Here is a 134,150-nt window from a genome sequence, read left to right as displayed (position 1 = left end):
CAGGAGTCTTTTACACAATCCTCTAATTACCAGTCTTAGCACCAGAATTACACCCTCCAAAGCCTGGCTGATGCTACTGTAGACTTTTGGGAGCTACAGACGCTGGGAGAAAGATCCCAAGAGGACAGCTCGTCTGGGGTCATGATGTGGGAGCGGGTACAGCTTCAGTCAGGCCAGCCAGCAGCTCAGGGGTTTCTGCAGAACCATCCCAGCCCCCAAACCACGGAGCCTCTGGCTAAAATCCAGACTGGCAGCGCTGATGTTTTATTTTGTGTTGCATTTTGAAGAGAAGCTTTAACTTTACAGCAAAATGATTGGGAAGTACAGAGTTCCATCTAACCACGGACCCTCCCTCTTTCCTTCCCCCTATTATTAATATCTTGAATTAATGTGGTTCATTTGGTAGAACTGATGCACTGATACTGATACATTATTAACTAAGCTCACATCCGGGCTCACTCTGGATGCTGGATGCGGCAAATGCGTAATGACTACATCCACCATTAGAGAATCATACAGAAGAGTTTCAGTGCCCTATAAATCCCGTGTTCTCCCTATTTATATCCCCTCTCCCCCCAAACCAATGGGGATATTTTTTGATCCCAAACTTATTAGAGAAATCTGTATATTTTATTTATACAAATTTATTTATGATTTATTTTTCCTTGAACGTAAATGTTGGTGATTCATTTAGGCCATAGGAGCGTCATAAAGCTGAGCTAGCAAATTCTTGTGAGGATTGCTCAAGGCAGCACAGCACCTCCCGTGTCCCTCTACAGTGTGGAGAACAAGGCCTACTCGCTAGACCAGAGCAGCCTCTCTCAGTGGCAGAGCCAAGCTCGATGGCTGCCCACATTCTAACCCTCGTGTTACCTAACAACAGGTGGGAACACAAGGAGTCCAGATGATGCTGAGGACAAGCAGTGCCCCGAGGCAGTGAGAATGCCGGGAAGCAGAGCCTACCAACTTAGAGCTGTGGTTCCCAAAGTATTGCCCAGGCACCCCTGCGGGGGTCCCCGAGACCTTTCTGGGGGTTCATGGGTTCAAAATGATTTCCCTAACAACACTCAGGAGGTATTTGCCTTTTTTCACCCTCATTGTCTCAGCAGTGTATGGTGTTTTCCAGAGGCCATGTGATTTGTGCTATTGTGACACATCGAAGGCATAAGCAGATACAAGAATCCAGCTGCCTTCTCTGAAGGCAGGTAATAAAGAGCTGGAGAATGTGAAATAATGCCACTTTTCACCATCCTTTCATGTTGGAAAACATCGTTAACTTTCATTTTCAAAGTTACAGGTGTCATACGTGATAGGTTTACTATTGCTATTTTCTGCGAAAAAAATGCTTTTGTCTTTCTCAGTCTTAATTTCTAATATGATAAATATTGATAGCTAGAACCCATGCTGAAAAGAGCTTTTTTTTGGAACCCTCAATAATTTTTAAGAGAGTATAGGAGTCCTATGTGAAACAAGTCAGGCAGAAAATGACAAACACCATAGGAGTTCACTCATATATAGGATTTAAGCAACAAAACAGATGCACATAGGGGAAGGGAGGGAAAGATAAACTAAGATACAAACAGAGAGGGAGGCACATCATAAGAGATTTTGAACAATAGGGAAAACTAAGTGTTGCAGGAGGGGTGGGGGGGCCGCAGGGCTAAATGGGTGACAGGGGTTAAGGAGGGCATTTGTTGTGATGAGCACAGGGTGTGACATGTAAGCGATAAATCTCGGAATTCTGCTCCTGAAACCAATACTACACTATATGTTAACTAACTTGAATTTAAATAAAAATTTGGCAGAAGAAAAGAGAGAGAGAGAGTATAGGAGTCCCGAGACCGGAGTTTGAGAACCACTGATTTACAGCAAAGGATTTGGAGTCAGACAGACCTGGGCTGAAAACCCAGTTCTGCCATTTGGATGAGTTATTTACCCCCTTCCCACCCTCCCCCCAACACACACCTAGAGCCTTGGCTGCTTTATCTGTAAATGATGATGATAATGTTTTACTTCATGAGGAGGTTGCAAAGATTAATGACCTGACACACGAAGGAGCACCCTGCCTGGTCCCTGGCAGAGACGAGGCAGGCAACAGGCAGTAGGAGAAGGAGGAGGAAGAGAGTTTAAAACTTAGTTCTCGTTCTCAAAATGTACACACAGTGGGCGGCTCATGTTCTGCTCACACTGTGCAGGAACATAACCAAAGGGGCCCTCTCCCCCTCTCTGAGCTACAAGCAATGGTAGGCCAAGTGGAGTCTTAAGGGAAGGGGGGCTTAAAGAGCCAGAGGGAAGGACATTCGTCTTCTGCTGTCGCAGGGGTATGGCATGACGGAGGCTCGGAAGGAGCGGTGAGCAGAGCCACTCCAGGGAACGTTGAGCAGACTAGCCAACTGGCTCATGTGCACACCCAGACACCTCCTTGCACACAGCAGATAGTCATGAAAGGGATCACATCCCAGATCAAGCTTCTCACACAACCACGGCCTCATGGACACGCAGTTGCCAACCCTCCTCTCTGTTCCTCCTCATCCCTTGTCTGCTCATCCAAATCCCAGGTCCCGCCCAGGGATCTGGATACACCAGGTCTGACGCAGAATCCAGACTTCTGTGTTTTTATACACGCTCCAGATGTGCAACCAGACAAGAGCCCTCCAGGGCATCCTGGGCAGGCACCCAAGAAAGACCTGAGAGTTTCTGCTTCAGGATCATGTCGGTAACATAACTGGAAAGATGAGGCCTAGACAGAGATGGCCATGCCACTCTGCTATGTGTGTGGAAAGCCATGGCCAGGGGAAGCAAGACTGACCAGAAATATCACAGGGAGTGACAAAAGAAGAGATGCTGTGCCTTGAGGCATCACTGGGGTCTCAGAAGGAACAAGATGGCACACTGAGGTAGGATCGTTCCAGAAGGGCTGTGAGGTGGCATGAGGGGAACACCAGGAACAGTGCAGGACCATGGCAACGGCACCCTCACCACCCCCCAGGAGCAGTCACTGCACCCCAGGGGAGCCTCACGTGGTGAGGCCACCTTGAGAGGACCAGGAACCTGGAATCAAGTGGCAATGCCAGTCTGAGGTGACCTCACAAGGAGGTAGCTAGAGATGTAAATGGAAGACATAAATATCCCAAATTCTTTCTTCCTTCCCTCTGGTCTCAAACTCAATGGAAACCAATGGCCTGCTTGTGTATCCATACATGTTAGCCTCTGGGGCAGAAGCAGGGGGACAGGGTGGAGAGTGGTTCCTGGGAGCAAATGGGAGATGTCAGCCCATCTCCAATGGTCAGAGAAGGATCCTGAACAATTATTACACGTTTGCCCAGCTCTGGAGAAGGTGATGTGCTGCTGCCAATAGTAAAAGGGCTATTAGCAAACCTGATCACAGCCCACGAGTGCGGAACACACAAGACTTGCCAGCCTGCGCCAGGCACTTCTCCCACGGCCCCTGGAGCTCCCACAACCCAAACCAAGTGGAAAATGTCATGTGTGGACACTGAGGCTCTGAGAAATTAAGCAGTCTGCCCGAACATGCAGAGCCACCACCACGCAGGATTCAAACCCAGGTCTAAAGAATGAGAGCTTGGGCTCTATCACCTGCCTCCTCCCAGAAGAGAAGGTGTGTGAGCGTGGAATAAGGAGAATTTTCCTCAGGCATCCGAAAGTTGAAATGCATTCGATCCATGAACAATGCAGGGATGACAGGCACTGACCCCCAAGCAGTTAAAAATATGCCTGTGACTTTTGAGTTATAGTTCCCCCAAACTGAAATCCTAATAGCTTAACTGTTGGCGCATATTTCGTGCATAGTATTATATACTGTACACTTACAATAAAGTAAGCTAGAGAGAGGAAAACACTACTAGAAAATCATAAGGAGAGATTGTACTGGGTCACACAGTTGGTTGAGGGCCCAACTCTTGGTTTCAGCTCAGATCATGATCTCAGGGCCATGGGATCGAGCCCCACATCAGGCTCCATGCTCGGCGCAGAGATTCTCTCTCTCCCTCTGCTGCTCCCCCCAGCTCTCTCTCTCTCTCTCAAATAAATAATCTTTTTAAAAAAAAAAAAAAAGGAAAGAAAATCATAAGAGAAAATACATTCACAGCACTATTACATAAAAAATCCACGCATAAGTAGATGAATCTGCACAGTTCAAATTTGCGTTGTGCAAGGATCAACTCATGATTAGTGATTGTACCAGTCAGGAGGAGTTAGGCTGTGATGCAGTAAAAAATAAAAAAGTGTTCTAGAGGCTTAATTCCTAAAACTTTAACTCTTGCTCCTGCCGGGCGTCTCATGCAGGGAGGCAGGGGCCTCTGCTCATTGCAACCGGTGGGGAGCACAGGGATCCACCCCCGCGGGGCTTCCACAGCTGCCATAGAAAGGGGCAGGCAGTCTAGCTACATGAAGCCTTCTTAGTTGCAAAGATCCAATCGCTTCTACACATGTTATATTGGCCAATCACATGGTCCCACGGACTGTCACAGGTGGAGAAGCCCTGTCCTCCCAGCTACCGTGTCCTAACGGCCTCCACATTAACTTTGGATTCTTACCACAGGCCAGCATCATGCCAGGCAGTTTACCGGTATCATGTCATTTGTATACAACCTGTGAGGTACAGTGTATTTATAGCTGCACTTCACGAGACACGGGGAAGTTGAATAATCTGCCAAGGTCACACAGGTAGCAGGAAATTTGAATTTGAATCCGAATCCAAGCAGTCCAACACACTTCACCACTGGACTCTGATCATTTATTGACCACCCAACTACTGAGGACCCAGTGGAGGTCCGGAGAGCCAAAGTCCCTTTGCAGGTGGAACTACAGTGTGGAGGACCATGGGTTCTGATGGATTTCATCTTTTTAAGGCACTGTTAGGATTTTAACCCCAAATTCCAAAGCTGGAAAAAAACAAGGAAGAACCCAACTCTAAATGCCCCCCATCTCATCTTCATTTCATGTATTGGGGGGACTCTCTGCACCAGCCCCTCCTCCTCCCGGGGGGCCTGGAGTCCTTGTGTCAATACTCCTTTTCTCTCTGGGGACAGCTCAGCGGTCCATAGCGTCGAGCCTTTGATCTCCCCGTCCTGGAAAGTGTTACCATGTTCTTTGGATAGAAATCAGATCAGGCGACAATGTTTTGAATGCCCCATGCTGCTCCTGGAAAGAATGAGTTTCTGTAAAGAAGACAAAGTTCTGGCGTTCGCCGGCCTGGCCTCCATGTGGCTGCCTCCACGCCGCTTCTGCCGCTAATGCCCTAGATGCCCATCTCCCTGGTCCCCACGCCTGGCCTCCGCAGCAGGTACACCTCGTAGGCGATATCAGGCAGGCCATCCCCCCAGGCCAGGTGGAGACACAGAGAGGTCAACACCCCTGTCTGTGCCCTGTGATAACGTGTGCCTGCCCTCCTGGAAGAGGATCGCAGACCCCCCTGGGAGAATTATCTCATCAGCTCAAATCTCTCAGGTCTTTCCTCTGGTATTGTAACTGTCTTTAAGAGAAAACAGCCAGGGACCACAGGTTACTAAATTTCTTTCTTTTCTTTTCCTTTTTTTCCCCCACGTCCTTTTTATCATAAAGAGGAGGCCCAGGCACTAAGATTTGAATTATTGTATCGTTTCTCAAATGGGCTGTGTCAAGGGGCCATGCAATCACGATAGCTATATTTGCTCAGTGCTCTGAGATACAATGAGATACGCCTCATCCTTTTATATTTTTTTTCATCCTTTTACATTTATACTCTTTTCTTCTATCCTCACGTCCTCCTAGTGAGAATAAACATCAGAATTCTATCCATTGTACAGATCAGTAAACTAAGGCTCGGGGAAGTTCAGGAGCCAGCCCAATGTCACACAGCCTTTACTTGCAAGAGCTGGGGCTTGAGCCTCAAGTTCAACCCTATCGTGTTGCCACGGTCCCCATGTGCTTGCCAAATTCTATTTCAAGGAAGCGTCGTTTAATGATTTGATGGCCCTAGATGGAAGCAGGATGTTTGCTCGACCAGCATATAAAGGATTTCTGGGCCGGTGCTATTTAGGGGTGAGCTTAGAAAGTTTCAGTGGGTGGGCAAACACGGGGGGCAATGGAGGGAGGGTGCATTCGCCATGTATCCTGACAGTAGGCACAGTAGCCCAACTGAAGTGCTAACCGCCTGGGTGGGCCCTGGGCAGTTCACTCTGGGTCTGCAGAGAGGGATCCTGGGACGGGGATGCAGGAAAGGAGCAGGGTGCTCAGGCCTTTGAGCTGGGACTTTGGAGGGGAGACGGGATGAAGTTTTGAACAGCCATCAAGGAAGGCTGCTGGGTAAACAGCAGCCAAGGCCCAGGTGGGAAGGGCATTGCCCAAGAATTAAAAGTCTTCATTCTTGGGCACCTGGGTGGCTCAGTGGTTGAGTGTCTGTCTTTGGCTCAGGGCGTGATCCCAGGGTCCTGAGATCGAGTCCCGCATCGGGCTCCCTGCATGGAGCCTGCTTCTCCCTCTGCCTGTGTCTCTGCCTCTCTCTCTCTCTCTCTCTGTCTCTCATGAATAAATAAAATATTTTAAAAATAAATAAATTGCATGAAATTCTTCATTCTTCATAACTTTGGCCAAGAACATGAGAACATGTGACCCCAGAAAGCACCATGAATATCCACCACCTGCCCTAGAAGCAGGTGCCCCATGGAAAAGCCCAGCTGCGAGCAACACCTGACAGGGAGGAAGAGAAAGACAGAACTGGAGACCTCGGCCATGCCTGCTCACACATGCACACACGTGTGTGGGAGCCCACACCCCAACTTCCCTCAGCCTCTTCTGCAGTTTCTGCCTCTTTCGAAAATCCTGGCTTGACTGCTTTTCTGCAAAGATGCAAGGAAGGCCTTGAGTCCATAGGAGGCCAGAGAGGTGCTCCCCCCCCCGAGTCCCTTCACCTACAGCTTTGTATTATTCTCTGTCCTCGTCTCCTCCCTGGTACAGGGAGTAGGATCATGAGTGCTGGAGGGTCCGCAGAGCTGCCATACAGTAAGTGCTTAAGAAACGCAGGCTGGGAGTGGGGGAATGGAAGGGAGGCTGGCCAGGGCGGTGGCTGGGAGGACACTGTGGGTGAGCTGACGGGACCGCCTTGGGCACTGCCTTCCCCTCTCTGGGTTCAATTTCCCTCTTAAAGTAAAAATGTGGCTCGGGTCACCTCTAAGACCCAGCTCAGCTCAGGCCCCCGAGAGCCCTCAGGTGGCTTCTTCCCTCTTCACCCCAGGAGTGCTCCTCAGCAGGCTGGGGGAGAGTAGATTTGTTCAGCTCCTGCTAGTCCTCTCCTGGCCCTTCCTGCCCCAGAGCTCCAAAGTTCGGACAGTGAGCAGAGGACCCTCGGAATTGGCATGAGTGACCCCTCCACAGCCCCTGCAGGCTGGGGTTCAGCAGGATGGGGGCTGGGCGCTGAAGGAGGGACCTGAGCTCTCTGGCACTGTCGTCTCTCAGCCCTGTCACCACCCCTGGCTTGTCTCTCCATGCCACCTTCCGGGGTGACCCGGTGGCCCGCAACGACGAGGTCTTCTGGGCTGTCTGCTTAAAAATGCATGTGGGCCCCCCGGAGGAAGAGGAGAAAGACCCACCCCACAGCCAGGAGGATCAGGGCTCCCAGGCTCCCCAGCACCCATCTGTGTGCTGCTCTGCCTCGCTGGCATCCAAACCAACGTCCACTGCCTCCAGTGGTAGAGTCCTGACTTCCTTTGGAAACTTGGGTATAATCTGATGAGCTCTCCTTCAAGATGGCCCGCCCTGCCCAAGCCAAGAGACGGGCACCTGAGTCCAGCAGAGTGCACCACACAAGTGTTCCTTGGATCTGAATCTGCATCATGAGCAGCGAGACCCAAAGTGGGACTTGACAGGGCTCTTGGTACAGTGGCAGCACCAAGAATGATCTACCGGCTTCCACCAAGACTCTTGGGACAGCCCGGGACCCTGTCCTTTGCCTTAACTCCTGCATCTTCCATCTGGTTCTATGCCCATGTTCTCAATGTCCTGTTCTGATGGCCACATCCAAACAGCCCTATCTAATTCACCATCCAGCTCCCAGGGCGAAGGGACAGAGGCCATACACCTCCATGTATCTCGGGGCAGCAGAGCAAACATCCTGCCTCCTCTGAGAACCAGGACCACCGGTGCAGCAAAACCACCGGTGAGACCAGAGCCCCCAGTCGTGCTGCTGCCTCTCAGTCGTGTGGCAACGGGCTCCAGGCTGGACTTCTCTGAAGCCCGGTTTCCTCATCCCTAAAATAGGGGAATGTGCCTACCAGGTGGGATCGGCAGTGGGGGTCGGGGGGGGGGGCGGTTAGTAAAATGCACAGAGTGCCTCGCTTGGGACTGGACACCAGCAGGACACTTAGGGAAGGTGGACTGTTGTCATCCCTGTCGTGTGGACGACAAAGTCTCCTTGCTTCTCATCCGTTAACCCCAGGATGTAAATCGGGTCAGCTTCATCCTGAGTCCCATGCACTGCAGTCATCACGTTTGCGGTTGCACAAAACGGTGAGGCACCCAGAAAAGCCTTCCCAAGCCCCTTTAGGGAAAGTGCTTCTCTTTCTGACTCGACACAAAAAATGAGGCAATTGCCAAACTGCAATAGCGCATAAACCTTAGAACCCACAGATTTGAGGGAATTCTAATCTTGGCCAAAACTGGCAAGAGTGAGGGGGTGTGGGGGAGGGGGAGGATGAGTCAGAGATTCCACCCTTCAGAGGGGGCAGCCTAATATGGCATTGGGGAGCCATGAGAGACGACTTAGGTATGCCTGGACTTTCAGACCGGAGCCACGACGACGCTGGCCTGGGACCAGCCGTGCCCCCACCCCCACCTACCCTCGCACACACATGGAGCAGAGCCTTGGGTGGCAAAGCACCGGGGTGGGTGGGGTGGAAGCCAAATCATGCCGGAAGGAGCCAGCCAAGAAACCAGCAGCTTGACCCCAGAAGCGACAGCAACCCCCCTTTCTCCCAGCGCGCCCTCGGTCTTGAGCCAAAGGTGGACCTGTCTCGTTGGGCAGGACGTGGTCTCTGTTGACCCTACTGTCTTTTAAGTGCAGCCAGCATTGAGTCTGCGGTATGGCACATAAACATGTGAGTAATAGGGAGGCTTCACCCCACGTAACCTCAGAGTGCATGACATTTATTTTCATCTCTGGAGAGAAGGCGGGTAGGGCAGGACCTTCAAAAGATGAGGAGCAAGCTTCTGTTGCTCCAATAGCTTCACAGCTTAATGAAAACACAAATGCCTCTTACACGGTGTGGGTGGAAGCAAAACCTGAATTCTAGTCCTGGGCTTGTCTCCTCTCTAGCTAGGACCTTGGGCAAGCCACCTTGCCTCTTTGGACCTGTTTTGTTGGTTTGTTTTTGCTTTCTTAATCATCTCTAAATTGAGTGAAGTAGAGAAGTGGCTCTCCAACTGGAATGTTCATCAGGATTATCTGGACGGCTTGTTTCCCCGGGCTCTGGCTCAGACACTCTGATTCAGGAGGTCAGGGGTAGGGCCTAAGAATTTGCATTTTTAGCAAGCCTCCGGAGCTACAGGATTCCTCAAGTTATTCGGAGGGAAAAGGGAGTCCCGCTGTCCTGCAGTAAAAGCACTGATTGGACTCATTAAAGCCTCAGGTCCAATGAGTCAACCGATGACTGCAGCCGGGGGAGCCAGAATGTGCCAACTGGCCTGCCTAGATCATGGGCTCCGTCTCTGGGGCCAGGAGGTGAATCCATTTCCCCAGAGTCACCCAGATTGTGACATCCCCAAGGGTAGGGATTGTGAAGAGGCATCAAAAGTGGGAATTATGCCGGAGAGACACCTACCTTGGTATTGGAGCCACCATGGGAGCCCAGGTGAGACCTGCTCCCAATTCCTGTTCTTTCCAGCACCTGGCTATTTACCAGTAGGCCCTCTATTTAAGAGGCCAACTCTTGGCATTGTTCACCAGATCCAGGTTTCTGTGGTTGGGTGGAACAGATCTGGGAAGAGTCCGAGTTCAGGTCCCCACCTCCAGGGAAGACTGTACCTAAACATTCCAGACAGCTGAATCTCATCCACATCCTTCTGGGAAGGAGGCATTTACCTCGGTGATCCTGACTGGTGTTCCTAGGGAAACTTCAGCCACACGGTACAGTCATGCCGAGTCATTCGTGTATAAGCTTGGGTTCCGGACAAATGTACAGAAACGTATCATTCACACTTGGGCTACCTGACTGGCACCGTGTCTATTTCCTGACCTCAGAAAGACTCCCGAATAATGAGGGTGATGATGAAGATGATGATGAGGGGGTCACTGTGTCTCTGCCTTTGTTCCTGCGGTTCTGACACTCCCTAGGAGGGACCCTTTGGGCTGCAGTCCGAGATGAAAATCTCAGGGCCACAACTGGATCCTGGGTTTGAGTGCCTCCTGTGGCCCTCACCTCAAATTTATCTGGTGGTTGATCAGGGCACTTGACTTGGGATTCATTTACTAGAAAACAGAATAATGTCAGGATTCAGCCAGCAGGCAGGCTCTGTGCTCCAGTAGCCTGAATTCAATCCAGGCTGTGTGACTTGAGTCACTCACATAATCTCTCTGTGCCTCCAGGTGTCTCGTCAGCAAACAGAATTCTAAAAGCGCTTATACCTCAAAGGCGGTTGTGAAAATTAAAATGTGTAAAGCACTTGAAATGGTACCTGGTGCATGCTAAGCCCTTAATTAAAAAATATTAACTCTGATTATTCAATTCATGAGACACGGATGGAGCACCTTGTATAGGCCAGACACTATTCTTCCAAGTGTTCAGGATGTAGGGGAAGATAAGATCCAAAGAAAGATAATCCACAATACATTATGACGAATCCTGTTGCTGAGCTTTGAAGAAAGTACTAATTCCACCTAGAAGAGACCAGACAGTTTTCCAAGGGATGTGAAATTTAACCTGAGCCTTGAATCCATCTGTCAAGGAAAGGAATCTGGGGGAAGCCATTCTAGATATAGAGACCAGAATGCTGATTCTAGCAAAGGGACTGGTTGTCCATGGAATAATGGGTTCAGGGTGGTAGGAACATAAGGTTCCCAAGGAGGGAGTCGTGCATGACAGGTCTGGAAAGTTGGTTAGTACGTCATGCTGCAGTTTGGACTTTATCCTGAGACAGCAGGAGCCAACTAAACTTTTTTAGCAAGAGGATGGAATGGGATAAGATGTGACTTTTTTAGGACTCAAACTGGTAGTAGGGCTGGAGGTTGGCTTGGCTGTTGGCTGGCGAGAGAGACTGAGACGGCCAGGCTCTCAGGAGGCTGAGCCCAGGCAAGGGATGGTGAGGATGAGATAAGGTGGTGGTGTGGAAGTGGAAAGGTGGGGGAGCCAAAGTCAAGGTATTTTTATGGGGACAAGGGATAGGAAATGGTAGCTAACTGGATGTTGAGAAGGAGAGGAAGGAGGAATCAGGGTAGCATCTAGTCTCCAGCTTGGAGGAAGGGCGTGGATGGTTTTGACCAAGACCAAGAAAAGCCAAGAAGAAGAGCAGGCTTGAGTAGGCCGGCATGAATGGAACAAATAGAGACATATGGGGTGAGTTGCATATGCAGGCCTCCTCTCTTTACTTAAAATGTCAAGTTATCCTTGAAAAAAGAAAATGAACCAGCAATATAGAGCGGAGTTCAGAATTTTCCCGAGGACAATCGTATCAAGCCTGGAGCCCCATTTCCCGATAATTAAAACAATCAAGATAATCCTGAATATCTGCAAGAGGCCGGGCAAGCGTCAAAACGAGAGCAACAGGCAAAGCCCTACTGGGAATGCAACCCCCCCCTTAATTCATAATTGAATCATGTCCACTCACTTTGGTCGGTTAGCAGAAATCAACACACTTAGGAGACATCCACCCTAGGACCCTGCCAAGGCCTCATGTCAGCATGCACCCCAACTGGGAAAGAGAGACAAAGTCCCCTTTTATGTAACCCTCCTCCCCACTAGAAAAAAAAAAAAAAAGAGAAAATACCAACTTTAACCATGGAAATAAATATAGGACTTGATGGCTTGAAACTTAAAGGTTGGAAAAATGTCATACAGCAAAATCCAAACCCCAAATGTGGTCTAGTGAGCCGCAAACCACACATATTTGCACTTCAAGAGTGAAAGATCTTTTGAAAGCGTCCTTGAAATAAAGATTCCCAGGTTCCACTGGGGGAGGACCAATTTTGTCCAAAACACATCTTTATGGCTGGGTTTTAAAGCCCAGGAAAGTGTTCCTAATGGAAACGCTGACCAGCCTGTCCACACACCATCCCAGCAAGATCTCTTTAAGAAAATAAGACTTTCCTTTACAGCTAGGTCAGCTGGGAAAGAAAGCAAGAATTTCTTCTGGAAAGTTTGCAGTTTTCAAATGGACATTAGGGAAATAACTCCATTACGGGATGGGACGTCTTAATGGTTTCGCTTTTACCTGCAGCCAGGTTAACTGGTCAAGAGACCCAAGAGGCAGAAAAACAGGAACCATCTGTTGTCCAGACATGATGTCTGATGAACGAGGAGAATTAATGATGCCCAGTAAGCAACTTTTTTTCCCAGACGTCCCAGCCGAGGTCCCCACCGAGCCCAGGCAGGTGCATCAAGGAGCGAGGTGGAGGCTGACCAGGTGGGGCTCATGTGCCTGGTCTAAAGGGAGCAAATGCAACTCCTCTCCAGCACCTGCGGCCGGGCAGTGCCAATGTCGCCAATATCTGAATTTCGAAGAGAAGCTTGAAATGTGCAGGTTTATGTGAAATCTTCTGAATTTTAACATTGAGAAACAATTCCAAAAAATTTTAAAGACAACATAGGCCCAACACTGCCCAGCTCACCGGCGCCGTTTGGGATCCGTGCTCTGCTGTGTCCGATCATTATCAAGGGAGAATTTCAACATCAAGAGGAGGGAAGAAAAGAGAGGACACATGTGCTGTTCACGATCTTGATGCCAGAAGTCAGGAAACGCGGCTTCCGGGCTTAGGGCTTTGACCTACTCCTCTGTGTGTCAGGGGGCCAGCCGCCTGCCCTGGTCTCTGGGCCTTGATTCCCCCTTCTCTGAAATGAGGGCGTCTGACAACATGGGCTCCCAGGGCTCGTCCTTCTACAGCCTAGGAATCTGAGCCCTTGGCTGATAGAAGCCATCCTGTGAGTAAAAGGTATGTTCTGGAACGCAGAGGCAATCTTGGACTAATGGTGAATTCAGGGAGATGAGGGCCTCTGTACCACCCTCGGTTTCCAGTGATTTCTTGTGAGGAAGGAAAAAACCACACGCTGAAGTCACACTAGGTGCCAGGGATACAGTGACCTGTTTTCCCACCTTACGGACCCCACACGGGTTTCTGGAGGCGTTGAGACTCCCTGCTCCACCACCGCTCCCCATCCTCACAATCAGCCCTGGTCCAGTTCTTTGTCTACGTTTTGAAGATGCGGAGGTGGAGGCTCAGAAGTGTTAGGCATCGTACCCGAGGTCACACTGCAAGTAGGAGGCCATGGCAAACTGAGGTCGGTCTCTGGGAGGAAAGGCCACCCTTTTCTAGGCCCTAGGAATCCAAATACCGCATCTCTTGTCTTAAAGAGATGCATGAGCATCCATGTTAAACAAACAAAAAAGAAAAACAGCAAAAAAACAAAAAAACGGGCCATCATCATCGTCAGCGCCTTCCCCACCTGCCCTGACACGGAAGACAGCGGTGGGCGGTCAACCCCATCCTGGGCCACGTTCTGGAGTGTCGAAGGACTTCCTTCAGCCAAGTAGCCCTCCTGCCTGCGTAAATCTGCTCAAATACAAATGAGATTCATTACCTGGAAAGTGAGTTTTTCTCCTTTCTCTTTGATGGCATTTTCCTTCAGAAGCCCAGATGTGAAAGAAGACAGAAGGATACCGTCTGTGCCCCTGTGATGTCTGCAGGGCCCCCCACCCCAGCACCCCGGCCCCGCAGCGCCCAGGCCGCAGAGAAGACCTCGCAAGCCTGCCTGTGTCTCCAGGGAAAACGGAATGAGCTGCCTGGGCTTCTCCAGAACCTCGTGCCTCCAACAACCAGGAGCTGGAGGGGCTGCCGGTGCCGTGTGTGCCGCAGGGAGCCCCGGCCACGGCCTGTGCACTGACTGCGGAGCCCCAAGCCTCAGCCCCGGGGGCCCGAAGCTCGGCCGGGAACCCGGGTCAGGGCGGAGGCGTCTTCTCCGTGGCCCAGATCCAGGGGTTTCTTATTCGTTTACACACATGCTCACGGTTACCCTTCAGCCCGGTTCTGCTTAGCCCCCTCCCAGGGCTTTCCCAAAGTCACCTGGTGACTGTTGTGCTGGGGAGGCGGGGCCAGGGCCTGTGTTAGGGCCCCGAGGCCGCTGAGGACAACCTGGGGCTCAAGGGGACCCAGGGGCTCGCCCAGGGCCCTGTGGCTGGGGAGGCTGAGCTGGCTCCGAAGGCCTGTTTCCCACCCCACGGGCCGGGCCGCCCGCTCGCCCAGTGACCTCGTGCCACCGCACCTGAAGCCGGGGGCGGGGGGTCCCTGGGCGCTGCTCTGTGCGGGCGGCCGGGAGGTGCCAGCCCGGGCTTGGGAGGAGGCCACCCACCAGCTTGGAGAGACCTTTAGGGCCTACGGCCCTGGCGGTGGCCCGAGGAGGAACCCAGCCCTCGTGTCTCTGCTGGACAATGTCTGAGGGCCGGACGTGAGGCCGGGAAGACAAGGAGAGACGAGGACACAAGAGCTGCTATGGACGGGACTGTGTCCCTCCCAAACTCCTACGTGGAGGCCCTGTTCCCTCACGTGACCGTATTTGGAGATGGGGCCTTTAGGGAGGAGGTCACTGAAGGTAAATGAAGTCATGAGGGTAGGGGCCTCATTCAGTAGGACTGGCGGGTTCATATGAACCCGCTCTTCTCCTCCCCTCTCCTCCCAGCTCCCTCCTCCCCTCTCCCCCCAGCTCCCTCCTCCCACTCTCCTTCCTCCCCCTCCCTCCTCCCTTCTCTCCAGCTCCCTCCCACTCCTCTTCCTCCCCTTCCCCTCCTCCCACTCTCCCTCCTCCCCTCTCCCCCAGCTCCCTCCTCCTACTCTCCCTCCTCCCTTCTCCTTCCTCCCCTCTCCCCCTCCCTCCTCCCCTCTCCCCCTGCTCCCTCCTCCCACTCTTCCTCCTCCCTTCTCCTTCCTTCCCTCTCCCCCTCCCACCTCCCCTCTCCTCCCAGCTCCTTCCCCCCTCCCCCTCCCCTCTCCCCCAGCTTCCTCCTCCCACTCTCCCTCCTCCTCTCTCCCCCTGCTCCCTCCTCCCACTCTCCCTCCTCCCTTCTCCTTCCTCCCCTCTCCCCTCCCTCCTCCCCTCTCCCCCCAGCTTCCTCCTCCCACTCTCCCTCCTCCCCTCTCCCCACTGTCTGCCCAGGCACTGAGGAAAGGTCACAGAAGGCGCCCATCTACCAGCCAGCAAGCGAGCTCTTCCGAGAAACCCAGTCCGCTGAAGCCCCGACTTGGGAGTCCAGCCTCCGGAGCTGTGGGAAATAAGATGCTGCCGTTCAAGCCGCCCATCTGTGGTGTGTAGCCCCCACCCCCGAGCTGAGACCACACAAACCCAGGAGGAGAGGGAGAAAGGACAACCTCCCCGTGGCTGGTTGCCACCCAGGGCGCGTGACGTTGCCTTGGGTTTCCATGCCTAACACCCCCCCCAAACCTCTTCCACCTTCAGGGTGACAAGGGATCCTCGGCCCACTCCACGGAGACCTGGCTGAGGTCCGGCCCGTCAACTCAGGTGACTAACTCTCCTTAAAAACTGACCTCCAGGCGAGCAGATTGCTCAGTTGCCCTCCGTGGGCGGGGCTGGGGGTCCTATCGCTGCTGCCCACCGGAGAATGACCCTCGAGTGTTCCTCTGAGCTGAGGCCACGGCCCTCAGCCTGTTCTACCTTGGAGAAAGCCGGCGTGGGTCCCCCGTCACCCTGACCTCGCCCATCAGAGAGGGACCGAGTGTGGGGCAGTCATCAGAGGTGCAGGGCTGGAGGGGACTTGGGGATCTGGAACCCAGCAGGCGGTTTGCAGTCCAGCTCTGCCCCAGCAGCGGGTGACAGCGAACAGGCTCAGTGACCCCAGGCACCTGCCCCAGGGCAGTGTCGTGATGGGGAAGTGGGAGAGGATGCTTGGAAGACACCCTCCCCTGGCCGCCCCCCCGCCCCCCACAGCTGAGTTCCCTTCTCATCAGGGCCAGGGAGGGAATGGGTCCTGCTGCTCACGTCCAGCCAGTACCTGGCACTTAGAACCTCTTGGATTAAGTGGAAGCTCCCAGCAAATTAGTTCATGAGTACCAGCCTTGTTCTCCGCCAACCTGATTGTAAAATTATTTGAGAGTGCCGTCAAGTCTCAAATACCTCACCCTCCATTTATGTAGCATGTTGAATAGTGGCCCCCACGAAAGTATGTCCGTGTCCTAACCCCCAAAACTGTGAATCTGAATTTGAGGGGAAACAGGGTCTTTGCAGATATCATGAAACTAAGGGTCTCAAGATGAGATCATCCTGAATCATGCGGTGGTCCCTAAAATTGATGACAAGGGTCCTTATCAGAAACACACAGGAAGAGAGCCACCGTGGAGAAGAGGAGAGGCCATGTGAAGGCAGAGACAGAGTGACAAGCCATAAGCCAAAGAATTTCTGGAGCTACCAGAAGCTAGAAGAAGCAAAGACAGATTCTTCCCTTGCTGAGACCTTGAATTGGGACTCTGGTCCTCAGAATGGCCACAGAATAAACTTGGGTTGTGTTAAGCCACCAAGCCCGTGGCAATTTCTTACAAGAGCCATAGGAAAATATAGCACCCTATAGGGCCATTTCGTTAATGAATAATAACTAATATGCCCTCCAATCCCTAGTGCAGGACTGGGCCCCCTAGTACATAACTTGACTGGCTGGTTTGGTTGAGAATGAAAGAATGAGCCTGGAAATTGTCCCCGAGGTCGTCCCCTGACAAAGTGACTTCACAAACTGGCTTACAGAGCCATTTCTGAAGGCACTGTCCCCCTTTCTCCTTACCTAATTAATGGCAACTTGTCCCAAATGGCCTTTCCTCCCGCCGGAAGGCAGGTGTGACTAACACATTTCCAGAAGGCACCATGACCCTCGGCTCTGCCAAATGTCCAAACACCTGCCTCGTGGGAGCTAGGTTAAACACTCCGCCGGAGCCTCCCTTTGCACAGACTCGTTAGTCCTCCAGCTTTCAGGACAGACGGTGTCCTGGGCTCATCACGTGGAGCTGGGTCCAGCAGCTGCGGCTCCAGGCACAGGTGAGGCACGACTTCTTAAGGGAGGAGGAAAGATACTCCAATGCTCCTTCCTACCTGCGGGGTGGGGGAGGTGGGGTGGTCGGAAGAGGGTAGATGGTGGGGGGTCTGGCCGGCTCCTGGGGAGAAGGGCTTGGGAAGGAAACTGCTCCGGCTAATAGGAGTCTTGGGAGTGGCGGGCCAGGGTGGGTGTGGGGTGGCTTGGTAGTTTGCGACACTCCCCGCCAACCTCCAATTCCTCAAATGCAGCAAAAACAACCAAACCACTGGATTTGCATAAAAGGAGCATGTTTGCTACGTCCAGCAGTTCCAAGTCATTTATCCAAGTCCCCAAACCCCTTCCACGCCAACTCCAGACCCTCAACTCATCCAACGAAGACATTCTGGAACCACCCAGACCAGCCTCTTCTTCCTCGATAGCTGGCGTGCTCTGCTGTAGGTGTGGGGCTGATCTGAGCTCTCCTTCGAAGATGTGCTGGAGATCTTAAATAACCAGGGGGGATTCTGAATGTCGTTATTGTTCTGGAAAGCTGTGAAAGCCGAGTCTACAAGGGTACGTGCGCACACATACACACAACCTCACGTACCCGCCCGGCCCCTGCCCGGGAGCCCCTTCTCGGGTTCTCCTTGTGTCCACAGGTGCCATGTAAATCAGGCCAGGCCAACAATGTGTACCTTTCAAGGAACACCCCTTACACCCTTGCCTTCTCCCTCACACTCGTCCCAGCTCTTGAAAAAGGTCTAGGCTTTCACCCTGGGGATCTGCCAAAGGCTCGGCTTGCCCAAGCAGCTATGCACACCCATCCTGCCTTTCCCCTCATCTCGAGTCTCCTGTACTTGACTAAACTCACCTGCTTTCGGGTCAGAAAAATAACGACTTAGTGTTTGATTTGCTTTAGCCCTCATTCAGAAGACAAGGGAATCGCTGAAACCAGATCCACGCGTCTTTATTACCAGTCTCCATGACCTGTATGCATTTATCACATATGTAGATTTTTCCTGGATCTGTATACGTGGGGGAGTTGCGTGCTGATGCATGGGGCAAGTGGCCCTGTCAGGTCAAGCCTGACCTTTCGAAATGTTTTGAATTCCAGTTATTGGGCAGCAAATAGAAGTCGCACCTGGTTGTGTGCTTACAGGTGAGCTAGGGCAGCCCCAACGTGATCTGTCCTGCGATTGCCTTCGTGTTCAGAGAAGAATTTGGACAAGGATGTGTGCCCACCATCTCTTCCATGAAGATCCTAAATCACGCAAGAACACCAGAGTGATGGAAAATAAAACCGGCCCAACGGGATTATGGAGAGGGCCATCCCGCCCCCTGACCTTGGTGTTCCCAGCCCTGCCGAGGCATAGAGCGTTGCGATACGAAGGTGCTCCTTAGCTGGAAGAGATCAGATTTACTCCCTGCCAAACGAGCATCATTCAAATCCGAATGTCAACCTCTCACCTTCCCTCCTTCTGGAAGAACCACACTATTTAGCCTTCGGTCTGTGGATCTCTGTGGCAACCTTGTTTGGAAGAGCACTGGGCATGTTGCTACACGGCGCTCCAGGGGAGAAACGGCGCCAGGAAGGCTCGTTTAGACACATCGCAGTGGCCACTGTCTCCAAAGGAACTTGGAACAACACCCTGCTTGGCCAAAGGGTGTTTTTCATGATTTTCATCCACACCCTCAGGCCTCTCTTTCAAGTGGACCCCATTCTCAAACACATCAATTTCAGGACCCTGTTATCTGCTACTGTCCTTGCTCACAAGCCACCTGCGTGAAGCCTGGCATCTAACGTATATCGTTATCTTAACCAGGGGTCAGCAAACCTTTTGGTAAAGGATAACAGACAGTAAATATTTTCAGCCTTGCCGGGCCGTGCAGTTTCACCGAAACTCTTCAATTGCTGTCATGGTGCTAAAGCAGCTGCATATGAGGCGTAAATGAAGGTGCGTGGCTATAATCCAAAAAATATTTATGGAATGGACATTGAAATTCAAGGTTTATCTCGTTTTCTTGTGTCACAAGATGTATCTCTTTTATTTTTTAATTTAATTTTTAAAACGATTTTATTTATTTATTTATTTGAGAGAGCAGAAGCAGGGGGAGCGGGAGAGGGAGAAGCAGACTCCCCACTGAGCGGGGAACCAGATGCAGGACTCGATCCCAGGACCCTAAGATCATGACCTGAGCCGAAGGCCAACACTCAACCAACTGAGCCACCCAGGCGTCCCGCTTTTTTATTTTCTTTCAACCATTTAACAATGTAAAAGCGCTTTCTTACAGCTCACAGGCAGTACAAAAGCGGGTGGCAGGCTGGATTGGGTCTGTGGGCCACAGTTTGTCCACCTTGACCTACTCAAGAGCAGGAAAGCTCCCCCACCAACCACACCCAGAATCCTAGTGATATCGCTGCCCATTTTGTGATTTAATGTCTCCACTTTGCCTTTTTTTTTTTTCCTTCACAGCTCTGGCAGCTACTGAGTGATGGGCAGCAATAAAGGAGGGACTTCTGCATTTTGATTAAATCTAAATCCCATACAAAGCAACCAAAGGGCAGCTAGTCTCATGGGGGCGTAACGACGATGCCAGGAAGGAAACTAGGTTGTGACTTCCTCTCCTGCTGGGTTAGTGTCTACACAGACACACTTAGCCTCTTTCCAGAAGAGGCAATCAAGTCACAGCATAGTTTGCAAGGGCAGCTCTCATCCTGCAGAAACTATCCAGCCATCTCCCATTCCACTCTCCCCGCACTCACTGCAGGAACGAGATAGGCCCGGAGTCGACCAGAACCCTTAATGAACGTGCCCACGGAACAGAACAGAGTGTCTTTCAACCTCTCCAACCCTGTTGGGTAACTTACACTCGTTTCACAATTCCCAAAGATTCAGTGGGACAGCCCCTAAACAATGTACAACCTTAACCCCAGGAGAACTCTGCATCTGGCCTCTTCTGTTTTTTTCCATGTGATATTTCCTTTTGTCACGGAACCCATTTGGATTTGCTTGTGACAACATCACATGCAGAGCTAGAGAGGAGCTTCCCTTGCAAAAACCCTCCTGACCGTTTGCTTCTGATCTGGTCTGCCTTTCAGACCATGGTAGTTCAACCATCCGCTAGCTTGGGCCATACAGTTCTACGCATGTTGAATTGTCCCTTAAGCGCATACAGGGCATTGCCTGGCAGTGTTTATAGAGCAGATTCTTGTTTAAAAGGGGAACATATGGGATGCCTGGGTGGCTCAGCAGTTTAAGCGCCCGCCTTCGGCCCAGCGTGTGATCCTGGAGACCTGGGATCGAGTCCCACATTGGGCTCCCTGCCTGCTTCTCCCTCTGCCTGTGTCTCCGCCTCTCTCTCTGTGTCTCTCATGAATAAATAAAATCTTTAAAAAATAAATAAATAAAAGGGGAACATAACAGGTTGAATGTTTTAAGTATAATTCCATTTTAAAAATTTTTGACCATTTTCAGTGACTTAAAACTTACATGGTGTTTACCAAAGCAGGAAGAGACATTGCCCTCATAAAATCCACAATTGTCTAGCAATTTCATGGATCAGTTTCTTCAGTGCTAACTATAAACCTATACACACAGGTTTACTTTTCTGTTGATCAACATCTGTGTTCGTTTATATCTGTGTCCATTAAAAAAATGATAGATATAAACAGCTGCTAAGGGGCACCTAGGTGGCTCAGTCGGTTAAGCACCTGACCCTTGGTTTCAGCTCAGGTCATGATCTTAGGGTTGTGGGATCAAGCCCCGGGTTGGGCTCCATGCTCAGCAGGGAGTCTGCTTGAGATTCTCTCTCCCTCGGCCTCCATCTCTAACAAAGAAGTACATCTTTAAAAAATAAATAAATAAACAGCTGCCAGTATTTGAGGGCTATAGCAGGCACTGGGTTCAGGGCTTCCCAGGTAAAATCTCATTTAATTCAACAATCATTTGAGAAAGAGGTATTTGTCATCCATTTACACAACAGGAATACATTTCCTCCTCTATTCTGAATTTATAAATCCCTCAGCGTTCTCTGTCCCTTTCCAAACACGTCATGGTGCGGACTTTGACTTGAAAGGGATTCAGGCAAGGTTTGGTTAGGCGCCCTAGAAGAGGGAGTTAGAAGACAGAAAGCAACTAAAGAGACACGGCCCAGAGGAGGCAGTGTTCTGAGCCAGAGGAGGAAAGCTCACTCACCTGCCTGTTAGCTTAAGCCCCCCATTCTGTCTCTCAGCTGGTAACAAACTCCAGGATTCAGCTTTGCAAATCAGAAGAACCCCACAGCTTGTTATTTCAAACGTCCCCAGATAATGGCAAGGTGGTCAACACTGATCATTCTCACAGCCACTGTCTTCTTCCTACAGCACCTCGTGTGACCTCGGAGCGGGGACTTAGAGGCAATTTTGGGCAGCCCATCAAAACCCCCAGGACCCTCAGGAAGAAAGGACACAAGAAAGGCCCCTTTCCAGAATGTCGCTTAAGCCCTAGACGCCTTCTGCAGCCCGTGCCCCGCCAAGTCACTTCAAGGCTTCCTGGGGATGAAATGTGAGAGAAGATAAACTTTGCTTTCATCTTTAAAAACATCAAAAAATAAATAACATCAAAACGCAGGCTGGATAAGGAGGGCTCCGATGCGCATACATAAGTAATGGTGCATTAATCAGTCCCAGTGGATTGCTCAAGCTCACCAGACTTCATAAAACTGGGGACACGGGACAGAGATAGAGTCAAGGATTCCAGCCAGAAAGCATGTCTACGCCTTCGTATCACGTGGCAGTGCTTCCTTCCTGTCCCAGCCAAGAGGAGAACGAGAACGATCCATTTCTCAGCCTCCCTCCACTCCACTGAAGCCCCCTCAGCATCTTGGCCATCTTATGAGTGCAAAAGCCGGCCAATTATTTGCAGTAAAGCATTTTGCTCTAGAAAACCCGGTAAGGTATTATGTATCTTTGATTCATGATCTGCATGACATCTCTTCAGCTATTAAATCCTTAGGAAGACACTTTACACCCACTAGGATGGCTATAATAAAAAATATGGCCAGTAACAAATGTTGGCAAGGACGCGTAGAAATTGGAACCCTCATACATTGCTAGTGGGGAATGTACAACAGTGTAACCACTTTGGAAACAACCTGGCAGTTCTTCAAAAGGTTAAACACAGAGTTACCCTATGACCCAGCAATTCCACTGCCAGGTGTACACCCAAGAGAAAGGAAAAGGTGCGTCTACACAAAAACGTGTACCTGAGTGTGCATAGCAGCACTATTTCTAACAGCCACAAAGTGGGGACCCAAATGTCCATCAACCAAGGAACAGAAAAACAAAATATGTGTATTTCCACACAATAGAATATAATCTGGCAATAAAAAAAAAGGAATGGAGTCTGCCCTTCCCCCCCACTGGTGCGCTTTCTCCAACCAATGAATACAATCTTTTTTTTTTTTCTCAATGAATACAATCTTAAAAAAGAGAGAATGAAGTACTGATACATGCTATAAAATGGGTGAATCTTGAAAACATTACGCTAAGTGGAAGAATGGCCAAACACAAAAGACCATCTCTGGTACCATTCCATGCCTATAAAATGGCTAGAAGAGGCAAATCTATGGATAGGAAGAAGATTGATGGTTGTCAGGGCTCCAGGGGAAAAGGAAAATAGGAAGTGACTGCTAATTGGTACAGGGCTTCCTTTTGGAGTAATGAAAATATTCTGGAATTAGGTGGTGGTGATGGTTGCGTAACATTGCGCATATACTAAAAAACCCACAGAAACACAAATGTACAAAAACAAATTCTTAGGACACTACGGCATCCCAGAGCTGAGCTAAGCTCCTAGAGGTAGCTCCTCGTTCAGACCACAAGGTTGGTGATCACTCGTTTTACAGTCGAAGAAATCACAGCCCAGATAGAATCCCGGACTTGCCCAACGTCACCCAGCTTTAAGGAGTAAACCAATCCAATGCTGTCCGAATCCCCCATCGGCTCCATGAGGCTGCAGCCTTACTTAGACCATTCCCAGCCAGGTGACCCTCAGGAACCACAAGTTCCTGATCTGTAGTAACAGCAGAGACCTCTGGACTCTCGCCTTCTGGAACCTCGGCTGTGCAGTAGGAGCTAGCAGACCAACTTGTTTCCGGCTGGTTGGTTGGGTCCTCAATCCGCGGCTGTTCCAATCTGCCAGATGTTTGACTAACTGCATGTTTTAGTTTCCTGTGTGTGGGATCAAGGACCTTTCCACAAGATCTGATGGTGGGAAGCTCCCTGAGGGAAAGAGGGATTGAGAGGCTGAGCAGTGGAGAAGGGGACCCAGTCTCAAGGGAATCCACAGAACTCTCTGGAAGGCCCCACTCTTCCACCCTGCTCCTCTGTCCTCCCCAGCCCAGCCCAGCCCACCACCAGCTACTTTGTGAGGTACGGCTTCTTGAATGCACCCTTCCCAGTTGGGAGACAGCAGAGCCAGACACTACTCACTTCTCACCAAGACGCCTGAGACTTTTGGTTCTAAGTAAATGAACTGCTATGCACCTCATGAAGCCAAATCACACTGTGGTTCAACCAACCTCCAGTGCTTTCCTTAGGTCATATGGTGGGGGTGGGGGGATGGATGACACACATAAGCTCCAGGATCCTATCACACCCTGCTTCCATCTATTTAAGTTGGAGCAGGGCTCAAAAAAGAAGTATTTCTCGTTCTTCTCATGCACCATACTGCCTTCTTCCCCTTGATATCCAATCTTTCAAAATAATTAAAAAATCCAAATGGCCAAGAGCCAGCATGGGATTCTAACCTACATTATCTCCTAGAAAGCCATAAACTGCCCCTTCGGTCTCAAAGGCATAAAACGTGCACCACTGATCTTGAGAAGCACGCAGACATGGAGCCTGGCTTCAAACTGCAGCACCAGCTAGTCCTCCCTCCACCCTGGCCAAGGCAGTCCCACCAGTGAAAATGCCCAGTGGGCTGCAGAAGCATCACCCTGTACACAGGTGATTCAAAGCTGCTTTCAGGGCAGCCTGGGTGGCTCAGCACTTTAGCGCTGCCTTCAGCCCAGGGCCTGATCCTGGAGACCTGGGATCGAGTCCCCCACGTCGGGCTCCCTGCATGAAGCCTGCTTCTCCCTCTGCCTGTGTCTCTGCCTCTCTCTCTGTGTCTCTCATGAATAAATAAATCTTTAAAAACAACAACAAAAAGCTGCTTTCAATTATTGCCCAAAGTCACACTGTCTTGGGTGGGATTATATAACTCTGCTCTGCCTGTGAATAAATGGTGGGTAGCACCAGAGATTGGCAAACACAGAACCAGGACAGTAGGCCACCTCCAGATAGATGGCAAGACCCTCACTCCACTAGTAACAGCCTCAAACACCATAAAGAGCCTAAACATGGCACTTTTTTAACCATCAAGTTCTGAGACCTGACATTTGGATGAATTTGAGCTACTTCTGTCTCCCCTTCCTGATACGGAGACCGGCAAGCAGGTATAATGGGACCTTGAGTCATAAGTTCACATTGTTAGCAGGCAAGACACCATTTCCCTCTTTAGATTCTTGGTAGCATGGAAATAGGTCAAATTATTTTAGAATTTGTTCAAGCTATCTTTTTGAAATGTTGAGGCACATTCTACTCTCTGTGTATGAGGAGCCAGCCTAAAAGGCTTCAAGGTCCCTCCCCAGTATCCAGATCTGAACCTCTCTCACCCAGCACCTGCCATCCTCAGGACACTTCCCCCATTTGCAAAGCTTCGCCCACGCCATCTCTCGTTTGCTTTTCTAGAAGTTAAAGCCCAGAAAGATACAACGATACCTTTGGGGCCCCAAGAAGCAACAGAGCCAGAGCTTAAGCAACAGAGCTCCCCTGATTTTCCACTGGATTCACCTGTCCCAAGTACCACTGGTCCCGGGCAATCCCTGTGGCAAGTCACCGGTGTGTAGCAAACGAGGGACCTTCACAGCTCTGCCTTTCATGCAATCACACCAAACAGCACTGAGTCAACACCTCCAAGCACAGGAAACCATTTGGTGAGACACGAGTATTAAAAAAATAAGCTGCGTGACATTTATTTTGTCTTGTTAACATTAATATCTGTAGAAACATTTTTATTGTCAGTATAAAAATTAACAGGTTTTATTAAATACTTTCTCCAATTTCGTAACAAGTAGAATCAGTGTAATCTGCGTTCATGTTGCATGGCTATAGCAAAGTGAGTAGGTGTTTCCGAAGCAAAACACAATACTTTAAATACAGAACGCACAACACGGCGACATCGTGTCTGACGTTGGTACGAGGCCCGATCTTTTGGTGAGGTCCTGCCAGAATTAGACAGAAGCAAACCCTTAAAAAGATGGAAGTATCTCCAAAACCATCAGCAGAACAACTCAGTGTTTCAATTTCGACGATGACACGTGAAGATTCTAAAAGGCTTCCCTAACGCCAATGAATCTGGAAGCCATTATCAAAATCCACTGAAGAGAATACAGGCTAATCTGATTAACGTGCAACTCAGGGCAGAAGGCCAGCTGCCGGAGGGGAGTACAGTCTGCTATCATCTCAACTAAGGTCCACCCTCAAGGAATGGATTAAGGCATCTTTTTAAGAGAACGCTGGTACCATTTGTCTTGGGAAGTCCAGTTCCGCGCTCCATGGGCCCAATGACAGAGCTGCACAGCAAAACAAAATACTTTCCTATCGATGGGTTTGTTTACTACTGGCATTTTGGTGGCAGAAGAACAATCATCTGACAGCAGAGTTTAAACAAATAAATCAAAACTTCATTTTCCCCCAAATTAGTCATATTCTGTAAATATTTCTCTTTTCAAAGAATCTGACAACTAGTTAAGTCCAAGCAACAGATTAACTAGTCCGATGTGCTGCCTGCATAGAAATGCCGCTTAAATTACAAAATAAAAACAAAACAAAAACTATAAATGATTAATTGTTTTGTATATTACCAATTCATTAATAAATTAACGTTATACCATTTTTTTTTCCCTGAAAGCAAAAGTACTTTTCCACCCCTGCTTGGTGAAAATTAAGAAATTCTGTGTAAGAACAGCATTTAGCAAATAGCTATTAAAAACAAAAGAGAGACCGATTTTCTAGGTGCACTGGGACATCCATTTAAAATCAATACAAAAAATAATTCCTTGTAAATATATAATATATATTTATACATAATTTGAATATATTTACATACATCCAGCACCTATATACTGCAATTGTGCTCTGTAAGTGTGTGCTGACATATATTTTCTCCAATTATTACAAAATTCACAAGGAAGGCAAGAAAGTAGGTTTGCCTTGAGTCCAGCTGGTCCACAGCCAGTACCCACAGCGGGTCATGGGCGCGTGGTGGCCCATGGCAGTCCATTGCCCCAGAAACATTCTTCTTCTCCTGGTGAAGATTATAAGTTTCCAACCGTATAAATTCTTTACACGTGTGCCGATTACTTTTCCAATTATTTACTCCTCTGATCCATATATACAAGCGGAGCCAACCGGCTCCTGGAGGCCTGGCCCCGTTGCTCAGTGTGGCTAGGTCCCTGGTGCTGTCCCGTGTGGGGACAGAAGGACAAGCTCATTCATGTTTTAACACTGCCGTTTACATGTGGATACTGAGGAAGGCATGGTTCGTAAGGCATGGGGTCTGGAGAGAAAACAGAATCGTCTCCTGAAGAACACGAACTCCTTGTGTCAGGATAACTAGGTGAATACTGTTCGAGAGGCTGACTGAGGTCCAAGTATTCCTGAAAGAAGGGAAGAGAGACGTTTTATTTCATCTCGGGTCAGGATAACAAGGTGAATACGGTTCGAGAGGTTGACTGAGGTCCAAGTATTCCTGAAAGAAGGGAAGAGAAGACTTTTATTTCAAATGCAGGCTCTCGAGATGCTCTATCAGAGCTGAGATGGGACAGGGGCACCCTTGGAAGGTTCAGGGACCCGGCCCACCCAGCTCCCGCAGGCCTCCTCGAGCCCCCCGCCTTGGTTTACTCTAGATTGCCGCCCTTAACTCTTCTCTTACGATCCATCATGAATAAACTAGTGGCAAGGAGGGAACGTGAAAAGGCTGGGCAGTCAAGTCCACTGACACAGACCAAACAAGCAGCTTGCTACATGCCTCCGAGAGAGAGAGAGAGAGCGAGAGAGAGAGAGAGAGAGAGAGCGCGCACAGGGTTCAAATCCGAGCTCCGGCAAAATGTAACGTGTTAGGGATTCCTGGGACCCCCTTTAAATAGTTGACACCATGAATATTTATTTTGCAAATTACATTTTACTCTTGCAGTTTCTAGGATAATTTAAGGGGAATATGTCTCCATTCAGCGGGTAATTTCACAGATGTAATTCATTACTCTCAGAAGCTCTCGGAGTTGAAAATGTAAACAGGTTCAGAAAAGGTTCGGATATACTCGTGTATATTAAATCCATAATGGACTGTTTAAAGAAGAGTTTGAAATTCAAAAGGGGCTCTTCTGCTCCCTACCAGCATCTGCTGGGGTCGCTAGGGAAGAGAGCCCACTGGGTGACCCGGGATAACATATCTTCCAGCTTATGGCACTTAGGGGTGAGTCCACTGCCTGGTCTGGTACCGCCCATGAGCAAAAATGGCTTTAAACATTTTTCAAGGGTTGGGGGGGGGGGGGGAGTCAAAAGAAGAATACTACCCCATGGCATTAAAAGTACATAAGATGATATAAAATTCACATAAAATTTAAATATTGGGATCCATCAAATTTTATGCAGAACACAGATGCACTACTCGTGTATGCACTGTCCATAACCGCTTTCTTGCCTTGACGGCAGAACTGAATAATTTAGCTCACAAAGAAAAATATTCCCTATCTGGCCTTTTACTGAAGGGATTCACAGACCCTTGGTCTGAAACTACGGAAAAGATTTCTAAACTGAGGAACTTCTGGGTCTCGCTGCCTCCCCAGAGCTCACTCACTGGGCTTGTTCTGCTCACACACCCTGAAGCCAGTGACATTCCAGGACGTGTGGTTTTGCTGAGAGGGGAGGCAAAAAGTGCAGACCACAGCACAACCAGCCCCGGTGTTATCAGAAAAGAGCCCACAGAATGTTGGCGACTATACATTTTGAAAGACCCCCTCCAAAAAAAATTTTTTTTTAAATATAAAGCACTATAATTCATCACCAGGGTTGGCAAGAGAAAGAGTCCCCATCCCAGAATGGGGGATGTGTCAGTTCCAACAACATCAGCATTAACCACACGCCTGGAAACAAACACGCCCACCACATCAAAAGAGAACTTTTTGCTTACAATGATAAAAATGAAATTTTGTCCTAAATGGAACCATTTTTCTCAAGCATATGGTAATGATTTTCAGAAGGAAAGAAACTTCGATTTTTATATCCGTTAGACAATATGGCATTCTGCTTTTTTATTTTAGGATGCTCGATGAAAATTTCAGTATGAATGGGCCCACTTTAAATACAGGCATATAAATAAAGAGCATTGAGCATGGACATAGGACCATTAAAATGGAACATTAGTGCTTTCCCAGTTTCTAAATGCAGCCACTTAAATGTTCAGATCTGATAGGGCAAAGAATAGGGGTATCAGTGGATTCCAAGTCTAGGGTTAAAGGAACTTACACGAGAAACAACAATTTTGGCAAGAGAAGAAAGTTGCTTTTTTCCCCTTGAACTGTTCCTTTCCTTTCAACTTCTGAAGGTCAGCTGTATTCATTTAAATGCAATCTCTCCTTTTATCAGCTACAGTTAGACGCACAAGATAATGTTGCTGGCTTAAGGCTTCCCATCACAACATTTGATTATTTAACTCTTTCTAAAACTATTAAATGTATTTTAAAATACGTTAGATGTATTATTTTTATTCAAACGATCTTAACCTCTTTTTGTTGTTAAGACAACGGTGGGTTTGGGGGACTTCTTTTTTTCCTGTTTGAAGGAAGGCTGCTCTCTACACCCTCATTAAATCTCTCAAAGTCATTCATTAACAATCTTTTTCCTTGGGATTTTTTTGAACTTGATGGGTTTTATCATCTTTCCTGCTCAGATCATCTACTCTCCACAACCACAGAGACCACTCTATCGACATGCTGAAGCACTACCACGGTCGAATTTGGTCAGTGGGTGACAGAGCGTTTCTTTCTTTGGTATGGATTATAAATCTTTTATAGAAAAATATTTTAACAAAAAGTCCATGTTTTCATTAAAAAAATCACAAGTCCATTGCTCACTTCAGCAGCCCATATACTAAAAAAAAATCACAAGTCCAGGGGAGCCTGGGTGACTCAGTCAGTTAAGGGTCTGACTCTTGATTTCATCTCAGATCATGATCTCAGGGTCATGAGATCCAGCCTCATATCAGGGCCAAGTCTGCTTGAGGTTTTCTCTCTCTCTCTCTCTCTCTCTCTCTCTCTCTCCCCCTCTGCCTCTCCTCACTCTCATTCTCTTGCTCTTTCTCTTTAAAATAAATAAATAAATCTTTAAAAAAAAAAAAAAAAACCTAAGTCCTTCATTATAGGAAATTGTGTATACGTTCATATACACATAGATGAAGACCACATGCCACATGCCATTACCAGACAGGAGGGTCATGGCAGAACTTCACTGCTTCCAATGGAGCCCAGTAATGGAACACCAACTGCTCCTCCACTAATCACTAGAGCTCAGAATCCAACCAGCACAAGAGCCCAAGCTCCTCACGTGCAAACCCAAATGCTGCTGTTGGACATTTCTTTCCCTCCCGACTCTCCAACAGACCACAGCCGAGGCCCACCACTCGAAGGCCACAGAGAGCCTCAAGTAGGGCCCTCCGTCTGGTTTCATGAGTCAGACTCTCAAAATGCAGTTCTGAGAAAAATCAAGATTGAGGAGAAACACATATTTTAACTCTGCGTGACCCCTGTGGAAAAATGATCATCTATACCACAGACTCCGACAGGGGAGGTTGCATTGAAAAAGCCGCACTGGCCTCCCAAGAAAGGACCACAGGCTTCTGGAAGAGGGTTCTTACCTCATTGGTTGTGAGAGTGAGAATCCGATCCAAGTCCTCTACCAACTGCTTGAACGTCGGCCTCTGTGAGGGCACAGCATGCCAACAGTCCCTCATCATCATATACCTGAGGAAATGGATTTCCTGGTGAATTAATTTTCTAAGCACTAGGTGCACACGGCTATAAGCCAGCGCTAAAAGGCACTACAAGAATAGGTCCTAAATGATGAAAATGTATCAGAACTTTCTAAATGAGAAGGCAGTTATTTGCCTTCCCCCAAAATTCACTGCTCGGTTCCTCTGAAAGGCACTTGCAGCTACAAAAACATCACTTTATCCCAAAGCTTTGAGGACAGTATCTATGCCATCGGGAAAGCCATTTTTTCTACATGTCATCGCTGCTGACTTCTGCATTCCTGTGACAGTGACACAGCACAGTGGTCTCACACCTTTATGGCACTTTTGGACGCTGCAGGAAAAGCCTTTTTGGGTCTCCAGTCTGTCCCCAGCACACCCTTCCTTACCCCCCACTCCTGCCCCCATCGAAGCCACGACACATTCTTCTCCCTGACACTTTGAGTTTTATTTTAATGACTGCAGCAAAGGTTCTTCCGTTTAAAAAAAAAAAAATTTTTTTTGAAAACCACAACTTTAAGGTAAGGTTTTTATGAATTAATCTGCCATCACTGGGCTGAACATTAACTTCCTGATTAACTCTTGGACAGGCCTAGGGTCCCAGGCCTTATCTTGATTACGGGTTTCGACAGACCCTCCATATTAGAAAAAGCAATAGGAATGACAGGCAGCACAATAAATACCTTTATATAATATACTATAAAATGTGCCATTCATCAGATGTCCACTGTACAGTGAAAAGCACTCATAGGATTATGGATAGAAAATCCCCATGAAACGACACACAATAGACCACAGTCTCCGGGACAATCACTCTTAGCTAATCCTGGGGGGTTGGGAAGAGAGACTCCTTTTCAAAGCACTGGTTCTACTGCACAAGACGTATGTCACCAACACAACATAATTCCACTTGAAGTGTGGGCTCGGTTCTTCCAGAAACTGGCTTATGGTTTTTACAGTCCGATCTGGGACTCTATGGATGGCACCTGGACACATTTTTAATTCTCTGTGTAGGGGCAAAATATAGGTAACCAGACACTAGCTTCTCTGAAGAGATGTGGGAAACGTTAATCCCGAAGAGTAATTTTCAATGGTCACGAACAAGTTCTAAAGCATCCATTCCCACTGGCCGTGCTGGGGGTCGACTCCAGCAGTGAAGAAAGGCCGTGCTGGTTCTTTAATGCTACGCTCGGTGGGGGCAGGGCCACAGCTTGCTAGCTTGTGTAGGAGAAAAGGCCAGATCTATCTCCCTGCCTCTCTGAGCAGAGATAATAGCACAGCACAGAGGCCTGGGAAGATCAGCCTGGCTCAGGCTCTCAAGTCAGGAGCCCTGGGGCCTGGGCAGCCCAATGCCCTGAGTGAAAGCTCACTCTGTACACCTTGCCACGATGCTCTCCCTCTCGGGCAGTTACAGCCATCAGAGTAGCCATCCACCTCTGTCCTGGGATCGGGCCCAGAAAAACCTTATTAGCAAAAATGGTTCCTGGGGCCTGTATAGGAAGCCTGGGGCCTTGGGAAACCCAAAAAGTCAGGAGAAGAGTTAATGGCATGGGGGCCCGCACTGAACCAGGAGAGACAACGGGCCTTACAGTTCATTGGTGCAGTTTGCTGGCTTGTCCATCCTGTGCCCCTCCTTGAGCAGCTTAAATAGTTCCTCCACCGGAATCCCTGGGTATGGTGAGCCCCCCAGCGTGAAGATCTCCCACATTAACACCCCGAAGGACCAACTGCAAGGAAGAGGGGAAACAGGGTTACTGACCCACCCGAATCACAAAAACCTCAGTGTGCCCAGTTAATACAGCAAACGCCCACTCGCTTCTCCTGTTCCAAGACTAATGGCCTGAAGTCTCCTGCAGGTCATCCCACGTGCCCCTCCCTGCCCCGAAGGAGTATCTTCCCTGCCCGCCTCCCCCCCCCCCCCCCCCCCCGCAGTGATGACAACCTGAGACATGTTCCCACGGAATTTCCCATCACCAGACAACAGAGTAGGGAAGGGAAGCCATCCCTCTTTTTTGGGGGGGGTGTAGGCTTGGGGGGGTTGCTATTTTTATTCGGACACTGAATGAGGTTACTCCGCCTTAAAGGCAGTGTGATGTGAGCCATGTGAGGATCTCCACTCCTAAGCTGCAAAACTCCTCATGCTCCTCCTGTTCCAGCTCTTCCACCAGCCTGGGTGCCTGACCCCACCCGCCCAGGCTGTGACCCACCAGTATGGGCGGTTGACAGACTAAGCCCAGAAAGCAAATTCTGCGAGTAACAGCTGCCCAGTGAGGCCGGTGGAACGTCTGAGGACACAGGTCTGTGACTTACTAAGGTCACGATGGGAGTGAGCATCAGGCTGGGATGAGGATCAAGGAATCCTGTGCCCCAGACAAGCTTCTCAGAGCAGAAACTGAAAACATCTCTCAGGGTCCCATGTGCACCTGACCCTGTGGAGACCCACGGTTGGGCTTTCTGAGCCTCGTTCAGGACACTCACAACTCCTGATATAATCAAGCCAAGACTCCTGCATGGACCTATGTCACTGTGGCTTTGGAAAAACAGCCTCACGGACTCTATTCAGGTTTAGGGTGAGACATGAAACTCTAACCAGTTTTGTATAGAGCAAAAGTGGCAGCATAATGCGGGCAGCTGACTCATTACAAAAACGGGACTCCTAATTCATTCCTTCTAAACATGACCGGCTGTGACAGCAACGGAATCAGTGCCCACCCCAGAGAGCCTCCCGTTCACATAAATAAAAAATAGATCCACTGATTTTTTTCTTAAACTATTTATTTTGGACTAATTATAGACTCACAGGAACTTGGAAAAAAACAGTTACAGAGAGATGCTCTGTACCTTCCACCCAGTTTCCCACAATGGTAACATGTCCCAACCTATTTTCTAAACCTAAAATCCTAAAATATCAGTTGGAGCCTAACCCTGATAATATTTTTAAGTGTATCATAATAGAGACTGTGCCCCCCTCAGCTTCTCCCCACAAGGGCAAACCTATGATGAGGTATGACGAACCACCCTCGGGTAGGAGAAGTTTCAAAATTCCTTCTTTCAGGGAGCAAAGAACATGCCAACAGCCTAGCAAATTAGATAGCGGCCTTGTAGTCAGACGTCCGTGAATTGGGGTAGGGGGGTTTAGGGTGGGGGGCGGTACTTCCGCTCTGGCAGGAGGAGGTCTGCAGTTGCACCTCCCATGTACTTTGAAGCCAGGCAGATTAGTAACAGAGCACTGGTTACCAGCCTACCATAAAATCCGTCCTTTCTAGGGCTGGCTCCTGCACCTTCTAGAATTATGTGAAATACGGCAGGCCGCAAAGAATGATGAAAGGTGAATACAATATTTTTGCAACTCAACCCGATGGAGAAGCCAGAGAGAAACGGGAGTTACTTACACGTCACTCTGATGGGTGTACACTCGATCGAAAAGGGCTTCTGGAGCCATCCACTTGACCGGAAGTCGCCCCTGCAAGTGTGGAAAACAGGTAAAAACCACTATATTAAACCAGTTTCCTTTAGCTGGCTTGAGAGGCTGTGCCCTATTTAGAGCTGACTGACTCATGATTTTTCACTGCTCAGTCCTCAGAGCAGAAATAAGCTCCAAGGGGGCCTACACCTAATGTGCAAGATGCACAGATTTGGGCAGGTTAGTAAGACACCATTTCTTCGGATTCTCATTCTTATCAACCTCCCAAGCACACAAACACACCCTGACCGCCTTCTAGGCAAAGATTAATCCAGAAACTCCCAAGCTCTAGTCTTGGCTAGAGAAGTCCTTGGCAAAGAGCCCGATGAAGACCAGAGAGGGTGCTGATTATTCTATACAGAAGACTGTTTCACATTTACTAAAAGTCTCTTAAATAGAGCTTCAATTTGCTTATTGAGAAGTTTGTCGAGAGTATGGCAAAAGAACAGGGATAAAGGGCAGAGGAATGAGCGCGTATTATCTTTCATCTGGAACATTCCGTGCCACCACCACCACCCCCTCCCTTCCACCACATTGCTGCCATGGACTTACATTTGTGGTCTTTTTGTAATAGTCTATATTGTTGATATCTCTGGCCAGTCCAAAGTCTGCTATTTTCATCACATTGTTTTCTGTTACCAAAACATTTCTGGCTGCTAAATCCCGATGAATACACTGAAATCAAGAAAGGACACATTTCAGAATGTTTCAAGAGTAAAGGGGAAAACATACTCACTTCTAAGAATAGAGAAAGAAAATATATCTTAATCAAAAACTGGTATTTCTGTTCTAATTAGAAGTAACTAAAAAAACAAGGCCCCAATCATTTCAAAGAGCAAAGCTACAGCAAGCAGCCAATTCTCTTTTACGCACCATCGACTGTCAATACGGAGTCCTTCCTACGAGATCTGTACTAGATTATTCTAAAATCTTTTCTCTCAACACTTGCTCTCCTGCCCTTTACAGCCAAACATTCAACGGAGCTGGTTAAACTCCAACACCACATTGTCTTTCCCTCCTGGTCAGTCCGCAAATATTGTGAGTCCATCCCTGCCCCTCCAGAAGTTTATGTCAGACCTAAGTGAGCGCTTCTGATGCCTCAATGTTTCCCTCTGCAGCTCTGGACACGGTGCTCCTTTCAGAAAACGGTCCCCCTCATCCCTTCTCCTGGCTCACCTTCTCCATCTAGCTCCTCTCCTCCCCTGTCCCTCGAAATAGGAGAAATGTCCCATTAATTGTGTGTATTCCCACATATCCCCAGAGCTTCCATTCTTAGATACACACAAAAGATCTGCAAATCCTTACCCCTTTCCTAACTTCTCTCCCAGGACCCTCGTTGTCATCTTCCACAGGCTACGGGACATTTCGACATTGACATCCCTTTGGCACCTCAAATCCAAGGTCTCTGCTCCCCTAATCCTTACCCTCTTGGTCTCTCTCAGTCCCGAGAGGTAGTCACCAGAGTTCTCTGCACACTCCTCCCCAGTTCTGTTGATGTTGGCTCCCAAATACCTCTGCAATTTGTCTACCCAGCTCTGTCCCCACTGCTAACCATGGAGCCCAGGACATCGCCACTGCCCACCCCCATCCCCACGGAGAGCCTCACCACCTGCCTAACTGGTCTTCACACCTCCAAACTCAGCCCTACAGTACCTGCTATGCTTCCCACAAGTTGAGTCTCTCAAAGAACTGACCACGTCCTTCCCCGACTCATATCATGACCAACGCCCGTCTACCCACGCCCAGGCCTGGAGGACACCAGCCCACACAAAGGGCCCAACCTAGGTCTGCAAAACACCTGAGTGGGTGGGGCGGGGTGTGTGTGGGGGGGGTGATGCGGACGTGCTCACTACAGGACAGCTAATTTATAGTTCTGTTACTCACTCTGGTCTCAAGAAAGACATAGTCATTAGAACTCCCCATTTTGTCCTTTCTACAAATGGTAGACTTTTGCACAGTGTTACACCTCAATATAACAAGATTTCATCATGACACATGGTAATGACAATCCCACATCATCATCCCCTATTTTTGGAAAAGGCAAGGTCTAAGGGAGTGAACGAATATCCCTACCAAATGCTTTTACATAGGCTCCTGGCCCAGTCAACTACTAGATGAAGGAGGTCTGATCAGGCCACCTGACAAGGGTGAAATGGGGCTGGTCGTAGACAGGCTCGCCACGAAATGGCCAGGGAAAGGCAGCGAGCCCAACTCTCTCTGAAGAAGAAATTAGGGATTATTTGCTCCTGCCCAGTGCCCAACGATTCCTTGTTTTTCAGACGCTTCTGTGGCCCCCTGGATGGGCGAAGACCAGGAAAGGGGGAGCAGGAAAGCGCCGCAAGTAAGTAGGCCTGTGCTTGGCCAGAACGGAAGCAGGAAATGTGAGAGCTCCCAGAAGCCGCCTGGGGATCCGGCCGGGGCGGGAGCCATGTTCCTAGTTTGGAGGCCTCTTCAAATTGAACTTCCAAGCCCTCGGCCAAACTCTCCCGGCGGCATGCTCCCTGCCGACACGAGCTCTGTGCGTTTGGCAAGCTGTGTGGTCAGAAGAATCTGGATTCCCACACGCTGGGCTCCCACCGCACAGGAGGGCCCGACTCAGAGATACCACGACAGCGACCTCCATCATCCTCTTGGCGGGAGCCGGGATCCAGCACCAACCTCCCACATCCCTCGACGCTAGCAGACACTAACGCCCACCCTCGGGGCTGAACAGTAAGAGACTTGGAACCAACACGCAAGAGAAAGAAAATAATTAACATCAAGCCAAATTCCCATCATCTGCAGAAATTGGAGCTGTTTTCCAGCGCAGAGCAGCCCATTTACATAACTAGGGCCCTCAGCCCGTTTGGTATCCGTTTCTTAAGTGAGTGGAGAGTAACGGGTCACTAAGGGAAGACGACTAACTCCCCCTGCGGCCCAGACAGTGTGACGGGTGCTCTGCGGGGCTGATCGAGTTCAAGTCCCATGGCAACCCATGAGATGGGTACGACTGCACCCATTTTACAGATGGGGAAGCTGGCACCTGCTTTAAAAAACAAAAAACACCCACTTACGCATAACATCTTAGAATGAGTTTTAACTGGTTTTGGGGTCTGGGAAGAAGAAAAATTAGTGTGCTTTGAACTAAAACCAGGAAGAGCTTTCATGATTTATAGAAGGCTCAAATACCCCATGTTACCTTGTTGGATTCTGTGTACATCACCGTGTTTCTTTAATTATCCATCCCCCTGGTTCTCCACACACACACACACACACACACACACACACACACACGCAGCTTAAGGACAGGCCCTACATGTATGTTTTTTGTTTTTTTTTTTTAAAGATTTTACTTATTTATTCAGGAAAGAAAGAGAGAGAAAGAGAGTCAGAGGGAGAAGCAGGCTCCATGCAGGGAGCCCAAACCGGGACTCGACCCCGGGTCTCCAGGATCAGGCCCTGGGCTGAAGGCGGTGCTAAACCGCTGAGCCACCCAGGCTACACGGCCCTATACGTTCATCCCTATATTCCCAGCACCGAGCATGGACCTCAACCCAGTAAACGTTTGCCGAGCCGAATTCATAATTGCATTCCATCATAATGAGCCAGAGAGCTCACTTGACAGTTTTTAAGCAGGCCTCCAGCAAGCTCATCGCTAGCGGCTGGGAGGCTGAGTGTGAGCAGGCCCGAATCTGGCCCTTGCCCTGCTTCCTCATCCCCAACGGTCAGGAATAAACCCTCCATTTTTGGAGGCAGGGGACCATTTTTAAGATCTTCATCTACCACCAGCTTCAAACCCGTGCCAAGTCTTTAATTAGCAGGCGATCTTCTGCAAAGGGCTTTGGAACCCTTCAAGCCCTAACGAAACAGCTCTGTCCCTTGCAGCCCACTCCGTTAGTGAACAAAGCCCTGGCACAGGGCATCTTCCCGGTTCCCCCTCCATCTGGGGTGAGGCAGGGATTACCCGAGAACAGGGGGGAGGCTGCGGAGCAGTGTGGGTGAGTGGAGAACCAAAGGGCCTGGTCTGGGGCCAGTACTTTTCTCTAGAGACCCAGGAGTGCCCATCTTGGAAACGAGGACAGTGACGCAGACACACCGGGCTCAAAGGTTTCCTGGCAACTCCTAAAGGTCCTCAGCATCCTTAGCCTAACATCGCACCTACGTCAGAGGTGCTCTCAGGTTAAGGAGGATACCGTATGTAAAATGCTTGTCCTAGGCCTCGTCAATGTTGAGCTCCCAAAAATCAGTGCTGATGACTAATGCCAAGAGTGGCTATTATCACAGCATTAATAAGGGCACTGGCCGTCTGTCATCCTCAAAGGTTTCCATCTGCCCCCTTTCACAAAGTTCATCTGACTCTTGGCTCCCTCATCACTATACTGAACAGCTCCAAGAGAGGAAGGACCCCAGAGTCCTCAGGGCTGGGGCGTCGGGGGGGGGGGGGGGGGGGGGGGGTTCTACACGGGCTCCGAGAGCCAGGTGCAATGCACATCCTTCTCTCCTATTCTGAGCAGAGAGATACTCCGCCTTCCAGAAACCCGTTCTGGTGCCCCTGTGAACCACATCCTGCCTGGCCTCCTAACCATGTCCCTTCAGCCTCTGCTGCCATCAGGTGCTTTGAGCCAAGCTCTAGGAATTGAGAGTTTTTCTTACTCCCCCTTTTCTCCGCCTCTCCCCTGCTAGATGACCTCCCAAGCCCTGGTACTTCCTTTGCTGGCTCCCAAGGTCTTACCCAGCCCCCAGAGCTGCACTCCGCCCTGCGCTTCCTGCCCGGCATGGGCCCTTGAACAGCTCGCACACATATTCAAAGTGCATCCTGAATTGTCCACCAGAATCTATTCCCCTCCCCCTCCCCCACCCACCTCCCGCCCAGGAGCCTTCCTCATCCTGATCAGCTGCACCACCACCAGACCTCTCAAGCTGGGAATCACTAACAATTCCAATAGCAAAATATATCCAAATCCGTCTTCTTCTCCAGTGCCCATGGGAGCCAATAAGCCCTAGCCCGAAACACCAGCACCCAACTTCCAACCCACCAGCTGCAAGCAGCGCCAGAGCCAGGGAGCTTTACAGCACAAACCTGATCCTATCACTCTCCCTGGGTGGCTTGCCACGCACCAGGGGAACAGTCTAGAGGCCTTGGCCTTGGGTCTGCGAGGCCCTCAATGAGCAGGGCCGGCCTGTGTCCAGCCACATCTCACGCCCTGCTCTCTGCACACTGTGTCCCTCCCTAGACGCTGCACATGCTATCCCTCTGCGGGAGTGCTCACCAGCCACCTTTGCCCCCGAACCACCCCCCCCACCACCACCACCCACACTGACCTCACATAATTTGTTTCCTGCACAGCATGCTTAACCTTTCCCTATTTTTTTTTTAAAGATATTATTTATTTGAAAGAGAGACAGAGACAAAAACAGAGCATGAGCAATGGGGAGGGGGCAGGGGAAAGGGAGAAGCAGACTCCCCACTGAGTAGGAAGACTGATACGGGCTTGATCCCAGGACCCCAAGATCATGACCTGAGTTGGAGGCAGACGCTTAACCGACTGAGCCACCCAGGTGCCCCTCCATACTTATTTTTATTCCCACACTGATTGTTGGTCTCTCCTGCTGTCACGCGAGGTTCCTGCTCCAAGAAGTCCAGGACGACTCCCGCTAAGGGAGCCTGACCTAGGGCACAAGGCACCAGAGTCCAGAGTGCTCAGGGATATTCACTTAAGGATTAATAAAATGACCAAGCCAGCTCGCCCACCACTTTTCTATTAGTAACTGAGCCATGCAGAGTCCAAAAACCACTTCCCCGCTCCCATATCAGGAAGGACACAGAGTGACCCGGGCTGAGGGTCACAGCAGGCAGCCTGCAGGCAGGCCATGCTCCCCAGGGTCTTAGCGAGGGATATGTGAAAGCTACAGCAGAGGTGAAGTAGAACAAGGAAGGTCCGTGGATCGCTTGTCACGCTGGCCCTTTCTCTTCACACACAATCTCAGCCCCCAACACACATACTTTTTTCTGCCTAAACTATTTAAAACTGAGCTGCAGGGCACCGGGGTGGCTCGGCTGGCTAAGCGTCTGCCTTCAGGTCAGGTCACAATCCCGGGGTCCTGGGATCGAGTCCCATGTTGGGCTTCCTGCTGAACAGGGAGTCTGCTCTTCCCTCTGAGCCTCCCCCTGCCCATGTGCATGCTCTCACTCTTGAGTAAATAAATAAAATCTTTAAAAACAAACAAATAAATAAATAAAATAAGAGTGAATTGCAGACCTCACTGATACTTCACACCTAAACACTTGAGCAAAGATCTCCTACCCTAACACAAGACCACGATCACCACCTATAGATTTAACATTGATCCAGTCGTATTAGCTAACGTTGACCATACTCAAACTTCAGTTGTTCGTAAAAATGTTCTTTATAAGGGATCCCTGGGTGGCGCAGCGGTTTGGTGCCTGCCTTTGGCCCAGGGCGCGATCCTGGAGACCCAGGATCGAATCCCACATCGGGCTCCCGGTGCATGGAGCCTGCTTCTCCCTCTGCCTGTGTCTCTGCCTCTCTCTCTCTCTCTCTCTGTGACTATCATAGATAAATAAAAAAATAAAATAAAAAAATAAAAAATTTATAAAAGCTGCCTGCCCCAACCCTGAATAAGGCCCAGTCCAGGGTCACACGTGGACACATAGCTGTCCTGTCTCTTAAGCCTCCCTTAATCTGGAACAGTTTCCTCGGTGCTTTTGTTTGTCTCTCATGACACGGACATTTAGAAGCGAAGGCTTGTCAAATGTCTCACCTTCTGGATCTGATCCATTTCCTCATGTCAAAGACCTTTCAGTGGGCAGACTCCCCTGTGTACGTGCATATGCACACAAAACCATTTGTTTTCTAAAATCTATGCATTAAGAGCTTTCCCAGGGGGGAAAAAGAATCTGAAAAAGTCTTCAACTCTGGACTGTCTTACAAATAAGAAACAAATAAAAAAAGGAAACTAAAAAGAAAACAAAAAGCAGAACGTGTGGTAGTTCTGGCCATGTTCTAATGTGGCCACAGAAGAAGGGGCTGAGGTATAGCCACCCCTCCCTGAATCCCTGACACCACGTGGTCGGATATGGGCTGCCTCACTCACCCACGTGACTGGGCATGGCCATGACCCAGCTGGGCCCCCCAGTGACAAGGGCTCCATGCCCACAAGAGAATCTCACTTCTTTGGGGAGCCCAATCATCAGCATCCAGCTCCGCTGCAGGTAGGAAGTGACCCCACCTCTGCCCAAGGAGGAAGTTCTGCAACCCTCCCCTCGGAAGTGTGAGCTACAGAAGGGTGCCTTGGGTCATCCAAAATGCCCCAGAGGACATCGGGGCACCTGTCTAACTGCTTTCAGAATAACTCAGATGTTTAAAGTTCCATTGCAAGTGGCATGCTTGGAATGCAGACAGTTCACCTCAGGGGACCTGGCCAACTTCTAACCAGAGGGTCACCCCGCTAAATGAGACAAAATAAACCCAGAGGATACCCAGGACTCAGTGTTACTAAAATATCCCTCCGCTTGACCTTTATTCTTAGAATTTAATGCCCTTTCAAACTGAAAACCATAAACACAAGAAAGTCTATGTCCAAAAACTCATCACAAAGCAAATAAAGCCCCCCCAAAACCCATCAGAATTAAAGGTAGCACCCCCTAAACCAGCTGTTGTCTACCGAGAGCTGAATTCCCAGGAGAAGATCTTTTCTGCCCATCTATGCAGTGTCACTATAGACTTCTGAGGCTGCCCCGGCTCTTGAAGAGTTCACTAAACCCCAATGTGAATAACGCAATACATATTTTCCAGGTTGTACAGGACATGCAAGGGCTTGATTTAGCAAATGAGCACATCCAAACTGCCTGTTTTCTTCACAGACCTTTTTAACTGGAATGCACCCAACTGAGGAGAATGTGAAGGACTCACTTTCTGGGAAGCCAAGTACTCCATGCCTCTCGCCAGCTGGTAGGTACACGACACCAAGTCCTTAAAGGTCATCTGCTCCTCAGGAACGCGGTTAATGTCATAGGAATACTCCATCCCAGGCGGCCTCCGGGCTCGGAGGTATTCACGGAGGTTGCCTTTCGAGGCATACTCCACAATGACGTAGAGTGGGCCTGTGGATGGAGAGGACAAGCTCACTGAGGCTACGCGCCCAGATCTACCATTGGGAAGCCCAGTATTCTTTCTTACAACCCAGTCCTTTTTTTTTTTTTTTTTTTTATTTCAACATACAGAAAAGCACACACAAAAATAGAACACCTGCATTCTAATCTCCCCAAAATGATAATAGACACTTGGGTCAAGAGAGCCTCAAAAGTCTTAGAGAAACAGACACACAATGAGTGTCCTTCCCCAATCACTCTCGTGCTCGCCTGTGCCCTCCTGCAGAGCAATGGTCATCACCAATTTGCCTTTTCCAGTTCATTTTAATGATTTTACATACATATAAGTATCAACAAATGTTATTATTTTTAATCGCATAAATGAATAATAAAGACAGCTTTGCAGCATTTTCCCCCGACTTATTATCTTTGTGGAACCCAGCTAGGCTGATAAAAATAAATCTAGATCATTCCTTTTAAGAGCTATGTGTATCCTATCCTATAAACATACCACACTTTATTTACTCATCTCCCTTTACATTGCTTCCAGGATTGGGCTGTAACAGCACACAGCGAACATTTCTGTCTGCCTCCTTACACACACGTGCAATCCTTTCTCCGTGGCGTAGACCAGAGGTTGGCAAACTACAGCCTGCAGGGCCAAATCCTGCCCACCGCCTGTTTTTGTAATTAAATTGTATTGGCACACAGCCAGGCCCATTCACTTCTGTATTGTCTGTGGCTGCTTTCTCACTACAATGGCAAAGAGGAGTCGTCGCCACAAAACCCAAAAATATTTACAGTCCCCCTTCACAGAAAGTCTCCCAACTTCTGGTACAGACCTAAAACAGGAGTTGCTGAGGCAAAGAGAGGCGTTTTCAAGTTCATTAATTATCAAGAGAAGTCAGGGCTCTCTTTCTCTCTTAAGGAAGATAAAGTGTCCCTTCATTCCACGCTCTCTCTCTCTCCTTCCCTATTCTTGGTAACCCATCACTGCTCATAGCAAGACACGACTTCTTCAATCATCATTTTGAGGGATTCATCAACCAAAACATAGGGTCTTTCCCCACCTCCTTTTTTTTTTTTAAGATTTTATTTGTTTGAGAGAAAGAGAGAAAGACAGAGAGCATGAGCAGGAGGAAAACCGAAAGGAGAGGGACAAGCAAACTCCCCGCTGAGCAGAGGGCCTGATGTGGGGCTCGATCCCAGGACCCCAGGATCATGACCTGAGCCCAAGTCATACGCTTACTCGACTGAGCCACCCAGGCACCCCCATAGTCTTATTTTGAGAAATCCCCTCTTAACGCTACAAAACAAAAACAAGGAGACTGTCTTTTCCCAGCACCCTCCGGGTTAGGCCCTAAGAACAGAAGGACTCTATAAGGCCCTCCCATCCAAGTCACCCAACGCCTACCTTTCCCCAGCCCCCCAGTGCAGCCACAAAGCCCCCTTTGTGTTCACGGCCAGGAACATCTTCCTAAGGGGATTTTAAAGAGAACTTTAAACATGCACTTGAGGTGCCCTAGGAGCAAGATCCAAGAGTCCAACCGTTTCTAAAATGATGTTAACATTGAAGCGTAAATTATTTAGATGAAAGCATTTTTTCCTCCTACTCACCATCCTGAGTACAGGCTCCAAGGAGATTTATGATATTTTTGTGTTTTCCAATCATCTTCATCATCTCCATCTCTGACACTAGATCAGAAAGATCTTTCTCTGTGGCATCGTCTACAAACATGAGGTAAATTAAAAACAAGTTAGTTTTCTCTCACCCATCAGCTGCTGCTGCTAGTTGCCAAAAACTTAGTTGAAAGACCATGAAATTGAATTTTAGAACCAGAAAACACTTTCCAAATCACCTCCCTCATTTTATTGGTAAGGGGGCAAAGGCCCAGCTGGGGAACTGCCCTGATCCGTGTCAAATAGCTAATTTGGGGCCAATGGGGTCAAAAGTCAGAACTAGCATATAGGCGTCTGATGCTAAGGCCAATTCTTTTCCAGCAAACCTCACAAATGTGGGGGTGTTTTAACTTTATTGTGAAATAAGTCCATCCTCTGGCAGGTCTAAGCTGCCTCAAAAAAACCGTATCACCCTTCGAGTGTCTGGAAGCAACTGTGAGTACAACACAAAGGAAGAGGCAGCAGAGGAGAAGAAGCAGAAGGAGGCACCTCAAATCACTACAGGCTTTCTCCAGACCAAATACTGCTAATCTGAGCCCGTACAGAATCTATAGGCAGGTTCAGGGGGCACCTCATAACTGTTTACAAAAGTGTGTGTGTACACGTGCATTTTGAGCAGGCAAAGATTCGTGCCCTCCATGGCGGGCTTTCTCAAAGGGGGGCTGTGATTCCAAACCTAAAAAAAAATAAAAGTCTTATAAACCTCTGTTCTGTAATTGCAAGAAAAAAGGCTAGATTCCACATTCATGGACATGTAGCTTCTAGAAAGTGGCAAGACTCTTTCCCATGTGCCTCCCTTCGAGTTAATCCAATATAGAAAAATCTGCATGTACTAAAAAAATGAAATAAGGAAATGCACAGGGGCCATGTTGCAAAAAAAGCTCTTTCACTTCACAAAAGGAAGAGCAATGCAATTGGCTGGAAGGCAAGATCCACACAGCGACCGAGGAGGGCTGTACTTGTGCTATGAGCCACCCATTGGCTGTAAAAATAGCCAGGGCCCTCCCAGGGCTCTGGGGCTAATGTCCCTCTCCATCCTGAAAGGGAAGGCCAGCCTGAGTATATCCAGAGAAATAAACACCCAGATCTCCAGTTTGGAGCTCCAAAAACCAAACAAAAGTTCTGCCAAAAGAGGCTAGAAGCCCGGGCCTTCCCCACGCTTGCCCCGGTACGTGGCCAGGGGCTGCTGAGGTCGGCTGTTACAGGGCACACAGCCCAGCACACCTGCCCCGCAGGAGGGTGAGGGCACACGAGGCAGGCCCTGGCCGCGCAGGACAAAAGCCAGAGGGCCACCTCTGTCGGTGGAGGTGGAGCTGAGACACACGGGGTGAGCGAACACAGTCCTCCATGGCATCAAATCCCAAGGGGAGGAGCTCAAAACACCCAAGTTTTCCCTGGGAGCCATTCAACAGCTAACAAAAATTCATCTTCTTGACTATTTCCACCCTGCTACCTCCCCACTCGAGGACAGAAAGACCATCGCATGGTGGCCCATGAAACAGAAAAAAGCCCAACTTCAGGAGAATCCACAGCCAGTCAGTCACCCCCATCCAAGAGCAGGTGTCTCTGCCCAGACACACGGAGAAAACTCTGTCCATTTTTTTTTTTTTTAACTCTGTCCTTTCTAAGAGCCCTACCGCAGGACTTGGAACGCAACCGTCCCCTGGAGCTCTGCTCACAAAAGAACATTGCGGAGGAGAAAGTTAGAGGTTGAAGAGCTGTAAGCTCCTCGGACACCGGCATGAAGCAGAGCTGCACAGTCGTCACACAAACATCATGTGATGCTCGCATTTCGGGGTGACTATTCACACATCCCAGAACGTGCCCGGCCTCCGATCCTGTCACCGATCCCGCTCCTTTCCCTTTTAGCTTTCTAAGGGACTCTCCCAGCCCCGTGTCCATTCTGCTCAGTCTCTTACAAAGGAGAAGGTGTGTCCCCCTCGCCCTTCGCCTCCTCACTCCCTCCACAAGGCCAACCTTCCTTTATTTGTAAGTTAAGGCTCGGGTCCCCAAATGCAACATACCAGCAGGCATCTAAATGAACCAATCAAGGTGAGCTGATACCTCTAAGCACATACAAATACAGAGGGAATAAAAAATCACGGTCATCTATAAGGAGCTGATGAAGGACAATCTGGAAGGCTACCACTGTCTACCAAAACCGGCTTTTCTTTCTTGTAAGTACACACAGCTCAAGATAAATCGTCTGTCCAGGATGCTGATTTATACTGAAAACTCCTCAACCCCTAGGTCAACTATGTGCTCTCTGACCCCCTGCCATGATAGAGTTCACATGCCACAAAAGGAACATTCTTGATAAGACTTCCCACCCCGTTCCCACCCCTACCCGTCCCCCGTCCCCCTCCCCACGCACCTTTCAACATCTTCACCGCCACCGTGACTGCTTCCTTGGGCTTCTCTTTGTCAATTCCCACCGCTTCGGCCATGACCACTTGCCCAAAGCAACCTTCCCCCAGAGGTTTGCCCAGCGTCAGCCTAAATGTGTAAATAGGGGATTAGCACACAGCATCTGGTGAAGGGGAAATTCCAGAACTAAATATAAAAATCTTTCAGCGGCTTGCAAAAGCATGGAGCATTTATCATATGGAACTAATGAGACCCGGGGTATACACGCGCTCGAGTATTTTCTTAGTGACGTTGTAGAGAATGTCAATTACAGGCGGGACAGCTATTAAATTTCACATTTGTGTTCACGATTTATTTTCTTTGTGGAAGGTATCCTTGCTAGTGAGGTGGTCAGGGTTCTTAAGTGCTAACAATGAGGAGCTTTTGATCTTGAGCCAGTTGAATATTCGCAATTTAGAATGTCTCGAAGAAAAAATGTTAAAGCTGCTCTTATTTTTTTGTCTCTGTGAAGTGACGTCTTTAAAAATCACTATTATTCAAATACCAATGGATTTTACGGTCATGTTCCTGGCCAAGTTACATGATATGAATCTTAAACACATTTCAAGGAATCCCTAATTTTTCCCTAGAGAACAAAGAAAATTCTAGAAATCGAGGGGAATCGTTTTTTGACCTAACAGCTTAGAAACTCTTGAACTACCCAAAATTAATAATGAAGAAAATCCAGAGTGAAACTGTATTTCTAAGCTCAGAAAGCTCGATGCAATGTCATACTCATAGCCATATATTGTCTTTGGATATCCTAGAAGCTGACAGAATGGAGAAATCTTTGGAATACTCATGAATGTGGGGTTCTTTTTTCCACTTAAGCACGACGCAACCAAGTATTTTGTAGCCCTTCGTAAATAAACCGTATTTGTGGTAAGTACACAATGGTTTACAAAAGCTAAATAAAGACTTAGGGCAGTGTAGGCTGTGCTGAGGTCATTCTGTTTCTCTCCTGAACTAAAATTAAATTTCATATCTTGGCAGAAAATAAACATTTGCATTGGAAAAATGGCTAATTTATGTCCTATTGCCCTGCTACTACAAGCATAACAATCCTTTCTTTGTACCACTTCTGCCTCCAATCTAATAAACTGCTTCTAAATAGCCTTCATTCACTGGAAATCGGCTCCACCTACGTTTGTGCTCAACTCTGTTCTGAAATGCTTAGCACTCAGATTTTCCGCACTCAGGGACCCCCACCCCCTGCCAGGTGGGAGCTAACAGTTAGGCACATACAGACTTCCACTGTTGACTGCAGTGTCACAGCAGCAAAAACTGTGGACTGAACCTGAGAGAGCAGTAACTGCTATTTTTTTTTTAAGATTTATTTATTTATTTATTTATTTATTCATTCATTCATTCTTTCATGAGAGACACACAGAGGGAGGCAGAGACACAGGCAGAGGGAGAAGCGGGCTCCCTGCAGGAACACCGATGTGGGACTTGATCCCGGACTCCAGGATCACGCCCTGGGCCAAAGGCAGGCACTAAACCACTGAGCCACCCAGGCATCCTGAGAGCATAATTTCTTAAAACTCCGAGTTCAGCCCTGTGCATGCACACGCATGTGCACACGAACCCTCCTACTTGTACACTCAAAGTTGGGACCAAGGTGACTCCATGAGAAACAACCTCATTCCGTTCTCTTTCCACATTCTCCAGGTAAAGAAACCATTCTTTCTGTTTTCTCCGATGCCTCTCCCAGTTGTTCAATAAGCAAATCCTGAATGAATGAATGAATGAATGAATGAATGATGTTTTCACTAGGGCACACAAATACACTGGAAATTATCTCCATTAACTCTCTTGACAGAGAGGTACCTGTACAATTATTTGGTCCTGGCTTATGGTGCACACCAGTATCTCCAAATCAGCCTTTGGGAGACAAAACTGGCGTGGAGTTGCGGGAAATCAAAATCACAGGGGGCCACGTAAGCTACCTCTCCCAAATAGAGCTCATCAGACTTGGTCTCTAAGGGCATCTGGGTGGCTCAGCGGTTGACCGTCTGCCTTTGGCTCAGGTCACGATCCGGGGGTCCTGGGATCGAGTCCCACAACAGGCCCCCTTCAGGAAGCCTGCTTCTCCCTCTGCCTATGTCTCTGCCTCTCTCTCTGTATCTCTCAAGAATAAATAAATAAAATCTTTAAAAAACAATACAAAATTTTTAAAACCTTTTTAATTTAAAATAATACTTGGGTCTCTAGAAAAGCTCATCTTGGTACCTCTAAATTTGTGTATGAGTCTCTTCTATTGTAATTAAAACACCTCTCTGACATAATCTCAGGAGATACTACAGATGTCAAGACAAAGCAGGAGGAGAAGCTATAAAGAAGCAAAGCAAAAGCTTATTCCGGTTGATGTGATGTAGATGGACAGTCCGTGATTTCCACCTTCCACTACTCCCAAGGTTCAAATTCGAGGGGCTACAAGTGGTACCCCGGAAGTGAGCCAACAGTCTTCGAGGACCATCATGCTTTATTTCAGAAGGTAGGTCTGGGAACTGGTCCCGCCCAGCAGTGGGAGGGCTGGGAGCACAAGATCTGCCTCACACACTCTCCTCCTAGCGCCACCAAGTTGTCAGGTCTGCAGTTCAGAGCTCCCAGCTCACCACTGCAGGGAGGAAAACAGAAGACAGGGAAACTCAAGAGCTAAGATTTGTACTCAGTCCTGGGAGGCCTGTACCATGATCATCACTTTACAAAACGAAATTCAGAGAATCAAGGTTGCCCAGCCACTGGGGCAAGCTAAGCCAAGATTCAAATCCAGTCCAGGAGAGCCCAAATACATGGAACTGAAGCCAGATCAAGAGATAAACAGCTCCCAGTAATGCCTTCAACAGGGCCTGGAGGCTGTGCTTTGAGCATATAACTGAAACACCTCCACATCATCCAATGAAGAATATATGGACCACTGGAAATCTGATGGCAGGTACCACAGTCAAACCTTCTGCAGCCCTATATTACATTAACAACCCTTAAAACAGCAACATGGACTGAAGATTCTTAAGGCCGTTTGTATTTTATACCCAATTTCTCCAAAGAAATGAACTACAGAACAGTCATGTCATAAGCAGAAGCTGGAATGATATATCTGTTTTACAAACGGGATATTGTCCTTTTAGTCCATGTGACTGGGTTTTAATTATCTAAAAAAGTGAAAAAGTACTAACCAGGTACTATCTAGTTTGGGGACTAGCCATGCCTAGTTGCTATTTTAAAGGAGCTAGTAAAAGAGAGAGAGAAAATAAATTCTTTCCTTTTTCAGGAATTGGCTATTTAGAAATACAATCTCACTCACTCCTGTTACCACCGTCAGACGTGATCTTTGCAGTTAAGGATCAGAAAAAGAAAATGTCAATCCAACATTTGTACCAAGATTCCATTTGAGGATGCGTCCAATAGAAGTACTCACTTATCTCTGGGAAACTCCCACTTTGGATCTTCCGGCAGTTCATACTCGGAGACCCCTGCCAGCATGGGGGTGTCTGCTGTTGAGGAGAGGCGCGTGGTTATCCTCACCAGCGGAGTGTTGGAGTTCATAGAGGAGCTGGACTCAGCAGACACCTGGATACAAAATGCAAAGACACAGGTGTAATCCTGGCTCCACCTGAGAAGCTTGGCGGCCGGCCAAAGCCCAGCCAGATGTTCGATTCTTAGAAAGAAAGAGAAGTGGGAGTGCTGGCCAAAGTCAAGAATTTCGGACCAAAACCATTGGATTCCAACTCCTCTGTTCCCATCTAGGCGCTACCAGATTTCACCCACATCCTACATTCCTAAGACCAGGTCTGCAAACATTTTTAGATAGGATCTGAGCAAAACAGAAGTCAGCTTTCTGACCTAATTCCTCAAAACAAGCAGCTGAGGACAGAGCATCAACCCCACGGGATTCATTATTGCCTTTTCGCCTAGAACTGTCCCAGAGCCCTGCATGACCAATCAATCTCCCTGGAGACTAGCTCAGATCGTGAATCAATTCTGTGCCTATGAAACTCCATGAAAACATTTTAGAAAATCAGCTCTTCAATATGTTGTCTGCCTTTTGGAAGGAAAAGCCGAATGTCAGCTCTAGGATTTGAATGTGAAGGGCCAGGAGCTCCAAGTGCCTTAATTCCAGGTAACTGGAGACCCAGGCACCAGGGGCCGTTCTCTGCTGCTCCCCAGTCCTTCCGAGAACTGGTGGATGCCCAGGCCATTCGGTGGACATCAACTACCTCTTGTTAATTTTGCTTTCAGAAACTAGTGGACTGAACGTATGGGATGAAGAGTCAAGGAGCAAAAAAGAAAAAGCGAAAACAAAAAAACCCCCACATCCTTGCTTTATCATCTTGTGGGAAAGCGCCTCTCCCACCTGCAGCACGCAAGGGCTGCCCCGAATTTTCTCATTCACCCTCACTTGTTTCCATCTGCATCTGATAAAATGGTTACTTCTTAAACAGAGCGTCTTTCCTGTGATGGTTTCTGTAAAGGAAAACACACGCGGAGCCTACCTGAAGACTAATTTTGAGAATTACTCACAATCCTGGTACCATCATCGGCTGCTTGACCACTACGTTATTCAAAACCATGAACGAGACTTGGAGTTCACAGAAGTTGGAGCCTCAGGCTTAACGTGGCCCAACAAGGTGGCCCACCCTCCCTCCCTGGTTCTGTCCCCTGCGTGACTGCCCTGGTAAATGGGACTCCCCAGCTGTGCTGACAAACACCTTTTAAATTAAGGTGGCAAAGATGGAACGCAGAATAAACTTAGTTGGGGTCACCACTCACAAAGTAGAGCCTGAACCATTCCCACTGGGAACCAGAAGACCTGTACTTACTTCCCAGGGAACATCCTGCTTGGAATCCCTTCATTCTCTCCTTTGGAAGGCCAAAGTCTCCTTAAGGCAAACAGAAACCCAAGAAGATGCCCAAGAATGAACTGGGGGAAGAATCAGTTTAGGAATCAGAAGCCGGTTTCCGTATTAAAATCTAGTTGTATGTGCTGTTTAATCCAGGATTTCTATTACCTTTTAAACTGCACAAGAGAATGGGCACCTGTATGGCTCAGTTGGTTAAGCACCTGACTCTTGATTTTGGCTCAGGTTATGAGCTCCAGGCCATGAGATGGAGCCCCACACTGGGTTTCCCACTCAGCCCGGTTTGCTTTGAGGATGCTCTCCTCCCCCTCTGCCCTCCCTCCCATGCTCTTGTTCTCTCTCTTTTTAAAATAAATACATAAATCTTTAAAAATAAAAATAAAACGTACAAGAGAACATTTCTGAGCAACCTTCTGATGGGGGAGTCACTCCTAAATTTTACTATGCAGACAGTATGAGCAGTGTTAACAAGAGCACTATAAACATTTTCCTTAAAAATAAGCTAAAGAATCTTTAATTTTGGAAATGAGAGAACCTTGTCTATAGATTAGGCTCCAAGAGGCTGAGGCCTCACACCCAGGTGTCCACACGCTTAAATGGCAGAAGCAAGGGCACGCCTGGGAGGCTCAGTGGTAGTGCGTCTGCCTTCAGCTCAGGGCATGATCCGGGGTCCTGGGATCGATTCCCACAGTGGAGTCCCCTCAGGGAGCCTGCTTCTCCCTCTGCCTATGTCTCTGCCTCTTTCTCTGTCTCTCATGAATAAATAAATAAAATCTTATATTAAAAAAAATGGCAGAAGGAGGAAAGCACAAAAGGTTAACTGTGTGGACTCCCAGAGAACCCACCCCTGCTCCCCACTAACACCAGGGACTAGGCAAGGGACCCCACCCTGGCCAACAGACAACTTGGAACACCCCTCCAGAATCCACCTGGGGCCCAACACACTGCACGACACTGACTCAGCTGTAGGACTCATCCAAAACCCGGCCTTTCAAAGAGCATCAAGATCTACACAGTCTCCAGTGACCACACAAACATCTTGTGCTCCATCCATAGAGAAGACACAAAAGATTCAGGACTGAGTTTGGCCAAAGATGTTTCCCCAAATCCTAACGTCCTGCATCAAGGCCGTGTGCTATGCACACAAAAGGAAGCTGGTGTTTTCAAAGACAAGAAGGTCTTCTGGAAAGTTCTCCCATGTAGAGAGGCAAAAATCACCATTCACTGCCACGAGAACTTGGACCTGAGGATCACAGGCAACAAGGAGCGGCCACACTAGTAAGTCAGCCTCGCTGATGATACAGACCCCAAATGGCTGTGGTCTGGCACAGTATGCTGCCATGACTCTCTGCAAGGACAGCTGGGTAGTCTATCACCACTGGACCCATGGGATGTCCAGAATTCCACTATCAGTACCAGATGGGCTGCCATCAGTGGAGAGGAGGGGCAACCCAATGGGGAAAAAAACAGGGGCAGGGTTCTGGGTGAAACAGCAGGTCTTCCAAAACCTCTGCTCATATGGGCAAGGCTTAGAGAGTCTGATGTGGGAAAGCAGCCTTCCCTTGGGGGGGTGGGGGGAACATAGCATTGTTTCTGAACTTTCAGGAAGGATACAGAAGACATCTAACAGTGGTTACCTTCAGAGAAGACAGACTCACAGCTGAGGGAAGGGGCAAAATTCGTCTTACCTCAGAACTTTCCAAGCCACTTGAATTTCATTACCCTGCATACGTAGTTCTTTTTTATTTTAGAAGAAGCACTTCTTTAACATAAAAATATTTTTTAGAAGAGCAGGGATCAGAACTGAGGAAGGTGAAACCGCCACAGGAGGGGAGGGGGAAAAAGCAAAGCACACAGGCTTGAAACACAGTGACTTCTACGAGGAGTCAGGAATGACGAGGACACGGCCCCTGCCTCTTTCCCTGGGCTACCGGGCTGGGTTTTGCTGCATCTCTGCACCCTCCTGCGTGGGCACCTAGCGACCGGCCCTGGCCAAGCAGCTAACCCGAGATGGTACCTTTCCTCTGCTACCTGTTCATGACAAGGGGCCCCAGGCAGGTCGGGGGCCAAGCCCCAGTTCCCATGCTGGCCAACCGTGAGAGCTTCAGGAAGTCATTTATCCATCCTAAACTAGAGTTTCCTACCTGTTAAAAGGAAACTAGGAAAGTTTCCGCTCCACAGAGTGACCTTGAGGGTAAAATGAGGTCACACCCATAAAGCCTTCAGTGCTGAGCTGGGCCCTTGTGAAGGGCTCAGTTAGTATTTGCTGTCGACACCACAACTGTTTTTCCTAGCACCTTTTTAGAATCCTGTGCTGCCCAGATCCAAGGGAGTTTATGACTGGCACCTGCCTCTGGGGAATCCAGGAGATCTGGAGCACGCAGCTGCTTTTGTGTGGGTGATGCTGTCCTACTGTGTGCTCGGGGAAGAACGAAGCTCCGCTGGCATTAAGGGCTGACTGTACAACAGGACAGGCCTGATGGGTTTGGAAGAGGACACCCTCTGCTCCCAGCCAGCATGGGCTGCGGCTCCAGCAAGTGAAAGAGCAAAGCTAAGAAATTAAGGATCGGGGTGTCAGGGGTCAGTCCCAGGGCAGGGGGAGAGCTGGTGCGTGAGAACGTCCTCATGATGAATGTGGCTTAGAGGCTGCTTAAGAACAGAAAGACTTAACGTTGAGCCGGACGTTAACTGCTCTGCGGCTAGCCTATGACCCGAGAGGAATCTCTGCCCACAAACCCATGGCAAAAGTTCACATCCCCCTCCAAACAATCTCAACGAGGTTTTAACGTGAAAGCTTTTAAAACAGAAACCCTTGGCAAACCCTGCCGTTATCATTACTTATGAAAACTTGAAAATCGTGCTTGCAAAAAAGGATTACTTAGGAGAGTTCTGTCCAGATTCGATGTGGAGGTTTAGATTCAAGGCACAAATGTGGAAAATACTTTTGCACAAAGGGGGGGTGAAAAAAAAAAAAGGTAAGAAGATGCCAGAAGTATAAGAAACTAGAATCTGGTCACTCTGTCCATGGAGGTATATCTTAATTTTACCTCCATGCATTTTTACTGAGCTTTTAAAATCCCCTCTGGGACTGTAAACCGTGGCTGGCTTTCTCTTCACTCCGCTTCTGCTGAGAGCTAACGTGTTTCCGGGGCTTGGCACCGCCATCCTCTGCTGGCGACTCCTCCATGAAACGCTGCATCTTGCTGGAGTGTCTTTCCTTCCGAATATGTCCCTCGAGTAATTCCACTGCCCACCCGTGAACCCCTTGACTAACTCAGCACTATTAAATTATCACTTTTTTTTTTTTTTGGCACAAAATCATGATCTTCCCTATCACATGTTCTATCTAGTCTAAAAAATATTCCACTGGTGGTGATAATTAAATTACCAATAAAGAATGAATGCGAGCCCCCTAAAATAAAGCACCCCTCCATCCCAGCAGGCGCGTTTCTACTGTGTATTTGCAGTCTCAACTCCTCACTCTCCGGAATCTCTTTAACACGTGCCATAAATCAAGCTTTTAATGAATTGTGCATTTTGTATACTTCTACAGTGTATGTGGGAGATTAAGCAAGGGAGTAGGGAATAGGGCTTTTTTTTCCCCCCTTTTCTTTTTAAAGGGCCACCAAGAAATAGTGTTATCTCTGCACACTGGGTTAGGACCAAGGTAGGGGACCTCACAGAGAACAGGGCAGGCAGAGGCAAAGAGGGGAGGGGTGACGAATGGCCACACTAATTCCTGATTCTGAGGCTGTGGATCCACGTTCCCAAGCCAGAACTAAGCCAGAACTAAGGCCCCGCGCTAACATACTTTTAGCTCTAAGCCCTGCCCACCACTCCCCTTGACATCCAAACAAAATGCTTTCACCACTTCCAACCAGGTGGCTGGGATAAAGGTTGAAGGGGTTTCTAGGGTTGGATTCTGTTTCCCTCCATAACATAATTGAAGTCATCAGACGAGGTGGTTTATCACTTTCCTCCAACAGGTCTCTGCCTCCCCCATGAATAAACCCATTGGATCAATGGCTCACCCACCAGTCCTGGACAGGCTGGGTCTTCCTAGAAGATCCCAGTAGCCCAAATCCAAATCAGATCTCATACTGCCCTGTCTGTGGAAGGCTGAGAGGAGGGAGCAGCCCAATGGGGAGGCCAGGGAGGATGAAGCACCCACATGGAAGGGCGGAACCCAGTTAGCCATCCAGAGCTGCCCTCATTACCCAAGTATGTTCTGGAACCAGGGAGGCTTCATTAGACCACCTGACTAGCCAAAACATGGAGAATGTTCCAAGATCATGGTATTTGGCTGCTAGACAGCAAATAAGCTTCTAGGAGTAGAACCCTCCCTCCTCACAGGATCCAGTGTGTTTCATAACCAAGAATGCGCAGCCCCAAGAACTGGCTCCTGAACCACCTGCACCCAGCCGGTACCCCCACATCTTCTGTCTCGTTCTGGAGGTGCCTGGGAACATGCCACTCGCCTCAAAGACACTGTTATAAAAGATAATCTTGATCTACCCAAAACAGCAACCAAGAGGATGAAACTAAAGTCTCAGAAAAAAAATCACCCTCTGGGCCCTTCTCAGAGGCCAGTGGCGGTACAAGTGGGTGCTGCATGCATGTGCGCCCCTACCCAGCAGATGGGTTTATCTGTTTATGGCAAGAGTTAAATCTCCATCCTGCCCTATGGAAACTTCTGGTTCCAGGGAAGGAAGCTGCTGTACCCCCTAAAAAACGGATCCACTGAACCCAGCAATACCGCATGCTTCCTGAGCAAACATCTTTGACCTCCTCTACATCTCTCCCACCAATACCCAACTGGTGATGTGTTGCAGCACGCGAGAGGTTGAGGCCCTCTCTCGAACTCACGGATGTGCACAGGCTGCTTCCCAGTGACTGTGGCTGTCCACCGGCAGCCCTGGACTCCTACACAAGAGCTGATAAGCTCATGAGGACACCCTCTCTGGCCTAGCCCTCCTAGCCTCCTTGATCACACTGATGCCAAAGGAGCAGGAGCAGGTAAGCCAGTGGCTGGCATGGTATCTAAGCCCCAGCACTGAAAGCACGAGGAGCTCCTGTCAAGGGACAAAGAGAGACGCTGTGTGCCACCTGCCTCCCCCAACCAAAAAGTTCTTTTCTCTTTCCTCAAGCATCAAAATGCATAAAGAGCCTCAAAAAACTCACGCTCACTGGGACATGAACACAAGGAATTTCTTAGCTACCAGAGAAAAGTATTTTTGACTCAAAAAACAAAACAAAAAAAAAAAAAACCAAAAAAACCAAAAAAACCTAAAATGTCTATCTTATGACAGTAAGTCCAGTACAAATTAGTAAATGTCAAGAAGGAAAAATTCACAGTAGGAGAGAGAAAGAGAGAGAGAAAGAAAGAAAAAAAGAAAAGAAGGAAAAGAAAAAACACGACTCCTTTTGTTCTAAAAAGAGAACAATGATGGATTGAGTTGAGTGAGATGTTGTGTGTATGTGTTGGGGGAGGGGCGAGGGTCAGGGCCAAGAAGATAACCCTCCAACTCCATCATGAAAACACTCAGTTACCTGTGTGGTAGAGGAGGTTGGGCAAATACAGCATGAAAAGTGGCCTTGCAAAAAACTAGGAAGAAGCCATCTTCAAGACATCTGATTACAGGTTCACCTGTCGCCAGGTAAAGGCATGCCTGGCATCCCTGTGGTATTTTCTCTGTCATCAACATATCTGTCGGGGCTTTTCATTCCAGCTACAGTCCAATAACCCTCTTTTATCCAGATACCTGATAGACATCTCCTGCCCCGCCAAAGGGGCCGTGCTTACTGATGGAGTGAGTGTGCTCTTTGTAAAGAATCACACATCCATTTTGACATATATGAGAAGCTGAGGTGTATCCACATTCCCCCAAATAATCTCTCAGAGATCTGTTTTCTTCCAAGGGACTGGTATTTGACCACTTTCTTCTGCTTCTCTTACTCTACTTGACCCTATGAAAACCCAAGACAACCACATTCCAAATGATGACCCCCAAATAACCTTGGAACCATTGGTGAAGGTGACAGGCTATATCTTGCATGGAACCTGGGTTATACCAAGCACTCAGGAAATTATGATAAAGGAGTGAAGAAAGGGAGAACAAAGGAGAAAACCTACTGTTCCCTTTGGTTACACAGGGCAAGACCTCTGTATAGGAAGAATGCCCAACCGATGTGGAGACAAAGAAGAAAGGCCAGTCAGCCAAAGAGAAACGAAAGTACGATGACTGGGGTTGAGTCAAGGAGATTTTAAGGGCGGCTATGTCTTTTATATTTGAGTAAAAAGAAGAGCACTTGTAACAGTTGCAGGAGAAAAGATGATGAAATCATGATGGGCCAATGGTCTAGCTACACCAAATTGCAGCTTTCCTCCAGAACGTAGCATTTTCCCCTATTAGAAAAAAAAAAATGAATAATAGAGATCAGAACCATTCCCCTTTTCAGCTCCCCGAGGTCAGGTTCTCAAGATGGTGGCTAGAAGAATGGCCCAGAAGTAACTGGAAAGGAGGAGGGGCGGGGAGGGTTGGCCATAGCACCTGAAGGGCCCCACCTGGCCATGTTAAGAATCACCTTCACACTGGACTCTCCACTAGAGTCAGGCAAGTGGCCCCATCACTGCTTCTCTAGAAGGCCCCAAGAATGATAGTGGTGTCATTTTAGTAACAATAGCATTCTAGGTGGCAGGAGTGGTCCAACACAATTTGGGCAATCACCTGCACTTGACACACACTCCAAATGCTATCCGTAGCCCCTAAGAGAATAAAAAGCTGCTTAATACATGACTTCAAAGAAGTCAACAAGGACCCATTCAGCTCAGAGGCTGGAGCTGGATTGAGAACACTCAGAGCCATGCCAAAACTGCGGCTGGCCAACTGGTTCCTAATCCGTGCTAATGCCTGATCCAGAAAATGTCATCGCCACCTGAAGTCCCAGGAGGGACTGCGCTGGGATTAACCCAGAGTTTCTCAGAGTGCATTTCAGAATCACCTAAAGACCTGCTTAAAATACAGATTCCTGGTCCCATTCAAGATCTACTGAACCAGAATCCCTGGGGCTAAGACTATGGAATCTGCGATTTTAACAAATGCCCTGTAAATTTTACTAAAGCACACACTGCAACAGAGCCAGTGAGTTAGCCATTTCACTTCTTTCAATAGAAATACCTTTACCGGAACAAAGTTCCCAGTACACTTTACTTATAAACACTTTCCGTTCACATCTACCTTCCCCTTCCACCTTCACGAGCACAGAGAAAGGAGGCAAAGCATATCCTATCCCACTCAGCTTTGTTGCTTTGGTTTAAAGCCCTGTCTCCCCAAAGCAAAATTAACCCAATCAGGAGGCACATGTGAGCAAAAAAGACCAGACATGGGGTTAAGAACAATCTGTTGCTCGTTCAATATAAAAATCATTCTACCACCAAATCCAGAGCCACACTTGCGAACAATTAACAATAACATAATATATGCATATATTTCTATTTTAAGAATCAGAGAGGTCGAGCCAAAACCCAGTTAAGAAAGACATCATAGTCTGGTTTAAATCAAGCAGTAGTTCAGATTCATCTCCAGAGCATAAGTTTCTGACCTTGATTTAAAAAAATAAGTCAAAGAGAACTAGAGTCCCTCCCTTTCCAACTAGTGGCATAAGCCTGTCTCAAAAACAGCATTAGATCACAGGGGACAAATGGTCTATGATTCAAAAAGACCGCTGCACTTGAGCCTCAAACACACAAGGGCATTGCCTCCCCGTGTCATTGCCAGTCCTACTGATTAGCTCCCAGAGTCTCATACTGTCATGCTTTCTTGCCCTTAGAACTTGACTCAGTTGACCCCACTGATGCCCCAAGGCGGGACGGGACTCTCTGGGCCCCAGTGACTGATTAGAGAGGCACGTCGGGATTGCTTGCACAGTGAAGTTCACAGAAGTAGATGGCATTGTAGCCGAGCAAAAGACCCGAGGAGGGCTGGCTGGGGCATGGGAGAGGAATAAATTTCTTCAAACTCTTTATCTACTTTCTGTTACCTGTCTCCGCAAGGGGATGCGCTTGGTCAGCTTGTGCACAGCTGGCTGGCTGCTGAAGTCTGGCTTCTTGGTTGTGGTCTTCATTCGGCACAGGATGACTGTCACCACCATACAGGCAATTAGGAAGACCCCTATGCAGTAAATGGCTATCTCCAGGTAGTCTGGGGAAGCCGTAATCTCCTTTTCTCTTACAGGAGCTAGAGTGTAAGATCACAAGGGAAGAACAGGTAAGCAGGCCACAAGGTTAGGACATGGGCTTGATGCATCCTGGCAGAGCTAACGAATCACAAGGTGATGACCCTTCCCAATGACTCCATCCTGCAAAATGGCATGGGCTATGGGCCTGCCATGCACCTCTCCCAAATGAAGGTGAGTAACCAAGGGCTCCTCACTTGACCACCAGAGCCCAAGCGGCCGCTATCTCTAGCCTCAATGGGCCTCTGCAATCCAGTCATTGTGATAGGTCGGCTGCCACTAAGACACAAAGGGCAGGCTACAAGGCCACATTCTGTCAGACATTTGGGCAGAGCAGGACAGTCAACCACATCTCCAAAAAAAGGACTGTCTTCCGTGGTGGTCTCTGATGCAAACCAAACTAAAAATTCTTAAATATAAATAATGCCCCCTTTTCCATCGGAAGAGATGGTACCTCACTCTTATTTGGGTAAGCTCTTCCAGAGGAAGATGTGACAGGGTGATTTACCCCACATGAACACACTTCCATATGAAATGAAATAAATATTCCTCTAGTAGGCTGGTCCGGAAAGGTTCCAAATTTCTTAATACAGTCCAGCCTATTATCCAACTAAATAAACAAATGCATTTGATTTAAAAACCAAATCGTCTTTAATATAGAATCATTGTGTCCGTGCCACGGAAAGTTTGTAACATTCCTTAATCAATGACCATTTAAGATTTATGTTTTTGGTTATACTGATGTCACTATAACTTTTCTCTTAAAGAAAAAATAGAAATGGTATTACATGTGAGTAGCCATAAAATTACTTAAGGTAGCATGCTCTTAGATCAACTTCCAATAATATCTGCTCCCTCCTCAGTCCTCAATGGTCATCAAGCTACAAGCAGTGTATTTCCAAACAATATTTTCCTCGAACTGCATCCTTAGTTGCTAGTACTGTCAGGCAAATTGGTTAAGAAGGGCCAATGAGGCACCTGCAGAATGCAGTACTGCAAGTAAAAAGCAAGCTCAACGTAAGAGGCATCTCATTGTCTCAAAGCAAATATTCACAGAGCAGACTCACGACAAAAGGAAAATGGATGCGATGGTATTATTTAAAGCTTATACATTTTAATCAGAAAAATACTTGCAAGATAGTCAAAACTCCTAGCAGCACAGCACAAAATGAAATGATCAATTTCTTTTTACTAGATATAAAATAAGCATGCAGGTAGACACTGTAATCTAAAAAAAATCAGGAATTAATAACTGGAGTGGAACATCATGAGCTAGCAAACCAGTCTAATGCAGTTTCACAAAGGTAATGACAGAGACAGACGCATCAAAGTAGAACGTGATTATCAGGAAGAGTTCGACCAGGACAGAGATGTCAGTTAAAGATTCAGACAGGCAGCAGTATTTAGGCAACAGGGCTTTGCTGACGATTTCCCCACAGGGCGGAAATAACATCAAGCCCAAGATGGCAAGAGCATGCTTTGCAGGAAAGGGGTCCGTTTTATTGCGACATGCGGCAAGCCACCGATTCCCGAGGTAGGTAACACACTGCTTCTGTACGCCCTACATGCAGAGGGGCTTCTCCCCTGGTACCTCAACATACATCCATCTATTTACATAGCATTAAAAAGAGAAAAGTGGAACAAAGTAATAAAAGTACATATGGGATTTTAATGAAATGGAATTCGAAATGAGAAAAAAAAATTACTTTGAATTTTACAAAGTAATTTCAACTTCTTCCTTAAGAGAAACACGATGGGCGAATTTATACATCATCGACTCAGTGACTCAGTAAAAATATAAGATCCCTTTGGGTTTTCGGGATGAAATTTCACTTGATCATAAACGTTGAGTGTGGGATCTCATTGTAAGTGAATTTCCAAAGGCAACTTTCTTATCCCCGGGGGATAATTTCCAACATTTTTAAAAATCTTTATGCCAGGATAAAAGGGGCCATTTCTGAGAACAGAAGCCGTGTTAATTTTATAGCAATCAACCAAGAAAAGGGAAAAAAACCATGGAGAGAAAGAGCAGTATATACCTGGAAGAACTGTCAACCATGCAGAGTGAAAGGATATCCCAATAGAATTACCCGCCAAGCACGTATATTCCCCAGCATCCTCAAAAGTTACATTCCGAATATAGAGAACCTCAATCTCTTTGTCCGTGGTATTAACACCGGCGGCCTAGAAAACAGGGAAGCAAGAGAAAAGGCTAGACAACACAGGGATGATCGTGGAGGGGGCCGTGGAACCATGAGGCATCGCACCGGGGGCTCCGGCAGGTGCTGGCCACCAGAAGATTCCGATCGCAGCCCGTCCACAAAGCCCACAACCGAGAGACACTGAGCGACACTGAGCAGCTCGCCTCCACAGGCCCGTCACCACACCGGCTTCACCACCTAGACATGCATGCAATCAGACGCATGGAAAAATCGACCCACAGAGATCCGTTCTCTTGGCCTTTGTTTTGCTTTGGATTTGGGGGTGGTTTTCCAAAAGTATGGCACCCAAAGCCCCAGCTGGGTTCTGTCCTGTTGGCTGCAGACTCCCACCTTGGGGAAAAAAAAAAAAAAAAAGGACGGTTCTGTCTGAATTACTGGGTTATAAAGCAAAACCCTGGAGACACGCCCCAGCGGACACCTGCACATCCTTCCAGCCCTGTGGGAGCCAACCAGGGTGGAATATTGTGTCAGCCAGCAGACTGATTTTCACTCCCGTGTAACCATTTAGACTCACATTGCATGAAAGAAAACAGAAGTATGATCATGGTAGCAAAGAAATTGGGTTTGTTTTTTTCCTTCTATAGAAACATTTGAACGTGAGTCGTGACAAACTAAGAACGCCAACCTGTTGCCTTCAATAGTGTTCATGTTCATTAAATGGATTGTGTTCCAATTTGGAGATTGCAAGGTCAAGGACAGTATCTCCTATGCCTCAATTATGCAATCGAGGAAAAAATATCGTTGGAAAAATTACATAGTGCCAATATTTCTCTACCAATTTGGGGGCAGAAGAAGGTATTCGATCAGAATTCTGCTAATATGCAAATGTCCCAAATTCAACAGGCATCCCTGTGTGCATTTAAAATGCTGATGATGTGCAGTAATGATGGGGAATGTGCAGCCCAAACAAGATAAACCAGAAGGAACCACTTAAAAACTGGGTGGGGGAGGGGTGGAGTGTAATCTTTAGAAAAAATCTGAGCAAGCACTTTGAACATCGTGGGCATTTTTCCATGGCTGCTGGCATCACACCAGCCGCATCACCGAAGAGAGATTATTACAAATATACCAAGGCCACAGAGTCATCCTATAAGCTGCCTGCCGTCTCCCAAAGCACCAAGTCTTTTCAGCTTCTATATCCAGCCTTCTTTTAAAAAAAAAGAAAAAAAAAAAAAACACAAAACATTGTTACCTTGCTGTTTTGGCAGGACAGTGAGCCAGGCAGACTGGTTGGCCTGCCCTATATAATTGGAGACCTTACATATATACTCCCCAGCATCCTCCTCAGTCACATTGAACAGAGCCAGCACTTCTGCATTGGAACTATTTATTCCCGAGTGCTGGAACAGACACAGGAGAACAATATAACGGCCAACCAGGAAGGACTTTGCACTGCCTAGGGTCCCACCACCAACATACCACAAAAAAACAAAAACAAAAACAAAAACAAAAACAAAAACATCCTCCATTAGGTCTAAGCAGCTGCCTTCAAGGGTTGTGGGTTTCGATAGAACAAAATATGCCAACTGATGGCAAAGGAAGTGACCCAGTGGAGAGGGACGGAACGGTGTACTCAATACCCAGCAAGCTGGTCCTCTTTTTCCAGCTCTTTTGATCATCGGCATTCTCAGCGGAGAAGAATACCTCATTGGTTGAGAGTTTTTAGTGGAGCTGCCTATGGTTCTACTGGAAGACCGTTCTTTTAAAGGACGTTCTCCACGAGCACCTAGATGCAGCAGACGTGGCAGGCAACGGCTAAGAAGAGGCTGTACGGACTTAGCTGCTGCTTGCTCTCACCGTCCTGAAGAGCAAGACAGATCTAAAAATTAAAGAGGCCGATGTGATCACCAAGGCCCCTCTTAAATGGGGATTTGCAAGGAACCAAATAAGAAATACCAGGAGAAAGAAAGTTTCCTTGTTCAACATTTCACCGGTGCAAGAACATTTTCTTCAAGTTTATCGTCTAAGCCACATGGGAGTCCATTTCAAAGGCTAAAAGATTTCTTTTAAAAGTAAAATGTAAATCATTTCTGACCGGTGGCTGCTCCAGTTTGAGCCTGACATCGGACGAAGGCGACATTGGCCTAACAGTAGACACTGGTACTGTGCCTCAAGTTTGCAGAGGTCTCCCAGTGCATGCCATCCGGTGGACTCTGCACAGCCGCCCCGTAGGGGGGAACGGCATCACAATCCCCACTTTTATGGATGGGCCACTAAGTCTGCATGTCTTGCCGGACAGTTGAATTATCCTGACCCCCACTTTAAGAGCCCCTCCACCACCCCAGAGCTCGCTGCTGCAATTTTACCAGTGAGCCCAATAATCCGCTAATTCCCTAACACACTCCCTCCTGGCCGGTCCAAGAAAGAGAATCATCTTCTCACAGATCCGACAGGAAATCAAAGAACCTGTCCCCAAGTCCACGGCGGAGACCCCAGGCGTGGGTCCCTTCAGATTCAGAAAGTCCTCACCTTGAGAACCTTGAGGTACGGCAACCCATCGGGCCCGTATTTGCTCCCGTTCTTTTCTACGTGTTTGATCCACTGAATGTGGGGCTGGGCATCGCTGTAAACTTTGCAGACAAACTCCACGTCGCCTCCGACCACGGTGGAGGCGTTTGCCGGCAGCCCAGCTTGGAGGATGGGCCGGTGTGGCGATCGCTCTGGGGAAGAGAGGGAGGGAAGGGGGGAGACGAATAAATAAGTTGTGTTGTCCAGAAGGCTGCTCGTGAACATAAGCCAAAAAGGCCTCAAGTCTGCTGGCTGACTCCTTTGAAATAACACTGCGGCCCAATGCATAACAAAACCGACTTCAAAGGAGACTGCTGGAGCGCGACCCTTGTAAAAAGAATACTTATTTAGAAAACAGAGAGAAGAACTTCTGATATCTCAAGTTATTGGTTGTCTGTGGCCACCTACCGAACAAGGGGAAAGACGTTATTTTGACGATCGAGAAGACAAATGGCAGGGGAAAGGGGGCCCCTTTATTTGTCCCACGTGGCATAACATCAGAGACTCCCATTGACCATGAGCGTAACATGGAGGGCAGGGGACAAGATTTAGGGCACTCTGAACACCACGATGGCTCCCATACACGGTGTCTCCAGAAATATCTCTAAGCTGCTCGGACAAGACCTCCGTTTCTTGCTTTGAAAAGAAAAACTGAAAGATGGAGCTCAAGGTTATGAACAGCCTGACTTGAACAAGTGGATTCATCTTACTATGGAATTCACTCTTTTTATTCATCATTCACCCATTCATCTCCTTGATACATATTACGTGTTACCACCTGCCAAATGCTAGATGCACAAATAGACAATCCTTATTCGGATGTGGCACTGAAAGAAACACAACCAGACACCAATTGCCCAATCCTGGTGGTGCTCTAGGCCATGTTCAAGGAAGCCCCATAGAGGGTATGCTAGCAATGACTTCCCACCCTTGCTTGCCTTGCCCCTCTCTCTCTCTCTCTCTCTCTCTCTCTCTCTCTAGGCAAAAAGTTCTCAACAAACGACACCTCTTGTCTTACACCTAAAAAAAGTTCCTCTCTGGTTTAGAGGTGGTCTCTACAAAAATCTTGTAGAGGCAGCCACGTCAAGGGACATGAGAAACTGCACACCAGAGTCCTCAAGAATCTGCTAACAGACCAGCCTGCTGCGTGATCCTGTCCACAAAGGCACTAGAATCACAAGCCAACTGCCATCTTCCTATGTGGCAGTTGGGTCAAGAGCCACACATAACCAGTCAGCCAGCCACCCAACAATGTATCATCCCATCCCCACGTACCTGCATGTACAAGCCAGCCTCCCTATCTATCTCCCCACCCTGCAGATCCCACTGCCTTTAACCCCCACCTTAAAAAATGACCTAAAGGGGCAGCCCTGGTGGCTCGGTGGTTTAGCGCCGCCTATAGCCCAGGGCCTGATCCTGGAGACCCAGGATCGAATCCCATGTCAGGCTCCCTGCATGGAGCCTGCTTCTCTCTCGCCTGTGTCTCTGCCTCTCGCCTCTCTCTCCTCTCTGTGTATTCTCATGAATAAATAAATTAAATATTTTTAAAAAAATGATCTAAGGAAAGAAGGAGATCTCAGCCAACCCAACACTCCAAGGATGCCTCCACCCTGTACCTGAGTATCCCCATGCACTGGGCTGGAAACAGTAGATTACAATGATAGATATCTAAACCCTTCTATATTTGGGCTTTTCAGATTAAAATATCATTTAGTGGAATTTGTTGGACACAAGCCAAACCATGTGCAAATTGATTTTACTGCAAAAGCCTGTTGGTCTTTAAAAACAAGAAAGAAAAAGAAAGAAGAAAAGAAAGAAGAAAGAAGAAAGAAAGAAAGAAAGAAAGAAAAAAGAAAGAAAGAAAGAAAGAAAAGGAGAAAAGAAAAAAGAAAAGAAAAGAAAAGAAAAAAGAAAGAAAGCTAGTGGGTTACCCTTAGCACCTTTCCTTCCAGAACTTCCCATCACTTTACAGACATCTACACTTTCACGTTAAAAAGATAAGGATTTCAGAGCCTCCAAAGAAGTCACTCGTTTGCCCGACATTACCCTGTAGGCTGAGCAGAGAACCCAGAAGTCCTACTTTTGTGGGCAGAAAATCTCAAACCTAGGGTCCCTTCAAACATCACCAGAAAGCCTCTCACCCTTCGGCTGACGCGCCATCCCTGAGATGGACCACTGTGAGGCTCCTGGTCTGGTCTGGCAGCCAGCTGGATGCCCCGGGGACCCAGCTTGCAGCTGGCAGGGACAGGTCCAGTTTAATCCTGGCTAGCCCCATCCACGTGAGAAGAACAGAGTTAAGTCCAGACACAAACTGTCCTCACCAGGCCTCTTCCCAAGAGACTCAGTTGGGGTGGGGGGGGGTGTATGTGTGGAGGATCTGTCCTCTGGGCTGGATGCTGCCGGCCAAGCTCACAAAATAACACTCCTTTATACGTACCTCGTACTGAGGTGGTTTACGCTTTCCCATAGAAAAGTGAATTTTCGGTATCAATTCCTTCTCTGGCTCGGTTCTCCAGTTTTGTGTGTGTGAGTTGGTGTGTTTTAAGATAAATATTTACAGTGGACCTCAGCATTTATTCTTAGAAACAAAGGTACTATAAAATCTTAAATGTCATAAGCCAGATCAACTGAATTTCAAACCAAGTTCTCCTTCTTAAACATACTTGTTTCCAATAAATCGTTTCACAAGCAAACATTGTGCATGTAATACCAAATAATGATGCCCTGGGAACAATGAGTGCTTTCATACCGCCGACATCTCTGGCCTGCGCCAGCCTGCAGCAGGGAACATAGTCACTGGGGCAACACTGGCAGGACCCACTACAGAGCTGCGGCCTTGTTTTACTTGTGGTCAGCGTGCTGCTACGTTCCAGTTATTAAGTTAGGCCATTGCTATCCCCACTATCCCCCCCCCCGCCCCCCTCCCCAAAAAAAGGCCACTGCAATGGTTTCATGTTATTGCATTTGCAAATTACAGCTTCCCAAATGTTACCACTCGCAGTCCTGAATGTATCCTTTCAAATTTTCTCACCTTATACAAAATAACCTCTTAGCCACCCCCCACCCTCCCTCAGCCCTTTCTCACTTTTGGTACAAAAACTGCAAGTCGGATTGCTCTGTAATCGAAACCTTACACCGTCTTCCAAAAACTTATTACAGCTGCCTTCGGTATAAAATGAAACCTTAGAGAATGTTATTTAAAATGTTTTTAAAAAGTCAGTAGGCCTCATGTTTCGTTTCTCCACATCAGGCTCTGATTTCCTTTGCAACCTTATTCTCTGCCCTTAAACAAGTCAGAGACCAGGCCCCAAACATTTTGGAAAGGGTCCCGGGATGCCAGCATCTGCAGAGCACCGTGTGCCTCTTCTCAAATCCTTGGGCGATCACGCTCCCCTGGGGTCGGCCAGACCCGAAAGAACAGTGATCAGCAGTAAGGGGATGACGGAACTTAGAACTCCTGAACCCCTGGGGTGAGAGCAGGGTGCAGGCGGCAGCTCCTGCACGGGGGGTGGGACCTCTGTGGCCAGCTCCCCAAGGGACCCTGGAAAACAGCAGGAACAGGGTGGTGATGATGGGCGACCCCCACTCCCACCCCAACAGCCAACGTGCTCCCCCTGGAACCTGCCCAGACCCTGGGCAGAGCAAACCCCTCAGGTTCCCAAAGTGCCGGGCGACAAACTGATATAAAAAGAAGAGGCCGGTGAATTATCTCTGGATTATGAAATAACACTCCGAGCTGGCCCATCTCTCGGCCATCTTCGTGATACCAAAAATCACAGCTTCTCCACCAGGAAGCCTTGACAGTTTCAGGCAAGGTTCTCCTACGGCATGTTTAACTCTCAGATCTGATAGAAAACAGATTTTTCTCTTTCCAGGGGCCGGGAAATAAATATATGGAAAGCAGAAAAGCTGACAAGCAGCTCAACCCCTGCGAACTTACTGCGAGTTTCAAAACACACACTGTGAGCGAGCAGGTTGCAGGAGGACAGTGCCTGCACACCTTTAACAGAGCGACACTCAGGCCCCTGCGCGAATTCCAACTCGAGACAGAAGGGAAAGAAGCCCAGAGGGTGCGGTTGCTGCCGATGGGGCAAGTTGGCTGCTCTGCTGGAATGAGGTTCCACCGAATCGATGCGTAGTAAACACAGACTGAAGTGCTTTAAAAAACACATTCTCTCCCCTGAGATTTCTCTCTCTCTCTCTCTCTGTGTGTGTGTCCCTTTTGTCAAGAGCTCCAAGCAAGTCCACGTTCTGAAAGCAGAAGGCCCAGCTGCTACAAGTCTAAATTTCAGGACTGACCCTCTCAAGTCCTGCCCTGAAGCTGGGAGCCACAAACAGAAAAAAGCAGGCAGAAAGCAGCCTGCTTCGTTCCAAGAGGTAATTATTGAGCAAGAGAAAAATACCTGAGTGACAAAGAATAAATCTTTGTTAATTGACCACTGAAACTTTATAACATGCCAGTCCTCCTCTGGACATAATAATATGCTTGGCTCATAAGAGATCTACAACTTTTGCTCTGACATAGCAAAGGCCATAAAAAACGTCCGTGGAGCAGAGAGGCCTCATGTCTACAGGCTCAGTAAATACGCATCCCGGGGATCAGAAGGAGACCGGGTTCTTAAATTACACCTATAAATTAATCAAGCCCAGAGTTGCTGGTTTCCCAGCACACATTGGTCTCCTGAGCATTTCTCCCCAAAAGTTCAGCAGAGCTGGCCACAAAGAACCATTTCAAAGCCGTTCTCTCGGCAGCCAAACACCAAGAGACTTGAATCACACTGAGTGCCCAGTATTGATCTGGAAAGAGCACGTCTCCTGCTCTGGGGCACCCATTCATTTAAGGAGTGCAGAGAACCTTGTCTGCCCTGTCCTTAAATTGAAATCAAAATTTAATTACCCTTCCTCTAAAATGGCAGTTTCTTAGCAACTCCGAGGCACTGAATAGGGAAAGAACGTTCTACGATTTGGAGGACAAGTGAAAACAACAGAGAAATCTTTTTCTAAAAGAATTCCCGGCCTAGCTTGTTTTCCAAAGAGTAGGTAGTGGTTGCTTTTGTTGCATAAAAACGCACTAAACCAGTTAGCAAGAGGCGATCAAAGCCCTCTGAAGTCTGAGGAACCCAATAACCTGCCAAAGACCTCACACTAATTACAATTAGTAGAATGAGTTCATTGCCTTGTCAAGACTCTACCTAATGCACTCAGCACAGACAGGAGAGATCTAGTTGGGTTCTGAGTTTTGTTTCCCCTAAACTTCCTCCAGCCTCTAGAAACTAGCACAAAAGGAGGTCAGAATTAAAAATGATCAGTGGGAAAAGGTAAGGTCTGGATGCAAGACAAGAGGAAGTAGCACACTTTTAGAGAGTCCAAGTACCTGGTAGCTGATATTCTGGGCCTGTCACCTTCTAGAACAGATGGGAGTGGCCTGGGATACTGAGCACCCAGAATAACTTAAAAAAAAAAAAAAAAAAAAAACAAGGAAAAATGCCTTTTTGCAGAGGGTCACTGGTTTGTTGCTCTTTCTCCGTCCTAAGCTTTGCTGAGCCTCATTTTCCTCCTGCCTGGACATTTGACTCTGAAAGTCTTGCGGAACTGGGCTGGGTGGGGATCCAGCTTCCCCCAAAACATACACATTTTTCCTATAGAGAGAGCAACGTCTGCAGACCGAGCCGGTTTGGGGAAAGCCAAAGTGTCTTCCCTCCAGCGCTGAAGTCCCTCAGTGACTTATGGAGGCTGCACCATGTGAAATGCTAGAAGCAAAACACCACTAATTCCTTTGTGCTTGCTCGATGAGGTGGAGAGCGGAGTGAAGTGCTGGCCGAGGCTGGGCGGCCTGGGAAGACCAAAGCAGGTGTAGGCAAAGTGCCTTCCCTAATTAATGTCATAGACTGTATTATGTGGCTGGGGCCTGAGTGGCTTCTACCAGCTGGGTGTCAATTTAGGTCTTCTTGGGCAAATTACAGGAGCAGGGCTGTGTGTTATTTACACCCCAAATGTTTACCATACCCTGAACTCTGTGCCTTCGAAAGTTAAACCAGAACTGAAGACTCTGAGGTGACCACAAAGTTATGTCAAAGTTTAGATTCAAAAGTGCCTTTCCGGGAATCCCTGGGTGGCTCGGCGGTTTAGCGCCTGCCTTTGGCCCAGGGCGCAATTCTGGGGTCCCGGGATCGAGTCCCACGTCGGGCTCCCAGCATGGGGCCTGCTTCTCCATCCTCCTGTGTCTCTGCCTCTCTCTCTCTCTCTCTCTCTCTCTCTGTCTGTCATAAATAAATAAATAAATCTTAAAAAAAAAAGTGCCTTTCCTTTAGTTCAAGAAAGACGTGGCTTTGGGGCGATGGAAAGTTCTGGGGATAGATGGTGGTGATCGTCGTATAACCACGTGAATGTATTTAATGCCACTAAACTACACCTTCAAAATCGACTGAAATGGTACATTTTGTTATATATACTTTGCCACTTTTTTTTTTTTTAAGGGGAGAAAAGGCAAAGGGGACACTATCACAGAATGAACAAGATCTATTTCTAGGGTCACGGAAAACCTGCCTCCTCAATTAGTCACGTGTATTTATCTTGTCGCGTTTACCGAGAGCTTTCCTCCGTTCTGACACAAAGACTCCGCACAAAGTCCCTCCCTGTCTTGGGCCTGGGCCTGGCTTCCACGCTGATGTAAAACTCAAACGTCAATCTCCCCAGGCGCGCTCCGACGGCGCTGGGGTAAACACAGCTGAGAGCGGTCACGCTGGGAGCCGCAGCACAAGGCCTCAGCACCCCGCCACTTGCCACGGGGGGTGCAACATCCTTCAGGAATGTACGATTATCAGCTGGTGTCTGCAGAACTGGGTTGCCTCCATGGGAAGAGCATGCTGGAAGTGTTTTTTTAAAGTCCCGGAATTAAACATACCTTTCTGCTAGACTCCAAATCAGAATACTTTCTCTCAAATGATTTGCAAAGAAGCTAAAAACCAAATCACTGGGGAGCCCCCAAAGACAGCACGACTGAAAATGAAGCTCTTCAGGTTGAAAATGTTTCACTGACATCAGGAGGATCCAGTTATCCACCTCTAGAAATCCATCCCAGAAAAATAGTCACCCGGGTGGCCAAGAAATAGGTGTGCACAAAGCCTGCCATGGTAGCCTCGGTTTTGTTTTTTAAAGATACTACTTATTTATTTGAGAGAGAGAAGGTGCACACAAGCAGAGGAGCGGTGGAGGGAGACAGAGAAGCGGACTCCCTGCTGTGCAGGGGGCTCAAAGCAAGAGCTGGATCGCACATCCCTGGGATCATGACTGAAGCTGAAGGCGGACACCTAACCGACTGAGCCTCCCAGGGACCTGGCCTCTTTTGTAACTGGAAAACAACCTGGACGCCCACCCAGGGGGGATGTGATTAAATAAATTACACTATCTCCATGACCAAAGAACATACGGGTCACGAATAAGAATGAGATCATCAACATGTACAGGCATGGAAAGAGATCTACAAGAATAAGGTTCACAAGTTAATCACCTTCCACCATGAAAACGCCTTCCTTCTAGAGGAAGTCTAGAAAAATCTATCACACTAATCTCTTAGATGCTTTATTTTGCTCCCCAGGGTGGTTCAAGCAGAAGTAAAAGCTTTCGGCCATCTGGGCAAACAAGAAATGCCTCCCCGTTAGTACAAACTACATGAGAAGTCAAACGGTAAAACCTCATTTGTTTTCTTAGATGCAAACTCAGACAGTGAAAATAGAAGTGATTCTTGATACTCCTTGCTGTAAGCGTCACCTAAAGAAGAAGCTTCCAAATCGTCACCCAGCTCACGAAAGGCTCTGCCTGCTTCTCACTGACCCTGCTGGGATGCCTCAAGCCACCCAGCCCACTCCCTACTGAACATTCAGTGATGGTTTCATACACAGAACGGTTTTCTTTTTGTTGGCCAAAATGTAAATGCAAAGGACTGAATCCTTTACTTTTTAGCCCCAGTCCAGAGTACCCAAAAATAATGAGGACTCCCTTAGGGGCACCTGGGTGGCTTAGTCGCTTAAGTGTCCAATCTTGGTTTCAGCTAAGGTCATGATCTCAGGGTCAGAAGGTTGAGCCCCGTTTTTGGCTCTTTGCTGGGCATGGAGCCTGCTTAAGATTCTCTCTCCCTCTGCCCCTCTACTTGCCCCCGCAACCTGCTCAAGCACTCTCTCTCTCTCAAAAAAAAAAAAAAAAAAAAAGGACTTAACTTCTTTTTTCAAAGAAAGCACAACTGCCAAATGATCCTTCCAGATACTATCCAGTGCCTGTCTTACAAAATATCACCTTTGAGACCCCTGGGTGGTGCAGCGGTTTGGTGCCTGCCTTTGGCCCAGGGCGCGATCCTGGAGACCCGGGATCGAATCCCACGTCGGGCTCCCGGTGCATGGAGCCTGCTTCTCCCTCTGCCTGTGTCTCTGCCTCTCTCTCTCTCTCTCTGTGACTATCATAAAAAAAAGTTTAAAAAAAAATATCACCTTCAACCTGATATGAGGGGAAATATGTCTGGGGCACAATCTGACCTGTTGATCTCTACACTTATTTGGGATGGAAAGGATTCCTACAGGAATCCTTATGTGAGAGAACCCTCTAAGGGGGAGGCTCTGGGAGAGAGAGAGAAAACATAGTTCTATCAAGATCCAGAAATCTCGGGACACCTGGGTGGCTCAACAGTTAAGCATCTGCCTTCAGCTCAGGGGATGATCCTGGAGTTTCCGGATGGAGTCCCACATCAGGCTCCCTGCATAGAGCCTGCCTCTCCCTCTGCCTATGTCTCTGCCTGTGTGTGTGTGTCTTAGAAATAAATACATTAAAAAAAAAAAAAAAAGATCCTGAAATCTCCATTCCTATCTATCATCATCTCACTGTGGCAGTATTAGGGTCTTCTGTGCCATGACATGAGTAGAGTCCCTGTCTCAGTCAACTGCCTGCCAGCCCTTAGGCCAACTACAGGCTGCTTCACAGACCAAGGGCTCATCAGAGCAATAGAGTTAACATGGATAGTCCCTTCTAGAGTACTCTGCTCAAGCCAATGAGGTTCTCACCTCCTCCTCACCTCTCTCTTCTCAGAAAGAGAAACAAGAAATCATCCCATTACAATCCCAGTGCCCAGCCATCTCTTCCCCACCTCCTCCTGCATTTGGTGTCACGAACGGTGGAAAGATGGTGGAAGGATGTTGACAGAACTCCAGAAGCTCCCTTTCCTAATCAAGCCTGCTCCCTAGATTGGGAGCACATTCTTCTTACAATACTAGGTCATTCTGCCTCCCGGGTCCTTGATGTGAAAATATACTGAATACGAAGTCAGGGCACACAGCAGTGGGCTGTTCTGAGGGAGGAGGAGTCCATAAAGGCACGCTGGTTGGAGTATCATTGAAAAAAGAAAGAAAATCTCACGGCATTTCTATATTCACATTTTAAGGAAAGTTGACATAATACTTCCCAACTGGGGTCCTCTGGTTTATAAAGGTGACTGGAAATTGAAGCTGTATTACGTGTTTAGAGAGAAGCTCTGATGAGGACTTGCTTCAGGAGTCACCAGATTAAGAACCACGAGCTCTAAAAAATACGTCCTGCATTAGTGGCACCTGCGTGGCTCAGTCGGTTAAGCATCTGCGCTCGGCTCAAGTCATGATCTCGAGGTCCTGGGATGGAGCCTCACATCAGGCTTCCTGCTCAGTGGGGAGCCTACTTCTCCCTCTCTCTCTGCCTCTCTCCCCCCTGCTTGTGCTCTCTCCTCTCTCAAATAAATAAATAAAATCTTTAAGGAAAAAAAAAAGTCACATGTTAAACTGCTTTTCTTCATTTTTCCAACTCAGCACGCACAGATAGAAATCTCAGAAAGTTCTAGCTCATCCTGGGCACCGTGACTACGATCGGCGCCTTCCATTTTCATGCCAAGACCACTCGCCCACTCTTGGACAGCAGCAGCTTTCTGTCCAGCCCCTGCCCCGACCTATAACACCGCCAGGTATGGGTGTGTGTGTGGGGGGAGTGGGGGGGGGGACACCATCTTCTTACAAAAGGCACTAACTGGTCTGTGACACTTCCACATCCTCTTTGCCCACACCATAGACTCAATGCCAAAGATGAGACAAGCGATCAAATATTAGCCTTCTCCCCAGCCACCTCGGCCGGGACCCCTGCCAGAAATTCAAGCAATCAATAAGGCTTCCTTCCTCAAGTACGGGGCAGAGGGCAATTGATGGCTTGTAGGGAACGTGGCAAAACTGCTGACACCGCAAGGTTCTGACATGCCCCGTCCACGTCGGCTTGTGTCTGGCCCCAACCTCAAGTGCGAGCACACAAGACACCACCTGCTCGCAGCGCCTGGCAGGAGGAAACTTCTGGCTGGTTTTGGTCCTTTGGGAAAGCACTTACTTGCCGGTCAGTACATCTGGAGTGACGTAGCCACTCACTGACCAGCTTTTGCCCCTGGAATCCCTGTTGTGAAACAGGTATAAAAATCTGCTCATTAAACAGTAGCTCAAAGGAAGTTTTGAAATCTCTGTCCCGAAGGAAAGAAGAGGACAGACCACTTCCTTTAACCAGGGCTGTGCTGAGTGCAGGTGCCTCAGCCTAGGGATCCAAGAGGAGGTATGGGACCACCTAACAGGAGTGGCTAACAATCCATCACATGGTTCTGCTATTTAAAAGCACTGCCCCTTACTACCTCACCGCACCCCACCCCACAGTGGGACAAGGTCATTCCCCCCACTTTACAGAACTGAGGCTCAGAGGTTCCACACCTTCCAAGGCCGCGGAGCTACTACCCAAGCTAGAAATGGAATGGGAACCCCCTCCACCATGTAATTCCCATGAGAACCTCTAGAGGTGCTTCCAGTAAGGGGTGGAGTCCCATGAGGGTTGACACAGTGGCTCCGGTGGGGAAAAAAGGGAGAAATGGCTCTGGGGCCACTAAAGCAGCAGCAGGACTTTGCTTCCTACTCAATCCTGCCCAATCCCTTGATTCTAAGGTAACTAAACAAGGTTACATACTTAGCACTCACTGGCACCTATTACCTGGCATGGTACCCCAACCCAGTGTCAACAAGGGGGCTTTCTATCTCCCCCCCAAATGAGATTTCACAACTCTAGAGCTGGCATACAGGTCCAACATCAGGGTAAACACACCAAGTCTTAAACTCAGAGCAAGAAAGGGAAAGAATCAGTTGGCAGCAAGAAGATGAATAAGGCCTGGCCAGGAAACCTCTAGAACCAGAGGCTTCAGGTGCAGAACTGTCGGGGGCTCTGTGGAGCTGAGGCTGGTGGATGCCAGGGAAATGCACAAGTGTGGCAACTCTTGATCATGAGAGTCAAGGGTTCCAGGCGTTAAAATCTCTGGGTGCACGGTTTCATGTAGTGTAACACTATCTACACCATCACGGCCACCCCTCATCAGACAGAAACAAAAGCTCTGCCTAGAAGCCCTGGTGTGACGGAAACTAGGACAGACAGGTGTCTTCCGTGAGGAGCGAGTGAACAGGCATGATCCTAATGTTGACAGTTTCAGTAACAACCAGTTAATTAATGAGGCCTCCACATCTTCATTTACTTAAATGTGACTTTGTTCCAACCCCTCCTCCCCCCCGCCCACCACCAAAAAGAAGAGACCAAATTTCACCCTGGAGAAGTGTGGCTCGAGGGGCTCTAACCTGCATCAGCCCCTCTTCTGCTCAGGGATCACACTGGAGGCTTTGTCTTTGCGGACAGAGGCTGCCCCAAGCAGTAAGCAATTTATGCAATTTCTCCTTCTCCCACTGAGGATGGGCTGCCAAAAGCTCAGTGCCAGGTGTCAACCCCACAGCCAGGCTTCTCAATCTGTGCTTGGAATAAAAGACTCTTCATTCCTGGTGAGCACACACCAGAGGGGTGGGTTAGCACCGGGACAGATTCCTTCGTGCTTTCAGGCTCCGTCCCATCATGTCCAGGGCCCAGTTACAGCAGATTTTTGTCAAGGACTAGTCAACAGCACCATGCTGGTCTGCCACTGAGCAAGTCAGGGCTGGTGAGGAGGCCTGAGGAACCCCGACCCAGCCAGAGGGATGCCTGGCCGTTGACTGGCTCCCAACCATCTACTGAGACCTGCTCTGGTGCTTACAGCTCTTGTCCCGGGAAGGACAAACCTCTGCAAGTCAGACTGATAGAGGACAAGGCATGGCCGGCCTCAGCAAATCCGGAGCCATTGTTTCCAACCTCCCCTGCACTCTGCCCTGCAATAGCCAATGCCAGGTGAAAAGCTAAAAATTATCTCATGGTCTCTGGAATTCCCGAATTGGAGCCTCCAAAGGGAGAAAAAGTTCATAAATCAAAGCCAAAGGGTCTCTAGGAGGGAGGAGGAGCAACCGGTCCATTAAATATTTTCATCTCTCTCTCTGTTGTTTTGAGCATGGGGCGGGGTAACAGCAGCACTCTTTTCAGTGTCTTGCAGGGGTCCCTGCTGGTCCACAGCACAGGACACCTAAAACAGAGACCTCCATGTGAGGTGCACGGAGCATTAATCTAGGTTTCCAAGACACTCAGGTGGAGGCCCTGGCTCTGGTGTTAAGTCCTTGGCAAATAAATCCTTCATCCTGCCCCCCCACCCTAAACCTGATGTTCCTCAATTATCAGTAGGGTGAGAGGGGAGGGTGGAGGCCAGCTTCAGGTACTTGGAACTCTCAAATGCCACAATCCTCTTCTGTGACCAGATGGGTCCTGGGGTGGCCTTGACCACTGCATTAACCAAAGGTGTAAATCTAGCAGGACACGTGAACGGCAGCCACTGGCCCCTTCTGTCGGTCCCAACACGGCCTCTAGTTTACTTAACAAAACTTCTGATGGAGTCTAATAAAAGCTATTAAAAATGCCTTCTAGGGGTGCCTGGGTGGCTCAGTTGGTTAAGCGTCTGGCTTCGGGCTCAGGTCATGGTCCTGGGGTCGAGCCTCATATCGGGCTCCCCGCTGGCCTGCCTCTCCCTCTCCCTCTGAGCTCTCTCTTTATCTCTCAAATAAATAAAGTCTTTAAAAAAACAAAAATGCCTTCTAACTCTCCAGAGTCCAGATTTGAAGGGAGAAAACCAGATATATGTTGTCGGCCACCTGATGCCAATTTGGTGCTTTTTTTTTTTTATCTGGTAACCCAAACAGATTCCTCATAACCGTTATAGTGGGTTGAACTGTGCCCCCCGCCAAAAAAAAGATAAGTCCACGTCCTAATGCTGGAGCCTGGGAATGTGACCCTATTTGGAAAGAAGGTGTTTGTAACTAAGTTAGGGATCTTGAGATGAGACCATCCAGATTGAGGGCGGCCCTAAATCCAATGGCAGGTGTTCCTGTAAGAGACACACAGACAGGAAGATCACAGGAAGAGGGAGGCACAGACTGGGGTGTCATGTCCACAAGTCGAGGGCAGGCACCAGCCACCAGAAGCTGGGGAAGAGGCGTGAAACAGACCCCCCCGGCCACCGCCGCCGCCAGAGTCTCCAGAAGGAACCCACCCCGCTGACACCCTGACTTCAAATGTCTGGCTTCCAGAACAGAGACAGAATAAACTTCCGTTGTTTTAAGCCATCCAGTTTGTGCTCACTTGTCACAGCAGCCCCTAGGAAACAGACACCACCATCACAGGAATGAGCCAAGTACCATCACTGCAACTTCCCTGAGGAGGACAGAGAGGCTCAGAAAAGCTAACCGACTTGTCACAATTCACTCGGTGCCCCAGCATGCGGGCTGGCCGACGTGCCACTCTCCCCAGGACACCAGGCTGCCTTTGGCGAAGGCTGGGTGAGTCTTGGCCCCTTCTCATCTGCAGAAACAAGGACCGTGACACCAAAAGTTACGGGACGTGTCCCAGGTTGCGGCTTCTTGGTGGCACAGCAATCAGAATCCAGCACTTCAGCCTCATTCGCTGATGAACGATGGCCAAGACTCGCCACCTCCCGGAGCCAGCTCTTTCGGGGGAGCCTGTTTTATTACAGTCACAATTACTGAGATGCGGAGCTTCACACTAATTTTCCCTTGCAAGTAAATGGCTGAAAAGTAATGGTGTCAATTTTAATGAGGATCAAGCAAGCAAGGCTCCTAAAAGGGCTCCCATAAACGAGAGCATTTCCCTCACACCCAACAATGGCTGGCTGTTTAATTCCAGAACACAAGAATGTCACTTAAATTACACGGCTTTTACATTAAAGTGCTTATGGGAATGCCTTTCCAAGGAAGAATTTCAATAAAAAGATCTCACCCATTTTGATGCTTCGTAATATCTGAACCGCCAATCTATGTATCATAGCAACAAAAATAAACCCTCGAAGAATGTGAACGAGAGCAGGACCTCACTTTCACTGGGATAGTCTCTGATTTTCTGTGAAACACAGCTGTAGCTGGGAAGCTTGTTATCATGTGGCGGTGTATTACCCTTGGACTGTGGGCCACCAGAAAATCGTGGTTCAAGCCCGAATCCCTTTTGTTGCCACTTGCTGAGATGTTCAGAACACCCGCCTGCCAACCCTGTAAGTCTGCATGAGGCTCTCGAGCTGACTCAATTCTTATTTTATTAGTGCTTCTCAAAGCAATTACTGGGGTTTTGAGCAAAGATGAGAGTATTTCACACCTCCATCTCTCCTGAAAATGTCTTATACTCCACTGACTCTTGGCTTCTATTTATAAAGAAGGTTCAAGGCTTGGAAAATTATTAGGGGTTGAGCTTTAATGGATATTCCCAACCAGCATTGTGTCATTATTGGCTCACGTCTGGCTGGGCAATCTCCCAAATTTGTGACATAATCGGGCCTTTCTCTGCATTACTCCATACGCTCTATGCTCCCTCTACATTACACCACTGAATCATTCGCTCTTTTCAACAAGACTGATTGCCAGGGGATTAACATTAGACAGCACAATTCCATTATTCAGCAGCCCGATTCAAATCCAGCCCTAAACTGTAAGAGAGATTTCAGGGCTTCACAGAGATGAGCTGCCAGAAAGCTCAAAGGAGAGGTGGGTGAGGGGCTTTTGAATGTTTTACATAACAACTCAACCTAAAACCTGCTATGAGCAAGAGCCCTTGGCTGAGATGGCATCTCAGCCGACTCCCGATTCCTGGAACGGTCCCCAACCAATCCCAGGGAACAATCTGTGGACCTATCCACAGCCAGAATCCTCGCCGACTGCTACAACACAATTATTTTATTCACACGATCAATTACTTAGTTTCAAATTTAAGTGTTTAGAACTTTTAGCCCCAAATCTCTCTTTCCTTAAATAGAAACACTCTGATGTCAAATTCAGGAGATGTGAGGCCCAATGTGAACTCCACGTTGTGTGCTTCATCAATAGATTTATGGCACGTCAATGCCAAAATAAATGTTCACTGTTCTCTTCTCATATTTGAGTGTTACTTCTTTCTGTCTGATTCGTAAAATATCCGTACATAGTAATTCCCACTAAGAAACCTTCCACAAACACCTCTGTGCAAAAAGAATGTTCCAAAACTCAGTCTTTTATGAATGTCCACAGGATCTACATAATGTCAAGGCTACCAAATTTCACATTAAGGCTCCTGAATAACAAAAATAAAATGTCACAAATACTCTTTTCACTGAATCCTCATATACACATGGAAATGAACACGATCTCATGTTTTCTAAGAGTTTCTTATGGATTTCATTGGACTTACGATAGACAATCAAAATGGTTTTCCATTTAATATTCAGTTAACCTAAAACTTCACTTAACCAAAGTCTATGTAATTGGTTAATCAAGCTTTTGGAAGGTTTTTTAATGGTTTTTTTGGGAAATTCAAATTGCTGTGGAGCCTCTCTTCAAAGAGTTTATAGTTTCTTGAAGGAGAAGAAATGCCCACATGTGAAATAATGGTAGGGACCCATGCATAGAAAATGATGGAGGAAACCCTTTGTTCATAGACATGTTGGGTGGGCATGAATCTGTGAAGTTACATAGGGTCGCATTCAGGGAAAATCCAGCAGGGAGAGCCTGGAGTGGAGACCGTTAGCAGGAGCTGGCAATCTGCAAGTGGAGAAGGACAAACTGGTTAGCTAACCCCCAGCCAGGACTCAAAGTCAAGTGGTGATTCTGACGGTTATTCTGAGAGTCCGGGTAGATGACAATACAGAGAAAAAAAATGGATTATACAAAGAAAAGACCTTAGCCCACCATTCCTGCAGCAGTGAGATACACCCTACGTATCACCAACCTTCCAACATGACAGAGAAACATCCTTTATCAGTTACAACAAAACCCATCACAATAGGCAAGACAGGAAGAAATTTGTATAGCAGGACAACAGGCTATGTGGTCCTAAGATATTTAATTAAAACAGTCTATCTGAGCACTTAGATAAAAAGGTATTCACAACCCCACATAACAGTTCTCTTTTCACAGAAGACATCGTTTCTAGGAACAAATGCTGAACCTACAGTATTGAATGACTTCCTTCTGATGGAAGTGAAGGGCGCCTTGACACTGACCTTCCTCCAGCCAGCTATGAGCTCAGGCATCGCGATACCTTCCCCTTTACTCTGTAGCTGGCTAGTACAATTGCCCTTCTTTAGATCATGTTGTCTTTCTTTTAAAAAACAAAGTTCTAGGGGCGCCTGGGTAACTCAGTAGGTTAAGCATCCAACTCTTAGTTTTGGCTCAGGTCACAATCTCAGGGGTGTGGGACTGCACCCCACATCGGGCTCTACACTTTGCATGGAGTCTGCTGAAGATTCTCTCCCTCTCCCGCTCCCCCCTGCACTCAATCTCTCACTCTCTCTCAAATAAAGAACTTAAAAAGACAAAGCTCTCCTAGAGCATATCTATACCCTTTCCCTGAAGACGCCAACATTTCTCAGAGTAAATCTCAGCTTCCAGAACACCAGCACATTTCATATCATGTCCATTTTGCACAAGATGAAACCAACACGAGGAAACTAAGAGGATCACACAAAATGCATAAAACATGGCTCATCGGGAAACAGAACATTGTCAATCCTCCTCAAATGACAGCTTGTATTTAAGAAAGAAGGAAAAAGACCAACTCTCCTTAAACCACGGGGAGAAACAAGACTCACTTTCACGATGTCAAAGGAGTCAGGCTATAGCAGGCTGGCGTACAGCCGCCCCTCTGGGAGAAGCACACTCACCAACGACGTCGAGGTGGTACGTGTGATTAATGGAGCCATACTCATTCTCTACCACACAGGTGTAATTTCCTTTGTCGGATGGGACCACGCTCTCCATAATAAGGCTCCAGTGCTGGTTTCGTACCTGCAAAGATCAAAGTAAAGGTGCTTATTTCACAACCTTGGCACAAAATACCAGGTGCTTTGCTTCCTTGATTTAACCAGAAGCTGGGGGAGACAAGGAAGGTAGAGAAGAATCACCTTTATTCTAGATTGCCCTCAGATACTGAGTACTCGGAATGGAGACAAAGGAAAATGATCATTATCATCAAGGTGAATGTCTAGCAAGGGGATACGAATGTGTTTAGATACGTAAGTGCGTGGAGTGGGTCTGTCACCGTCATGGTTTGAGGGTTCCTCCAGGAGCTACCAAATGGCCGGAGGAACCTGCACATTAGCCTGCGACCCCATCAGTGCCCCAGAGCACAGGGGCTAAAAGGTTGCCCAACCACTAGGTACCTTCAGGCCCCATAGCACCAATGATCCACTTAGGGCCAACACCAATGAGCACTACTATATGCCAGGCACTGCTCTGAGCACCCCCATCCAGCCTTAGCAAATGTGATTCCCCCAAGGAGCCCACAAGCTAGATTCTGTATTGTTCCTCGAGCCTTCCAGTTTGCAAGCCTGTCATTTCTTTCCCCATGGCCCTCAGATGCTGTCTAGAAGTCTCAAGAAGTCTCAACTGGGAACAAAGGTCTGCCCCTCCCATCTCTGGCAGTGGCCAAATAGATGCTACATATTCCTGAGAGATATACTCAGAATTCCAAATATGGGAGCAATGAATCCTCAGGAAACCTAAGTTGTATATCCATCTGCTTACAAACTCCTTGAGACTTTTCAAAGATAAGCAGCATATGTGAAAATAAGTTATTGTGACTCCCACCCACAGTTCTGTCAACATGCAAACAGACTAGACTCTAACATTCCCACCTTGCTTTTAAAATATTTTAATAGACTCAAACTTTCAAGCAAGCATGACTTTTCCTGACTAAGGTCAAAATGCAGATTTTATCTTGCCGGTTCTCCAACTCCAAATCACGTTTTAAAGGTATTCTGGGCAAGGCACTCTAAAGAAATGGAGAGAAAAAATAAAAAGCCAGGGCCCTACTAGTCTTAACTATGATTTCAGGAATTTCAACTGACCTTCTGAATGATTCCCTGAGCACTGCAAGTGTTTTCTGCCTTAATCACATAAAAACCGATAATGCCAGCAGAGCCTCTGCAAGCACATGAGTGAGTCAAGGAACTGGAGAATAAAGAAAACCATCTCATGAATGCTCCACGATAAAAACGGGGGAGAGCAGAGCAGCTGTCCACGTTGAAAAGTGGCACCAGCAGAGGTAAGAGGTTATCAGAGCCTGTTACCACCCAACTCGTGTCCCGTCAGATGTTCAGCTCTGTGGGAGCCACTGTGACAGAGGACAGTTCCTGACGCTGAGTTCAAAACCAAGACCACTGCTCATCACGGACAGTCTTATGCAGGATCACGGGGTGAGGGCTGGACTCTTCTTGTGCAAGCACTGAAGAGTGAGTTCTGGGCAGACAGTCACTTTGTTCTCGCTGTTACCCTCTCACCGCCTCCCCTACATAAATAACCCTGACGACTGTTTCTATCGAATGTCATGGGGTTGATGATGGGACGTGCATTCTCACTGTCACAGGTGAAAAGTCTGGCGGTAAACTCAATCTGAAGGCATCAGACCCCAAAGGAGAGAGTCTGTCCTCTCCATTGAAGACGTGCTCACTGCTCGTGGCCGGGCCGTAGACTTGTAGGAGAACCAAACCAAGAGGCCAGGTCTCCACTTAGGAGGAATGAGCCTTGCATGCACAGCATATAGAGGGAACGCTGTGAAGGAGAAGACCCGGTTGCCAAGCCTTCCAGGGCAATGAGAATTCTCTGCCCAAATCCCGGCCCCCTGAGTGTTACCCGGGAGCTGTGTGCTAAGAGCATGAAAGATGCTGGCAGTAACTCTTTGATTCAACTTGAGGCAGACGGTCACACACTGAGACCCTCCCTCTCTAAGCTCTCAGGGGCATCAGAAATGGGACTTTCCTGGACTCTGAAGAGCTAATCACACGGAGAGTAACTTAGGGATGAAGCCACAGGCCCTAACGTCACCAAGCCACGTAATCCAGCATTTAGCCCTGCTGTAAATATTCAGTTCTTTGAGCCCCCGCTCAAATGTCATGCCCGTAAGCCCTTAATCATGACTAGTGCCTGTCTCTGGACCCCATCCAAACTGTCAATGTCTTTCTTGCGCCTGGATCCAGATTTGGCACACAGCGCACTCCAAATGGAGCTGAACCTGAACTGCCCAGGGAGGGCATCGTCTGCCTCTGCCCAAGACATTAAATCTTGGCATATGCCGCTCGGCATACCACTGCTGTTTTTAACCCCAGGGCATCATATGGTCAGATCCAATCTCTCGTCGGGGCTGTGGCATTCCACATAAGATTCCCCACTCAAGAGCGTGCGCTCCCTGAATATTATTTACTTCCTGGAGATGCACTACAAATATTAATAAGTTAACATTTATAAAATGCTTTCACAATGAGAGACACATTTACCAAACAAGTGCTTCTGCCCTTTCAGAGACCTTGGTACTCGATCAATACTGCCCCATGCGATGCTGTTAATATTTATTTTCTTACACCATCATTCCAGTATTTGATTACTTGACATACCACCAGTCCCAAATTTTATGAGCTGTGGCATTTTCCAAATGGACACCCTTCGAAGCTGCCAACAGTGGGAATGTCTGACACTTTCACAGGGGATATCCTACCATTAATTAGCGGTTGCTTAATGACAAGCTCAAAGAGTACAAACAGTAACTCTATCAAGATGGGGAACAAAGACGACTTCTTGAGTTTCTCTTCTAAGTTCTCCATCTCCATACCACGATTTAGTGTCAACCTAAAGACTCTATCCTTCCAACAAAAACATAAGACATCCTCTCCAATATATATATTTTTTTTCTTTTCTTTTTTTTTTTTTTAATATGCCTCATCTTCTTAGTGCAACAATCCTACTGCCAGTTAGGTCCCAGTTTGGTAGAAGGCACTTCTTTGCTTTCACAGAAGAGGGAATGTAAATCCCCAATAAACATATGAAAAGATGCTTCACCTCATTAACAATCAGGGAAATGCAAATTAAAACAATAATGAGACACTGTTATTCACCAGCTGATTAACAAAAATTAGGAAGATCCACGTCATTGAGTACTTAGTGAGGGTGTAGGGAGACAGAGACTCAAAGTGAGAACAGGAACAGAGAGAAAAACCTCCCTGTAAAATAATTTGGCAGGGCCTATTAAAATTAGCAACGCATTTTTTTTTCTTTCTACCCAGTTAATTCCACTTCTAGAAATCTAGCCTACACAGAAAACAGCAGGATTACTTCAAGGCACATGAACAAGACTGTTGCTTTGAGCACTGTTTGTAACAGCAAAAATGAACCCATCAGGAAGAGAGTCATTAATAATATACAGCTCATCCTATATGAACGAATGTGTACTTAATTCATTCCAACAAAATAGCATACAGTCATTAAAAAGAGCAAGGTATTCTTAAATTCAACCTGGTAAGATATCATTAGTAGTTATTGCTACATGGAGCGGGGGGGCGGGGATGGGGGAAATACGTGGGATTAAAAAGAAGTGTATTCAGGATCCTGTTTTATAGAAATACACACACACAACCCTACAGGTGCCTAAAGCCCTGAATTTATAAGCATGACTGTCTAAACATAGCTAAAATCAGAACAAAAATGTACTAAACTGTTAGCAGTACATTTTATATAATGAAGTGGTAGGATTACGCATGTGTTGACTTTTTTCTCATTTTCACTTTTTGCATTTAAACAGAAATCACACAGTTGACAAAAAAGTAAAATAAAACTGCTCCCCACCCCCCACCTCCCCTTTTCAGTAGTAACCGCTATGCTGCAAAACCACCGTGTCTGGAACTCTCTGGCAGACTGAGCACGAGGGCCAGGGAGGAGAGAAATCCTGCACCAGCGGCCACATGCACAGTCCTTTCTTCTCATTCCTGCCCATGGCCAAATCTTTGTGGAATTCATCATTATTTTTCATCTGCCAAGGAACAGAATTAGAGAGCATGAGGCTTCAAAACTATGTTCACTAAAGACTTGTAAAAATAACATTTCAATACTGAAACAAAGCAGATTGAAGCGAATGGCCTAAACTCTTTTGCTCCTAACACAAAAAGTGGATTCCACAAACATTCCACACCCGTGGTCACAAAGACCAAAGGTGGCCCAGACAGGTTTTTTCAGAATTCCTCTGCTACCTAAGTCTTCCAAGGTGCATGTCTAAACCCCAGCTATCTTCAGGTGACAACTGGGAATGTAGATTTAGTTTGATACGATACCAAAACACCTTGGTGAAAGGTGAAAGGCCAAAGACCCAGGCTGTCACCTGGATGTTTGGTTTCCACAGTGCAAAACAAAACAAAACAAAAAAAAAAAAAAAGAAAAAAAAAATCTGGACATTTCCAAATACCTAGGTGTTCGATAATAAGCAGAATAAACATCCAGAAGCTGGATGGAAAGTTTTGCTCTATGCCAAGTCAATGAATACTATGCCCATGTGATGGCCAATACCCCCAAGACTTCCTTTCACCAGTACCAGGGCCCAATTTATAAAGAAAGGCAGCAATCCCTTTGAACCCTGGCCTTTATAAAGGCAGCCCATAAACGACATAAGCCAGTAGTCATTAGGATGCAGAGAGCCCTACTATCCCATGTCAGACCCCATTTTCTAGCAGGTTCCTGGGGTCTCTAAACCAGGGCTCTGGAGGTGTGCACAAACCGAGCTTACATGTTTCAAGGGCTTGTGGCACTCACTGTTGCTTATCACCAGGCAGATGTGGAGGCAAATGCCAATCTGATTAATGCTTAAACTCCCGAAGTTTGCTTTTCAGGAGGTGTCCACAGAACAGGGCGAGGTGAGCTCTGACCCTCTAACACCCAACTGCAGAAACTTTCCTGCACTCAGTGAATAATGCATGGGTCTCCCAGAGGAGTCAGAAGAGAATTACAAAATGCAAGGCTGTCCTCAGATGCCTGAAAGGGGCTCTGGAAGAGGCTGGGCAAGGGGGAGCGGGGGGGGGGGGGGGGGGGGCAGACTGCCAGCAGGGTCACTGCCTTTCAAATTTAACTCTAAAAACGTCATGACCGGGGCACCTGAGTGGCTCAGAGGTTGAGCATCTGCCTTAGGCTCAGGTCGTGATCCCAGGGTCCTGGGATAGAGTCCCACACTGGGCTCCCCTGAGGGAGCCTGCTTCTTCCCTTCCTCCTCTGCCTATGTCTCTGACTCTCTCTGTGTGTGTCTCATGAATAAATAAAATCTTTAAAAAATAAAAATAAAAAAAATAATAAAAATCTCATGATCTTCCTCAAAAAGCTAAATGAAGAATCACCCAATGACCCAGCAATCACTCTGCTAGGTATACACCCAAAGGAACTGCAAGCAAGGACTCTGATACCTGTGCCCCCATGTTCATAGCTGAATCATTCACAAGAGCCAACAGGTGGGAAAATCCCATCAACAGATGAATGGATAAATCAAAGGAGCCTATCCATATAATGGAACATTATCCAGCCCTAAAAAGGAATAAAGGTATGATTTTTGCTACAACACATCTGAACCCAGATGGAAGGACAAATATCCTAGGATCCCACTTGCAGGAAATACCTGCAGCAGGCAAATTGAGAGACAGAAAAATTAGAGGGACCAGGGCCGGGGAAGCGGGGGGATGATTGGCAGGAAGAGGAATAGAAAATTATTGCTTAATGGAGAATGTTTTGCTTCAGGTGAAAAATAAATGACAAAATTTATATTGTATTTTACCGCGATTTTGAAAAATCCTACACAGATCATGGACTACATGCTGCACTTTGCTCCCAACAGTGTACCTTGGGCGGACACTTACATGTGCTTTAGGATGCCACTACTACCTCCATGTTTCTAAGAGATCACAGTTGTTTTTTGTTTTGTTTTTGTTTTTTTAAATAAAAACATGGAACCACATTTGAAGAAAACAGTTTAGTAAGAGCATGAACTTTGGAGGAAAACCACCTGGGTCCATATGGCAGCTCCGCCACTGAGGAGCCACGTGACAAGCCTCATCTGTAAAAGGGACGAAATAACAGTGCCCCCCTCTTTGGGCTGCACGAGGACCCAAACCCATGGCAGACGGGAGGGAGGCACCCAGTACAATCACAAGATAGGTGAGCAGTCAGTGCCTGCTGGCTGAAAACAACACATATCAGCTTCCTCATCACAGATGGCCTGATCTGGGATCAAAGCTGAAATGCCTTGGCTGAGAAAAAGAGCTCAACAAGATATAAATATATTGATAAGGACATCAATAGTGATTTTTCCAAATAAACACACTTTGGGATAACATTTTTTTTAAAAGATTTTATTTATTCATCTGAGAGAGAGAAAGAGAGAGCAAAACCAGGGAGAGAAGCAGGCAGGGGGGCACATGGGGCTTGATCCCAGGACCCTGGGATCACGACCTGCACTGAAGGCAGACACTTAACCGTCTGAGTCACTCAGGCACCCAAGGATTAGGCATAACATTTAATCAAAAGTCTCTAATACGACATCTAAGTAACCTGGAAAATGTAAATCTCATTAACCTACCCAGCAAAACCACCAGTTTAGTTGTGATTGAAACGGGTTTCACCTCATCTCTCCTTGGACCTGAAACATACCAGGGAACAGACAGTACAGACCCTACAATGCCCTACTCTGCTCAGGGGCTCCATGGGAGTTCTCAGCTCCAGGATGCCTGAAGCTCACCTGCTCAGGTGCCACTTCCATGGCCAGCTTGAGGGGGTGCTGTGTTCTGTGATCTCTCTGGGTTCTTCTGCAGTTAGCAGCACGCAAGGCAGTTTTAAGACTACTCTTGCCCTCTATGCTTGAGTCATTACCTAGGAATGAGTTGGGAACTGAGGTGGTCTACTAATTACCTTGGTCTTCTTGCTTTTCTGCATTAGATTGTAATTACTGTTCAGAGCCCTTTGAAATATCTAGCCTTAAAGGTAACCGCTTTCTTTAAAAAAAAAAAAAAAAAATCTGTGTTCTTGTTTATGATAAAAAAAAAAAATGGTTGGTGGTTATGCTACTAAATCACAGTTGGAAGGGATCAGATGTTCAAGACTATCCATCCAAACTTCATATTAAGGCTAGGCGACCTAAAACAAGGAGAGCTTAAACAACTCGCCCACAGTCAAGATTGATGAAAGAGCCCAGGCATGACTACAATTAGGGAGATATAGTTATGCTTCAAGTCAACCCTTATCACTGTAAATAATAACATCCCACCAGCCTTTGCCCACATACTAAGAAAACAATAATATGACTGTTAAATCACCTTAGAAGGCTCAGCATGAGGTCTTTGATAAATCAGACTGAACCACAGAATACCAAAGAGCTCTATTGGTCATTTTAATTAAAATGAGCTTTGTCCCATTTCATAATTCCCTTTCATTTTGTTTTGATGTTTATGTTTGTTCCCTCCTCCCTTCACTGGTCTCCATATGCACACCATTTCAAAACAAGCTGTAACACAGTGTACAAGGGCCAAGGTGGCTGATCCATAAACATGCAGAAAGAGCTAGACCGACAGCTGAGCTAGACAGAGCAACCACGGTTTATGGAATGAGATTTATGAAGGAAAAAAAAAATCACAGAAATAACACACATCTGTTTGTGGAAACTTTCAGGTCTTGCTTTCTGGAAAAATATATCTTGGAAAACTTGACACTTTGCTTCTTCGTTAAATAAAGTGGCAAAGGGATGGGAGGCAGGGGAGAGGGACATTTGGACATCAGGCTGTCCACATGTCAATGGGGTCTCTGCTTTGTGGGGACTGCACTGTACCCTGATTCCCTCAGGTCGAATGTTGGGAGAAGCAGAAGTCTCTGTAGGTAACAAAGACCCACCTGTAGCAACCATGCTCCCAACTGCCCCAGTCAGGCCCTGAAGAGGCCAGCACCAGTCAGACAGCTTGAACTCATGGTGGGAGCAGGGCTGCCGGCCTCTGTGACCACCCAGGACTCAAGACCTGGGGACCTGTGGTGAGTCCAACACATCAATAGTAAGGCTTAGGCTTTAGGTAACTATGTTTTCCCAGGAGATGAGCAATCTCTTTCCCTTTCAAGTCCCAGAAGCTCAATGGATTCCTGAGGGAACCAGCATCCCCAAATCAATGTCCAATAATGCCACAATTGTTGTGAAAACCCTTTCCTAAACCCAGGTTGACCACCTTTGCATTTGATGGAGTGACACCCCCATCACACCCTAGGGGTGCTTAAGCATTTCCATAGACCCTTCTCCAGAGAAAGTCCAGCAGGACCAGAAATGTGCCCTCAATCACTGCAAGCCAGCATACCACAGTCCAAAGGTCAATACTCTGCCCAACTTGCTCTTTTTTTCTCAATGGAAATACATACTTTATTTTTTTAAGATCTTATCTTTTAGGTAATCTCTACATTCAGTGTGGGACTCAAACCCACAACCCCAAGATCAAGAGTTCTATGCTCCACCAACTTAGCCAGCCAGGTGCCCCTAAGGCAAAAAATACTTGAGATTTTTGTTCCCATGCACTCAAATTCCCATTCTCTCTCACCCCGGAAATGGCTCAAATGGGAAATAAGAAAAATCATTCCATCATCTGCACCTCCAAGGAAACAGGCTAAAGGTATTCCACTGAAGGTCTGCTTTTAGAACAGTGCTCTTCCGTTAGCGCAGTATCGCCCTTGATAATTAAAATTGAACTGCACCTGTTAAAAATCAAGCAGCATTTCCTCATCAGGCACCCTTAGTCTTCTAGCGCATTTATAATCACTAATTCAGATTTGCAAAAAGCTCCTTACCCATAATAATGATGTTGGTCCTATTTATTTTGAGACCAGGAGTTTCTTTCTGGGAGCTCATCAATTCTTATTCCTTATTTCCAAGGCTGTCTTAAGTGAGGAAACTCATCAACCACCAGGATCTTATACTTCAGTTGTATTGAAATGAACCATTGGAACTGCATCAAGTATGTTCTCGGAGAGCATGTGCCTCTTAGAACAGTCCTGAGGCCACAACTGTAGTGGTTTTAACTCCTCCTTTCCAACCAGCACCCACCTAAGGAAATCGCTGTCTAATCATCCTTTATGAAAAAGAAAAAAAAAAAAAAAAAAAAGAAAGAAAAGAGCAAGCTAACCCTCCGATCTCACCGTGCCTGGTGTAAGCGTTGATCTAAGAGCAAAGAGACAAAGCACCCTCCTGCCTACTGCTCCCGCCAACAAGCAGGAGTCATGCAAGACAGGCACGACTGTGTCTCCTTCCACAGCTTCCAAGGCACGAACCTAGCAGCAGATGTGCCTCACATCTGTTTGCACGCACAAACTGCCCCATGCACGCACTTAGAAATTTACTCATAGGCTTTCCTCCCGTGGTCCACTAGGCTTCAGCTTCTGGTATTTTCAAATGTTAAAACAAAAGTCAAACATTTTTGAAGCAAACAACACTTTCAAGATGAGAATTGGGGATGGTGTGTTAGGAAAGGGCTCCAGGGCATGCTTTTGTGGAGAGGAGGCCCATTTAATCACACGAGTTATGGGGTCAGGGCTCACGTGCCCTCCCAAGTGACAACAGTGTGGTGGACACAGCTGTAGCAGAGAAGTTCATCCACCAAGAAATCCTCTTCTACCTGGTTCTTAAGGACCTGGAGTCTGGGCTAGAGCATCCTCTATCTATTTTAGCCCCACTGCAGATTGCCCAAATGGCTCCCTGACCCCCGGTCTTCTGATGTTCATGCCCTTGGGGAATTTGTCTCCTCCCCTAATGATCTGCTTAATAAGAGAAAACAGCCAAAGTGGTAGGAGGTCACTTCCACGATTAGGTTACCAAAGGCTGTGACTTGTCTTGTTCACACACTACCTCTTCGTGTCTGCTCTCCCTGAGGGAGCCAGCTACCAGACCAAGAGGCCTGCAGGGCAAGGAGCTGAGGGCAGCCTCCAGCCCACAGTCAGGGAGGAACTAAAGCCCTCGGCCCAACAACCTGCAAATTAGTGAATCCAACAACCACAGGAACGAGTCTGGGAGCAGGTCCTTCCCCGAGGCTGATCCTACAAATCAGACTCCAGACTTAGCTGAAATCTTAGTCCCAGGACAGACCTGGCCATGGAAGGCACAACTAAGCCACTCTTGGATTCCTGCCCCACAGAAACTGTGAGATAATAAATGTTGTTTAAAACCACTGCGCCGTGGGGGTAGTTTGTTACACAGTAATAGGTAACTAATGCACCTACGCTTGCTTTCCAAACACACCAAAGAATGTCATAGTGAAGTTCCATAAGCCTTCCTCATAGACTAAATTCCTCAAGGCCTCCCCTTCCACGCTAAGTAATGTAGAGAATCCAGGTCTCTCTTCCCCTTCCTTCAAACTCAGCCCAGGAACCCTTCCTGACCTCTATCATCCTTGGCATCCCAGATAGCCAACATATTCCCTCCCTGCACATCCACAGGACAACATGCTCTTCTGGCCTCGGCGCATTCAGATCACAGCTGTCTGGTCGGCCTTCCCAAGGGCGAGGAACCCCTGTGAGATAGGGCTGTGCCTCGTCCAGCGCCTTGGACCGTGCCAGCCACAGAGGATGCTCAGCAATGTCCAAATGCATAAACAAGACCCTGAATGGAGCATTTACAGGCCTCTTTAGGGAGATGGTTGTCCGTTTCCACCTCCCGCTCGAGTGATGAGACTAAACTTCACCACATTCTGTGATGGGCCCTCCAGACCCTTGCAGATGGGGACAGAGAGATCGCCTCTGTCACCACAGAAGCACTCTCTCTTAAGAAGTAACATTTCATACCCAGCGTCCACACCAAGTCCATCCACACTCATACAATCCTGCTCAATCAGGGCAAGTACCCTTACTCTTCTCCGATTCTGCTCCAGTTTCAGTTTTACAGACTATAAAGCATATAGAAAACAGACTCTCAACTTTCTACCCTTCTGTTATTAAACGCTTCTCACATAAAGAACAATGCAAATGGAGATTATGCTTTTCAAGAACGTGCGAGTCCAGGAAAACTTTTTAAAAATATCAACCATGGAAATGACCAATTAGGATAATCACTGTTTTTTTTGGGTTTTTTTTTTAAATACTCCTTCTGGTTCCTGTTACCTTGCAACTCCTTAAAAAATGGATTAATAAAAATGGGAGACACAGAACATTGTGAAAACTTCATTCTACCTTATAGCCTCCAATGCGATGTTCCTGCTTAAACTCCTTTCCGTTCTTCAGCCACCTCATAGTTGGTGTTGGATTCCCCCCAGCTGGACAGCGAAACTTGACAGTATTGGCCGCAGGGACAGCGTGCAGACGCTTTTCCATCTTTTCTGTGTTGGTCCAGTAAGGCGCCCCTGGGGTGGAAAACAACGTTACAATGTACAGAGAAGGAGAGCTTCATTTCCATAACAGGGAAGATAATGTTATTTTGTATGTGAGCGAGCTGACAGCCTCAAAAATCCTTGGGTAATATTTACATTAGGAAAAAAATTTTCTGAAGTCTAGCAGATGGCCCAGCAGAAGGTCCCTGGAGATGCACTGCTCGTTAGTCTGTGTCTCTTAACGGGGAAAAAAGTGTTTGAGGTACCTTCTCTCCCTCCTTCCTGGTGCCAGAATATAAATTCGTGGGGAAATCATGTTTTCAAATGCTACTTTCTATAAACAGTGACAACACATACAGTAACTAACAACAGCAGAGTCCTCCAAAATGTATCATTTTAGATCAGCACACCTAGCAAGTGGTCACAAACACACAGTGACCACATACACACACCAAGTGCGCTCTTGAGGCCAAGTCAACTTACCCACTGAAGCTGTAAAGGATAATCAATAATATTACTTCCCATACTGATATGATCAATGATTCAAGGAGGCATCATTAATTTCCCAGCACCCTATCACTAAGTAGGTATTAATTTTTTAAATGGAGAAAAGATTTTTCGGTGGTTGTGGATGCCCTAATTCTATCATCGTGTATCTAAACAGATCAAATTTAACAGATTCCTGCTGATTACATGTTAGGTCAGGTTGAGCCCTCTAAATGGCCTGCAAAGTCCTGGATACAAGTGATTCTTTAAACTCAAGAGAAGGGATCCCTGGGTGGCGCAGCGGTTTAGCCCCTGCCTTTGGCCCAGGGCGCGATCCTGGAGACCAGGGATCGAATCCCACGTTGGGCTCCCGGTGCATGGAGCCTGCTTCTCCCTCTGCCTGTGTCTCTGCCTCTCTCTCTCTCTCTCTGTGTGTGACTATCATAAATAAATAAAAATTTAAAAAAATAAAATCTTTAAACTCAAGAGAAGAGAGAACTTTTTAAATTGCCAAATGAAGGACATTTTATCTAAGTAAGAACCACAGCATGGATCCAGAATACCACCATAAATTCTTTATGCCCGCCAACAATGGCTAACGAGCACTATTGACCGAGGGCTTATTTGCAAACAGAGCTCTAAAAACTCTCCCGTGTTTAACATATTATCCCTGACACCAATCTGATGAGAAAGGCATTATTATAATCCTTGTTTACAGACAAGGAAACTGACGCACAGAGAAGCTACAAAGCTGGGAAGAGGTGTGGGCAGATTTGAGCCAAAGCAGTCCGATTCCAGAGCCCACAGTCTTTGCCCCTACTCTCCATGGCTGGTAAGAACCAGCTGCTCCAAGGGGTCGGAATCCATACCTTCGGCCACTCTGATGTTAAAGACCAGAGTTCAGAACAGCCAGCCCGGGCCAAAGGCACACCACCTTCTTTATTACCTGCCCAAAAGTTCCAGAGAAATCTTGTATACCTATTTAACTTTTCACATGTATGTTTCTGTCTCAGCAAACTAGTAGCCAAAATTTCCCTAAAACAAACTTCAACAGGGCCTTGGACGTTCTAGAACATTCTAGAACACTGGAACTCTAGAAGCAGATTCATAACTGTGTTTACTGCTGATGAGGCTTAGACTGAGCAGCAGCACGCACACTTCACAAGCCAGAGGCAAACAGGTCCAGACAGGGGTTGTGCCTGTGATGTGGATTTACAAGTCTCCTCTATTCTGTGGATGACACAGCCTGCTCCCGGGGGCGGGGTAACAATCCCCTTCTTAATAGCCAGACTTCCACGGCAGAATTAGAAATTGGAAAAACGCATTCAAAACACCCAACCCGGGACGCCTGGGTGGCTCGGCGGCTGAGCGTCTGCCTTCGGCTCAGGATGTGATTCTGGAGTTCTGGGATCGAGTCCCACATTGGGCTCCTGCATGGGGCCTGCTTCTCCTCCCTCTGCCTGTGTCTCTGCCTCTCTCTATGTCTCTCATGAATAAATAAATAAAATTTTTTTAAAAATCCAATCCTGAAAAAAAATTAAAAAAATAAAAAAAATAAAATAAAAATCCAATCCTGTTTGCCTCACCCTTGCTCTTGAAACCTGGCTATAAAAGGTGGGGCCGAGATTTCTTAACAAGAGCATGTTGTATCTTCTTTATCCTTGTTTATCTAAGTATCAAGGTAGGATATAGATGGTGTCTACTCAATGCCAAGACAGTGCAAGCAAGACAAAACTGAGGTGGTCGGTCATGTGTAGGAGAGAAAGCCAGAGTGGAGCCAGGAGGAGAGCCAAGGGAATAAGAACGGAGCTGCACACTTTCCTCTGAATCCAGTTGTATCTGCAATGAGGTAGGCAACTTGGTAGCCATTGGCTTTGGCTGTCAAATGCCCATGAACACACTCATTCTTCTGAGGGTTTACCAGGGAGTACTTGATTGCTATTCATCACAAGACTCCCAGAGCCTGGCATATACTGGAACAATTTCAATAATCTTTCATTTTAAAAGCTTCTACTTAGAAAAATCCATCCACAGCCACAGCCACTAAAAAGAAACCATTAAGAGCACAAAATAAATAATGAGCTTTGTCGCTACACAAAGACTTTTATAAATCTGACCTAAATGAAAAGCATACCTCATGCTGTCAGGTGTCTGTACTCATGTCATTTGTTTAAGTAAACACAATAGCCTATTCATATGAATTAGCTAAATATTAATGTAATAACTCTTTGAGATAACATCAATTATGGCTGAGTTGATCCTTTGGAATGTCTTTTCTTTTTTATATAAAAGAAATCAACAGATATGTGCTTACATTCCACGGGGCAGGATTTTTACATTCCCTAAAATGTTAAAAAGTAGGATTTAGTTAAAGGAACTAGGAATGTTGCTGTGTTCCTCCCTCACTGGGCTAAGCTGTCAGGGAGGCTGTAACCCACATGGGGATCAGCCCAGACCACATGAGCCCGTATGGTCATGGCCTGTGGCAACAGCACACTGGCAACCAACACCTTTGTCTTGGCACCTAAGAAATGATTTAAGGACAAGGGTGAAAGAATTTTGCTGGAATTTCTGGCAGGAAGCCACTTCCCTGCGGTAAAATTTCAATCGTCAAAACTGCACCTATAAAATCTGCTCGTGCAAAATAGACACATGGCCATGAAGCAGAGTATGGGCACCAAGCTTGTCATCTAAAGCCACAGAGGGGAGAGAGAGAGAGAGAGAGAGAGAGAGAGAGAGAGAGAGAGAGAGAGAGAGAGAAAAGAAGAAAAAAGCCACAGAGATGCAAGGTGGGCAGGCAGGGCAGTGTACGAGCCAATCAACAGAGTAGAAGCAGACCGCCTACAGGGTTACCTATTTAAACCTACATCTGCAACACTCTCTTTCCCTGAATACCTGTAAATAGTGACTCAACAGATAAGCTGTCAAGTTTTCGAAGTTCTGAGAGGCAGTGATGGGCCACCCCAACGCTCTGCTCCGTCCCACTCTGGCTGAGTGCTAACATCACACGGGACAACACACTTCTGTGACTAGGCTTTCCTAGAAGGTGTTGAGCTCACGAATTGTTTTTAATGAGCATGATGCTGGAAGGGAGGAATTATTTTATACTGGCTCCTCCTGAAATAAACTAGTTTTATGTGAAGTCTGAACAATCGAGAAGGTCTAGAAAAATAATGAGACTGTGACTAGCCCTAGGTGCGCTTCCTTCATCAGTGGCCTCATGTCCTCTGCGAACTTTGTATTCGATATTTCCTGCCATTTTTGCAGTCTGGATACACGGAAACGCCGGACACCACTGCTCTCCGCCCCCCCCAACACACACACACACATACACACACACACACATATACACCAAGCACAATAAAGCAGTTGGTAAGAGGCCAGGACCAGGCTCTTCTACCTGAGGCAGCCTCTTTTCATACAGTGGCTGGTGAACAGTGTTAACTTTCATTTGGAGAAGGAACTCACTTCACAAATCAATGATTTACAAAAGCAAGATGACCCTTGCACATAGTAGGTGTTCAGTACAAACATTTCCTCAACAACTTCATAAAAGATGGAACTGCAAGCAAAGGCTACAACATGTTTCAAAGAAGTGTCTTCTTTGATCCCACTTAATGGGTCTTCTTCCCTGGCATCATCTTAGGGATGATAAGAGGAATGAATTTAAACTCTAACAAAAAAATAAATAAATAAAAATAAAAATAAACTCTCTCAACAGAAAAGGAATGGTGATATAAATCTCAGATGGCATAAAAAAATGAATTCTGCTAAATCAGAGGTAAACAAATTGAACTATAGTATATGTGGGTCCTTTCTGCTCTGACCTTCTCAGATCTTCCAATGTAACATGTAACAGAAGAATGATGCTCTCCTAGTCATTGAATACTAACAGTGAGTTTAAAGGAACAGTAAAACTCAGCCAAAAAAAAAATAATAATAATACATACATACATACATACATAAATAAATAATCCCATCAAGGAATACTATACCTACTCAATATCATTTTCCATACAGTTATTGTCTATTAGTGAAAATGCTAATAAAACTTTACTTTTAATATAGCAGTAGTCTCTCAAGATGTGCTGGTTAAACAGAGATGTATAACTCCACAAAACTTCCCTCGAAGTCTCTTTGACACATCACCTCCACCTCACAGTGAAGATACATCATATTCCTTCGCTGGGCCACTTCTTTGTCATTTATGTGTGTTTCCATCACCAGGCTGTCTCCATACTGAAATGTATCCGTTTCAAGGTCTGCTGACCAACAAGAGTAGAGCACCTGGAGGGTACAGCTCAAGTTGTGTTTGGCCCATGGAGAAGACGCTCAAGTGTTTATTGGAAGGATGGATGCATGGATGGATGGATGGACAGACCGACATATGTACCAGCCAGATAACTGTTAAAAGCTTGAGCTATATAATGAGGGAGTTGAACTGAATGTTCTAGTAAGGTCCCTCACCCTCCTAACATTATGTCTAGGTATTCTCTAGGCAGATATTGATTGTGTCAACAAATGGTAGGATTAGAGGGTTTCTTTTGACCATGCAAATGAAAACATGGGCTACCCCCACAGTAGCCCTTACATGCCCCACTACGTATCCCAATATTGACATCTAAGATCTATGGTCTCCTCTCTTTCTGGAATCAAAAAGAGAACACAGCCCAGCGGTTTAAAGGAAAAACAAAGAGTCACATTACCACTGTACCAACAGGCCTCAGTGACCATCTGGTCTAATGGCTGATGTGATCAATGTCACCCAGAAAGGTCAAGCGATCTGATCAAGGTTGCATGGCCAAGGCCAGGCTGAGGCTAGAACCAGGCCTCCAGCTCCCTGGGCAATGCTCTTTCAACCATTCCAGCCTGCCCTTTGAACTCTCCCATGGTAATTAAGTCAAAAGTTCAAGATTTATGTGAGCTGTGGACACTGATGACTGCCAACTGTATTTTTATTGATGCAAAAATAAAAAAACATAGCCTGTTTCAGCTCCTAGATTAAGTCTCACAAACTCCCTAAAGCCCTACTAAGGCCTCTGTCTTAAGTCTATAATTAGGGCCTTTAAAAATATCACTAATCAGGACATTTGAATGCTTTGACCCTGACTGGGGTAGGGGTGGGAGGATGTCTCTGAGCTCTACCCCCATCCTTCCAGTAGACTGAGGTTCATCTGTTTTCAGTTTTGCATACACTAAGAGAAAACAACTCTAACAAAATACAGAGATGTGAGTGAGTGCGTGATTATGGGGGCAGCGGGCTTTATTTGAGAATCTCATTAAAAACAACAACTTGCTGACCAGTGAGACACTTGATAAGAAACACATTACAACAAACCAGGCAAGTGACCCTCATTAGAAATGCCTGAGCCCACTGGGAGACCAGCTGCCTGTGGGAGCTCCTAGGATCTGCCTTCAAAAGAAACCCCCCACCCCCATCCCTCCACTTGTTGGTTATGCTGGTTGACCACAGGGGAGGCCAAAAGAGATAATTCAATCCAACCTTCCAGACTGAACACCATCCCTGGCTTGTGTGATAAAACACTCCAACCAATTCAGGATGAAATTTTCATTACAAAGGAACATCAAAAAATTGAGGAATCCTGTGTGCTTTGGGTTAAGTTTAAAATTATCATTATTATTATTACTGCTACTACTACTATTATTTTCAATTCCTGGAAACTGCAACACAACATTCACCAACTTAGATATAATCTCTACCAAGTAAAAATCCCAATTAGACCAAAGGTAACTGTAACATGTTATTATCAGCAAGTTTATCAATGAAAGGAGTATGGAATCTCAAGCCAAGTCCCTTCATTTTCCCTAGCAAGTTCCAAAAAAAAAAAAAAAAATGCCTTTCTCCCTGACACGGAGGATGGGCATCTATCTGCAGGTCTCAACAGGAGTGAAACCAAAATAGAAAATTGCGCTTGTCTATGTCTTCACTCAAAGAACAACTCCAGGAGCAAAAAATCTTGATAAAGCTGCCTCACCATCAATTCCCTCTAGTTCAGCAGTTAACCTGAACTGTGTCAATCATGGCCTTCCCAAGAACGAAGTCTCAAGCTCTTCAGAAACATTAATCACTTCAACACAAGGTTGGGGTAATAAAAAATCACTCGGAGGAAAAAAAAAAAAATGGACATGAGTGTCTACTCATTGGCTGCCAGATAACCCATTAAGCTACCTGTACCTAGGGGAGGCAAGGACTGATTAAGTTATGCTTTTCCTGCTGACATATAAACTCTGAACTTTTCAAAACCCTCAACCTGGATGCATTTCAAAAATTAGCATTTGAAATTGTTAACTTTCTGTCCGAGAAAGTCTGTTTCACTAAAGGGCATATGTAAGCAGCATTATTTCCTGGCAGCCAGGCTTGTAATGACATCACGGGATTGTTCCGCTCAGGGAAACGTCTAGCGCTGGTAAGGTGTGAGGTCATCAGCTAGTCAGCTGCTAAAATATGACCTGAGAATGCCCTTCACATCTGTGATGGAAGAACTTGACTTAAAAGGCAAGAGAAAAGTCAGGTCAATCAAATCTGCCCATTGCAGGGATTTTCAAAGCATGTACAACAGGATGTTAATAAATGCTGTATTTTAAAAAGGATCTTATGGTCAATGAGTTTGGAAAACCCTGGGTAAGGCCAAAGTTAAACAGATGTTTTACCATTGAACACTGCAGAGTTTGTATTAGCTGATGGACACTGTAAGTCCCTGAGAAAGGGTCAGAGTAGGAGGCATTTTTCAAATTCACTTCAAAATACAACTCCTTTTTGGCACGGAATTATTCTGCACTAGAGCTCCATGGGACAGACTTTGGGGAACACCAGCTGATTCTCTTAATGTGCAGATCAGACCGGAGCATTACTGTTTGTAATGAGACCTGTAAAAGATGTATGTGAGGACTGTAATTTCATAAAATATTCCCTCAACATCCAAGCTAATCCCTGCCTCCCAAAGTGGTCTACCAGGAAAGGCGGGTCTGAGATACAACGTGATACCAGCCCGTGACGCTAGAGACACTAGGGAACAGGACAGGTGGATTTTCAAAATCAAGCCACTCAATCAGCTTGTGTAAGCGGGGAAATCTCTACAGGGGAGCCCACTTTTGAGCTGAGCTGTGTTTTGTACAATGGTGTGAGAGTCTGTAAGGTCAACCTGAGTATTGCAAAACATTCCTATGAAAATCAGATCAGACCTACTTTCATGGCCAACATTCAACAATCTTGCCGTCATTTGGGGCTTAATTTTGCCATTGTATTTGGCCACGGTGCTTTTTGTACTCTGTACAAAATTTAAGAACCCCACCAGGCAGATAAGCTTACCTTCTTACAGCTAACCACCCAAATTAGATAAACAAAAATCTAGCACACCAGCAGAGGGAATGACCCACGCAATGTAGTTTTCAAACCATCGGCTGCAGAACTAACGTCTAGCAACCCAAAAAGAGAAAAAAAACTTCAGACAAGCCCAGAAATGTCCCTGTCAGCACAGGGTCACTGGAGCATCATTTGTTAACTTCAATGAAGAGGAACTTTCAAACACACCCCAGTGGCATTTCCAGACAATCAGAAGGCACCAAAGGAATCGATCTGGACACATGGGTGTTTTCCAGGTGGCTGAAAATGCATGGAATTCGGTGCTTCTACAATTTTCCCTATTAATCAGGTCAGGCATTTGACACTGGAGGTGGCAAAAAATTGTTTTAATGGCAACATCCCCTTCCCCGCCTTGCCAATTACCCTGGCCATGGCATTCCTCTGTCCACACAGGCCACAGCTGCTTAATCTCTGCTGCCCCAGGCTGCACCTGTGAATCAGACCAGCCTAATCACACTAACAGATGGCAGAGGCCAAGTAGCCAGCTAAGAACTGCTATCACTTTAAATCGCATCTAATGTTTCACAGGCACCAAACAGAGGCAGTTCCCGACAGCAGTATCTCCCTGGTACAGCTAACACCAGCCCTTAATCACTGCAGAGCACCCAACTCGGGGCGGACTTGGTGTCATTCGAGAGCTAATTACATAGAACCCTGGTCGCAGGGTGAAGGCATGGCATTCGTTAAGCGCGCTCCACTCCCTGGACGGTCTGCACAGGCACTGGGGGCAGTTAGGAGCAGTGTTCAGGATATAAACCTGGAGGTTCATGGCAAGTAATCCTTCCCAATCACCAGAAAGAGCTTCAGGTCACTCAGCCTACTTGTTACGTAACCTATACCTTGCTGTTACATGTTACTCCTTCCCAAGTATTCCTGGTAACATGCTATCCGACACGGTACTGATGACCAGGACAATGCAATTCGCAGGCATGCCAACACAACCCAGCTGCCTCCAGATTCTGACATGGGGGCACCACTTGAGAGCTGTAAACAGCAGGCAAGCATCTCACTGCACCCCAGTCGTCACCCTGGGGACCCGAAGAGGGCTGTTGTGATTCGACATGCAACAAAGCCTACAAGCGAATGGTAGCTTTGCCTTCTGCTCACTGAATCATGGATTTCCGATCAATTAAACAGGAATAGCACCTCTCTCTACCTTATGGTGTTGGGGGTGTGGGGGGCACTGCCTGAGCCAGCAACCAGCACAGAGCCTGCCCAAAGCAGGACCTCCAAAGCCGGGTCATTCACTGCCTCCCCTGCTATAGCCTAAGAACTAATAGGGAGTGAGGACGTACCAGGATTTAATTATTAAGTACTAACCATAATAACTTTGTTAGAGGGTTGGTACAAATCACAGCAGAAGACCATTTCACTCACCCACTGCTTTATAAAGAAGAGCTCTAACAGTAAACTCCTGCTCAAGGCACATCAACATGTGAATCCCTAAGTCAGAGCTTCTCATTCTTCACTGTATAAGAGAACCACCCCCAGAGTTTCTAATTTAGTGCATCTGGGGTGGGGCCTTGGCATATGCATTTCTAATAAGCTCTTAGAGATGATGCTAATGTTAGTGGTCCAGGTCCTAAGTTTTCTCTTGCCAAAACAATGAAAACTACAGACCAAAATATTTCCCTTTTTGCCTAAGGTACTAGGAGACTCGGGGACAAATGCAATTCCCCACTTACCACATTAACCAGGTCCCTAACAGCATCAGTTTCGTTGTCTTCCCTCAAACAGTTCTGCGCCTATTTTAGCAACTAATTGTCTTATTGTTTAGGCCTTGTTTAAATGTATTGAACTGACTAAAATCCTTTTGAAAAAATGTAGACTCTAACACCTGAGCCAAGAATGCTGGTGACCGGTGTTAAGATCACTTTGGGAGCACGCAAGCCATGTTATTGGAAATACATCTAAGGCTGTTTTATCTTCTTTATTGAACAAACTCACACACTCTTCTGAGTGCTGGACAAATACAAACTCATCTAATCCTTGTAGCAACCCCATCAGACACTGTTACTATTCCCATTTTACAGCTGAAGAAACTGAGGCATGAAGTTGAAGTACTTGACACCCAACTCAGAAGTGATAAAGTTAGGCCACGTGCTTCTACCCCAAGGCCGCCCTGTGTCACTGCTCGGCATTACCCGCCTTTAAAAAGCAAACAGCACTTGCAGACTCGCTTCTCTATCACTGTCTGCAAAATAAGGCACACTCCCCCATACTTCCTCTCGACACGCAGTAATGTTTAAAAAGGCCACAGTTTCCCAACCTCAGCACTACTGACATTTTGGACCAGATCCTTCTTTGTTATAGGCTGTCCTGTACATCGCAGGATGTTTATGAGCAGCACCCCCGGCTTCCACCCACTGGATGTCACTGGCATCCCTCCTCCCCCTGTTGAGATAACCAAACATTGCCCAATGTCCCCCAGGGGAGGGAGAACCACGAAGCTAAGCCGCAGACCGTCAAAGCAAACCAAGATGGCATGTGGTTCTACTCGGGTCATGTCTCCGAACCGAACCGTGAGAAACCAGAGAGAAAAAGAAAATCGAGGAAAGAGAAATCGTGACTGCTTTCCGAAGAGAGGGGCTTCCGACACAATAAGAAAGGACAAACAGTAGAAAAGGGTGTACAGTAACACTGGTTTATTCTCAGATTAGAAAGTCAGGAGAGTAGACACAGCGGAGAAAGGCGAGGGCCGCAGGACACAGCATCCCGAAGAGTGGGCAAGACGACAGGTTAGAGTCCGGACTTCCCACCAGGCTCTGCTCTCTCGGGGACCTTCCGAGACGGCCACTACTTACTCTTGTTGTTACTGTTCTCACTGACAAAATCCTCGGAGCCATCTGTGTCGTCCTCATCATCTCCGGATGAGATGGCATCTGTATTCAAAAGAATATATCCATGGTTGTGTTTTTGCAAGGCAAAAGGCTGCAATCACGTACAACTTAGTTCTTCTGGATAGGGCATTCCGCAACCCAGGAGCCCACGCAAAAAGTCTGAGACCGTGTTTAGTGAAGATGGTTTTAATGGCTTAAATTTTCTCTCCGTGGTGACAGTTGGTCTGTATTACGATTCGCCAGGCTTTCTGCTTTCACGTTCTTTAAACATACTGTCAAGTTGGATATATTGAAACTGGGTTTTCAGCTTCAAACAACATTCAAGTCCCCAGCAGACTCACTGATTGTGCTATTATCCAAAGATTCTTTCCAACACCACCCTTCAGTGCTCAGGATCCCCCTTCGAGAAGGGGATTAGTCCCTAGCCAAACTCAGCCCCTGTGTGGCCTTCCATCCGTTTACTAACTTCTGAAAGCAAACCTTGAACCCCGGCCACAAAGGGGGCCCGTGCAGTTCCCCCCAACTGCACGGCAGAAAAAAAATTAAAAATCAAGGAGAGAAACTCAAATTTTAACAAACGGAATCGGAAATCTTCCACATTGAATTTTAATCCTGTATTCTAAATGCCAAGGATGCCAGGCAGTATGGGCGGGGGGCACGGGGGCAGAAAGCTGGGTTTTTACTTCTAGAAAAGCATACTGCCTTAAACGTAGAATGTTATTTTGCACATGAGAATCGTGTCATTTTTAACGACCAGCCCCTCTGGTTGAGCTGGTCTGGGGAAAGAACTTCAACTATGAAGCTCTGTGCGTGGCATCCGATTAGCAGCTCCTGCTATGATTTTGCTTGTCCGATACAATTTGACCCAGAAAACTGGCTACAGAGGAGAGAGAGCAGAGGGCGCGCAGGCCAACTCACCTGTGACATTCACCATGAAGTAGACAGCCTCGCTGTCTACCGGCCTAGCCGCCGTGCAAGCATAGAGGCCGGAGTCTCTAGGCGTGGCACCTTTTATCTGCAAGTATTCCCCAATAAGCACTGTCCTATTGTTGGGCCCCAAGTGTACCCCATCCTTAGTCCAAATGATCGTGGCAGCATCTCTCAACAGACAGCGCAACTCTAGCGATTCCCCAGGCGCGGCCACGTAAACTTCAGGTTGGGAGATTTGGTATTTGGTTGGCGGCTCTGCAGAAAGGTAGGAGAGAGAAGATGGAGACAGATGGGAAGGAGGAAAAGGAGAGAACGTCCAACAAAGGTCAGTGGCGGCCCAGTTTATTCCTCCGAGAGGCAGTTCTTGGTTTGCAAATGGTACCCGGGAAGCCAGGAAGCAACCTCGTGCACAGAGCGGGCTGCGTCTGAGACGTGACCAGAGGAGGCCCCCAGCAGAAGCTGCCCCACCGAGTGTGCACGGGACCCGACACCCAGCATGGAATGAGAGCGTACAAGAGAACTTTGCAGTTGACTGCTCATCCAAAGCTTGCTCGCAACTGTCACACCCGGGAAGTTCTATTTGTGTGGCTTTTTTTTTTTTTTTTAATTCATAAGGACGTGTGTTTTACCATTTTTTTCACTCGATGCGATTGCATGGCTGTGTGTCTACATCTATGCACACACACGCACACACACACGTGTTTATTTTTTGCTAGACTTTGTCATCTCAAAACTGAGTTTCTTAACATGAAATGCCTCAAACTCAAGGGAAACTAATGGCTCCTTCTACAAAACTCTCAAACTCAGAGTACTTTGCTGTCTGGAGACTTAATTCTGTGCTAGGTAAGTTGGATCGCTCATGGGTTTTTTTTTTTTTTTCTTAAGACCAAAAAGAACAAAACGCCCACCAGACAGCCAAGAGGTAGCTTCCATATTGCACAGAAATGGAAGCTGCTGAGCCCCGCACACCTGACCCTCCAACACAGTTATAGCTGGGTCCCTTCCTGCCCACCAGGCCCCCACCACGCATCCTCGGTTCCAGCCTCCTCAGGCCTCTGCCTCTCTTGTCCTTTTAGTGGTACTCCTTCCTCCCTCATCTCCCCATTTACCCAACTCATCCTTCCAGGCTCGTATCATCCTGCTGGATGTGAGTTTGCCATCCATCCCCCGGCCTGGGGTGAAGTGGATCTCCCCTCTTCATTCACCTGCCAGCTTCGCCCACTTCTGGGGAAGCACCACATATCACACAGCCATGTCCTGACTCCCAGGGAGATGGCAAGATCTAGACGGAGAGTTCAGGTGTCCTTGAGCGTCCCTCCCCACCCCAAAGCATACACATGGAAGGGGTCCGTGCTGAACATGACTGCATCCCCAGGACAAGAGGGCACCCAGGCAGTGTGTGCAAGCAGAGGTGAGAGGAAGCCACAGGCCTACTATATGGAGAGTTGCTAGAGGCACTGGCTGGGACCCACGAGGACCCATGAATGGGTTTTCATCCTTCACAATGGGAACTATGAATGGTACCCAGAGTCCCAGGCCCAGGAAACATCAAGCTTCCCCGCTCTGGGAAGCTCTTCCATTTGCTGCCTCCAAATCTCACAAGGCAACTGTTTTGTCCTTTCGTGTATCGTCTGGACACATCTCCCATGTAACGATGGAATAAAGTCCCTTTGTGCCTTAGGCCCACTGTTGAAGTAACAGTGAGGACCGTGTGCATCTGGTTCTAGAAATCCTCCTCCACACCACCATCACTAGCCAACATGGGAGGGCGAGGGCCCCACAAAGGGGTGTCTCCAAAAGCACATACACGCCAAGATGGGCCCAGACATTGAATAGGACAGAGACATAAAAAGATAATCCCAGCAAAAAAATAAGAAAACAGAAGTCAGGGGCACCTGGGTGGCTCAGTGGTTGAGCGTCTGCCTTCAGCTCAGAGCATGATCCTGAGGTCCTAGGATCGAGACCCAGGACCAACAGGGTGCCTGCTTTTCCCTCTGCCTGTGTCTCTGCCTTAATCTGTGTGTCTCTCATGAAAAAATAAAAATCTTTAAAAAATAAAAAAGAAAGAAAGAAAGAAAATGGAAGTCAAATTTAACAACAATCAACACACCTGGAAACAAAGGCAGAAAACCCCAGCTCACAGGCAGGTTACATTTTCCAAGTAAGTTTGTTTTTCTCGTTCAACACCTACTGAACCCCGACTATGGGCCACGCTTCACTCTGGAGGCTCAGGATGCAACAGGGACGATGAAATCCTGGCAACACTGGCGGAACTTTACTTACAGCGGGGACGACAGACAATAAATTTTTTTTAAAAATCACCAAAAAAAAAAATCTGAAGTACAGGAGGTGGTCCTAAGTGTCAGGAAGCCAAACACAGCAAGACAGCGGCACAAGCACACTCGGTCGGGGAGCGCTCGTTCTAAAGCAGGAGCTGCCTACGGCCCCCAGGCCAAACCCAGCCATCGCCCGACTTCGTGAACCGTTTCGCTGGCACTCAGCCACGTTCATTCCAGAAGCATCTCCTGGGCAGCTGATGCGTTACGGTGACAGATACCCTATGTCCTGTAAAGCCTTGCCCTTTACAGAAAGACGGCCAACCCCTGCTTAAGGGGATGCTCAGAGGAGGATGCTCTAGGGAGTGACGGGCAAAGTGACGTTGCTGGGAACTCTGCTGGACGGTCCTTGGGCCACTCTTCCTGAGGCTGCGGAAGGCCTCCTGCAGCTAAATGGGGGGACTGATAGAAAGTTCTTGAGCTCTGAGGCCTGAGCAGGAAAGGAAAAGGAGGAAAAATGTGGGAAGGGGGGGGGAGGAAGAGGAGGAGGAAAAAGCAATTCAGCTTGGCCCCTGGAGTCACAGAACTGATGGTGTCCCAAAGGCCATCTGGCCCGACGCCCCTTCGGAGCTGGTCAGAGCAAGGATCGGGTGTCATCTGGGTCCCCTATAACCCAAAAATACTTAACAAGCAGCACCCACAGCGTTAGAACAAACTGACAGCAGATTAGCCTGAGTCATAAAATAATCAATGTTTATGATTATGACCAATATTTATCATCAGCAAGTCACTGAGAATATTACAAAATCTGCTTTCCTGTGAGCCAGAACTGGTCATCAGGAGATGACTGAGCAAGAGAAGCTGGACCCAAACCTCAGTGCTCCCCCATCCCCTCTTCAGGAAAGACTGGGACCCATGCGGCCAGCCTGCCTCTGCCCTGGCCCTCATCTCATGCAGGCAGTGGAATGCGCTGACACAGCTTAAAAAATAATAATAATAAGCAAGATACCTGCACGTATGATGCAGAAAAATCTCTCCCCTGGCAAAGGTAGAGTTATGATTTCTCCGTCTCTAAAGGAATGCATCTTCACTGAGAATCCTTTGTGTCATCGGAAATAGGTAAATCACTTAAGTGTCGTTGAAACCAGAGGTGCCAGTTGTAGGAGGAACAGGACACAGTGAGGCCGCAAGGGCCACAGGAGCTGTTGGGCACACGGGTGCCACCCTGCATGAGAAGGGGATGGAGCCCTGAGGCCCCATTCCACTCTGTTCCTGCTTCCTCTCCCCACCCCGGGTCCCTCAGCCATTGAAAAGCAGGAAGGCCCACAGAACACAGTGTCACCTGTGAGGACCCAACGAGACAACCAACAGGAACCTCACTGTCCAAACTCTAACTGGTGGGGCCCGTGACGGGCACAACTGCTGTCACCCTTCAAGGCTGAAGGCGCTCGCAGTGACTCAAGCACCACTGTTCCCAGAGGCTACTCAGAGACCATCTAGATGAGTGGATCTCCACAGAACGCAGGACAGTTTTACTGACGGGCTCCCATCTCAATGGAAGAGGACTTCTCCTAAAGGTGGTTTTTATTTCTAGTAAAACCAGGTCAAAACCATCACCCAGTTTTCCAGGTGGGTGAAAAGCTTCAAGGATAGTAAAATAACCCCTCCCCCAATACATCAAGAACAATGTTCACCCGTAAGATTAAGCCACCTGACTTCAATGCTGAACCCCTAACTACCACACAGGAAATTCAGAAAGCACAGGCTCCTCCCTCACCTGAGGATCAGGTCACAGAAAGTTCATAGGGGAAAGGGGGGGGCTGTCCACCAGGAGGACTGCAGGCAAGGCTCAGGGAGAAAGAACAGGTGAATAAAAAGGGGAGAGTGGAAGAAGTCTGGGTAGAAACAATATCAAAAGAAAGACCCCGTTGGGGGAGGGAGCAGGAGGTGAGCACGGGGAGGGAAGGGGTGACACACAGGCACTGCCACACCACCCAGGAGCACCCCCGCCCGGCTTGTGGGCTCCTGCATCAAACACACCTTGGGACAAGGTGCCAAGGTCATGGGTGCTTTGCCTGGAACCCCAATAGCTGGCACTGTGGAGGCCACTCTGTCCCTGCCCATCCCCAAGAGGCCACTGGGGGCTTGGGCTTCTCTTCTGTGCCTGAATCCTACAGGTGACCTTCTTGCCCGCACCCTGCACACATGCTCCCTGCCCGCTCTGCCCACACCTGCACAGGGCATCTCCCTGACACGGCTCTGTGGGGAGCCAAGTCCTCTGACACCCTCGATGATGCATCTGTGATGCCCTGGTAGCCTCCCACTGAGGTCGATCAGCTTCCACGGACACGATCCGGTGCCTCCCCTTGACTCCCAACAAGCTGCTTGGCCTGGTCTGTAAAACACGACAGTTGACATAGGGCAAAGTATTCCCCGGGAGGCTTAAACAATACCTTTTATAGTCATATTAACATTTCCTCAATTTTTTTTTTCCTGGTGCTACAGCTTACTTTTAACCTTTCTTGCGGGGGGGGGGGGGGGGGAGCCACCTGGAGCGCACAGCCCAATGCTGTCCCTCATCTGACCTTGCCAAAACACAACAGGGGGAAGGTTCCAGAAGCCATTCCGCTCCACATACACCGAATACTCTTTCACAGACAGGGAACGTTCCCACCTATCTTTCAGGATAGAAGTTCAAGTTCACGAGGACGTGAGAAAGCGAGCACAGACCCACACTCTAGCGCCGCACACTGTTTGTCACTGTCACCTAAAAGGGCAAGAGGATGAGATGAGGCCCTGGGATGGCTCACCGTGCTGGTTTCTACGCACCCCATGCACACTGTGGGTGCACCGATGTCAACTTGCTGCCCTCAAGTTTCAAACCCTGAGAAGTGTCAGCAGCAGGTGGTCACAAGGCTTCTTCTCCATAAAATGACCACTGGGATGGTAAGAAATGAGCAGCTTGCTCATTTCCTGCAGCTTGCCACCAAACGAGCGGTGTCCCCCGCGTGCAGTCTGTGCCATCCCCACCCTCAGGAAGGCCTCGTGCCCTCACTCCTGGGGAGCTGAGGGGCCTCCTCTGGGCAGAGAAGGAAACTGAGGCAGGGGCCAGCGCTCAGCAGGTCAGGGCAGGGGCCGCGGGCTTCGGCAGCAGCATCAGCTGACGTCACTAGCCACAGGCCACAGGTGTCAACCCCTGGGTAAGTAAGCCCAGGGAAGCAAATCCCGGCTGAATATGCTTAGAGCCTAAGGGGGGGGGGGGGGGACGTCACATCCCGTGAAAGTCAGGCCGGGACTTTCACGACTCCCCGGTGCCCCAGTGCCCGTCCCTGGACCCCTCGCAGGGTCACCAGCAGGCCCGTCTGGGGACCGCTGACGGGGAGGGAGTTTGGAACAGTGAGCTATTTCAGGTAACGCGCTGTTGCCAAGCCAGCCGTAGCAGCACTTCAGACTGTCACTTTTTATAACGTTTGCCTATAAACTTGCCCGTGTGGTTTTTGAAATGGCGCCCGGAGGCAAACAGGGAACAGATGGGGGCCCGCTCGGCCGCCCGGGGCGCGCAGGGTGGACGCGGACGTCAACTCCGACGGGCCAACAAGGCGGCTTCTGCCAGCGGGAGGACCACGACGTCACACGGCGCCAGTTAAGCCTTTCGTGGGGTGTCCGCGGGACGGTGGCTTCCCCGATGTCAAGATCATCGCGGCTGCAGTCAAATGGGGGTCCCCGGGGGGCTCAGCGGTGGAGCGCCTGCGTCGGCCCAGGGTGTGGTCCCGGGGGGGTCCCGGGGTCAAGTCCCGCATCGGGCTCCCTGCGTGGAGCTGCTTCTCCCTCTGCCTGTGTCTCTGCCTCTCTCTCTCTCTCTGTGTGTCTCTTATGAATAAATAAATAAAATCTTTAAAAAAAAAAAAAAGAAAGGATAATCGTGGCTAAGAGACAGGAACCCGGCTCTGAGGATGCGCAGGGGCAACCCCTGGATCGCAGCCCCCCGCATTTCCGATAGTCCCGGGTGGCTGAGCCCCAAACACATCCCCCAGAAAGGGTTAAAAAGGGACAGAGAGAGAGAGAGAGAGAGAGAACAAACTGCAGAATCAGATCCCACCCCACCCCCGGGGGTGTGGCCCGAGCAGAGGCCTGGGGGGGGCGGGGGGCAGGGGGCGGGCTGCAGGGACAAACCCACCCCGCTGGGCTCAGCTCCAGGCTCCCCCCCCCCAAGGTCACAGCAGCCCTGGGGGCAAGAGCAGTAAAAGAGCCCGGGCTTCCTGGTGGCCTCTCCCAGACAGCCCTCCGCCCACGCAGGAGGAGGGAGAATCACCGACAGGACACCGCACACAGACCGAAGCTGCAAATGTCACCGCAACGTCACAGGGCACGAGACACGTGGAAGTTAAGTGGTGGCTGAGCCCGTCCGTTCCGGTTCGCCCGGGCTCGCCCTCGGGGTCTCGGATGGCCTGGAGGGCCACGCTGTGGTCCGGGGAAGGAGCTGTAACTGGCCCGAACCCAACTTTCTGTCCACGGGAATGGAACACAAGCCCCTCGTGTGAGACAGGACTCCTCAAGTATTTTTACAAGCTGGAATCGGGGAGTCTGGGGAGTCAGGACGCTGGGCACCACGGCACAGCTTTTCCGCGAGCCCCGGAGGGCGATGGCACAGACCAGTCTGCCTGGCGCCGAGACGCACCCACGGGACGACATAAAGGTACCGGGGTCCCCCCCGCGGCCAGTGACGTCGGGAACGGCCGCCCCTGCGGGCCCCAGCCCGGGGGCCTGTGCAGACCCCTGCACACACAGCCAAGGCGCGGACATCCTCAGAGCTTCCCGTCCGCAAGAACAGCAGAAGACAAAACTCGGGGCATCCAGCGGAGACCTTATAAGGCATGGGTACTACTTGTTCTTTAAGAGGCAGGAGGGAGAGCCGAGTAGGCTGCACAATATAAAGATGAAAGTTCCCTACCTCGGGAAATACTGCCAACATAAAAACGGGGGGTACGAGGAAGTCACGGCAACGGAACGCAGATACGTAAACAGTCTGGAAGGCTGCAGATTCCTCCCTCCGACCAATTGTCGGGGTGTCTTAGAGACACACGTCAGCACTTAAAACTCTCCTTGTCGGTTCCACGGGGGCCGTAACAACCACTAATAGCTACCTCTGCCACAGTAGCTTGCCTGTTCCAGAAATTCTGGACTGGCTCACATTCCTCATGATCAGATGGGATGATGGCATATGGTTCCAATATGGTAACCATTAAAAATTATATATTTAGGCACACCCCTCATATAATTTAGCTGTATCTTGGAGATACCCGGCGAACAGCTTTCCAAGCTTGAAAAGAAATGCTGTTTGGTGCCCATGAGAAAAATCAAAATGTAGAAACAGCGAAGTGCCTAGGAATGCACTCATCTCCGGAGTCATCACCATCACCCAAGATTTGGACCCAAAGTGGAAATGGTCACACTCCCCGTTTTGTTGTCTGCAGCTCCTCTCCTTTTGATCCCGATGTTTTAGGCTGCTAATTGTCACGTTCTCCAAAGGGGAGACAGAGGAAGTCACCTTCCTTCATATTTGGGGGACACCCAAAGGAAGGTTTTCTCCCCAGTCACAACACATACAGCAAAGCCTTCTGTTCGGGAGAGCAGTTTCCACCAGACCACTAGGATGCAGGTACGATTGAGGTCATCTGCATCAAGGTCCCAGCAGCTCTGCTTGAGCAAGAGCCTCAAAACTGAGCCCTCTGGTCAAAAAGCACTTCCCAAACATGCCATTAGATTATCTGAAGCAGAAACTGGCACTACAAGTTATGTCACAGGAGCCCGCACCCCCCAGTCGGATGTACAACGAGGAGTCTACGTGCTCGACCGCCTGGTCATCGGGCCCGAGCCTCCTGCCTTCCGGAAGCACACTTGCCAGGCGTTTCTCAAGATCTTCAGGGCTTCCTTGGGCATGATGATGCTGGTGGCCCTACCGACTGACCCAGAATCCTAGGACATTTCTTGGGGGAGGGGGGGCGGTTTGTACTCCCTGGATCAGGAAGGGAACCAGGGGGCAATGGGGGGAAAAGGGCTTCAGGAGAAGGTAATGAGTAAAGGAATGAATGGGATTTGCCTGACCTTTATCATTTATCAACACAATCTTTAAGATTACAAGTGGCCTTGGGCACCTCACGGGTGGCTCAGTGGTGGAGCGTCTGCCTTTGGCTCAGGGTGTGATCCCGGGGTCCTGGGATTGAGTCCCTCATCGGGCTCCCCACAGGGATCCGGTTTCTCCCTCTGCCTCTCTATCTCTCATGAATAAATAAAGGAAATCTTAAAAAAAAAAAAATCAGGAGTGGCCTTGCAGAGGTATCGCCTCTAAAATGAGCACATCATCTCCGGCTCTGAAAACCTCTCTGCCTCCACAGTGTTTTCAGCACCCCCGAGCCCTGACAACAGCACAGCCCTGTTCCTCATATAAAGGGGTTAAGCCACCTTCCTAACTGGATACTCCTTCAATTCCCATAGCTGGTCCCTGAGCGCTTCCTGGAGCCCTGGCATTTAGGCTCCGGGCCCATCTCTGTCCCCTCCCTGGTGACTCTTCACACAAGGACATGCTGGAGATGTTAAAAGGACACAGTGAGCACAGACCTAAGTCCCCATTTGCCACTTACAAACTGTGTGACCTGAGAGGAGCCTCTCTGCTTTTGTCATCACTTCCTGTTTCTTCACCTGCAAACCAAGAACATAATAAAAGAGAGAGCAGGCAAAAAGCATCCAGCTCGGCACCAGCATGCAGCAAGAACGTGAGTGTATCCGCCAGCAGGAAGACCTCCCAGCCGAAATCACCGCTCCTGACGCAGCATGAAAGACAGAAAAGCCACCTAACCAGGTGCTCTCAACATGCAAGGATGGGGATGGAAGAAAACAGAGGGGAACCTTCTATTATATTTCTAGTGCGCTTGACACCCTAGTTTAGTGTTAAGCATCTATAGTGTCCTTCAGTTTTCTGCTTATGTGCATGTGTCAGTGCTCCTAAGAACAGAGCCCTGGGGTGGAGTTCTTGCCTTCCTGGGACCTCCTCCTTCCACACCCCTTATATCTACGAATATGTGCACAATCCCACTCCTGGCTCCTGTGGTCCCTTCCCTACACTCCATTCCCCTCCATCTCTGCGGCTTTTCCCACCCACTCCAGGTCAATGACACTCAGGACCCTGCTCACAGGTTCCCACTCCCACCTGCCTGAGGGAGCACATCACCTGCATGTCTACAGAGGTGCTACCCAAATCAAGGAAGGGCCCTGCCACTTGCTCCCCTCCTGCAGCCTCTTGCTGAATAGAATCACCACATAATGTGGACTCAAGCTCCAAGTAGGCCCTCAAGCCCTACTTCTCCGTCCTGCCTTCCATCTATTAGGCCCCACATCTGCTCTCCTGTTAATTCTGAAACAAGGACGCCTGGATGGCTCAGTGGTTGAGCACCTGCCTTTGGCCCAGGGCGTGATCCTGCCATCCTGGGATCGAGTCCCACATTGGGATCCCTGCAGGGAGTCTGCTTCTCCCTCTGCCTGTGTCTCTGCCCTTCTCTGTGTCTCTCATGAATAAATAAAATCTTTAAATAATAATAATAATAATAATAATAATTCTGAAACAGCTCTGGGACGCCTGGGTGCCTCAAGGGTTGAGCTTCTGCCTTCGGCTCAGGGAGTGATCCTGGGGTCCTGGGATTGAGTCCCACATCAGGCTCCCTGCAGGGAGCCTGATTCTCCCTCTGCCTGTGTCTCTGCCTCTCTCTGTGTCTCTCATGGATAAATAAAATCTTAAAAAAAAAAAAATTTTTTTTGAAACAGCTCTGAAAAGAGAGCAAGGCCAAGACCTCTACAACTCCCCGCCATGGTCCAGAGTAAGCTTCTGAAAGCAAATCTGACAGAGGAAGGGGGGGGAAGAGGGGGAGGAGGGGGAGGAGGCAGAGACCACTCTCCACTCTGACAGAGTGAAACCCAAAGAACATCATCCACAATAAGGCCTTGGCCCAGGCCCCAGATCCTTCTCCACCTTCTCCCTCACATCCTAGACTTGTCTGTTCTAATGGGCACTCTCTCCTCGACCTGTACACCCTACCTCCACTACTCTGCCTGGCAAGCTCCTATTTAGCCTTCAAAGCCCAGCTCGAATATCATCTCCTCTGTGAAAATTCCTGATCCCCACTAACACCGCTCTCATCTCCAAGACACTACAGCCTTTGTTTATACATCTGTACCTACCCAGCCAAATACAGCCTGCCTCCCCACCCACCCTCTCCAACTGAGCTTCTTGCGGGAGGGGATCAGGGCTGTGCTTCTCAGACTTTATTTTGCATAAAGACCACTTGGATGGAGTATTAAAACACAGCTCCTTGGCCCCCATTTCCACAATTTCTGCATCAGTAGACGTGGAGTGGGGTCTACTGAATTTCCCACAAGCTCCCAGATAGTGGTCATGCATGCGGCTGGTCCAAAGCCCACCCTGGGAGAAGTTCGGTGCCAGTGTCCAAGGACAAGTCTGAACTCCGGTTTTGCAGTGATGAAGCCACATGGACTTCCCATTGTGGAGCCTGAGTCCTAGTTTACAGGAAAACACCTCCGGGCTAGCCTGTTGCTGGTCAAGGTCATCATGGAGGACAAACCAAGAGGCCGCCTAGGAAAGCCTTTGTAAATCCTAAAGCCGGGTTGGGGCTTGGGGGACATGGGACATGTGAGCAAAAGCACCTCTTCCCCGGGCTCTGGCCAGGGCCAGCCTGGGTGCCTCCAGGTGGGTTGCAGCTTGATCCTAACTGAGCAGCAGATCTTGTTTCCTCCCCAGCCACATGGGAACCCTGATTTGCAGTCCTCAGACCTAAAGACAGGTTTTCTTTCAAATGCGCAAATCTGTCACCTGGTATCTATATAGGTTACCTAAGTGGGGATTTCTAGAATGTTCTCTAATGGAACTAAACCCCGAAGCACCTTGCAAAAGAGCAACACCAATGACACCTGTTTGATGGCTTTACTGAGGGAAGAGGCCCGCTGCTTATTAAAATAGCATCTACTGTTCATCCATCCAACAAATCGGGGATATTTGATATTTACATGCAGGGCACAGAAGCCCCAGCAGGGCTCCCTTCCCAAGATGCCTCATCACAAGCCCACAGCATGCCAGGTGTCACCCACCCTGAACAGCAAACCCCTCGGGCAAGGGGCCCAAGCCGAGCCCTGCACAGCTCCCGAGCCTGAGGAGCCAGGTTACAGCAAGTGGGGTAATTGGCCGGCTTTCCAGAGAGCATGCCCCAAAGCCAGCATGCTGATCACATTCCAGAAGCAAGAGTTCGGGGGTGGCAAGTCACCTTTCCACACTCCCGTGAGTTACCCCTGGCTCCTAGAAGCTTCTCTGGGACCAGGTCACGTGCGGACATGGGCATCAAGAGCCCACGGTACACATTAAAATGGGTACATTTGCCCTGCGAGTCCCTGGAAAGTCAGATAGAGGCCAAATCCTATGTGACATTTTCGCCCAGGCCTTCTCTCCGGGAGTACTCTGGGATATGTGAGTATAGTTCCCCAGGGACAAAAGAAAAGGCAAAGAGGGTGGAATAAGAGTTACTCCATGAGGGCCTGGCCGCCTCCTGCTCAGCTGGGGGGAGCGGGGTGGGGGAGCCTTTGCCTTTGCTGGTACCGGTCAACAAGTTTACTTAAAGGGCTGGACCATTCCCTCTCAGCAGGACCCCAGCTCCAACACTTGTTCAGAGTCTGCAGCTGTGTCCCAGGACTGGTCGGTCCCCCCCAACCAGCAGCATCCCGGCCATTTACAAATGAAGAGACAGCAGCTGCATACGGGGAAACAGATGGCCCTCCTCATTTGAATGGGTTTGATCTGGCAACGCAGGCCTCAGCAAGTTCGGGCCCAGCCTGGGCAGAAATCCTGCTCAGGCTGAAGGCACAGATTCATAGCCCGAGGGCTCTTTAGCAGGCAGCTGGGTCCGAATGACCTCTTGGAGGTTTGCTCAAGTCAGAGGGGGCAGGGAGCCTCCGCGGCGGGCAGGGCCCATCCCCAGGGGGCTTCGCCCCACAGGACCAAGAACTACAGGTCCACGGCCCTGGGATACTTTCCTCCAGTGATTGACAGAGAAAAGGAAATGTTCCCCTAGGGCGATCCTGTGCCCTGTGCCCCAGGACTGAAACCACATTCATTCAGGAAATTCCAAATTAAGACAGGTGTCACCAGGGTTATTAACCTTACTCCTAGGCCCTAAGCTGTATATTTGCATAGAAATAAAACCTTCTCCAAAACAAACCTGGAAGAGATCCCGCTTCTCCAGGCAGAGCCCCTGGCAAAACCCACCAGAGCATCTCATCTGTGCTGGGACCCCAAGCATCTTGGCTTGCTGTGGAGGACACACCCGGGGGTCATCAGGGGAGGCCCCACAATCAGTGTTCACTACCCAGGCCAGGTCCACTGGGCTCCCCTACCCTCCACCATCTCCCTGCTTCCACGTTAGCCTGGTAAGAAACCACAGCTCCAGAAAAGACACACGAGGAAGAGGCTGAGAGCTAGCCCTGACCACCTGTTCACAGGCCCTACCTTTAAGGGTGAGCACCTCTCAGCAACACGTGAAGGCTGGCAGACAGCCTCAGCGGACAGCAGAGGGGCCAAGCCCTGGACAGTTCTCGAGCTGTGCAGGAAGCATCTGGCTGATACTGACTAGGGCTGAAGTGGGGTTCAGGGGGGATGCTGATCAATCAAGGTGGTGCCCACCTCCCCAGGAAGAGTAGCCTTAGGAAGCTGCATAGTCAGAGGACCCAGAAAAATCCTCAACATGGCCCACAGGCCTCCCAGCCTAGCGCGGCCTCCTCTAGCCTCACACGAGCCCCTGGCCCCCATCGTAGCAGCACTCAGGCCTCCTTGGGGTTCCTGCCTCCCTGTGAGACTCCCCACGCTGCTCTTCAGGGCACCTGCATCCCAGATTGGAACTGGAGCCCCATTTTTGTAGTTACGTGACAAAGGTCTGTGTCCACCCACTCAACAGCACTTGAGACTACTTCTGGCTTGCCGTGCTCTCCCCACAGAACCCAGCACACAGTAGGGATTCAAAAAATATATCTGGGGGGACAGTCAAAGAAGCCACGGCAATTATGCTCCTGTTGTCTCTGCCAGGCTCTGAGAGGTGTCACCCCACCAGGGCTGCGAGGCTGAGAGGGAAAGCTGCACGGTCTCCTCCGGCCAAGTTCTCAGAACCTTCTGTCGTACACTGAGGCCCTCTTCTCAATGCCACGACCCCTGGGCCTTCTGCAGTCACTGTACAAGTTCACTGCAAAGCCCAGCAGACTAAAACCAGCCCCAATTCACCTCCATGTCCAGCAAGCTCCACTCAGAAGTTCTTTTTAAATATATTTTAAGATCTTTTTTATTATTTATTTATTCATGAGAGACACAGAAAGAGGGGCAGAGACATAGGCAGAGGGAGAAGCAGGCTCCCTGCGGGGAGCCCGATGTGGGACTCCATCCCAGGACCCTGGGATCATGCCCTGAGCCAACGCAGACGCTCAACCACAGAGCCACCCAGGCGTCTCAGAAATTACCTTTTTTTAACCACCCAAAATGAACTTTGTTTGCTTTCAAGATCCTCTACTCCTCAGCCTCTTCCTCCCTTTGGGCTGCCCCTCATAGCCAACAGAAGGTATAGGTATTATTCCTTCTGGCCTTTCATTCTTAGATTTTTTTCCCCCTTTCCCACTTTTTTTTTTCTTTCCTAGTTTCTGACATCATAAGGGCCAGGTAGGTAGGCCTTGGAATTTGTCATATCCCTGACTGCAGGTGGTAGGAGCCTCGGGTACACCAGTCTGCGCAGGTGGGTCTTGACCCAGTCGAAAATCAGACATGCTGAAGAAAAGCTTGACATACTATCAAAGTGACAACCAAAAAGGCAAACAGTTAGCAGTGCCAGGGCAAACTGCCAGAAAATGGGCAAATACCAGGGCGGCCAGCCCTACCTGCCCAGACTCCTGCCGTGTGACTCAGCCTGGGTCACTAACCAGGACTCTCAGCATCTCCCTCCAGTCTACTGGGCAGGAGAAGAGTTGAGTTTTCACTAATAAGCTACATAACCACTGGAGGCCATTCTAGAAGAATGACAAAGGGGTAATTATTGGAGAGGTTTTATCGCCCATGACTTTTCTTTAAATAGCTTTAGGAAGATAGATGTGGATGTCTGGAGAAGTGACAATGGAGAAGTGCAACTGACCAGCAGCGTGTTCCTTGCACGTTTAATAGTCAAATGACAGATCTAGGAAAGAACGAGGGAGCCACCACATATCCCACAAAAGATTCTCCTGCTCAGGAAAAAGAAGGAAAATCCAATGATAAAGTCTTGGTGACTGACACAAATAAATTCACCCAAATGCCTGGGCCCAAGCTAACAATGAGGTCTTGGAAGAAACATTTCATCTCCAAGAGTCTTGGTCAAGGGTCTCCTCCATAAAATGGGACTATGGGTACCTAGGGCCAGCTGGATTATTAAGATTAGAGATGAGGGTGGAGGAAAGTGTTCACAAGGTACAAACTTCTAGTTGTAACACAAGCACTAGGCACATAACACAAGCATGACAGCTGTAATCACCAGGCTGTTCCGTGCATGTGCCTGTGGATCAGGGAATAGATCTTAGGAGTTCTCATCACAATGAAAAATATTTTGTGTGTGTCTAGAGGAGATAACAGATATTAAAGTTACTGTGATCATCATTTCATGATATAAATAAGTCAAATCATCATGCTGTATGCCTTACACTTACACAGTGCTCTATGTCTATTGTATCTCAATAAAACGGGGGGGAAGAAAAGATGAGACACAGTGCAGGTCAAGGTACCTAGCTAGCACTGTGTCTGACACATGGCAGGCACTTAATAAATGGTACTGAGTTACTGTTACCATCTTCATCCTTATCTTCTCGAGGAATGGGCTAAAGAATATGACCCCATCCATCCAACTGACCACTTCCCCCTCACACCCCCACCTGTCCTATCAAGTGACCCCATCAGGGCGTAACAATGCAAAGGACTGTTCAGTTCCTCTCCCTTAGCAGTAGGGTCCCCTCACAATTTCCTTACCTTCCCTAAGTTCTGGAAGCCCAGCTACCTGTGCACCAAGCAATGCCCAGCAGGCTGTCCAGGGGAAGTCACTATGGGCAAACATGGCAGGAAGTCCATAATGGTGCTCCCCTCACTGGCTTGAGCAAAGGCAGAGCATGCTACACCCCAACCCCACCCCCTGACCCCAAAACCCAGTCTCCATCGTTCTTCACAGGGCCTAATGACAATCTTTTGGAGGCCTCCAACTGAAAACTCTCTCCTTGCCAAAATATACTGCTCTCCACAAAGCGCGGGTCCCACCATGACTGCAGAGCTACAACTGTGTTTTTTCAATGGGGAAAAAAATAGGTCAACCCTGAACCATCTGGACTGCCCTCAGCAAAGTGATCAGATCACATTTCTCAAGTCCAGACTCACAAAGACCCAAGATAATAACAAGGGATGGATAAAGCAGGGCCTGGATCATAATTAAGGTAAATGTCTCTCATCAGATTTATCATTGTACGTTGCAGGGTAACTATACCTGAAATATTAGTTTTAAATCCTCTATCAGTGGCTCCTGGGGGGCTCAGCTGGTTAAGTGTCCAACTCTTGGTCTCAGCTCAGGTCATGATCTCAGAGTCATGAGATGGAGCCCCACATCACTGGGCTCCACACTGGGCATGGCTCCTGCATAAGATTCTCTCCCTCTCCCTCTGGCCTTCTCCCTCCCACTTTAAGAAATAAAACATTTGAATTTTTTTTTTTAATCCTGTATCAGGTTTTTACATTGCCAAGAAAGTGGGGATGGGTAGAGAAAAAAGTAGCATTTACTAAGCACCTCACCTCTTCTAGGCCAGGAACTACAGTAAGGATTCTACGTCTATTTGCATTTAATCTTCATATCTCGCCTTCACATAGACATTATCAGCACCATTTTAGATAAAAGGAAGCTCAGAGAAATTATCTATCTGATCCAAGGTCACAGCATCAGTAGATAAGGCAGTGATTCAAGCCTGAGTTGCCCAACTCTAGGCCAAATTCCTTGTCTCCAGAAAGCACAATACATGCTATTCAAAATTATTTCATTCATTTTTATGGGGGAAACAATGTCAGCTGAAAATTTTAAGTTAATTTTATAGAGGCTTTTTGGTCTTTTAAAGATCTGAATGATTTTAAATTTGAAACATCCATAACATTTAGGATCCATAATCAATTGTGCACCTACCTCTCCCACAGCTAGGAATGCAACATGTTTTGGTGGAAACCCAGGAGGCTTGACAGACAAAGAGGTGGCCCTTAAAGGCAGGCACACTCCTATGGGGCAATCTCACCGTTAACTGTCAACTAAGAATCTGAAGTTTGAGTTTTCCAAAAGAGTTTAAACCAAAGACTTATCACAGTAAAGATACTGAAAATAGCAAAGATCCTATTTTCATTCTATGGCCCCTGCCCACCCCGCTCCCCACCCAACACACCAAGCTGGCCTTGATGGGGTCTACATATTCTTAAAGCATTACAACTGGTCATGTATGAACACCTGAACGGTAAACAGCCATATGTAAAAAGAGACCACATAGAATAAAAAAGGACTTCTTCTGTTAGAATATAAATATGACAATTCATGGAGAGTTTCTCAGTATCAGAGCTCAGAACAGAGTTTCTTTCTTTCTAGGAAAGGTGATACATAAATCATACAAATAAATATGTCCCTTGTCCTCATTCCTGAATAGATCAGAACTTTCCTTATAGGCTGCTTTTTTACCTCCTCATAAAACATATTCACTAGAACCTGAAATTTCAAATATGTGCATTCCATTCGTACAGGACTTGGAATTCGCCATTCTTCAGTTGGACAAAGGGTTAAAAGAAAGAATATGTCACAGCTTAGCTCCCTGACTCAGTCTAAAAAGAATCTGAGATTTTCAATATTCACATGAAGTGGCAAAAATCCAGAATGGGGCGTAATTACTTATGTATTCCAAAGTGGAATAAATGACAACGGTTCACACCCAACATCTTACAACTCCATCATGGTGCAAAGTTTCCCAGAACCAAAATCACGGAAAACCTAAAGCATGCCTATTTTACATAACATACACACTTCAAGGACACAACCACAGTCTGTCCCAATAATTAAATATCCTTTTGCATGAATATGTAAATAGTAAAACCTTGAAGTTACATAACTTTCATAAAGCCTAGTGAAAGCCCAAAAGCATCACACAGCATTGAGCCGGCTACCATTTTGGATTTTCTATCCTGGCCTTTTAGAAAAGAGTAGTCACAGATCAGAGCAAGGAAGGGGAAAAAAAAAAAAAAAACACTTGGGAAAAGTGTGACCTTTGTTAATTTCAGAAGGAGACACCTCCAAGACACATGGGATCATTATAGTAAAGTGGCCAACAGCTTGTTCAACCAGACGTCATTAAAGAGCCTGGCCTCAGGCTCCCTACCCTCCCTCCCCTTGACACATTCTCAAATTCAAGGAGGCCACAGCTGAACCAGCAGGGTCACTCCAGGTCTACCTGGGGAAGCAGAAGGAAGTGGCCGATTTGTGGAGACTCCACGGCTGCCAGAAAGCCTTAAGGCTTCGTGTGAAGATAAACATTTTCCCCAAAATGGAACATGAGTTATACATAGCTTTAAAATCTCACATCCGGGACCCTTAGTTGGCTCAATGTGTAGAACACATGACTCTTGATCTCAAGGTCATGAGTTCAAGGCCCATGTTGGGTCTAGAGCTTACATTAAAACAATAATAATAAAAAATAAATAAATAATAAAATAAAGATAAAAATTATAAAATCTCAAGTCCAAGAGCCTCTAACATGTCAAAGCTGTGTTCTTAGGCGTTTGCTCATCTTGGATACAACAATGCTCACCTTGGATATGACGACGCTGCAGTGTAGCTGCTCAGACCAACTCCCCTTTTTAGTGGAGGCCAAAGGTTCAGCCCCTACATCAGGTTCACTGCTCAGCCATGTACAGGCTTGAACAGGGTCACCGTCAATTAAAAGAAACCCCTCTACAAGGGCAAATCAGAGCGAGGAACCTGGGGCAAAGGTGTGGCAGGGTGTGCAACATCAAGCATTTCTGTGCCATTAAAGCTGGAAAAGCAGAGCCATGGCTAAATCTAAGTGGACACAGCAAATAGATAAAAAGATATAAAGCAAATAGATAAATAGATAAAAAGAATACAGAACCTGAGGCTAAAGTCATCCCTCCTCCTCAAAGAAAACAAATAATAAAATCGTGGGTATTTCCGCACAGCGACGTAAAAACCAACGGATGGGAATCGTTTGTGGGATCACCTGAAAAACTTGCCAAAAATAATCTGATTTGCCTACCGAGGCAAGTCACCATGCTAAGAATCCAATCAGGACAGCGGAATCCAATGAGCACACTGGCTGTACTTCCTACCTGGCACCCAAAAGCCAATTTCTCATGTTCTCCTTGAAAGACTAAATTCAGACAGCTTCCACAGAAATGGAAAATCAAGCCAGGCCCTGATGAGAAAGAATGGTAGCCTTTTAACAATTACCCTGGGTAAGTCAACACCCAAACAAGAAGACTGCAGGCTGCAGGGCTACTGGATACATTTTATGCAGAATGTGAACACTGAACAAGACTCTTCCTGTCTAAAGGCGAGCCTAGGTATTCCATAACCACTAATCCTTCACTCAGTCTGATACTGGAAACATCTCCTATTGGATGGCTCTGGTTATCTGAATTCTCACCCTCAGCTGGGTCCCAAGGACTTGGAACAGAACCACTCACGGTTCCTTGGTGGGGGGGAGGAAAGGGGGGCTTGTCCCCATAGTAGGTATTCACTGTTTTGATTGGTTAAAATAAACAGAACACACACACACACACACACACACACTGAATTCAGATCAGAGAGCAAGTATAGAAAGTACACAAACGCCAGTTCTCTCAGCTTGCCCAATTATAGCTCTCGAAGTAATATTAAGCACAGTTCTTTGTCTCTGAATTGTGAAATACTTTATACACAAATAAAGAATGTGTACTTCACTGTGTCTGTAACTGCATAAGCCTGCATTTGGTTTAGCTGACCAAGAGCTCAGTCCTCGTTCCTCGACTAACTCTCAAGTTCTAGTCAACTCTTAAATATTAACACTCGTACTGAGAAACAAAGATGCAGATAATACAAAACAGAAGATTATTCTAAATCATTCACTCTTGGTATGCGGATATATCCTTTTTTTCTTTTAACTTGCAATTAAATGCGTATGGCTGATGTTAGGGCATGTACAAGACTTCTAACAAAGGACTAAGCCATGCTGGAAAAATCGGACTTAGAAAGTTCTCCGTGTGCATCCTTCGCTCACCCACTCTGCCACTGAGCTTTGGACCAACTCGCATTGGGCCGGGACAGCATCACCTCTTAGAAGGTGGCCAAAAAATTGGTTTAAAAAAAGAAAAAAATGCAAACTACTTTCTTCCCAGGTTGTTGCTTTCCAGAATCACACTTTGTGGAGGGTGGGAAAGTAATTAGGGGTTTGGGGTTGGAAAAGCCCTTTTATTTTAGCTCCTACTGGGCTGGTGTAAACAAAGATATCATTAATGTCAACAAGGACTTAATTAACCGGAGTAGGTGACAACGTCAGAAAGAACTTGAAAGAGTCACCTCCTCCCCAGGATAATCAAGCTTGACTATTCTTTAAATAATTAGAATATTAATCAACAGAACAGTACTTGGCATTGACGACTGCCCCCCCACCCCGCCCTTTGAGTCAATAACTGAGTTTATAGCCTTCAGCCATTCCCCTCCAACAAATGAATGACCAACTGAAAATATTCTTTTTTAATCTGGGATATTAACTAAAATCTCCTGGAGATTATTTTCTTGTCAAGTCAGTTGAGTAGATCCAACCCTACTGTTATCACTTCACAGTGTCCAGAAGACAAATGGTATGTGATAGATGATATGATAGGATGATATAGGATAATATTGTACAAAGCCGAGAAGACTCCAAAAGGATCCTCCAGTATTAGGGCTCCAGGCTCCTTCCTGGAACTTACTCGCATTTTTCTCTGGACACATTTTCCTTTGGTCCAGCCCAATAGACATCATCTAATATGAGCCTCCAAATTAACAAACCAAAAAGTCTTCCAAGATGGGGCCTGGCACAGTAGAAGTTTAAGGCTGAATTTATGTTACCCAAAGCTATCGTTATACTGGCCACACAGGACACACTGGGATTAACACACACTCATCCATCCATCCTCCCTCCCACCCTCTTTCCCCCCAGTTCGGCAGGACCATGGCCTAAACTGGAGCGGTCCCAGTCAGTTGGTCGGCTTCCACTTAACTCCTTTTTCATCTGGAATTAGACTGACACCAAAGCAAAACTCCTGCAATGGAAGAAGTCAAATGGGTTGCCAATATGGTGCTAGCAGACCAGGACAGCACAGACCCTACAGAAAGCAAACACAGCTGCCTGCAGACACCAAGGGCCTTCTCTGTTAGAACTTTCTTCTCAGCTGTCCCCCAAAGCCTCCACATTTCCTGATGTTGTAGCAACTGGCACACCTGGCCCCCACGGGACAGAGCAGACACATGTGCCCATGTCACCGGGAACAAGGATGATAAGGTGTCCCGGGTGCTCAGGAGATGCCAGGCCGAGTGCTGACTGCTGTCTGCTACCAGGGACCCTGAAATCTCCTGGTGACCTTTTGAGGTGAGGAACCAGAAAAGCTCCCAAGGACATTAATATACATTTAACATTAATGAAGACCTTCATGGTCATCTTAGCAAACCATTGGATGACAGAAAGGCAAATGGGTACAGGGGTTCGCATGCTTTTCCGAAGCCACCCCTCTGCAGGTCCGCATCTTCCGCTTAAAACGTCTCACAACCCTGGACACAAACCTCACAGAAGCTGTGAACCCAGAAAAATGCACGAAATGACTTTTGCAAAGTTATTTCCTATAATTTGGGGGAATTCGCAAACCCCCCTCCCCCACAACCCCCCAGAGTATCCACAGATCCCGGTTGGGAAGACCTGCTTTCAACAATACTCCCATTGTTGGTCATGATTTTTTTCCACACAAAGAACCGTTGGGGGGACTTTATCACTGTGCACAGTTTCTTCCCCTCTCTGCCCCACCTCTTTCTTCCTGAAGATTTTAGACTTTCTTCAGTAATTAAGGACGATAAAAAAAAGTCCTCCAGGACCCTTTCGCACTTTGTTGAGATAAACTCCCAATAATGCCGCCCTGAAGGTAAAAATGAAAAATGACAGTTTCTTCCTAACCTGGGCCATTCCTGGGCTCCCCCGGTAGGAAATCCTGGCTCAGCTGCCTCGCTATGTGCTGAGCCATGCACTCAAGGGAAAACCAGCAATTAGGAAGCACATCTATTTTAATTATTAGCAAAATTAAAGAAGTACAGGCATGACTTTCAGAAACCAGGACCCTTTTCTCTCACATGAAGCCCTTTAAAAACATCGCCTTTGCAAATCATATGCGTGTTCAAGTCACAGCGCATGTCACAAGGTGGCTGTCCCATTATCGCCGTAGCTGGAGCCTGTAAGTGCCACAGACAGAAACCCTCGCCAGACTCCCCCTCCCGGAGACATCTGTGACATCACCGCACCTGTTCTGGTAAAGCCGCCAAGCCTCTGCGTGACACAGGGCCCCCCAGCCTCAAATCTCACCGGTGCTTGACCGCTTTGGGTAATCACAGCTATTTTAGGAAAACAGCTACCCTAACCTATCTTTTCACAACCTGTGTGCAGGGTCTCACTGGAAGCCCCCTTCTCAGTGCTCTCATCTAAAGGGGAACGCAGCCCTCCTTCCCCTGTTGTCCCCAAGCAGCTCTCTGTCCTTCTCTGGCCTGTGGCACGGGGTGCTTGGCCAGAACAGCTGAGCTGACCCCAGACCACTCAGGACCCACGGCGGCCCCCAAAGCTAAGCAAGCACCAGGTGGGCGCTCAGCAAACAGGTTCATTAAGTGGCGATGAGTGCTGGGATCTGCCGTTTTATTCTCGGATTACCACTCGAAAAATAACTCAGCTACCAATATTCCCTGCTGATGACAGATTTCAATGCCGCCCCAAGTGGAGGCTTGGCTACTGTCGTCTCCCCCCAAAGACCCGGGAAGGAGGTTCCAAACCTGCCCAGCTGAGTAATTCAGCCCCACTGAGTGTTCACAACTGGCTTTCTGCCTTTACAATTAAAATTTCCAAAGCTGAAATACCAGCGTGTGGCCTCTTCGATCTGGAAGTTCTCACAGACGTGGGAGACGCCCATGCACCTCCACTTGCAAATTTACCTAAAACAGAATTTGCAGCTTCTGTGACGTATTGCTTAGGTATTGGGAATTACAATGACTTAAAAAAAAAAAGTAATAGGTCAAGCATCTCTGTGAACTTCAGAAGCCTCTTTTTTTTCCTTAGACAATGAAAATAAAACGTCAGCATTTCAGATGATGGCAATTTCCCTTCATGGCTCCTTTTGCAGGAAAACAGCAATTCTTTACATCCTAAGCAAGACTCTCCCTCCACTAAGAATGCTCCTGCAGGAAGGCTCTAGATGGCATTCACCTGCAGGCTCCCCTCCCACAGCTCTCCCGGGCCACTGGAAAAAGCTGAAGTGCCGGCTGCCTCCCTCACCCAGTGCAGAGAAACGCACACACCAAGAAACCACCAAACTCTACCGTTTTGCCTGCAGTGTCACAGCAAGGAACCTTTTCTCACAATCTCTGACTTAGGGGTTGGGGGTGGGGGGGGAGGCAGGCAGCAATCTCGGACTTGCAGGGGAGAAGAGAGCCCCCTCTCCTTGCTCTACAGAGACTCACTTCCAATGCAAGGGCAGCTGATTCCCAAACAGGCCTTGACCTAAAGTGCCACTTCTGCAGACACCTCCCCAAACAAACTTGGCACCCCGAAAGGTGGGGCGAAGCAACTTACCTTCCGGCTCTAACGTGGTGTCCTCCACTAAATTGAAGGAGGGCCGGGCCAGGGACAAGGTTGCCATGGTGACCGCGGCCAGGCAGACGAAGCGGGCCCAGCTGACCATGGCCGCGGCGGTGCCAATCCCCCGTCCTCTTCCGTATCTCCATGTGGACGTCACTCCCATCTGCACACCTCCTCTGCGAGCATGGACCGCCAGCAACGCCTCCAGCCTGCGGTGGGCTACGGAGCCAAGGTGCTGCCGCAGCCGCTGCAGCCTCTAGGGGAGACAGAGTCGGCGAGTCAGTGAAATCCTCCTCCCCGAGGCCAATTCATTGAAACCCAAGGGGCTAAAACAGTTTCTGGGCCTCTTCAAATAGATATGCGCCAGCAGTTCCTCTGCATCAGCGGCAAATGCACGCGTGCCTCGGGGTCGCGGGTGCTCCCACCAGGCCGGCCCACCCCGGGTCGGGCTGATCTCCAGGAAGCAGACTTTTCAGAAGCGGAGATGAAAGAGTAGCCCCGGGACGCGGCTCCGAGCGGCCACTTCACTTAGGCAAAGTGCACTCTCTTCTGCCATCCGCTGTCACCTCCACAGCCCTCCGAACGCAGAAGCAACGTGACCTTAGTTTCAAGGGCAACTACAAAGGCAAGTGACCAAGGCTCGGGTTGGCAGAGCCGGCCCTGCTAACCTCTCTTAGGCCAAGTGGGCCGTTTCAGACAGCTGGATGGGGACGGCGGAGGCGGCTGCTTGCAGACTTCTTCCTGGGGCTGCACCGTAGTACCCAGCAAGAAAGGGGACCGGCGAAATAAAAGGGACCCCAGGAAGGCTACCAAAAAGCCCCACCAGTTTACACTGGTCAGGATTCATTTTCCAATGCGGAAACGTATTGCAATCGTTCGCCAAGCAGCCACTTACGGAGAATGAGCGGGACGGCAAATACATTCAAGGCGGCGGATTCCCAAAAGAGGATCAGAGCCTGAATCCCCTTCCACTGTCACTACTGGCAGCCCGGGCCTCGAAAATGTCTTCAGCCCATACAGGCTGGGTTACCGAAAGGAGAGGAGCGGGTGCGAACTCTGAGGACTGACGCAGGTGTTTATTAGCGAGGATGGTGATATGTAAATTACTGTCGTGGTGCGTGATTGGGCCGACAACTTTCAAAACGCTCACCAATTGGCTAAAACCTCAGAGTAGATGTTACAGGGGGTGCTGCTCCACTTGCTGGTCTGTTCACCCATGTGACCCAAAAGCAAAGAGAATCGTCCAAGCTTAAGGATTCCAAATAACTTTAAATGTGTTCATTATCCGCAATTACTAGGTACAGAACCGAAATGCACAAACTTGAGAAAAGCTGAAAAGAATCACAGATTCTGTGAACTACATTTTAAGATCTGGGTGGGAGGGGTGGGAGAGGTGGGGGGGTGTTGAGGGTGAGACCTCTAATATAATAATCTCTAAAGCCCGGGCTTTTGGCATGCCAACTTGATGTTTCAAATCCTGCTGTAAGATTTCATCATTGCCTGAGCCTCTCCGAAGCTACATCAGAAAAACTGTTCCTGTTAGCCTTGACTAGGGATTAGAATGGGAAAAGGGAATGCTGTAACCAGTTCCTGAAAAGGAGAAAAAAAAAAAAAACACCTCGCCTTCAGAAGAGAGCACATGTGAAACGGTGTGATTCACAGGAAAAGCAAGGAAAGCATGTGCATGTGCATGTGAGCACACCCTCTTATTTTCAGATTGCTTGAAGGATGTTGTTTTCCCCTAAATCTTCTTTCCTCTTGAAGTTAAGAGCCTCAAAAGATAACTCGTATCTATTTCTACATACGTGTGGGAGGAGAGTACACAAGCGCTCTCATTGATTTACTAAGCATTTCCAGAATGCATGGGAACGTTCTGCCTCTGACACAACTTTGTGCACAATCTTAAATCCTAGTAGATTTCATCCCAGGCTGCTTCCCTGGCCTCATCACCCACCTGTCCCAGCCCAGAGGGGCTTCCTCTGCTCCAGGCAGAGAAAGCTGGCCAGTGACCCAAATCAGCTAAATCTCAGCCCATTCATTCAGCCCATCAGTTTGCACCAGAAACTTGAGTTTTAGCCACTACCAGGTCCAGGCCCCAGGCCGCCCCCTTCCCAAACCTCTAGGAGGCAGAGGCCTAAGGCAAGAGGTCTGCACAACTCCTCACCGGAGTGGACACAGGCACGGAGGGACCTCCTAGGCAGGATAATTAGGTCCCGAGGCTCGGTGTTGGGAACACAGGCCCAGCAGGCTGCTGGCGGCCACAATCTCGGCTTCCTGCCTTCAATACCATAATCCTTCCTGGAGTCTGAGCCTCAGTGAAAGCCCCAGCGTGTTTATTTTTCCCCTTGAAAGGGAACTCTCTTCTCAGCCTGGGCCCCGGGAGGAGCTGTCACCCTCCCTATGATGGACGGCTGGCTCTTGACGGCCACCCGCTCCCCTGGTCCGTTTTCACCTGGGCACAAGCCTGCCCCCAAAGACAGGCAAAGTGACAAGCAAGAGAGCCTGGGGGGCCAAGTGGTCCCCATGCCAGGTTTGTGCTGGGCTCCTCAATTAGCCAAAATATCCCCAAAGCCCCCACGCTCCAAGAAGGCAAACCGACGCAGCGCCTGCTTCAACTGAGCTTCTACCACTGAGCGGTGATCTGGCCTCTGCTGGCTCAGCCGCGCTGAGCACTTGGGCGCTTTGTTCCCGGCAGATTTTACATCAGGAAAGTCAACAGTGCCAAGCAAGGTTGGGATGCCGGGGTCCCCCCCAGGGGGCAGACCTATCTCCCAGCTCAAAGCCTCCCTACTGCTCCCCTTGTCTTTTGAGCTGAGTAATGGAGGGAGCTATCAAGGGGTCAAATCTGGGCGGCGGAGGCGAGAGGGGGTGGAGAGGAGGGTCCTCAACATACCGAAATCTCAAAAAAACACAACATACAGGCTGACCCCGGCGACAACCCACCCCTCGGTTAACGCCAGCAAGCCAGTGAGAACTTGCAGCAGCTTTGGGGAACTCCTAACCACCAGCAGGTCCGCTCCCATTGTAGCATTTCTTTCATTTGTTGGCCTGGAATATCCTGTTTTTCTCCCCCTTCTTGGGGCGCTAAAGAGCTCAGAGAAATCTGCATTTTAATTGACATTCCAGGGAGAGGGACAGGGAGAGGGAGAGAGAGGGAGAGGGGCGCCTGATTGCTTTTCTATTCAAACTAAACAGGCTTTTCAGATGAAAATGAGTTGCGGCCAGTAGAAGATTTACAGGGATTTGGGACCAGGGGGACAATGGGGTTTTAAATGTTGATAGCGTTTCACACCAAACACATAATGGGTGCCCCGAGTGTGAAAGCAGGTTGGCTTTTAAGGCTAGGTTTTATTGAATCGGGCCGGAGGAAGGCAGGCCCGCAGGAGGGTTTGGCGAGAGCGCGGCTTGGAGGGGAGCGGCGGCGGCGGCGGCGGCGGGGCGCGCCCGGCCGGGACCCCCCGAGCCCCACCGGCGCCTCCCGGGGCCCGGCCTGGCTCCCCGGCGCGGCTCCGGCGCTGCAAGGACGAGCGCGCAAGTTCGAACTCGCCTGCGCTTTCAACCCCCGCGAGCTGCCGCCGGCTGAGCTGGAAAAAGTCGGTCCAGCTCGCCCCCTAGCCCCAGGCGCGCTGCGCTCCCGCCAGGAGCACCGACGGCGGCGGCGGCGAGGGGCGCCGGTCCTGTAGCCCGGGAACCCCAGCGGCCTCCTGCCCCAAGGGTGCCCCCACCCCGTGCCCAGCCGGCCCTACGGAGGGGTCGCCGCCCCCCCCTGCAGCGGCTCCCTCCGGGGTGGGGGGGGTGGAGACGGGTCCCCGCCCCCGCCCGGCCCGGGTGGGACAGGGCGCGCGGACCCCGGAATGAGGCACCCCGAGGATGCGCCCCCCCGCCCCGGGGCCCCGGACCTGCGGGGCCGAACCACCAGCTCGCCCCGGGTCGCGGGATCGCGCCGGCCGGAGTTTGACAGGGAGGGGGGTGGGTGTCAGCGCCACAGGCAGATGTCAACATCTGGACGGGGGTGATGCGTGGGAGGCAGACCTGGCCGTGCCCGCCGTCAGCACGCTCCCTGCGCCCCCGTGCCCCGCGCAGCCCAGGAGGGAGGGCAGGGACCGGGCTGCACCGTGCCGGCCCCCCGCGCCCTCCGCTCCGGGGACGGGGCTCCCGCGGCGCCTGCCTCCCCGGCGGCCGATGCTCCGAGGCTCCCCGAGGCTCCCCGGGGCTCCCCGGGGCTCCCGACGCGGCGATTACCTTGAATGGCAACGCTCCTCGGCGGCCGGTCTGTCCCCGCGCCCGGCGTGAGTCGGGATGGAGCAAGCGACGAAGTCGGGGGAAACTCCAAAAAAAGGGGGAAAAAAGGGGGGAGTGTTCGTTCCTCGGGTCCTGCGCGCGCCCAGGCTCCGAGGCTTCAGGCGCACCGCGGGCTGCGGAGGAGCGCGGGCATGACGGCGCCGGCTGCCCTCGGGTCCGGGAGCGCGAGGAAGAAGCACGCAGGCTCCGCGCCCCCGCGCCTCCGCGCCTCCGCCGCCAAACTTTGCTGCAACTCGCGAAGGCTCCGAGCGGCCCGCGAAGCCGCGGCCTCGGGGCGCCCGGCCCCGCCGGCCCGCAGAGCAGCCGCCGCGCACACCCCGCGGCGCCCGAGCTCCGAGGCGGCCGCGCTCCCCGCTGCCCGCTGCGCACCCGCCGCCCGCCCGCTCGGCTCTCGCCGCGCTCGCCGCCGCCGCCGCCGCCCCCTCCGCGCGGGTCACGCCCCCGCTGAAACCCGAGCCGTTTCCTGGACGGCGGCGCCCGCTCGGCCAATCAGCGCCGCGCGCCCCGCAGCCCCGACTCCGCGCGGCTCCCGACGCCCGCGCGCCGCCCGAGACCGCGGCAGCCCGGCCCCGAGAGGTGCGGCCGCGGCCCCTTCTTCCCGGGGGACGGGGACCGACGGCCCCGCCGGCCGGTCGCGCTGCCTGGTGTTAGTTCAAGTCCCCAAAAACGGATGCCTGCCTCCCTGCCTCCCTGCCTCCCTGCCCTGCCCTGCCCCGCCCCGCCCCGCCCCGCCCTGCCCCCGGAGCCACTGCACGGCCGTGGGGGGCGGCGGCGGAGGGGGGTGCGCGGGGAAATTTTATGCAACTGAAACTTTTGCAGGAGAGGAAGCAACCTGGGAACGTCTGCAGGGCGTTGCATTTTTCTGTCCTGCAAAAACAATAGCAGTGAGAGAAGAAACCAGCACTCACTAAACGGAGGCCCTGCTCTGGGCAGGGCACCCCCGGGGCAGGGTATTTTTCTCGGCACGACCGCCCTGCAGAGTAATAGTCCCAGTTTCTGATAAAAGAAACGGGAGGAGAGAGGTTGAGTAATGTGTCCAGGGCCACACAGCTGGTTATCTGCAGAGGCTGACTTTGAAATCCGGCAGTCAAAAACTGCAACCAAAAAAAAAAAAGAAAAAGAAAAAAAAGAAAAAGGAGGAGGGGGGTGTGTAGTAATATATATTTGGAGCAATAAAAAGAAATTGGAAAGATTCTAAAGACTCAACTCTGCTATAAATAGCTGTGTGGCCTTGAGCAAAGCAGTTCCTCCTTCTGAATCTTAGATTCTTCAACTGCAAAATCAGATTCTTCGACTGAATGGCAGGCTGCAATTGGTTAAAGTTCATATTTTCCATTTACCTTTCTCACGTGGCTGTGTCTATGGGATAATTTATTTTTTAATATACTTTCTCTTCTCCTCGCTCATCCAGCTCCTAAGCTTTGGTGCTTAAGTCCAAGACAATATAGATAAAGACCTTAATTATTTTTCCTTGGAAAAGGTCATTAAGCCCAGAAGTGCTTCAGAATGCTTTTGAGGCCTGGAGATAGATGGAGCAGTGAGTACAAAACTGACCTGGAAAATCGACTTTTCCAGCATTTAGAAATTCAGTTGCTCCTGGGTCACCGACATAGAGCACTTCAATAACATTGATGGGGAAAAAAAATTTTTTTTGAAGGTGCCGGGTCGTGAGAAAATAATGCTTCACACTACATGGCAGAAAACTTTTATGTAAATGACATATGCTGGGAGTACCAACTCCATTGAAATGCTTCGGGCAAATGGCTGTGAAATTATATTTTGGAAATCCGACAGTAAAAATAATAGAATCTCAAGCAAAATTATCGGTCCATCTGCTGGGTTATGTTTTTTAACCAGGTCAAGTCTTCTAACCTGGATCCGTCCCAAAAGCCTATTTATTTATTTATTTATTTATTTATTTATTTATTTATTTATGTATAAGATCTTACTGATTTATTCATGAGAGACACACAGAGAGAGGCAGAGACATAGGCAGAGGGAGAAGCAGCCATCCTGCAGAGAGCAGATGAAGGACCCTGGAATCAGGACCTGAGCCAAAGGCAGACGCTCAACCACGGAGCCACCCAGCTGCACCCCCCCCCAAAAAAAAGCCTTTTAATTAACTGACACCTCAGCCAGGTGAGCCTCAGCTGCCCACTCACACCTGGATGGTTCTGAACACGCCCACCAGTACCTTTTCCAGTTCTCAGACCCGTGGTCACAAGGAAGCGGGGTGGCTGACTGTCTGCGGGCTCCCGGCACTGGCCCTTACATCTTTATATTCTCCCCCGATGGGAAAATCAAGAGTCTCGGGACTGATTCCCTTCTCAGCCTGCGACCTATCCGTCAGCCATTGAAAATGCTGTTAACACATTCTCACATAAATTACTGGTGCAGGAAGCCATCGTCCCTAACCCCATTCATCAATAGCTTTATGTACACTGAATAAAAAGGCAGGCTTCCGCCGAAAATGACAAATCAGAACACCTACTTTCATGTCCAGATGCAGTCTGCAGAATTTATTCTTTATAGGGATGAAAAGACACCAATCCATCA

At 48.3% G+C, this 134,150-nt stretch overlaps 1 protein-coding gene across 19 annotated transcripts; it reads right to left on the bottom strand.

Annotated features, from left to right (window-relative positions):
* Positions 1-25,247: 25,247 nt before the first annotated feature.
* Positions 25,248-131,868, bottom strand: FGFR2 (fibroblast growth factor receptor 2). Of its 19 annotated transcripts, none has more exons than XM_072805074.1 (19): positions 131,535-131,868; positions 127,287-127,548; positions 126,575-126,649; positions 104,014-104,280; positions 103,060-103,137; positions 92,249-92,418; positions 80,926-81,049; positions 63,756-63,946; positions 62,479-62,626; positions 58,864-59,066; positions 49,389-49,540; positions 45,936-46,057; positions 43,499-43,609; positions 41,703-41,893; positions 34,342-34,464; positions 33,719-33,789; positions 31,916-32,053; positions 30,213-30,318; positions 25,248-26,958 (listed from the first exon to the last, which is right to left on the bottom strand). In XM_072805074.1, exons 2-19 carry the CDS (start codon positions 127,453-127,455, stop codon positions 26,794-26,796), a joined length of 2,604 nt encoding a protein of 867 aa, XP_072661175.1. In that variant the 5' UTR covers positions 127,456-127,548; positions 131,535-131,868; the 3' UTR covers positions 25,248-26,793. The 19 variants fall into 19 exon arrangements, with proteins under 19 accessions (XP_072661175.1, XP_072661166.1, XP_072661168.1 ...); XM_072805065.1 differs by lacking the exon at positions 131,535-131,868 and adding an exon at positions 128,188-128,331; XM_072805067.1 differs by lacking the exon at positions 131,535-131,868 and adding an exon at positions 128,188-128,331 and having other exon boundaries at positions 58,870-59,066.
* Between the last annotated feature and the right edge of the window lie 2,282 nt (positions 131,869-134,150).

Source organism: Canis lupus, chromosome 29, assembly GCF_048164855.1.
Source record: "Canis lupus baileyi chromosome 29, mCanLup2.hap1, whole genome shotgun sequence".
Taxonomy (NCBI): domain Eukaryota; kingdom Metazoa; phylum Chordata; class Mammalia; order Carnivora; family Canidae; genus Canis; species Canis lupus.
The sequence above is the reverse complement of the archived record's forward strand: the minus strand, read 5'-3'. Positions and strand labels throughout refer to the sequence as shown.

What these genes read in the sequence shown, in the direction of transcription:
- FGFR2 (XM_072805065.1), bottom strand. Translation starts at nt 128,214, where the DNA reads ATGTATTTGCCGTCCCGCTCATTCTCC. An exon ending in CCTTGCGGAGACAGGTAACA is followed by an intron (nt 49,541 to 58,863) that starts GAAAGTAGATAA and finishes TTTTGTATCCAG; the next exon opens with GTGTCTGCTGAGTCCAGCTC. An exon ending in TCACTCTCACAACCAATGAG is followed by an intron (nt 26,959 to 30,212) that starts GTAAGAACCCTC and finishes CCCTTCTTTCAG; the next exon opens with GAATACTTGGACCTCAGTCA.